This window comes from Hyla sarda, chromosome 1 (assembly GCF_029499605.1).
Source record: "Hyla sarda isolate aHylSar1 chromosome 1, aHylSar1.hap1, whole genome shotgun sequence".
Taxonomy (NCBI): Eukaryota; Metazoa; Chordata; class Amphibia; order Anura; family Hylidae; genus Hyla; species Hyla sarda.
This window is the reverse complement of record NC_079189.1, coordinates 459,621,146-459,752,322: the sequence shown is the minus strand read 5'-3', so window position 1 is coordinate 459,752,322 and position 131,177 is coordinate 459,621,146. Positions and strand designations below refer to the sequence as shown.

Below are 131,177 nucleotides of genomic sequence, written 5' to 3'. Positions count from 1 at the left end.
TCTGATATTACTTTTAAACCTTTGCCCCTCTAATTTAAAACTATGTCCTCTTGTGGTAGTTTTTCTTCTTTTAAATATGCTCTCCTCCTTTACCCTGTTGATTCCCTTTATGTATTTAAAAGTCTCTATCATATCCCCTCTGTCTCTTCTTTCTTCCAAGCTATACATGTTAAGGTCCTTTAACCTTTCCTGGTAAGTTTTATCCTGCAATCCATGTATCGGAAGGCACAGAGGCAAGTAGGGACTGTCAGACCCCCCACTGCCCCCCGGTAGTAATTTTAACTTTTATATCTAAGGAGTTATGTGGTGGCAGCCGATAGCAACCATTACTCAATGTCTGAAGTGACCGCAGTTTCTGAACTCGCTACAGACTGACGTAAATATACATCATTTCATGTTAAAGTATTCCCACCCATGGTGTAAATATTATGTGTGCTCTGCATGTCTTTCCGCAAGTGTCAGTAGACATGGCACCAGCTCTGAGAATGGAAGGAATTTTTCTATGTCATGGTCACACAAAAAACACCCCCCAGTTTATCTCCTTATCCAAGATGGTAAATCCAGTGGCTCTAGATGGACTATCACTCAGCTGGCAGTGTATTTGTGTATGTCTTTCCCTGATTCCTTGGCTCCTAAAAAAGATTCAATAAGAGAATGTGAGAGTGACAGCCATCACACTGGCCCAGCATATTTAAGGCTACCCCAGTGCATTTTGGGATGGTTCACCATCACCAAGATAAGTTACAATAAGTACAATACACCTTTGCATGTACTCCTTCAAGTATCTTATAGAACTTGCCAGAAATTGATTTGTTGATTTAATTCTGGATTATAAATTTGTATAACTTCTATCTAGTTTCATTAACCTATCATGTGCATTCTAGTGTCCAGGAAAAGAAAATTTCAGGTTTTCCACGTCTTTTTGGTAAGAAATACACAGACCTGAACAGACTGCAAATAAGGTTGTGAAAGGGATAGTCCATTGAATTGTAAGGTCAGGTGGAAACCGCTGATATATAATGTATTTTATATAAATATAAAAACTAGTAAAATCTAAAACCTACAGTTCTAAGTAGCTAAATACTGGAACTTATATTTTATGTAAAGTGTTTTAATGTTACAGCAACCTCTTATTTACAACACACCTCTGTATCAAGGGGTTAACTTTAATACATTATTATAAGTACAGTTTAATTAATTCATCACTTATAGCAGATGGAGTCAAAACCCCAAGATCTGTAAAAAGCAGTGTGATAAGGGAGGGTGATGTGTAGTCAATCCAGGGGTGCTCTTTCATCAGGTCCTTCTTCTGCTGCTGTGTGTCTGCTTTATACTGCAAGAAACAAAAACCATGAAGTAACTACTATTGTGCACCGCTCAAACAGTATACCGTTATTACTTCCTAAATCTTCATTTTCAGAACATCTTTGGATGACAATTCTATTTGTTTAAGGGAACCGATCATAAATTGCTTATCATGCTGCTTGAACCACAAGTCACTGGGGCAATCCCCGGCTGCTTCTCCCCACCCCATCGGCCTTGATTGTAGATCGCCAGTCTTGGTTCAAGGACCATGAAAGCAGTGACAGGTTCCCTTTAACCTCTTAATGAGAATCAATATGCCTTTTTATTTCTGTCGGTGGACACTGAATATAGAGCTCCTATGCCTGCTCTATAAGCAGCGGGTGTCAGCTGAATCTTACAGCCAAAACCTCTGCAACTACCCTGATCAGACTTTAGTCCTATCCTAGCAATTTAACCCGCTGAATACTGTGATCTTAAGTAGAGAGTGAACTGAAAGGTGCCATACCTGTCATGGATAAGATTGGTACCCCCACAACACAATTGCAGGGTGCCGATCAAGTAAAATGGCAGTCCGAGACCTCCTGAAGGCCTCTGTGTTTGCTATAGGCAGATCTGCTTGTAGTCTGCCTCAGGCAGGACAAGACTACTGATTTGACAGTTCACTGCAAATGATTGCTTTTAAAAATATACTCCGTATTAATAAAACTAGGTCCATCCACTTTTCCCATTATTAAGAGTCTTGGATGTCCATCCAATTAAAATAGAATGTTACTAATCCTGCATGGTGAACAACATTAATGATCCCAAAGTCGCACTAATAAAAAGTACAGGTCATGGCGCCAAAAATTAACCATTATACAGCTCTGTAGACGAAAAAGAGATAGGGGTATGAATATGGCAATTCAAAGCATTTATTCTATTTAAGTTTTAATCTTTAATAGTAGTAAAACAAAATTAAATTAAATTTTCAGACCTCAATTTTTTTCAACAGTACAGTTTATGGTAAAATGAAGGGTGTCTTAAAGTACAATTACTTAAAAAAAATAAAAAAAAAAAAGCCCTCGTGTGGCTCTGGATGTGGACAAAAATGTGTTTTGGCTCTTAGATGACATGGAGTTACAATCATGACAATCCCTGTTGGGGGAAGGGGTTAAAATTAAAAACATCTATGGCCAATTTTGAAGATGGGGTGTCTGGCAAGGACTGGTATTAGTACAAAATGTCAGGTAACGTTTTATGCAGATATCTGATTTAGTCAACATGGCACAAAGGCACAGTCAGCATAAACTACTTAAAATGCTCTACTATATGGTTGGTCAAATAGTCAAAATAAAGTTTTCTGCGGACAGGGGATCAATAATCCCGTCTTGGTGCCTGGTGAGGAGCCCAGCAATCTTCACTTATTTTGAGGATAAGCAATAAGCTTGGTGGGAAAACTCCTTTAAAAAGGTGTTTAACACTAAAGACTCATCCACAATCCACAGCATAAAGGATAAGTGTCTGACCACTGGGACCTCTCCACCCCCCCCCCCCCCCCCCCATGCATTTTGTGACAGGGCCTGCCAAACATGGCTCTTAATGCAGCAGCAATGTGTAGACACAACTATTGCTCTAGTCATTGGCCACAGGAGTGTCAAAGATAGCCTAGGGCTAGGAACATACTTAGGGAATACCTTTGCTATTTAAAAATGCTTAACAGTCTGTTAAGCTCATACAAACCATAAGTTCTTTTCTTACTTACCTTGAACTTGTCTGGCACATCTCTCTGATTCAGAGGGAAGAGGCGCACAAATTTGAAACTTTCCGCCACCACGTAGAATGGTTTATTCTGAGCTTTGGCACATACAGCCATTTGATTTGTGCCAATCTGCAATAAAATACATAACACACTGATATTACAGGTTTGTTTGGTTGCTTTACAGGGTTGTCCAGGATTAGAAAAAAAACGCTGCTTCTTTCTTGCAAAAACTGAACCACTCCTCTCCACAGGTATTGCTGCTAATATTGTCACAGGGGAATGCTAATTCTGGACCCCGGCGAAAGAAAGAACATGATCATTCTTTTGGTGGAACTCTACCCGAAACTACATTGCCATCAACAGGGACAGCACTTGTCCGAACAGTCAGCATCAATGTATTCTGGAGGCTCCTGCTGCACATGGAATCAGACGCAGTAAGCGTAATGTAAACTGGCAGGTACACTGCAGCTGGCAGTCACTGGTGATTTGGGGGGGGGGGGGGGGGGGGGCTTAGCTCATAAAGCCTTAGTATTCTATATTAGCCCTATTAACCAAAAGGAACAGATCTGCCCTCATAATATGCTGCTCTTAAACAGGTGCCCGATTAAATTTAATTCATAGTAAGGATACATTGTTCTGTATAGTACATAGCTCAGCTGATGAAGAACCCCATTCAGGAGAGACAACAGTATGTTATAGGAGTCAGTGCTGTATGGCTCCAAAAGGCAGCCACAATGATTCCCAGTATCAACTACAATATGCCACCTCCTCATACAGGGAGACTCCCGATTTTTAACCACGAAAGGGTAGGGCTGCCCCTTGGGGCTGCAAGATGTTAGTTTGGGTTGGGAGCATTAATAGTCAGGCACACTAAGTACTATACATTGCATTACAGGAAGGATGAAGGATGGGTAGAAGTAGTACCAGTACAATCAATTACCGTATTTTTTGCCGTATAAGACGCACTTTTTCTTCCCCAAAATTGGGGGGGAAAAGTTGGTGCGTCTTATACGGCGAATACACACCTATCGCGGCGGTCCCTGCGGCCATCAACGGCCGGGACCCGCGGCTAATACAGGACATCACCGATCGCGGTGATGCCCTGTATTAACCCTTCAGACGCGGCGTTCAAAGCTGACCGCCGCGTCTGAAGGGAAAGTGACACTAACCCGGCTGCTCAGTCGGGCTGTTCGGGACCACCGCGGTGAAATCGCAGTGTCCCGAACAGCGTACAGGACATTGGGAGGGATCTTACCTGCCTACTCGGTGTCTGCTCCATGCCGGGATCCCCTGCATGGCCGGCGCTCTCCTTCGACGTCATCGCGTCCTGGCGCACGCCGTCCCGTCATCCAATAGGAGGGGTGTGCGTAGCAACGTGATGACGGCAACGTGATGGCGGCAACAGAGAGCGTGGATCCCGGGGAAGAAGACGTCGGGGACACCACAGGGTCGCGGTGACGGCTCCAGAGAGGCAGGACACGTGAGTATTACCTCCTATACCAGTGGTCTTCAACCTGCGGACCTCCAGATGTTGCAAAATTACAACTCCCAGCATACCCGGACAGCCAACGGCTGTCCGGGCATGCTGGGAGTTGTAGTTTTGCAACATCTGGAGGTCCGCAGGTTGAAGATCACTGTTGGGTTCAGAATCTTTTTTTTTTCTTCTAGATTTTGCACCTTTAAAATTGGGTGTGTCTTATATGCCGGTGTGTCCTATAGGGCGAAAAATACGGTACTTGGTGATGGCAGAAAGTGACAAATTAAACAAATGGTCATTCACCTTATTGATGATTCCTCCGCTCTCCACCACTCCTTCAGCCCCCACAATCACCAAGTCTACTTTCTCCATGATATACCTTGCAAAAAGAAACCTTGTAAGTTATAAAACCACAGAGATTTAGTTTTGTACCTTCACATCATCACTAACTCACCCTACTGCAGCATCCAGGATCACAGTTACTGGCATATTAATGTTCTGTAGAGCTTTTGCCATATTCCTCCTATAATGAAGAAATAAACAATTGTATGTATATAGTTCAGGCTTTCAATATCCATTTTGTTCAGCATGTACTACCATTTTATAATGGAAACCGTATACTTAAGGGGGTGTTCCAATATATTTAAAAACCATTCTGCAGCCTGCAAAGATTCAAAAGAAATAAAATAAATAAATAAATATACATACATACATACATACATACATACATACATATATATATATATATATATATATATATATATATATATATATATATATACACACACATATATATATAAATATATACTTATCCCGTCTGGTCCAGCACGGGACTGGAGGCTTTGTTACTTTTCCTCAGGACACACTCTTCTTATGAATTTCTGAACACACTATAGCCTCAGGGAATTACGAATTCCTCCTGGGTAGGTGAACACAGTCACTGGCGAGGTGGGTATGGGGCACTTGGTTATTTGACAGCACTAGCAGGCTAGGATGTTTTTTTTTTTAAACATATCGGAATACCCCTAAGAAAAAAAACTATGTATGCTAGCACTAAAGTAAAGTACTAGCATACATAGCTGGAAGAGTTTAAGAATAGTTATTTTCCAAACCACATGACAGTAGTCTATTCAACGCCTATTTATTTATGTTAGCATTTAAAAAAAAAAAAAAAAAAAAAGAAGGTCGGCATCATGGCTTTAAAGATCTGCTATTTTGGTCAGTATGTATTTTTACCAAAACCAGGAATGAAGCTGAAAGAGAAACTATAATGGAAAATGTGCCCCTTTTTCTGTGTTTGGGCTTAAAAAAAACAATGCTGACCAATATAATACGTGTAAACCCAGCCTAACTCTAGAGCAGTGGTCTCCAACCTGCGGACCTCCAGATGTTGCAAAACTACAACTCCCAGCATGCCCGGACAGCCTTTGGCTGTCCGGGCATGCTGGGAGTTGTAGTTTTGCAACATCTGGAGGTCCGCAGGTTGGAGACCACTGCTCTAGAGCTTGAGGAGAATAGAGGCATGCTCACCCTGATAAGTCCGGCTGTGATTCTGTAACATAGACACTAAATCGTTTATTAGCAGCTGCAGCTTCTTCTAAAACCTTCAGAACCACCCTGGAGTACGCATGGGTTAATATTTTCTGCAAAATTAACAAAAGTGCAAAGTTTTAAAATATGCCATATAATATGTCCAGAATGAGCATAAATATAATTTTACAATAATATAACACAATGGTTTTCATTTCAAAGGGTTGTCCAGAAACCCAAAACAAGTGTTTACTAAATAAACACGTGAAAACAGCGGCCAGGTTGTCCTTATAGTCATGTGACCAACTTCTCTAAACTCCTTCACGAAACAGCGTGTACATTTATGTTGCAAGACAGTGGTTCCCAACCTGCTTTACAAGTAACCCCAAGGGTACTTAGCAGTTCTCCAGGGGGTATTCAGTAAAAATCAGTAATGGTTAATCATCGGTCACTGCTTCTAAAGTGGCCACTTCCACTTTAAAAGAAATGAGCCATGGCTTTTGGTATGCTGATGTCACTGCACTTAGGAGAAGAGTAGGAGGGTAGCAGAAGAGAAGTGCAGGCACCAGCACTATGGACCAAAGCAGAAGGTCCCCAGACAGGTGGAGCAATGGATCACTGAAGGGCCCTCTAACTACCGTATTTATCGGCGTATAACACGCACTTTTAAATCTTAAATTTAAGGCAAAAGGCATGTTATACGCCGATAAATCTTCTGGTCACTGATTTAAAGCGGCCGCAGCAGCGTCTGCTTGTTAAGTGTTTAACAGCACGGCCGCGGCCACTTTAAATCAGTGACCAGCGGCGTCTCCTTCCCGCACTGTCACTTGTTTTCTCCTGCACTATCCACAGGTACTGGTGCGGGAGTCGCTGATTAAAATGAGCCCTACCTTGTCTGGATCTGCCCTACCTTTTAATCAGCGTCTCCCACACTATCCACCAGTACCTGTGGATCGTGCGGGAGACAAGTGAGTTTCACTTTTCATTTTCCCTCCCTCCCCCCTCCCTCATCATTCCCCCTTTTCCTGCTTTTTATAGTTTTGTTTATTTTCCTTACCTGTCTGCGCTTCGGCAGGTCAAGTCAGGCGGAGGGTCTTGCGGTCAGTGAAGCAGATGAGTTACGTCCTCTGCCGGCTTCTCTGTGCGGCATCACTTCATTTCCTGTAGTCGCCGCCGAAAAGTGACATCCGTGATGCCGCACAGAGAAGCCGGGAGAGGACGTAACTCATCTGCTTCACTGACCCCGCAAGACAGCCGAAGCGCAGACAAGTAAGGAAAGGGGAAGAGTGGTCTTCAACCTGCGGACCTCCAGATGTTGCAAAACTACAACTCCCAGCATGCCCGGACAGCAGTTGGCTGCCCGGGCATGCTGGGAGTTGTAGTTTTGCAACATCTGGAGGTCCGCAGGTTGAAGACCACTGGATGCCATAGGAGGAACATGATGGGGGGGGATGATGAGATGGCGAAATAATGGGGGGGGGATGATATAGGGGGAAATGGTGAGGGGGGGGGGAAATGATGAGACAGGGGGAAATGATGAGGGGGAGGGATGAGGGACATGATGAGACAGGGTGGGGGGATGATGAGGGGGAATGATGGGGGGACATGATGAGACAGTGTGGGGGGAGGATGAGGGGGCGAATGGGCATTTTGCAGGCCTAACACACTAATATATATATATATATATATATATATATATATATATATATATATATATATATATATATATATATATGCAGAATAGGGGCCTACAGCTATAAAAGAGGGGCAGAGAGGGGGCCTAACTACAATATGGGGGCACAAAGTGGGCTTTTGTAAAGAGGTGGGCATTGTGCTGGAGAAAGACTGGCCTAAAAATTTTGTTTGGCTGGTTCTGTGGAGACAGGTCTTGACCAGGAAAAATCTGAATAGGATTTTAATGGGGTTGGTCGGGGCCTGGGGAGATAAGGAGAGAAGCAGGGGGCCTGCGGGATATGGAGTTTAAAAAAAAAAAAAAGAAGCATATAAATTATACTATGTGTTAAGCCTAATTGGCTTTATTTGTGGGAGTGGCGTGGGGTATATAATCACCCCTCTCCCACACCTGGGGGCGTGTGTTACGTTGGCGGTAGTTCTCTAGTAGTCTACCGTGTTAGTGCATACGTCCCCCCCCCTGGAGTGTCGTTGGTAGTGTGTAACGGTTCTATCCCCCGTCCTCGCAGAGGTTGGTTAGGTAAGTGCCAGTGTGGCTCTATGTTGTTCAGCCCGGGTTCGTAGTGCCGGAGCAGGCTCACCCCCAGCTGGGTCGCTTGCCTCCTCGCGCTCCCCCAGGTTTTTTGTACCCCGGTTTTTCTTGCATGTTTTCCCCTTCCCGTGTTCCCTCACCGCTCACCTGGCCCGCCCGGTTCCCGGTCCCGAGGGAGTGGAGTTGCGCCTGCTGCCGGGCTCGGGGATCCCCATTCGCCCCGGCGGTCGGCGTCGCTTCCGGTCACTCCTTCCCACAATACAGAGGGCGAGAGTACGCGTCCCGGCGTCATCACCCGGCGCCGCGTCGCCACGGGGGGGGGCTCCGTTCCTGCACCCAGCTCTGCGGCGACACGGGCTGCGGGGGCGGGGCCCCGCCGTTGAGGGGGGCGGCGCCACTCCCCGGAGCCACACCATCCCTGTCATGGGGGCCAGCCGGGACGTGCGCAGGGTGCCATCCCACAGTCGGGTCCGGGCGCTCTCCCCCCCTTCCTGCTAGCTCCCGGCGTGCTTATGCATGGTCGGGTGCCGCGAGGGGGGGAGGCGCCCGGGGTCTGGGCTGTCGGGCCGTGAGCGTCGGCATCACCCAGGTTCGGCCACCATGTCACACCTGCCCCCCCCCCCCCTTCCTTCTCAAAAAAAAAAAAAAAAAAAGGGGGGAACCAGCCCTATGGCCAGGCACATGCTGTCCCTCATCATTAATGACTATAGTATTTGTCTTACCCTTCAGGTTCCACTGTCGTTCCTAAGCCCCACAAGTGGCTTCGCCTCTCAGCTTTCAGCTCGAGGTATATAAAAAAAAAATAAAAAAAAAACGCATATACTGATTTCACTTCTTCTCACATAGCCATCAGTTCTCACTTCTGCACGACATTCAATCATTTTGGCCAACACATTTCACGCGCTGGACCCGCCGCTGACGCGGCCCAGGGCCTCGGGCGGCCGACACCCCCGTTCAGCCTGGGCCGTTCGCGTCAGTGGGGGCCTTGGTGTAGCCCGTTGTTCCTGACTTGCTTCAGCACAACGCAACTCGACACACACGAACACTGGGTCATCCGTTATCTGACACACCCCAAAAAAAAAAAAAAAATAAATATATATATAGGGGGAAACTCATTTTTAGCCCACCACGTCACGCACTCATCACGTCAGGCACTCAGCTGCCACCCATTTTCACTATGTGTTGTCTGTCTCTGTGTATCCCCTCAGCCGTGAGCCGGATCGTGCCTATTCAGGCTCCTTCTATTCCCACAACTCAGGATACAGCAGGTCAGTGTTACAAGATAGCAGCCAGAGTTGTTCAGGTACCATCCCTGTTCTCACTAGCATCCAACTTTGTCTACCGGCACCCGTTACTGGCCCGGACAGGTTCCGACGCAGCATGTCGCAACCCTCTGACATTGAGGACACCCTCTCCGTCCCCGAGACCCCAGCAAGAGCTTCGGACCGGGGTAGCATGTCCTCCTACCGTACCTGGACAATCCCCAAACTGATGCAGGAACTCAGGAGGAGGGGCACCCCCTTTCCGGCCTCAGCCAAGAAAGGGGAGCTGTTCAACCTGCTGGGCACAGACCGGGCCCCCCCGGCGAGGCAGGCAGCAGCATCGGACCAAGCGTCCAGTGCTTCACTTTCGCAGCTCCACACCATGATGAGCCAGGTGCTCACATCAGTGTCCGGGCTACAGGATAGACTAGAGGACATGGAACGCGCCAGGGTCACGGACACAGCCCCAGCTGTTCCTGTTGCTTCTACCTCTCAGGCTCCGCCTTCAGGTATGCTTCAGCCTCCCCCGAATGTTACACCCGCACACTTTATCCCGGCAGCAATTAAAAAAGACATTCTGGAGGGCAAGAATGTCAACTTGGCTCTTCTGCTGATAGCCACCACGGACATCAATGACACCAAAACCGTTGCCTGTGGCGATCTCGCTGTCACCTTCAAAAGCAAAGATGCCAGGCTTAACAGGAAACTAACAATTAACGAGTTTGTCATAGCCTTTGGGCTATATAGAGACGTCATTTGCTCAGTTAGTCCCAGTCGCAGGGAGGAACTTGATTTGTACCTCCACAAGATCGCACAAATGGCGTACAAACACGGAGGGTCCACTTTCTACGAGTACCACAAATCTTTTGCTGCTAAGGCAGCTGCTTCTTTCGAGCAATTCAATTACACGACCAACTGGGGAGCCGTTGACACTGAACTTTACTGCGAGCATTTCGCAGGTCTAAAAGCCCCCTCCTGCAGCTGGTGCGGGGTCACTGCACACACCACTAATTGGTGCCCCCTGAGCAAAGATCAGGCGGATACAAGCACCAACAGGAGCCAAAATATCTCCTTAGGCCCCAGTCAGAGGAACTCTCCTGCTCTAGACAGGCTAGGTAGGCCGGTCAGGTTTCTGGGCAAGACTCAGATATGTAACAATTTCAACCTCTCTGCATGCACCTACAGCAACTGCAAGCTTCTCCATGTGTGTTTTCTCTGTTTCCGGGCCCACCCCAGCTCCATCTGTTCTCAAAAAGGCAACCAGGCGTGACTAGGCGTGGTGCGGGTTGACGCCCTGGCCCGCATTTTAGCCAGCCACCCTGATCCCTGCTGGGTCAGATGGTTAGTTGGGGGGTTTCGCGAAGGCTTTCACACAGGGTTGGTCGCGTTGCCTCAAAGCACGTATGAATGCCTTAACCTTCAGTCAGCACTCGCTGAACCCACGGTGGTGTCACAATTAATACAAACCGAACTTCTGAAAGGCTTTATGATCGGCCCTTTTGATGTACCCCCTTTTTCTGTCTGGAGGGTTAGTCCGTTGGGGCTAGCCACTGGGAAGTTTTCTAATAAAAGAAGGTTAATCTATGACCTCTCCGCGCCTTACTCTTCTAACATCCCTAGCATCAATGCACTGATCCCTTCCGATCAGTTCAGTATGAAATATTCCACTATCGATCAAGCCATACAGGCCATACTACAGCTGGGCAGGGGCACGTGGCTCTCCAAAGCTGACATTACCGACGCCTTCAAACTTCTCCCCATCAAGCAAGACCTGTGGCAGTGGCATGGTGTAAAATGGGCAGGCAAGTATTACTTGCCACTAAACTCACCTTTGGAGCCAAAAGTAGCCCCTGGCTTTTTGATCAACTAGCCACGGCCTTACACTGGGCCTTACAACATGTCTCCAACTGTCACTACACTATCCACTATCTGGACGACTTCCTGTTGCTGGAACACCCTGGTCACAGTCCCTCTAATCTCAGGTCACTGCTGAGGCTGTTCAAGGAAGTTGGGGTCCCAATCGCACCCCATAAGACCGAAGGCCCGTCCACTCAGCTCACCTTCCTAGGCATCATCTTAGACACAGAGGAAATGCAAGCCAGGCTTCCCCAGGAGAAACTGGCTAGGATCCGTGAGGTTATCCAAAAAATTACAAAGTGCCACACAGTATCCAGGGTGGAGCTCCAAAGCCTCCTAGGCATGATGGCCTTTGCGATGAGGATCATTCCGCAAGGTAGGTCATTCATATCCAGACTCCTGGACTTACTTCCTTCAGTTTCCGGGCAGAGGCATGTCATTCGAATTGACAGCGAGGCAATGTCAGACCTGGCCATGTGGGGTCACTTCCTGAATAACTGGAACGGAATCTCGCTCTTTGTCCCCTCAGCCACGGAAACATCCCCCTCCGTGGTTTCTGACGCCTCAGCCGTCGGTTTCGCCGCTCTCCATGGCGCACACTGGCTGGCCAGTCCTTGGCCTCAGGACATACTGCTTATCCCGAATTTTCACGAAACTTCGCCCTTATTTGAGATCTATCCAATAGTAGCAGCCGCTGCCGTATGGGGTGATTCGTGGGTCAACTCCACTGTCCGCTTCAGATGCGATAACATGGCCACAGTAGACATCTTAAGGAAAGGGCGTTCTAAGTCCCCGCATATCATGCGTTTTGTCAGGAAGTTTGTCTTGATCGCTCTTCAGCACAATTTTCACTTTTGTGTTGAGCACATTGAGGGTACTAAAAACACAGCAGCTGACGCTCTGTCACGAGGTAACATGAAGCTGTTCTTTCAGGTACACCCAGAAGCAGACATCGTCGGGGTCCCAGTTCCTTCAACACAGTATCTCCAGATGGACAAACAGACTTCATCACAGTGGCAAATTCTTTAATCAGACAGTCCCTTGCACCCAGCACCAAACGGGCGTATGACGCAGCTCTAGCCTCTTTTTCCCCGTTCATGCACAAACAAGGTCTCCCTGCCACAATTTCGGTTCGTTCCTCTCTTGCTTATGTCGGTTTCTGCCATTCTTCTCTTCACCTCTCCCACAACACCATCAAGCTTCACTTAGCAGGGTTACAACACCATAGATCCTTCTCACATCCCGACGCACTTTCTCTACTGTCCACTAACCCTATTAAGGCGGCACTCAAAGGCATCCTTGTCCTGTCACGTCCCAAACCACCCTCCCGTGCACCAGTCACTGGCGACCTTTTCCGATCCATGTCCTCACTCCTGGACACTCACCTGTTTGGTCCCAGACTCAGCACTGTCATCAAAGCAGCGATCTACTTGGCCTTCTACGGATTCTTGAGGCCGGGGGAGTTCACACGCTGCGGTCGAAGGTCACGGGGTCTTCTCCTGAGCCAACTATCACCGCACGGGGCAGGGTTTGCACTCACTCTGTCTTCCACCAAAACCTGTAGACGGGGAGCCACCATACGCTATTTCCCCACTTTTCACCAATGGTGTCCGGTCCTGGCCCTCACACAACTCCTTTCCACGTTCCCTGGACAGCCAGCGCACAGCCCTCTTCTGCCGGTCAATGGGTCAGCACTCTCCTCTTCACAGTTCACCAAACACGTGCGGTCCCTTGTCAGAGTCCTGGGACACGAGCCTAGTGGCATTTCAGGTCACTCGTTTAGGATCGGAGCAGCCTCTGCAGCGTCTAAACACAATGCCCCTGCACACGTCATCAAGAAGTTGGGGCGCTGGAATTCTGGCTGTTTCGAGCGCTACGTCCCTGACCCGTCCACCGAGATGGCGGGGGTGTTTAAAGTGTTGGCTCTGTAAATTCAAATAAAACTCAGTTGTACCCTACCTCCGACTCTTTGCCCTCTATCAGGCATACCCACGGTCGCGGTAATTGGGCACACCTCATCCGCTAGTTTTCCCTCTTAGGTCCTCTAGATGGTCTCCTGTTTCCAGGTCGGTAAGTACGGTCAGTATTATACAGTTTGTACAGTTCCCACTCTAGGCTCTTGGAGCCATGACCACAAGTGTTAAGCCTAATTGGCTTTATTTGTGGGAGTGGCGTGGGGTATATAATCACCCCTCTCCCACACCTGGGGGCGTGTGTTACGTTGGCGTCACCCACCCAGCCCTCCCTCATTTCTCATAATTCCCACTAGGGTATGCCCTCTATCAGGCATACCCACGGTCGCGGTAATTGGGCACACCTCATCCGCTATTTTTCCCTCTTAGGTCCTCTAGATGGTCTCCTGTTTCCAGGTCGGTAAGTACGGTCAGTATTATACAGTTTGTACAGTTCCCACTCTAGGCTCCTGGAGCCATGACCACAAATCAATTACATGAATGTGTCTAATACGGAGGTACAATTTTTGGAAATTGGCTGCCAAGGGGTACTAGGGCAAAAAAAGGTTGGAAACCTTTGAGATAATGCTACATGGGACGTGAAGGCTATGCTATCAGGCTCTGATGATAGACAACATAGGCGTCACAAGTTGGCCCTAGGTCTCTCTCATACTTACAGCTCCATCTTTTATAAACGGGCAGCAGAGATTTGTAATCTTGTCCCTTGACAAGGAGATCCTTTTTAGAAAGAGTTCACCTCGCTCGCTCATCCTTTCTTTGCATAAAGCATAATTCTGGAAAAAAAATGATATATATCACTGGGTGGATATGGTTGCAAACATATTAATAATAAACTGTATAAAACAAAGCTCATCCTGATTTGTTAGAGTTAATCCTCAGTGTGTTTTTCTTGGTGGTGGTGGGTTATGAAAGGTTTTGTAGCATTCCACGGGATTCCTTCTTTCTGTACGGTTGTACCTGTATGTTGGCAATGGATCAGACCATGAAGCACTTAGAATATATGGTTGGCATCTGTGCATATGTACCCTTAGATATGCTAGTGGTCACCTTCCCAATGGAAGCACAATTTGTCAGCACATGCGCCATTTCTCAGGCCTGGCTGTAGCTGGTGGAGTACATGCAGTAGACATTATAGGAAGACAGTTGGCAAAGTTAGATTTTCCAATAGAAAAGTAGGGATAAAATGTAATATTTCTATCACTGTCATACTGAGTAATAAATCTTACACCACACTGTTCTGTTTGCCATTTTCAGTCTGCACAGTAGTCAGCAAACTGCAATAGGTTTATTAGAAGTGTGCACTGGAGACACAGGACTTCTGGGAGATGTAGTCTGTAGTGCATACGGTCTGTCATGTGATGTCCACCCACAGAAAGCAAGTAACTAAAATGTATATTTACTATAAGGCTTGAGGGAACATCGATTTAGGCAACTAATTCTGTAATAAAGTATTTTTTTTCTACAAAACAGATATAGATAAGAAAACAGTATATTTAAAAGGGGTTAGCCACTTTATTCTGCTCTCCCACGTTACAACTGAGTGGGAGAGCAGAATAGGGCCAACTTTTTTGTATTTACTCTACAGAAGCTTAAAGGGGTACTCCATTGCTCAGCATTTGGAACAAACTGTTCCGAACACTGGAGCCGGGAGCTTGTGACGTTAAAACCCACGCCCCCTCAATGCAAGGGGGCATGGGAGGGGGCGTGATGGCTGTCTCGCCCCCTCCTGTAGACCTGCATTGAGGGGGCGGAGCGTGACTTCATGAGTGTGCAAGGTTATGACGTCACGAGCTCCCGGCAACGGCTCCAGCATTCGGAACAGTTTGTTCCAAACGCTGAGCAGCGATGTTCCCCTTTAAAGGGGTACTCCACTGCCTCAGCATTCGGAATATTTAGTTCCGAATGCTTAGTGCGGGCGCCGGGGCTTGTGACGTCAAGTACAACCCCCCTCCCCCCCCCCCCCCCCCTCGTGAGTACCCCTTTAAACAAGGAGTACCCCTTTAAACAAAAATTGTCTAACCCGTGAGTAAAATTTGTAAACATAACGGGGGGGAGATTTTATTAAAAGTAGGTCTGATCAGTTGTTATTGCCAACTTTTCCTCTGCACAGGTTTTAAAAATTCTCTCTGAATGTTTATTTTTAATTCTACAGTATTATGTTCCCCTAAATAGTGTAGTGCATTGCCCATACTTATTTCCACCATAATCCGGATTACTGGACAGTTCGGATAAAAAAAACAAGACTTCAGGCAAATGATGGCTGGGATAAAGAAATGCAGAAGCTTTGAGAACACTTACAGAATGTTCCAGCTCAGAAGTGAGTGTAATAAACCTTAGGAAGAGTTCCCCTCCAGAGGAGACGGCAACAGAGGAATCCACCTTGGACATAGTTTGAATAGCATCCTTTAGACTTCCGATCAGGCCTTGTATAGTTTCGCCTAGAACAAAAATCTCAAAGTTATAAACTCCTTAATGGTAAGAGAAACAAGACAGAACTGTTCAGACAAGCCAAGATACAAAGACAAATTGACCTTGTTACCTATAGCAACAAGCCTTTGGCTGTCTGGGCATGCTGGGGGTTGTGGTTTTTGCATTAGTTGGTGGCAGCCTTGTTGGGAAACACTGGTCTAAGGTGTATGACGGGCTCCTGACTTTTCACCACTAGATGATGTTGGTGTAGAGAAGGATTTTTAAAGCGAAACGGACAGCCGGTTCCCCCATACTAAACCCAATACACAGAATTATAATGCTGGTGAAGCGGATTAAAAATAGGTATAAGTTACCTGGATCCGGAGATAGACCCCTTATTAGCCAGCAATGCTTATATGTTCACACTCACACGATCCCCAACACGGCTTGACTACAATACGAATAACCAAACAGTAGAACAGCCAGTGGTAAACGATGAGAACTTTATTCAGAACCAAGTAAAAACCGCGAGGCAAGTGGTACAGCCAGCATAAAACAGCAACACTGGAGAGATCGTGGACGCGTTTTGGGTAAGACCCTTCGTCAATGCACACAAATTCTCAACTACAGTCAGGTATATATAGGGATCTGGAAGTGTGGAGGAGGAGCAAGGAGAGAGAAAACCTCCATTTAACCCCTACCAACCCACAACCGGATCGACCCGCACACAATACAATTGTGATTGAACAATGACAGCAGATTCTGTATACTACGCAGGTTGGCAGTCCACCTATGTAGTATACAGAATCTGCTGCAAGACATGTAACTTATCGTACATTGGTAGTACCATACGCCCTTTAAAGAAAAGGATTAAGGAGAACATCTGTGCTATAACAAATCCGTACCATGTGAACATCTCGGGTGCCTCTCGGTACTTTCGTGATGTCCACTCAGGTGATACCTCTTTGTTAAGCTTCTATGGTGTGAAGCTGGTACGAAAACCTTGGCAAGGCGGTGACCATGTTAAGTTGCTGCGAAATAAAGAGGTGTATTGGATTCACACTTTGGACACTACCCAACCGTTTGGTCTAAATTGCAGGACAGATTTAATACTTCATTGCTAACACTGATGGTTTTTTGTTCTCTGCCCTTTGTTTGTTTTAAATGGATTTTCCTCTTTTGTCTTATTTTCCATATGTAACTTTTCTATGCAAGTGTTACTTCGTTTTCTCTTTTCATGATGTTATATTTACTTATGTCAGTGTTCTGTCACAATTGTATTGTGTACAGGTCGATCCGGTTGTGGGTTGGGAGGGGTTAAATGGAGGTGTTCTCTCTCCTTACTCCTCCTCCACACTTCCAGATCCCTATATATACCTTACTGTAGTTGAGAATTTGTGTGCATTGATGAAGGGTCTTACCCGAAATGCGTCCACGCTGTCTCCATTGTCAGGAACTGTCCAGAGCAGCATAGGTTTGCTATGGGGATTTTCTCCTGCTCTGGACAGTTCCTGATATGGGCATCAGGTGTCAGCAGAGAGCACTGTGGACAACACAAAAAAGAAATTCATAAAATAAATAATTTCCTCTGTAGTATTCAGCTGCTAATAAGTACTGAAAGGATTAAGATTTTTTAATAGAAGTAATTTAAAAAAAAACTTTCTGGCACCAGTTCATTAAAAAAAAAAAAAAAAAAAAAAGTTTTTAACCAGAGTACCCCTTTAAAGTCCCCCATTATTATCACCTCATTCTGATTTGCTGCCATGTTTATTTGCCTCTGTTATTGATCTTCTGCCTCTTTCATTATGTTTGGTGGCTTATAGCAAACCCCTATCAGAATATTATTATTTGTATCTCCGTATATTTCTACCCATAATGACTCCACATTATCGTTTCCCTCCCGTATATCCTCCCGCAGTGCGGCCTTCAGACTGGACTTTACATAAAGTCAGACTCCTCCCCCTTTCCATTTTGTCCGATCCTTCCTGAATAGACTATAACCCTGTATGTTGACCGCCCAGTCACAGCTATCGTCCAACCATGTCTCTGTTATACCCCCTATGTCATAATTATCCTCAGATATTATCAACTCCAGTTCGTCAGTTTTATTGGTCAGACTTCTGGCATTAGTCAACATGCAATTCAATGGTGTATGTTTTTTTTTCCCCTATGAAGCCTATCCCTATTAATTATTCTAACCCCTCCCTCCGCTCCACCCCCAGGTACATTGATAAGTCCCCCCTCTCTATCTGCACTAGCAGACACCCCCTTGGCGATCAGAAGCAGTATCCTGCTGCAGTTCTGCTAGCTCTGAAATGGCACCCCCCTCACCTGCCAACCGAGCAAACTTGTTGGGGTGTGCCAGATCAGGATTAGCCTCCCTGACACTTTTCCCTCTACCCAGTTTTCTAACTGTAACCCAGCTAACTGCCTGACTGTCCTGCACCTCTGTCCCACTATCCTCCCCCACCTCTACTCCAGAGAGTACTTGCTCAGTGAGCAGGAGACTCCTCTCCAAGTTGTCAATGCATCTCAGTGCTGCCAGTTGCTCCTCTAGATCCAGGATCTTGGCTCCTAAAACAATATGCACCCTCAAACTGCTGTTCAAGCATTGCATACATCGCGCAAGATGTACACCGGACTGCATTTTCCAACATGGAAGCTAACTAGTTATGGGGATTTCACAAAGTAACACTCACAGTGATCTCAAACTCCTGCTTTCAAACACCTGTTTTACAACTCTCTTTCAACTGCCTCTCTTTGAAAGCCACACTCAGTCAGAGCAAGCTCAGATCGGAGTCCCATGGGATTTTTCTAATAGCCGTTTTAACCCGTTATGAACAACAGATGTTATTTTGTGACGGGCGATTGAACGGAAGAAAAAGTGAATACTATCTTCCGTCACAAAATAACGTCCATTATTAATAACGGACGATAACGGGTTAAAACTGCTATTAGAAAAATCCCATAGACTATAATGGGATTTTCTAATGGCCGTTTAACCCTGCGATCGCCCGCTATTTTATAACGGGTACTTTTCATAGTGTGAAAGCAGCCTAAGATTTAAGGACCTGTGACCCTACCCCTAGAGGCAGAGTAGAGAAGAAAAAAAAAAGTGAAAAGGCTGTTTAAAATTCTATCAGTGATCCCTCTATGTGCAAATGTAAGTACTCACACAAGTCACTCCAGTCCACAGACATCTCTTGTTTTATACAACTCTCTTTCAACTGCCTCTCTTCCAAAGCAACACTCGGACAGAACAAGCCAACATTTTAGCAATGCGACTATTAACGGGTCTATCTGTGGATCCGGGTAGGTAATACCTCATGTTAATCCAGTTTACCTGCACTATAACCGTGTGTTTGGGTTTAGTGGGGGTGAGCCGATCAGTTTTCCTGTCAGTTTTCCTTTATGCCCAATTCTATTGTTCTGGGAGACATTAGCTGGCACCAAAGTTGTCTGGTTGTGACTTACCGATCTCCTCCCCATAGAGAAAACATGAAAGTTTGTGTGCCGAACGTTCATATGTGTGTGGGGAGATCCAAGCGTTAGCCGATAGAACGATTCGGCTGACAGTTATATAAAGAGTAAGCCTACATTGAAGGGGTTGTCCAGCAAAAAACAACATCGCCTATCTGACCAATGGGACCCCCCCTGCAATTTTCTGGCTGGCGCCCCGACTCTTTGTGGAGTGTGTGTGCTACAGACAACAGTACAGACGAGTACAGCACTCTTGCGCTCCCATAGAAATTAATAAGTGCGTGCCATCTGTAGCACGTGCCCCTCTCAGAGAGCCAAGGCAGGAGATTGTGGGGGGGTCCCAGCCGCCAAGGCAGGAGATTGTGGGGGGGTCCCAGCCCTCGAACTCCCACGCAATCAGACACTTATCTCTATCATGTGGTTAGGGGTAGAGATGAGCAAAGTTACAGTGATTCAATTTGTCACAAACCTTGCGGCTCGGCGGTTGCTGACTTTAGCCTGCATAAATGAGTTCAGCTTTCAGGTGCTCCGGTGGGCTGGGAAAGGTGGATACAGTCCTCGTAGACTCTGAGCACCTGAAAGCTGTACTAATTTATGCAGGCTAAAGTCAGCAACTGCTGAGCCGAGAAGTTTGTGACGAATCAAATTACTGTAACTTCACTCATCTCTAGTTAGGGGATTAAGTAATTTTTCATCAGACTTCCCCTTTAATTAGAAAGTTTCTCTACCTTTATCTTTCTTCAGAAACTCCAGTAGGGTTCTAATAGCCGCTACGGCCGTGGCCACATCTGGGTCCTCCTTCAGCTGGCGCTTAAAGTATTCAATGACTTCTGTGGAGAGAAGAACATTATAATGGTCAGTACTGAAGAAGCTACCAATGAATGAGAAGGTATTGCACCCCACCTTCATCAACATATAACAAGTTCTGGGCTATTCCTTGGAGTTATGAGATCACCCTTTAGGGTGTGTTCACATGTAGCATATACGCTGCAGATTTTATGCTGTGTTCAATAAAACTAGAAGAATAAATCAATATAAATAAATAGTTGAGTATGCGCCAGTGTTTCCCAACAACAGTGCCTCCAGCTGTTGCAAAACTACAACTCCCAGTATGCCCGGACAGCCGAAGGCTGTCCGGGCATACTGGGAATTGTAGTTTTGCAACAGCTGGAGGCACTATGGTTGGAAAACCCCTATACAATTCTCTGTCATGTCAGAAGGTACCAGGTCGATGCCCATTTCCCTGGCACCCCTGGTATGGGGTAGTCATACACTGTCTGAGTCATGTAAACTACACATGGGAGTTGTAGTTTTGCAACAGCTGGAGGCACTCTGGCTGGAAAGCACCTATACAATCCTCTGTCATGTCAAAAGGTACCAGCTCGATGCCCATTTCCCTGGCACCCCTGGTATGGGGCAGTCATACACTGTCTGAGTCATGTATACTACACATGGGAGTTGTAGTTTTGCAACAGCTGGAGGCACTCTGGCTGGAAAACATTTATACAATCCTCTGTCATGTCAGGAGGTACCAGGTCGATGCCCATTACCCTGGCACCCCTGGTATGGGGCAGTCATACACAGTCTGAGTCATGTATACTACACATGGGAGTTGTAGTTTTGCAACAGCTGGAGGCACTCTGGCTGGAAAACACCTATACAATCCTCTGTCATGTCAGGAGGTACCAGGTGGATGCCCATTTCCCTGGCACCCCTGGTATGGGGCAGTCATACACTGTCTGAGTCTTGTATACTACACATGGGAGTTGTAGTTTTGCAACAGCTGGAGGCACTCTGGCTGGAAAACACCTATACAATCCTCTGTCATGTCAGGAGGTACCAGGTGGATGCCCATTTCCCTGCCATGGTGCAGTCATACACAGTCTGAGTCATGTATACTACACATGATGATGCCAAGGCTGAGCGGGCACGGTTATCAGCAGCACGATCGACTCCACCCGTGGCCATTAATGTAATATCTGTCGTTACCGCTTTCGTTCATGACCGCTCTCCTACAATCCCCTGCACCGGCTGGGAGAAGCGAACGGCGGAGAGGGATCGGTCTCTAGAAGACTTTACGTCACTCCGCAGTGAAGGGGTTAACGGCAGCATGGCGCACGCGGAGCCCGCCTCCCCGAGTGACGTCATCAGAGGGGGACGGAAGTGTCCTATTTCCAGTCTGTGGTGGTGGAGGATTGTTATGGCTTCAGGTGAGAGAGTGCTGTCATGTGTTTCGTACAGTAACAGCGTCCGGTCCCGTTCTCTTTGTATAGGCATCTGCTGCAAAGAGCCTGATTACTTTACGTCATTGGGTTCACGATTTCTCATTTTGTGGCATTACTTTCAGTCTTGTGTAGTCACTGGGGGAGGTTTGTTGCTCATAGCAACCAATCAGGTTTTTTTTTTTTTTTTAAATGAATGAAGCGATCTGGTTGCTATGGGCAACTGCACAACTGTATCTCTGCACAAGGTTTTATAAGGGTATGACCACACTGCGTTTCTGCCCCTGGTAATCTATCCGGCGGCATCACCCCTAGTGACCATTCAGGATGTATCTGGTATATTAAGCAGACTCATGACAGGGGCTGGTGCTCTTCTGAAATACTTGTGTACATTGAGGGTGCTGTGGCTAAAGGGGTTACCTAGAAATAGGAACACATGGTTGCTTCCCCAACAACAAGGAGCTAAGCATTCGATTTGACCTTATATAACACTTGGCAATGCATTATATATAGTAAAATCTTTGGGGGAGATTTATCAAAACCTGTCCTGAGAAAAAGTTGCCCATAGCAACCAATCAGCTCCCTTCTTTAATTTTTTACAATGCCTCTGCAAAATGAAAGAAGTGATCTGATTGGTTGCTATGGTCAACTTTTCCTTTGCGCAGGTTTTGATAAATCTCCCCCTTTATCTTCCCCATCCCAAGGGGACATTTTAACCCCAGCAACCCCAGCGATGGTAAGGATATGAAGTTTGTAAGTTACCCCCACTGCCCCGTAAGTGGTACCCTTGGCGGAGAGCTATATTTACCCAGCCCGCATCATCGCTCTACTTGTCTGCTTAGGGAGCAGAGCAATGACGTGGGCCGTCTGGGACCCCTGCGATCTTCCGAACAGGACCCTGGCTTAGGCAGTACTCGGGTCTCCTCGGCACTCTTACAAAAATGAATGGCGCTTCTGCATCACACACTCCTCTCAGAGAGCCAGGGTCCCGTTCAGGAGTTCTCAGGGGGTTCCAGCAGTTGTACCCCCCCCCCCGTGTTCAGACTCTTATCTTTTACTGGCCACCCCTTGCTATAACACATGTCACTCTGTCAAAGGGCTTTATGTCACCCTCACTGAAATGTGCTGCATCATAGATAAGTTAAGTGAATAGGGAACCTACAAGTGACCACAAATTAAAAATAACTTTTGGTGATTGTCAGGTTCCGACCACTTGTAGGTCTCCGTGCAATCCCATTAATTTACACTATCTCCCATACATCTTTAGCAATGTGTCCCGTGTCGCAGGCAAAGTCACTTTGTAGCCCTATCCTAACTATGCCACTATTTTCTCTTTAGGGCAGGACAGGTCCTCCTGAGTAATGGAGATTCATTGTGTAACCAAGTGTTTCCCAACCAGGGTACCTCCAGCTGTTGCAAAACTACAACGCCCAGCATGCTCTGACAGCCATAGGCTATTTGGGAATGCTGAGGGTTGTAGTTTTGCAACAGCTGGAGGCACGCTAGTTGGGAAGCACTGTTGTAACCTCTTCCCACTATGGCCAAGGACCGAAGGTCCCGAACAGATGATCCCCTGTCTCCTTAGCATTTGAAAGTAGTTTATTTCTATGTGTAAGATCTGCACAGATCTCTTGAGTGCACAATACTGAAATCATAGAGCAGCCACATTTTCTCTTTATTTCCTTTGGTAACTGTTTATATGTCTCATTATTTAATTTTTATAGAAGATGACATTAATCTCTTAGTAATCGTGGTGGATGTGAACCCGATATGGTGGGGGCAGCAGGCGCTCAATCAGTCAGCGGTAAGTAGTTATTAGTCTTTTTTTCCCTGTGTTCATGTTGTTTTCAATCTATTACAGTTGTGATCACAAGTTCGTTCTTTCTTATAGGTCACACTTCCAAAATGCATTGATGCCGTTATGGTGATGGGAAATTCTCATTTATTCATGGGCCGGAATAACAAACTTGCTGTAATTGCCAGCCATTTGCAGGAGAGGTACTGTAATCAATGTTACACTTTTTGTATACCGTTGTGAACTGTTATAAGGATAACATCTGCTGTTTGCTTTGCAGTCGCCTTCTTTTTCCAGGCAAGCAGTGGAGGTGTGGAGATTTGACTGGAGAATCTGCTATTCTGGAATCTAATGTATCGGGCAGCAAGGATGGCAAATATGAATTACTGACGGCCGCCAATGACCTGATTGCCGATGAAATTAAAGATCTCATGACAAAAAGTAAGAATCTGTGAACAGGGTATAACTAGGGCTGGGCGGTATACTGGTTCATACCGAATACTGAAATTTTTGTGCTGCACGAAATGAATTTGAACCCATACCGCAATACCGATTTGGCCCCTCCCCCTTGGGAATGAATGAATTATCAGCCGCAGCGTGCTGTCCCCACATCGGGGAACTAATCATATGTGACCCGCGAGCGCTGTTCTGCCCCCCCCCCCCCCCCCAATTAATTATTAGCCCAGCGCTGCGCTGTCACCATCAGGGTACTACTCACATGTTACCCGCAAGCGCTACCCTCCTCGTCCTCCTGTTTGTTGCGGCCGCCGACGCTGACACTCTATACCAGCGGTCTTCAACCTCCAGATGTTGCAAATCTACAACTCCCAGCATGCCCAGACAGCCGTTGGCTGTCCGGGCATGCTGGGAGTTGTAGTTTTGCGACATCTGAAGGTTGAAGACCACTGCTCTATACTGTATCCCTATGCCCGGGCTGCAAAAGGTAAACAAAATAAACTTTAACTCACCTTCCCCGTCGGTCCAGACCAGCTTCCTAGTGAATGGAACTTCGGAAAGCTGTCAGCCTATCACTGGCCGCAGCGATGTTCCGCCTCGGCCGGTGATAGGTTGAGCCTGCTTCTCACATGACAGTGGGCTCAGCCTATCACCGGCCAAGGCGGAACATTGCTGCGGCCGGTGATAGGCTGCCGGCTCTCCGACGTTCACGTCCCCAGCGTAAGGCCGACGTCGGAACATGCGTTAGTTTATTTTTTGTTTACCTTTTGTAGCCCGGGCATAGGGATACAGTATAGAGTGTCAGCGCCGGTGGCCGCAACCAACAGGAGGACAAAGAGGCAGCGCTTGCGGGTGGCGTGAGTAGTACCCCGATGGGGACAGCGCAACGCTGGGCTAATAATATGGGAATACCGTTATATACCGTGGAACCGCCATAAGTTACAAAAATACCGCGATACACATATTTGGCCATACCGCCCAGCCCTAGGTATAATTATATGTTCTAGCCATCTCATTTAGGGTCTCTACTACAGGTTATTTATATTATGTTACAGTTTTATTCACAATTGACACTTCCCTGCTTCATTGTAGCTGTGGAAATGAAAGGACAACGGACTGACACTGTTCTGGCTGGATCTTTAGCAAAAGCTCTTTGCTGTATCCTTTTTTATTTAACCTGTAATATTGCAATACTTCAATAAAGGTTTTCTTCGTAAGTCTTCTTGCTTACACAGGTAAAAGTATGAATGTATGCAAACTAGAGTTGTACTGAAACTATGGATGGTTGTTAAAAGGGTATCACGATATGTATTGATTGATATTGGCAGTGTATGTAGTCCTTATACCCCCTTTCTATGTGTCTTACATAAATGTCATACTGGGGGGGGGGGGGGGGTCCATTCACTGCGTCAGCAGTTGTTATTGATGGCCAATCCCATTATCTTTATGGCGCTGTTTTCAGACTGTTGTAGAGCAGATCATGTCTATTGGTGGTTGACAAGGAAGCCTTGAAGTATCATAGAGACATCTCAAAAGTTTTGATGTGTCCGGGACTGGGTGTCGAGACCCCACAGATGGCGAGAATAATTGTAGAGACTCTTCCAGTACATATAGCAATCAGTAGGGTGTCAGTATTGATGGTAATACTTTAATGTAGCAATATACATAAGACAACTATCTCTCACGATCCCCCCCCCATACACATTGACATACATGCTTTATGGGGGAGATTTATAAGAACCTGTGCACAGGAGGGAAGCAACCAATCAAATCTCTTCTTTCATTTTTCAGAGACCTTTTTAAAAATGAAAGAAGTAAACTGGTTGGTTGCTATGGGCAACTACACCACCCTTCCCCAACACAGGTTTTGATAAATCTCCCCTTTAGGTGTTTTGAATATATAGAAGGCGGTAAGCCACTGCCAAAGCTCCCTGAGAACCTAAAGATGAAGAAGTTAAAATTGAACAGGTCTGATGCTTCTCTCTCCTAACATCATCTGTCAGGAGAGAGTCGGGAGGCCTCCATAAGCATTAGGTATTTCATAGGCTTAGCCAGCACATGTTTAATGTTTATGTCCAAGGTAATTGAAAGCCTCACACCTATACTAAACCACTTTTTCTTGTAAAGGAAATAATCCAGATAATGAAACTTGATAGTTTTAGCTTCTCTACTATAAACCTATACTTTAACATAAGGAATAATGTAAACCTGTAATTGTTTTGCTCACCTGACCCTATTACTTGTGACTATAGTTTATTTATTTATTTTTTTGAAATATCACCAATATGTTATGCTTGAGATTAAAGGATGGAATTAATTTTAAGGATATTCTTTCCTTATAAATGTCCTAGATATTAATAGGATAAGCAAAGAATCTAAAGGTACTGCTGGATCCAATCTAATTGTTTGCAGTGATAATAATGTATCTTTTCTGTATTCTAACATTTGTGTTGTTTTTATCCTGCACTACACAGCTGGTGAGGAAGTGAAATCCAGGATACTTGTAAGTACATAGGGGCTGAAGCTCATTTCATCTGTACAGATTTAGAAAGATGATAATTCTGACTGACTGTCTTATTCTAGGTGGTTAAAGCAGCAGAAGATAGTGCGTTACAGTACATGAACTTCATGAATGTCATATTTGCAGCACAAAAGCAGGTAGTGTGTTTTGGGTTGTTTCTCTTGTTTAGAAACACTTCTTTTAAATGTGTGGAAAAATGATGTATTTTCCTGGTAAGCTGGCTATATACTATTCAACTGACAGCTGGAAACCCGACATATATGTTATCTTTATGAGCAAAAAGGGGACCAACAGCGACCAGACATCTTTGGCGCTGCATAGGGGAAACATGTCAAAAGTTTAGATGGCACCGGGTCTCACTCCTGAGACCAGCTGTGATTGTGAGTTTCCCTTCTTCACTCCCCAGCTGTCACTCAAACCCGACCCTCTCACTGCATAAATCTGTGGAGTGAAAAGGTCGGATGGGGGAGCTGGCCAGGCAGTGAAGTGCTGCCATGTATTTCATACGGTTATAACTCGCGATCAGGAATGAGACCTGGTGTGAACTAAGCTTTTGACATTTCTGGACATTATATCATATCCAATGTTTATTTACAGTGACTCTTTAGGATCAAAGGCCAGTTACTATAGATAACCGATTATCTGTGCATCCGGTGAAAATTTTAACTGCCTTACAAAGTAATTGGGCTTGCCATACACTTTCTACCACTGTGCTAATCCTAGGAACCAGTGGTTAGGGAAATCTTCCCAAACCTAACTCACAAATCTTACTTTTTCCTAAGTAAGGTAACTTATTCTTGTTTGTTATCCTCAGAACATTCTCATTGATGCATGTGTACTGGACTCCCATTCTGGACTTCTCCAGCAGGTACAATCTTAGCTGTAGTTTTGAATGCTTGAAGGTGACTAGTTACAATAATGATGGATTTCTTCTTTGGTTTTGTCATAAGGACCCTGTTTAATATAAAAATAAATAATATTGTAATTGCCCATGATACTATGGATCTAGAGGTGTCATAGTAGATCCAAAAATCATGAAACATACTTCATAAAATGATGTGTGTTTGTCTGACATGCTGTACATGTGACCAATAAAGGAAGATTTTATTTTATTTCATACCGTGCTTGACTTCATTTGGATATACTTGATAAAAAAGAAATGACAAACCTTTTCCATGTAAAAGTATAAGGCTGCAGGAGCCATGGTTTGTCTTGTAAACCTTATGGGGGGGAGATTTATCAAAATCCGATCGCTTCTTTCATTTTGCACAGCAACTTTTCCTCTGGACAGGTTTTGATAAATCTCCCCCTTTATCTTTTACAGTGTGATAATATTGCATGACTCTTATTTTTTGTGTTATTGAGGTACCCCATTATTTATATTAGATCTCATAATATGAGATAAAATAATATAATTATAGGCAGATGTCTGTGTCTCGACACTTTAGTGTAAGGTATGTTTTATCATAGTTATTATGTTATAGCTTATAAAATAGGCAGCATGCTTGTATCTTCCGTAATAAAACAGATTTTCTACTATAAGGGTATGCACACACACAAGTGACCACCACCACATTTTTGTCTGACCACTCGGCGTCTCACATAAGTGACCACCTCATTTTTGTACATATTTTAATATATCTTTTTATATGACAACACTAAAGAAAGGACACTCTGCTACAATGTAATGTAGGGAGTCCACAACCTGTATAACAGTGTTTAATGTTGTGCCCCCTCAATATAATCCAATACATAGCTATTGATGGCTAAACCGTGGTATCAAAAGTGAGTACACCCATAAGTGGAAATGTCCAAATTGTCAATTCTTTGTGTGGCCATCTTTTTTTTCAGTACTGCCTTAAATAAGTAGTCCAGTATCAAAAAAGTAACCCCTATCCTCATGATGCTTAGGCTTTAAAAAAAAACTTCAGAGAAAAACCCCTATGAACAAAATGTTTAAAAAGGCTACTGACCTTTTAAAATGAATGACATTTTCTCCAGATAGGACATCATTATTTTATTGGTGGTGGTCCAACTCCCAGCACCCCCTGCGCAGCCTTTTCAGTGTTTACTGCTGCTTGTCCTTGCATGCCCAATACTCTTAGCAGTAACAGTGCAAGGAATGGCATAGTTGTCTTGTCCACATGAATGGGACAGTGCTGCAATAGTAAACATTGAAGAGGGCTGCGGTGCTCACATAACCATGCGGATTCTACATCTTATTTTTTAGCATGAAAATCAGTTGTATTAACATGTCATTACTGGTCTGCATTACTATTTGTCTCATTACTACTCCCAACAAGTGAGATGATAGGAAACCTGGTCTGTGGTCACCACCTGCAGAACCACTCCCTTATTGGGGGTGTCTTGCTAATTGCCTATAATTTCCACCTGTTGTCTGTTCCATCTGCACAACAGCATGTGAAATTGATTGTCAATCAGTGTTGCTTCCTGAGTGGGCAGTGGGATTTCACAGAAGTTTGATTGACTTGGAGTTACATTGTGTTATTCCCTTTATTTTTTTGAGCAGTGTATTTAAAGAGTACCTGTCATCAAACCATATTTTCTAAACTAACTCAGATTATATTCCCTAACTACTCCTAACACCCTCCTGCCCTTTAAAAAAAATCTGAGTTATAGGGAAACCCAGTATAAAATGATCATGGGCTGGTATCACACCCCTGAGCTCCTAAATAGATTGAACCCTGACATTCCTCCCCAATGCTGGCATTGTGGGTTGGTCTTGGGTACGGTGTTTCACATTTTTTGGTCCTGCCCTCTTATAGGGGACTACTGGAAACTGGTTCAAGGACTGACATCTGAAGCCCTAGCAGTTTCGATCCCTCTGGACCCCCATGTATACCTTCTTCATCTTTCCCACCCCGCCCTATCTAAAAAACAGTTTAAGCTATTTATGCATATTGCTTTGGCTGCTAAAACCGTTATTGCTAAATTATGGAAGAGTACTTTACCTCCCTCTGAACCTGATCTTTTGGCCCGTATCCATGAGATTCGCTCCTTGGAATCCTTCACGGCTTTGTTAAATAATTCTGTGCCTTCTTTTCTGTCGGTTTGGGAGCCCTGGGATCGCTTTTCTGACCTGCAGCCACCATGACCTTTATACTCTCTCTCTCTCTTTTCTCAATTCCTCCTTTTTCTGTGATCTTTCCCCCCCCCCCCCCTTTTTTTGTTTTTGTGGTTTGTTGAATGTCTGTCTTTGTGCCCCCCCCCCCCCCCCCCCCCCGTCTCCTTTCCGTTTCCTCCCCCCCCCCTTTTTCATTCCCCTTCCTTCTCTTCCCTCTTTATGTTTGATGCCTCTGGGTATTTTGGTATAGGTTGTTGTGGATACCTGTTTGTCTATATTACTTTTATATGGATGTTATTTTGGTGGTATTTGCTCATACTTGGTATTATAGGCACATGGCTTGTTGGGTTGCTTCTCTGACTTCGTGCCTCCCCTTCCCTCCTCCCCTTTCCTCCCCCCCCCCCCCCCGATTACTTTTTTGTTCTTGATTATTACCTGTTGGGTCCTGACCCTTCCCACTGTTATTCACCTGCTATGTTATGGTTTTGGACTTGTATTTTTGAAAAATCTTCAATAAAAAAACTTACAGTTGCAAAAATAAAATAAAAAAATCAGTTTTTTAAAAAGTTCTTTATCATACCTTTCCCCTTGCTCACATTGTGCACTTCCTGAGTTCGGTCTCCTGCCAGACCGGGAGGAGACCAAACTAACTTTTTGAATTGTGTCAGGGAACAGAACAGAGCCACCTAGTGGCCGTTTTTTCAATCACATTAAAAACATAAAGGTTGAGAATTTTAACAGCAAGTAAATAGCAAAGTGTCTGTATAATTACATAAGGAACAGTATATTAAAGTTTAGTTTGGTGACAGGTACTCTTTTAAGAAAGTAATTCTACTGATCTGAAAAAGTTATTTTTGTTTTATATTTGTATATAAAGAGAAATCTTTATTCAACTTTTGCGCAGGTTTGGAAAATCCTATCTAGGTAACTTAAGCCTCGTATAGGATAAATGTGAATAAAGCGGCACTAGTGTGAACTTACCAGTTCTTTTTGTGTTTCCAGGCCTGTGACATAACAGGTGGTCTATATCTGAAGATACCACAAGTGAACTCCCTTCTGCAATACTTATTGGTAAGATGTTTTATATGTCAGCCTGAATCTTTCAGGTGATAGAGCTGTGATCTCACAAATGTGTTACTTTCCTTTCTTTCATAGAATCTGATCTTCTATGAAACACACAATCTTTTTAAAAAAAAAAAGAGACGTCAAAAGTTTTTATTGGTCATGGTCCTGGTACTGACACCATCTTTTATCAGGTTAATGACTGAATTTCCAGGTCTCCGTTATCTTTGTCTTGCTGCCCCATAGACTTTTAATGGAGCAGCGAGACAAAAATCACTGGGAGCCTGGTTATCTCTTATGTATGTTCTTCAGATGAAGGGTGTCTCGGCAGTAAGATAAAAGCTTCTGATATGTCATAGAGACATGTCAACAGCTTTTTAGTGACGGTGCCTATTTAAGAAAAAAGGAGAAAATCCCACCCAACCATTTTTGACTAAGGATCTTACATGAACTGAAACGCGTTGATGTTATTTCTGCGGTTGATTATCCATTATATGATTCAATAAAGAAGTTCCTGTTTTTTTTTGTACTTTTGGCTCTGGACATTCTCTTCCTTTGGAATCAACATTGTCTTGGGGGAATGAACCAAGATCACCCAAAGCAGGGGATCCTTACATATCGTCAATAGTAGTGTAACCCCACATTGCAATGTCTGCATCATTTACATCAGTGGTCTTCAACCTGCGGACTTCCAGATGTTGCAAAACTACAACTCCCAGCATGCCCGGACAGCCGTTGGCTGTCCGGGCATGCTGGGAGTTGTAGTTTTGCAACATCTGGAGGTCCGCAGGTTGAAGACCACTGATTTACATAATCTGCTAGGCACTTTGTCATTATCATAAGAATAAATAATAGGTACTAATAAGTACAGCTGAGCCTACTAAGGTCACATGTCTGACTAGTAAGTATTTCTGAAGTTTTCGGTAATTTTAAAGAGGTGTCCGTATCCTTGTTTAACATGGCTCCCAGCCCAGTTGTCGCTGCTAGAGGTGATCAGGAAGCCAAAAACAGCCAAGCCGGCTGTCTTATGCAATTTGCATAAATCTCATAGACAAGCAGTGTACCTAATGGAGCTACACCCTTTGCGCAGCTCTCTTTAAAGGGGTTATCCAGCATAAGGTGGTTTTAGTACGTACCTGGCAGACAGTAATGGACATGCTTAGGAAGGATCTGCGCTTGTCTTGGGGCTAAATGGCTATGCTGTGAGATTACCATAACACTGTGGCTAGCTTTCTGTGAACTTGTATTTCCTGTTTTCAGTTTTCTTGTTTGCCTACAAATCCCATGATTCCATTTTCCTCCCTCCCACACATCAGCCACCCCACCCATTGAAACATAAATGAGCTGCAGACCTGTGATTTTCAATCAGGGTGCCTCCAGCTGTTGCATTAGTTGCAGATTGCTCTCTCCACCCATTGAAGCAGACAGGCTCCCTGTCATCAGCTGACTAGTAAGTCAGGTCTCGACCGCATTGCAAGCTGGGAAAAATCCGAGACAGCAGTCATTTTGTATGCTGTTAAAAATAAATATTGAGGTGAAAATCCCATAAGAATTGTGATAAAACTGTCACACACAGGTAAATACACTAAATTATGAACTACACTAACTTTACAGCCCCTGTAGCATAGTCAAATAAAAAAATTCATGGAATACCCTTTTAAAGTCGGTGGAAGTTACACAGACTGCATAAGACAGCCGGCTTTGCTGTTTTCAGCTTCATAACCATTGCTGGAGCCCTCAATCTCAACATAGGTGGAGGTCCCAGAGGTGGGACCCCTATCTAGGGGACTTTTATGACATGTCCTGTGAAAATAAATTCCCTAGATGGGAATGCCCCTCTAAATTTTGCATTGCTGTTTAAATGTTAAACTATGCTTTAGATAGTTGTATATGATATAAGCAATAAAATATTTTACATTCTCAATAAATATCTGACTCGTAATGTACCGCAGTGCCAATATTGTGACCTTTATAAATGCTCTTTAGTATCTTTTGAAATAGTGATAGATTAGGGAAGGATTGGAAATGCATTCTACATGTTTTGTCAGAAATATATACAGATTTTTCTTCTGTTAGGCTGAAACCACTATGGGGAAGATTTATCAAAACCTGTGTAGAGGAAGAGTGGTGCAGTTGCCCATAGTAAACAATCAGATCGCTTCTTTTATATTTTACAGGCCCTTTTAGCGAGCTGATTGGTTGCTATGGGCAACTGGGCAAGTTTTCCTCTGCTCCGGTTTTGATAAATCTCCCAGTATATGTATGTGCTTTACTTAACTTGACGTCTGTATTTTTTGTTTAATAGTGGGTTTTCCTCCCTGATCCAGATCAAAGGTCACAGCTCAATCTCCCCCCTCCTGTTCATGTGGATTACAGGGCAGCATGTTTCTGCCACCGGAACCTGATAGAAATTGGTTATGTTTGCTCTGTCTGTCTATCAAGTAAGAATCTGCCAAGAACAGTTATTGCCTATCTTGGGGATATACCATCAGTGTAAACGTTTCAGTAAAAGTCCTGTTAAATTGGCATATACCAGCGAGAAGAGGCCCAAATGTAGTCGCCTTTCTTGGTGGGATGCCAATGATAGCTGTGACATACTATATAAACGCAGTGTGATCCTATCCTAGGTTTTATCTTTTTATATTCATTTATTTTCATACTCAGTTGTTAAAGTGTTGCAGTTGCCCATGGCAACAGATAAGATTCCTTAGTTCTCCTACCCATATTTTATCATCATATGAATCTGTGCAGGCTGGGTTATCAGAATCTATGCTTGCAGCCTAATGGTTATGTTTTTTCTTGTCAAATATACTTTCATATCCAGATTCACACATAAGTATACTACTGACTTTTTATTTTTCTTACAGACACGTAACTCCAGATTTTTCTTATTTTTATTTAACATATTGTCTTTTTTTTTTTTTCTTCAAGTATTCTGTAATTTCAGTCCCATCTGCACAACCTGCGAGTAAGTAATGTTGTTTGTGTCTCATCTAACAATTTGGTTTTAATATATGATGGATGGAGGGGGCCAAAAGAATCACAGTAATGAATACCATTCTGACGTTGCTTAAGGGCGTTTTACATGGGGTGGATTGTGGCTTTAAAAGTCATCCTTAGTCAGCAGCACATCTCTCTGTGTACAGTGATTGATGGATGATTCTCTCCCTATAATGGGGCTGTGTCAAGGATCCTCGTAACCAGGCAGCTCCTTGTATCGGGCAGACCCACTCTAAACCTTTCCGTCTTAGTCACTTCTCTAGCACTGTGAACCCATTTGGTGTTTATTAGTGCATGTTTATTTGGTATTATTGGTGCATCATAGATAACCAAAAGAAACTAATTTCATCAAGGCCGAATATACTCTATGGCCATTTACTAAACTGAAAAAATTTACATTCTGACACATACCAGGTCCTGTTTATAATAGAATCTGTTTATAAAGGAATCTTACAGTTTAGTGTGGCTCTTGAGTCCCCAGTCCTATTGATTTCTAACAGACTTCTCCAGGGATTGCAGAGACTGGTAATGGATGAAATAGTAACATGTACTTTATGTTAGAATAGTTCTAGAGGGTAGATTGTATTAATGGACAAGTCTCATGATCAAAAATTTAGATAAGTTTTAGATCGCGGGGGGTCCGAGTGCTGGGGTCCCCCACAATCTTCTGTTTGGAGCCCTGATGCGCTAGCACAGGAGCGCGTCACGACCCTCGCCCGAAGCGGAGGTCACCACGCCCCTTCCATATAGGTCTATTGGAGAGCCATTCGGCAATCTTCGGCCCTCCTATAAATCTTAAGGCACCCAGCACTCGGACCCCCCGCAATCTAAAACTTATCCCCTATCCGAAAGATAGGGGATAATTTTTTTAAAATAAGACTGGTCCTTTAAACACCAAATGGGGGCTGAAATGTACTTCTCTGTACCGTTTCCTTGATTTCAATAAATATATCTTTTGACACTAAACACCAAATGGGTTCACAGTGCTAGAGGAGTGACTAAAATGAAAAGGTTTAGATTGGGTCTGATGTCTAAAGGTCCTTTTTTAGGGAGAGAACAGCTGCTTGAACAACAGCTGCATCAGTTGTGCGGCCATTCACTTAAGTTCCACATTCATTTCCAGTGGCCTCAACCTAAAGGGATCATACCCAAGAAGAATGAAGGCTGTAATCACTGCCAAAGGGGCTTCATATAAGTAACTGAGTAAATGGTCTGAATACTTATGTCAATGCAATATTTTTGTTTTTCCTTTTTAATAAATTAGCAAAAAATATTATAAATTCTATGGGGGAGATTTATCAAAGGATTTAGACTGGTTTTTCCTGTCTAAATTTGTCGCACAGAAAGTCGCAGTCTAAATATGTGCGATTTTTTTGCGACTTTTGCTATAGAGGATTTTTAGAACATGATGCATTCTAGTCTATTTTAGATGGAAAAATGCATTGGTGCTGAATTTATCAAAAGCGACTTTTCAGAGACAAGTCGCATCGGCTGAAAGTACGCCGAAATGTCAGACCATGCTGGAGCAGGTTTAACCCCTTAACGACCAAGGACGTATATTTACGTCCTTGGCCGGCTCCCGCGATATAACGCTGGGTCACGCGGTGACCCCGCGTCATATCGGGTCGGTCCCGGCATGTATCTGATGCCGGGACTAATAGCGCGCGGCAGCGATCGCGGTGCCGCGCGCTATTAACCCTTTAGACGCAGCGTTCAAAGTTGAACGCCGCGTCTAAACCGAACGTGAAAGCTGCGGGGCTGATCGGGACCACCGCAGTGAAAATGCGGTGTCCCGATCAGCTGGGACACGAGCGGAGGTCCTCTTACCTGCCTCCGGCGTGTCCCCTCGGCGATTGATTGCTCCAAGTCTGAGATGCAGGCTTGAGTAATTGACCGCCGATAACCCTGAACAGGGTATAAGATCAGTGTGTGCAGTGTTATAGGTCCCTATGGGAGCTATAACACTGCAAAACAAAAGTGTAAAAAAAAAAGTTAATGTGATTTAACCCTTTCCTTAATAAAAGTTCAAATCACCCCCCTTTTCCCATAAAAAAAACATCATGTAAATAAAAATAAATATAAACATATGTGGTATTGCCGCATGCGTAAATGTCCGAACTATAAAAATATATTATTAATTAAACCGCACGGTCAATGGCGTACGCGCAAAAAAATTCCAAAGTCCAAAATAACGTGTTTTTGGTCGCTTTTTATATCATGAAAAAATGTATAAAAAGCGATCAAAAAGTCTGATCAATACAAGAATGGTACCACTAAAAACTTCAGATCACGGCGCAAAAAATGAGCCCTCATACCGCCCTGTACGTGGAAAAATAAAAAAGTTATAGGGGTCAGAAGAGGACATTTTTAAACGTATAAATTTTTCTGCATGTAGTTATGATTTTTTAAAGAAGTACGACAATATCCAACCTATACAAGTAGGGTATCATTTTAATCGTATGGACCTACAGAATAAAGATAAGGTGTCATTTTTACAGAAAAATGTACTGCGTAGAAACGGAAGCCCCCAAAATTTACAAAATGGCGTTTTTTCTTCAATTTCGTCGCACAATGATTTTTTTTTTCCGTTTCGCCGTAGATTTTTGGGTAAAATGACTGATGTCGCTAAGTAGAATTGGTGGCGCAAAAAATAAGTCATCATATGGATTTTTAGGTGCAAAATTGAAAGGGTTATGATTTTTTAAAGGTGAAGAGGAAAAAACGAAAGTGCAAAAACGGAAAAACCTGTGGTCCTTAAGGGGTTAAATACAGTCTATAGCATAGATCCAGAAGTCTGTGCGCAGAATTTATCAAGAGCCGTGCGACTCTGTAGTGTGGTCTATATTGATGCGGGACATAGACAGCTTTGATAAATCTCCCCCAATGTTCTCATTCTCATTATGGGGTATTAAGTGCAGAATGATGGGGGAAACTTGAATTTTGTTAATTTTAAGGCCGCAATATAAAAAATTTAAAATTTATGAAAGGGTCTGAAGACTTTCCAAATGTAATGTATGCATACAGTGAAACCTTTTTAAAAAATCTACCCAAAATTGCAATAAAAGGTGCTCTCAACCCCCCCCCCCCCCCCCCCAAAATGGCCACTATGTATAATGTATGGTGAACTAAAAAACTGTCACATTAAATCTGATCTGGATAGGTTTGGAGAGGTTTCACTGTATTACGTTTGAGCTCCAATAACAGAAGATGATAAAGATGATAATCTGTCTTTCTCTACAGGACTGCCTTTAAGATTTCATTGCCACCAGTTATGAAGGCAAAGAAGAAGAAATTAAAAGCTTTGTTTTAGGAGGAGGTTGCTCTGCAGGTTACAACAACAAGCCTTAGATGAACTTCTTGGAACTTCTTTAATATTTAACACGATCTCATATTTTAATGACCGTATCAAACAACAGGAAACCCATAAATCATGTGTCACAAAGAAAGCGACATGGCAACAAAGGAGCAGCTGTGTCCTGAAGTGTTTATATTCAGCTAATATTACAGCTACCTGCACAAGTCATAGGGACCAATCCATAGAGAATTGCAAGAGTATAAACCGTCCACAATGCTGTCTTGTATACCCAGAAGAATATTGCTCATTGTGGAATTTTTATTTGTTTCCGTTATTTATACATGCACAATTTTTGTACAATAAATAAAAATGTGGACAGTTTATGGATTTTTTTTTTTTGTATACACTTTGCAGAAAATTTTACTAAGTAAGAAAAAATGGTAACTTTTATCCTCATGCCACAACCTGTAACAAATCACATACTTATAAAAATTTTCAGACATATCACGTGTTAAATAACAAGGGGTACTCCGCTGTAAACATCTTATCCCCTATCTCCGGGCTGGCAGCAGCAGCGTCCCGAACATGGAAGTTTGCAGTTTCCGCGTTCTTGACGTCACACCACGCCCCCTCCATTCATGTCTATGGGAGGGGGGGTGACGGCTAGTACATAGCCATCACACCTCCTCCCATAGACGTAAATGGAGGAGGTGTGGCGGCCGGCATCGCCAGTCATCAAGCACGGAGCGGAGTTTGCTCCGTGCACCGAATGACAGGGATGCCGCAGTGGAGATTTAGAAAGTTAAACAGATTTGTAAATTACTTCTATTAAAATATCTTAATCCTTCCAATAATTATCAGCTGCTAAAGTTGAGTTGTTCTTTTGTGTCTGGCAACAGTGCTCTCTGCTGACATCTCTGCTTGTCTCGGGAACTGCACTACTCTCGGGAGTAGAAGGTTTGCTATGGGGATTTGTTTCTACTCTGGACAGTTTCCGAGACACGTGTCATCAGAGAGCACTTAGACAGAAAATAACTCAACTTCAGTACTGAAAGGATTAAGATTTTTTTATAGAAGTAATTTACAAATCTGTTTAAAGGGGTACTCCGCCCCTAGACATCTTATCCCCTATCCAAAGGATAGGGGATAAGCTGTCAGATCGCCGGGGTCCCGCTGCTGGGGACCCCGGGGATCGCTGCTGCAGCACCCCGCTATCATTACTGCGCAGAGCAAGATCGCTCTGTGCGTAATGACGGGCAATACAGGGGCCGGAGCATTGTTACATCACGGCTCCGCCCCTCGTGACGTCACGGCCCGCCCCGTCAACACAAGTCTATGTGAGGGGGCGTGGTGGTCGTCACGCCCCCTGCCATAGACTTGCATTAAGGGAACGGGCTGTGATGTCATGAGGGGCGGAGCCATGACATCACGCTGCTCCGGCCCCTGTATCGCCCGTCATTACGCACAGAGCGAACTCGCTCTGCGAAGTAATGATAGCGGGGTGCAGCAGTGGCGATCCCCGGGGTCCCCAGCAGCGGGACCGCGGCGATCTAACATCTTATCCCCTATCCTTTGGATAGGGGATAAGATGCCAGGGGCGGAGTACCCCTTTAACTTTCTGGAGCCAGTTGATATATAAAAAAAAAGTTTTTTCCCTGGATAACCCCTTTAAGGAGATAAACTGCCACCAGAGGAGTCAGGCAGTAGCTTATTCCCCTCTCCATTAAGAACAAGCCAAGCTTCATCTGTATGGGGTGAATGGGAAAGATTGCTGTTTCCAATATCTACAGTATCTTGTACGGTTATGGCCACCTTCAGTGTGTATTATTGATATTTTATCATCTTTAGGTAAAAGGGGAGCTAGAATCTTTCAGATCAGGTTGGAAAATACATGTCTTTCATGTTCTTTGGACAGTCTGTCTTTCACACTGAGCACGGGTATTGTGGATCTGAGTCTCTGTATGGAAGTTGGTGTCCAAAGCTGAATATGAGTGGTGTGGGATCGCATTGTTTCTTACCTCTACATGTCTTTCTGGTGTTTTGTGTATAGTAACACTGAAAAGATTTTTGTAAAGACTTTTATAAAGTCCAAGAAAGATAAAAATCTGTTCCCACCCTGGGAAAGCATTAAGATGTATGGGTAAGGTCTTAATTGCTTCGTTTTTCAATTACTTTAAATAAAAATCTGAAAGGGCCTTTACCATCTCATAAAGTGATGTCTTATTATAACCGGTGGAGATCTGCCTTCTGGGGTCCCCATTGAAAGAATACGAGGGCCACAGCAATGGTTTAGCCCTGTTTTTTCCCCTTGAGACTCTGGGTTGGGGTGCAAAAATAAATGTAATGGCCTTACACATTAGGAATGCTCATACACCTTAGATAGCTGCTGTCAAATCCAAATTTTTTAGACACGCAATGTTTTTGGCAAATGTGTTTTTAATGAAGCAGCTTCTCTCCCAATGTGCATGTACTGGTTCAGTAGATTTTGAGGATACGGTAGAATAAGAAAAAAAAGCTTTCTGTGAGGTTGTATAGACAGGTACAGGTGCATTTTAGAGATCTTAGTAGGTAGTTGATGTTTATCAGTGTATGTACAATAGCACCAATAAGAGACAATGAGAGCATTACATGAATATATTGTATGACAGCATTTTCTTCTATGTATAGTTTTCGTTACCCACTGTGAGACATAAGCACATTATTTTCTTTTCTTCAGTCTCTTATTTGACTCTGTAAGCTGCCCGGGAAATGGTTTTGCCAATGTTTTCTGAATGGAGAGCAGAGAAACCTCTCTCGCTTTTAGACAACTTTCCAGGTTGACCCATTGAAACTGGTAGAAAAGTGATAAAAACATGCTGGGATTCCTGAAAATCAAAATATATATTTAATTATTTCAGATTAAAATGGTATAAAGAGTACCTGTCAAAAATAACTTGACATATTAATAGTTTTGATGTGGGGTCCGAGTGCTCAGCCCTGCCTGGTTCCTTAAATTAAATGGGAAGCGGCGCGCCACACAGAGGGGTTGACAATCCAGGATGAACAGGCACAGTGCTGAAATGAACACAGATGCCGATTTTGTTTTAGCAATTGTGGGGATCTTCACCCAGAACCCCACCAATCAAAACTTCTAATATCAGAAGTGTTTCTTTTTAATTTAAAGAGACAGGTACCCTATACCTATTTAAACAAAAACAAGTACAATGTACATGAAAAAAATGAGTGATAGACTAGGGGAGACACAGGGGAATGCTAAAGACCCTGATGTAAGAAGATAGAACAAAGAAGATCTTTTTAGGAGATTACATTAGTAAAGGTAGCGAGGGATGAATGGAAGGGACAGATTATGCAAAGCATTGTATGTCTATATTAATTTTTTTTGTGAAATCTTGGCAGTGAATAGCCAATGAATGGATTTTTTCAGAGAGGAGAGAGGTGGATTAACTGGGTAGCGGAGCCGAGATGGAGGCAAAAAAAAAAAAGTATGAAGTGCTTGGATGTGGGGTTTATAAGATAGGTTTTCCCCCCAGGCAACGGATTTATGGAACTGAAAAAAGTGTGAAATTATTTACTGTAATTAAGATGAATTCAGTTTTGTTCATGCTGAGTTTTAGAAAGTGGGAGAATAGAGAAGTCATAGCTGATTGGCATACTGCAATTCTAGATGAGGATAAAGTGGCTATCCAGGAATATAAAACCAGCTAATTTCTTCTAAAAACAGCACCACACCTTTCCTCAGCTTGTGTATGGTATTCCAACTTGGCTCCATTCACTTCAGCTGCGGTACCACACACAACCTGAGGACAGGTGTGGTGCTGTTTTTTTTTTTTTTTTTTAAGAAGTTCTGTTTTTCTAATCTTGGATAACCCCTTTAAATCTGGACCAAATAGGTACATTTGTAAATTTGAGCTTCATTAGCAAAAAAGTAGTACTGAAAGTATTCTATGAGCTTCCTTCCTGTAGAAGAATGCAGAATATAGGTCTAAAGACCGAGCCTTGAGTGACCCCAACAGAGAGCGGGTGAGACGAGGCGGTGGTGCGTGAGGGGGAGACTAAGGCTAGGTTCAGACTATGGAATCTCCGTGCAGAAAATTTCCGCCCGGAGAGTCCGAGTGTGGCCAGCGGCGCTAGGACCGTGCGGACACTGCAGTCTCCAATAGACTGCAATGTGTTCCACGAGTATTTCCGCCTGAAGATAGAGAAATGCCATTCTTCAGGCGGAAATTTCGTAGCGGATTTTCCGTTCACAAATTCCGCTTCACAAATTCCGAAGTGTGAATTTGTGAACAGAAACCCATTCACTATACAGTACATTTTAGCAAGTGGAGTTTCCGCCTGCAATTTCAAAGCGGATATATATGTGTGTATGAAAAGGAGATGGTGATGTAGGCTGGGTGGGCTGGTCAGAGTTGGTCACATCGCTCTGGCGACACCGCTATATCTCAGAGAGAAAATCCAGCCAAGTTTCCTGAGACAGAAAATGATGTGTTTCCTTGGTAGAAAGGGAGGAGTCAGGGAGTGTAGACAATACCCCATTGAAAATGAAAGAACTACACAACTTCCTGTCAGGGATGAATCACACAAAAGCATGCTGAAGCCAGTACAATGTGTGATAACACTATATTAGAAAATAATATATCTTGAGGAGATAGACTTATTTAAATATAATTTTCTGAAACGGAATACCCCTTTAATATTACATATAAACAGTGTGTGTATATATACTATATGCAACAATGGATTTTCTCTAGATTTTATGTAATAAATCATTGATGCTACAGAACTGTGCTGCTATCATACATGGACAAAGTCTTTCTTACAAAGAGGTTAAGGGTACGTACACACGCGCTGATTTTTTAGTGGGTTTTCTGCTGTGTATTTGAAAGTGGGCGGGCTCTACGCTGCGGAAAATCCGCCACAGTCCCTACTGAGTTCAATGGGGCTTGCGGCGGATTTTCCGCAGTGTAAATTCCGCCGTGGAAAATCTGCTGCGGACAGCCGAGAAGAGCCCGCCCACTTTCAAATACGCAGCGGAAAACCCGCTAAAAAATCCGCGTGTTTGAACGTACCCTTAGGCTAGGTTTCCACGCAGGTTTTTTTCTGAGCTTTTTTTTTTTTAATACTGCCACTGCAGTTTTTGAGCCAAAGGCAGAAGTGTATTCAAAAGGAATGGAAACATAAAGGAGGAAGGACTTCCTACTGGATCCACTTCTGGTGTTGGCATGGCAAAAAACACCAGAAAAAAAACCTGTGTGGAAACCAAGCCTCAGTATATGGCTCCACAGCCGTTGCACAACCTGATACACAATGATTTATTGTGATCTTTATTTTCTGACATTTATACTTACTTTCCTATAACTCCTGCCATTGTACCATTTGGGATTACAGGATGATGTGGATCCTGACTGTTCCCTTCTATATCTAGATGCTGTTGATATAGTCTCAGAACTACGAGTGCAGGATTTGATAGATGACAGATCTGAAAAGTTTATTGTAGATGAACAACTTCTGGTTTCTCTGCCGCCTTCCAGAGTGGATAGTTGGCAAGCTCTTGGGGCCAACCTCCTCTTCATCAATAGAGAAAACTGTTTCTTCTCCTCATTTATTTGCGCCATTCTGCTCAGCTGGTAGCGATCGATCCTCTTCAGTGACTGTAAAACATGGAGACATTCATTTTTGTCCATGACCGTCTCATAAGAATTTTTATTATGTGTTTTTAAAGGAGATGTCCGGTGCTCACTTTTCTTATTTTATCCGTTCCTGGCTGAAAAATAAAAGAAAACAAATTTTCTCTTACCTGCCTAGGCTCCCCCGGTGCTCCGGTACAGGTGTTCGGTCCCCGGGCTGTATTCTTCTTACTTCCTGTTAGCCCGGCACGTCACACGGAGCTTCAACCTATCACCGGCTGCAGCGATGTCCCGCCTCGGCCAGTGATAGGCTGAAGCTCCGTGTGACGTGCCGGGCTAACAGGAAGTAAGAAGAATACAGCCCGGGGACCGAACGCCTGTACTGGAGCACCGGGGTGGCGTAGGCAGGCAAGAGAAAGCTTATTTTCTTTTTTTTTTGCAGCCCGGAACGAATACAATAAGAAAAGTGAGCACCGGACATCTCCTTTAAATTAAATAACCTAATTTGAGTTAAACATTCTTAGAATAAGGACAGAAGTGGTCCATCCCTCTAAAGGCTATAAGTGAAATGAGCTCTTCCTCCTACCTTCTAAACAAGGCGTTTCTTCTTCAGTTGGTTTCCCCATAGCTATGTCCATGTGTGTAGGAGGCAAGAGTTGAATTACTTTTCTACCTGGTTTAGGACTCCTTTGTAGCTGCACTGACTATCTTAATAAAGGTAGCTACAGTATAAGTATTGTAAATAATAAATGATTCATATATAATAATCAGTGTTGAGCGGCACAAGCCATATTGGAATTCGCGATATTTTGCGAATATATGGACAAATATTTGTCATATATTCGCTAAATTTGCATATTCGTAATATTCACGTTTTATTTTCGCATATGTAAAAATTAGCATTTGTTAATTTTCGCATATGCGATAATTCGCACGCCAGTCTCACACAGTAGTATTACAGCCTTCTTTACACCACACAAGCTGGAAGCAGAGAGGGGTGATCACTGTGATGTGTACTGTGAATTAAAAAACAAAAAATAAAAAAATAAACAACGAATATTCGTAATTGCGAATATATAGTGCTATATTCGCGAATATTCGTGAATTCGCATTGCGAATATTCGCGAGCAACACTAATAATAATAATGTACATTTGTTTAAATATTTTTTTTCAGGAAAAAAAATCTAAGTGCTAAAATTCTAACAGGAAGAAATCCATAAGGTGTGCCCTAGATAGCAGCTTTATATGTACTGTGCATACAGCACCTGCGTATATACAGCACCTTGCTAAATTATTAGTGGTGTGAAAACATTCACTACATTACAGTAAGTAAACAGGAAGACTTTGGCGTTACATGAAACTGTCTTTGTTGTCTGACAGAAGTCGCATGTGAATGCTCGCTAAGTTATATACGTACAACGTAGCAAGGCTACATATGTCAGGCAGAGTGCATCCAAAAATGCCTATGCATTTCAAACTAACAGGTTCTTAGTTATGTAGTTTTGGATGCACTATTTACATATAAGACGCACCCTATTTTAAAGGTGCAAAATCTAGAAAAAAAAGATTCTGCACCCAACAGTGATCTTCAACCTGCAGACCTCCAGATGTTGCAAAACTACAACTCCCAGCATGCCCGGACAGCCAACGGCATGCTGGGAGTTGTAGTTTTGCAACATCTGGAGGTCCGCAGGTTGAAGACAACTGGATAGGAGGTAATACTCACCTGTCCCCGCCGCTCCAGACCCATCACCCCTGCCCTGGATGTCGCTCCACCGCTGTCGCTGCGTCCCTGTGGTGTCCCCGACGCTCCGGACGTCTTCTTCCCCGGGATCCACGCTCTCCGTCGCCGTCATCACGTCGCTACGCACGCCGCTCCTATTGGATGACGGGACGGCGTGCGCGACGACGTGATGACGTCGAAGGAGAGCGCCGGCCATACAGGGGATCCCAGCACGGAGCAGGAGGCAGGTAAGGTCCTTCCCGGTGTCCTGTAAGCTGTTCGGGACACCGCGATTTCACCGCGGCGGTCCCGAACAGCCCGACTGAACAGCCGGGTTAGTGTTATTTTCGCTTCAAACGCGTCGGTCAGCTTTGATCGGTGATGTCCTGTATTAGCCGCGGGTCCCAGCCGTTGATGGCCGCAGGTATTCGCCATATAAGATGCACCAACTTTTCCCCCCCAGTTTTGTCTTATACGGCAAAAATACGGTAATGATTTTTACAAATTAGAGCTGTTATTCCTAATCTATACGTTATATAAATGGTTTACATATGCACGTTGGGCTTTACCTTGCGCTCAAGAGAAGCTATTTATAGTCTTATCGGGTTAAAATAAAAAAAACTGTTTTAAGATTTTATAAAATAGTGTTATCTCCTGAAGTTCTGTTTACCTTTTAAAATACATGGAGTTCTTCTTGTAACGCCCTGAGGTTCCTTTTTTGCAATTGATGGAAAGAAATCCCCATATGATATGGTTACTATCACACTGGTGGTATACGTCAGTGTAAAAGGGGTATTCCTATCTCCATAGGATAGGGGATAACAAGTTAAACGGTTGGGGGTCCATCTGCTGGGAATGGAGGCAAAATGTCCTCAAATGAATAAAGCGTACTGTGTGTATACAGCCAGTGCTCTGTTTGTTTTCTCCACAATATATATGCTCCATAGAGAATGAATAGAGTACTGGTGCTCACTTGCTCCATTCATTCAGGGGTATGATTTTTCTCCATCCCAGTGGCTTTACCTGTGCCATACGGCTTGATATCCCCTATCTTGTGGATAGAGATGTGAATACCCCTGTAAGGCAATATATATTAGGGAATGATGGCACTACACGTTCTCCTTTAGCTCATGAATAGCAGAGATAGGCTGAGTTCACACTGCAGAATTTCTGCCAGAGATCGAGCCGGTGGTGTTAGGACCGAGCAGACTGCATTACTGCCCCCATAGACTACAATGCATTTCTGGGTGGATCTTTTGGGAGATCTGCTCAGAAATGCATTGCTATCTATGGGGAGGGCTATGTAGTCCACGCGGTCCTAGTGCTGCCGGCTCAATCTCCGGCAGAAATTCTGCCCAGAAATTCCACAGTGTGAACCTAGCCAAAAGGGATTTGTCCAGTTCCCCATGTATCAGAGTGTCTACTGCCAACTGCACAGACCCCCTGTCCCCAATCCCAGATACCTTACAACTTGTAGAAAAAAACAAGTTAGATCCATCCCGTAGTTAAAAGAGACAAGTTATTTGAAAGTGGCCAACATATTACAAAAACAAGACATCCATAAGGCGAGGTTTCCACATACGTTTTTTCCTGGCATTTTTTGGAAAACTGCTACTGCATTCTTTGAGCCAAAACGAGAAGTGTATTCATAATGAATGGGAAATATATTGGAAGGATTTATACTTCTCTTTTCCACTGGATCCACTTCTGGGTTTGGCTCGAAAACTGCAGTGGCAGTTTTCCAAAAATGCCCAAAAAACAAACAAACCAAAAAACGGTGTGGAAACCAAGCATAAAACCGATACGTTTATAGCACCTAGGTACCCTTAGTCAAAGGCCATGTTTTTCTCCATTAGCTCACCATTACTTAGTAAAAAGAGAACATTGTTGTTGAGTCAAGTTTAAATATTTACTTAAAGGGGTATTCCAGGAAAAATTGTATTTTTACATATCAACTGACTCCAGAAAGTTAAACAGATTTGTAAATTACTTCTTTTAAAAAATCTTAATCCTTCTAATAATTATCAGCTGCTGAAGTTGAGTTGTGTAGAAGAGGTTTGCTATGGGGATTTTCTTTTACTCTGGACAGTTCCCGAGACAGGTGTCATCAGAGAACACTACGTTCACACTACGGAATTCCCGTGGAATTCTGCCCGTGGAATTCCGCGGTCTGAACTTAACATTAGTGTGAATGGGTCTCCGCGAGACCCGTTCACACTGCGGAATTTCAGCGGCGGACAATTCCACCGCTGAAACTGTTCAGCGCAAAGAAAGAACATGTTCATTCTTTGCGCGGATTCCTAGCGCCGAAGTATTTTCAGCGGCGGCTGCCAGACGGAATCTCCGCTCGCTGAATTCAGCGAGCGGAGATTCCGCAGTGTGAACGCACCTGAACAACTCAACTTCAGCAGCTCATAAGTACTGAAAGGATTACGATTTTTTTAATAGAAGTAATTTACAAATCTGCTTAACTTTCTGGAGCCAGTTGATATATACAAATAAAAGTTTTTCCCTTTAAAAGTTAGCAAAATCAAACCACTACAGCAAAATCTGAAATATCTCCACCTCCACATCAGAGATTGCACAGATCTATGTGTGCAGCCGTCACTCACCTCTGTTAGGTTCCTTTGCTCCTTCAGAAACTGGTTGGTCACGTATTGCGGAGCAGTCAATAAATCCGACAGGCAAAGAGAATAAAATGGATCATTTTTATACAAAAAAGCCAGTGATACCCCAGAGACAGAATCCATACTTGTAAAAAGCCGCAATTCTGTGTTGGTAGAATGAGCTAACTGCAGAGAGTGTATGGCAGGAGTGGCATTCCTTCACCTGTTTGTAGAGATACGGTTTCTGCTTGCTTATGGGATGGATGTGCGAAATTCTATCTGCTTTGGTCTCAACCACTTCAATTTTACCTCACCTCCTGGGAAAGTCTTGGGAGATTTGGTTATTCCCATTAGCCAAACATTTACTAAGCCTTTGGGAGGTAAAGCAATCACCTAAGTGCAGTGAAGCAAGGGATCTGATTACTTTCTGGGTAGTGCTGGAAAGGACCGAAGACACTTCACCAGTTATAACATTCCTGTTGTCTTTGCCTCCTCGCATCAGATGCTTTCACAGCCACCTTGGCATCATAAGTTAAACATGATCCTTGTTGCACTAAATATTAATCAGTCTGCCCTATACTTTAGCATTGTTGATTGTAGAGACTGTGGTCTGATGTCTGGTTAATGAATTAACCAGTGTTCTCTGGATAGAAAGACTTATTCCTGTCATGAATCAGTGAGCTCAACAGGGGAGATATTCCTTTCATACATTTTTTCTAGATCAGTGTTTCCCAACCACCGTGCCTCCAGCTGTTGCAAAACTGCAACTCCCAGCATGCCCGGACAGCCTTCGGCTGTCCGGGCATGCTGGGAGTTGTAGTTTTGCAACAGCTGGACACACGCCCGGTTGGGAAACACTGATTTAGAGACATACAGTAAACCCCATGGGCTGCAAACGTATTCCCTTTTTTCCATGGGACAACTGGTGTTGGAGAATGCAGTATTAGGCCATGTTCACATTCTGCTGGAAAATTCTGCCAATATTTAGTGCCAATTGATTTCAGTCCAATTCGGACCATCGCAGAAGTTCCCCTTTCCGCATTCCACAAAAATGTAAGATCAGTCATTTTGCAGAATTCGGCAGCAGAATCCCATTGAAGTTAAAGGAGTAGTGCGGTGAAAAATAACTTATCCCCTAGCCCAGGGGTCAGCAACTCGCGGCTCTTTTATTCCTTTGCCGCGGCTCCGCGAGTCTGTCACGGTCACCCTCATTCCGGGACAATGCAGTGTCCCGGAATGATCTGTCACGGCGTCGTCGGTTTACTTACCTGCCCTGGTGCCATGAAAGCGGAGTCTCTTCTTCCGGGGCCACGTGGATCCTCACTGTCATGTGACAAGGTAACGTCACATGACAGTGACGTCGCCGGCCTGCGCCTCAGTCGAGGAGCGCCGCCGGGAGAGGAAGACGCCATGTGAGGAGCTGATGGTATGTAAAGTACATTACTCACTTGACAGTGGGGCGTTAACCCCTCACCCCGCGGCAGCATTAACGGGGTGAGGGGTTAACGCTACTGCTGCCATGGGGTGAGGGCCCCAAAAAAGCCCACCCCAGGCCTGGGCCCCAAAAAGCCCACCCTAGGCCTGGGCCCCAAAAAAGCCCACCCCAGGCCTGGGCCCCAAAAAAGCCCATCCCAGGCCTGGGCCCCAAAAAAGCCCAACCCAGGCCTGGGCACCAAAAAAGCCCACCCCAGGCCTGGGCCCCAAAAAAGCCCACCCAGGCCTGGGCCCCAAAAAAGCCCACCCCAGGCCTTGGCCCAAAAAAAGCCCACCCCATCAAAAATATATTTTACATTGTTAAGTGAAAGTCCTTTTTTTCTTCAGATTGACAGCTGACTGCACGATCCTGTATATATATAGCATTAAGGTAAGAAACAATATATGCAGTGCTATATTTGTTTTAAATGTCGCAATGGTTTTGCGGCTCCCAGTTTTTTTCTTTTCTTCGGAAACGGGTCCAAGTGGCTCTTTTTGTCTTAAAGGTTGCAGACCCCTGCCCTAGCCAAAGGATAGGGGATAAGTTATAGATCGCGGGGTGGTCCGACCGCTGGGACACCATACAATCTCCTGAATGGGGCTCCGGAAGTCTGCCGGAAGCAGCGGTTCTGACCCCCGCAGGAAGCCGCGGCCGACACGCACCCTTCCAGCCGACTGCTGGGGCCCGTTCGGGAGATCGAGGTCGGACTTGCCGTGAACTTATGCCCTATTCATCGTATAGGGGATAAGTTATCTTTCACTCCACTACTCGCTTGAATTTCTGCGTAATTATGTATTCTGAGAACACAGAAATTCTGGCAGATTCCGTTCAGCAAGCCTTGATGAATGAAATTTGTGCAGAATTATGAAAATGATGCAGTGTGAACATAGCCTTAGGGTTTATGCATGCGGCACAGCAAAGTACATGTGGCTTTCAGTAAACCCCCAAACATAAATACTTTATAAAGTGATCTAAATATAGAAAAAAGGTGCGCTCCTAGTGTAGTACATTTCGAGGCAGGGCCCCCATGGAAGCACAACACCTCTGTAGGCCTGTCGACTCCCCAATGCAATAAGTTGTGGTCAGCTGCCGTAGTGCCCTCCCGGGACCATGAACATCAGTCGGTATCAATATTAAGACATCTGCAGCAAAATACAATTTATCCCCTATCCACAGGATAGGGGATAAGTGTCTGATCGTGGGGGTCCGACCACTGGGACCCCCCGTGATCTCCTGCATGGGGCCATGGCTCTGATGAGGCTCTCCTGTGCAGGAGGCATGCCGGCCGCAGTGTGATGTCGCAGCCGACACTCCTCCTCCATGTATCTCTATGGGAGAAGCAGGGAGGCAGCGTTGGTGCCTCCCCGCCTCTCCCATAGAACTGTATGGGGAGGGGGCATGGAGGAGGCGTACAGTCGACCTCAGAGAGCTGGCTCCACAAATCCTGGCAGGCAGGAGTGGTGAGTACAGACCTTGTCAGCGGCGTCCTCGTGTGGCAGTTGGAGGCTTTCAAGTGTGTAGTACACCTTGCAGTGGTCTCCAGATGCGGGGACTCCAGAGCTTGCAAGGGATTAGAGATAATGTTTCCTCCTAAAAGTCCCCTGAGGGGACTAACAAAATGTAAAAAATAAGTTTAATAAAAGAAAAAAAAACACCCATTAACCCCTTCCATATCAAAAGTTTAAATCACCCCCCTTTTCCCAAATTCCATATAAAAAAGATATAAACATACTAAAAATAAACATATGTGGTATTGCCGTGTGCGTTAATGTCTGAACTATAAAAATATTATGTTAATTAAACCGCATGGTCAATGGGGTACATGGAAAAAAAATTGCAAAGTCCAAAATTGTGTATTTTTGGTCACTTTGTATACCGTCAAGAATTTATAAAAAGCGATCAAAAAGTCCCATCAAAACAAAAATGGTACTGATAAAAATTTCAGATCACGACGGCAAAAATTAGACTTCATACTTCCCTGTATATGGAAAAAGTAAAAAATTTATAGGGGTCAGATGATGACAATTTTAAACATATTGGCCCTCATTTACTATTGCAAACCCGACATGTCACATTGCGCCAGAAATTCTGTCTGCGCCAGATTTTGCGCCAGAATTGAAAAAACCTCGACTAACTCTCCATTTTGCTTAGAAAACCCCAAAAAGGGGCGTGGCTGCTGGGGAAAAGGGGGGGGGGTCTCCAAAAAGGGGCATGTTCACGACATTTTCACAAAAATCCAACATATTTACTAAAGTTTCCACATAAAATGTGGTGGATTCGAGCTGAGGAAAACCCGACAGATCAGAGCATGTGTAAAAAAAAGTGTAGGGAAAGTGGAAATTGTAGGGAAACCTTAGTAAATACCGCGGAAAATAAATTGTAGGGAATTAAAACCCACAAAAAAACCTACACAACACTCTTAGTAAATAAGGGCCATTCATTTTGGTGCATGTAGTTATAACTTTTTTAAGTAGTAAAATAAAATAAAACCTATATAAATTAGGTATCTTTGTAACCGTATGGACCTACAGAATAAAGATATGGGCCCTTATTTATTAAGAGTGTTGTGTAGGTTTCTTTGTGGGTTTTAATTCCCTACAATTTATTTTCCACGGTATTACTAAGGTTTCCCTACATTTTCCACTTTCCCTACACTTTTTTTTTACACCAGCTCTGATCTGTTGGGTTTTCCTCAGCTGAAATCCACCACATTTTATGTGGATACCTTAGAAAATATGTTGTTTTTTTGTGAAAAAGTCAGAAACACGCCCCTTTTCTGAGACCACGCCCCTTTCCCGGAGGGTCACGACCCTTTTTTCAGGTTTTCTTAGCAAAATGGAGAATTAGTCGGGGTTTTTTCAATTCTGGTGCAAATTCTGGCGCAACTTCTGGCACAAAATCTGGCACATACAGAATTTCTGTCGCACAACCTGACAAAACATGTCAGGTTTGCAATAGTAAATGAGGGCCATGGTGTTATTTTTACCAAAAAGTGCACAACGTAGAGTTGGAAAAGTTACAAAATGGCTTTTTTCTCCAATTTTGCTCCACAAATATTTTTTTTTATGGTTTTGCCGTAAATTTTATGGTGAAATGATTGATGTCATTACAAAGTATAATTGGTGGCACAAAAAGCAAGCCCTCATATGGGTCTGTAGGTGCAAAACTGAAAGCATTCTGAATTTTAGAAGGTGAGCTGAAATATATGAAAAAACCTGTGGTCCTTCAGGGGTTAAACAGAAAACAGTCCCCTTCTCTTGCATTGTCTAGATGGTTGAGGTTTGCTGGAAGAATTAATATGTTTCTTCTCTTGGTCGAAATCCAAGCAAACTGCATTGTCGTCAAGGTCATGGCGCATGTCTAAGTAGTTCTAGCGCCAATGAATTTTGGCGACGCCTGCTGTAGACAGGATCTCCTTAGTGTGAATGTAGCCTTAGGAGGAAGCTTTAGGCTAGGTTTCCACACAGGTTTTCTTCTGCAGTTTTTTTTTTTTTTATAAACTGCCACTGCAGTTTTAGAGTCAAAGTCAGAAGTGGATCCAGTAGAAAGGAGACGTACAGTGGGGAAAAAAGTATTTAGTCAGCCACCAATTGTGCAAGTTCTCCACTTAGGAAAACGGTCACCTGTTCACCCGCACTATAACCCGATAGAACGGGTTATAGTGCAGGTGAACAGAAGACTGATGCAGGGTCTCGGACTGCTATACCTACCTGCAGTCGAGAGCCCCGTTCCTCCGAAGGTCCCCCTCTTCCAGCGCTGACTTGCGCTTTGAGGCGGGCCCGCCGGCTGGATTAAAATATTCATAAGCGCTGGTCACGTGAGTCAGGGGGCAGAAAGTGTTAATACACCACTACCAGCGGTCCTCAGCTCTGCCTAACGGGACCTAGTTTAGTTATAGGCTACTTGGAGCTTGTTATCCCCCTGCATATCTTCCCTATTATTGGGGTCCATTTCCTCTCCTCCCTTCTACCTGATCACTTCACCTGGACTGTATACCTAGAGTAGTTTTCTTTGTCCACATGCTCTCCCTACCCCTGGACACCGCCCACACTCATAATGACCGGTTCCTAAACAAGAGGTCCCAGCTTCCAGGCCCTGCAGGGACTGCATTACCCACGACCCAAGCTCCCACTCAGATGCCCACACAAGTGCCTCAGAACCCGCCAGCGGCCATGGAGATTGCAGGGAGCCAATTACTAGTCTCACCTGATGACACCATGAATCAGAATGCCATGTCTTCTCAGAGGTCTCTTTGAACACCCCCATGGACCTTTAGCCCATAGCGGCAGCACTAGCCAAGCTGATAACGCCTACTATCCAGCAGATGCTGGAAAACACAATGCGCTCCACGCTGACGCTTATACAGAATGACCTGACCACCCAGTCTGAGAGATTGAGTGAGGCCGAACAGAGAATTATTGCATTGGAGGATTAGAACAGTGGCCTTGCTACCTGACTGAGACAGACTGAAACAGGTCTCTGCTATGAAAGCGAGAAACTTGAAGACTTAGAAAATCGGTCCCGTCGCAACAGCTTGCGGCTAGTGGGGGTCAGTGAATCCCTTCTCCAGTCTGATCTGCAAGTTTTTTGCAAGAGTGATTTGCCTAAAGCTCTGGGTCTCCTGCACAAATGTCGGGTTGAACAGGCTCATCATTTGGGCCAGTTGTTGTCAGTGAACTCGCAATCTCGTACAGGAGCGGCTGCTACTCTCCCGAGGCAAGTGATCCTGATACTACTTGACTATGATGACAAGGTGGACATTCTGAGGGCCTTTCGCAGATGCGCTTCACCGCTCACTTTCCGCAATAGGAAACTACTGATCTTTGAGGACTTTTCTGCCGAAGGTCTGCACGGAACTTTATAAGGCAAAAAAAAAAAAAACGCTTCAAATTACAATACCAAGCAATCCTGAAGGTTCTTTGTCCAGATGGAACTTTCACTTCTTATCAGACCCCAGCGGCAGCAGAAGTTGCTCTCCCGGATTAACTGACGGATTTGGCTCATCCTCCTTGCTCCTCTCCTCGTCGCTGTCCATCACACAGGGGACGGAGTGACACCACTTCCAGAGAAGATCGTACGCGCTCACCGGGTGAGACAAGGAACAGAAGGAAGTCGGCTGGGAGACGTAGCAGAAGCCATAGCAGCAGATCCTCCTTCCCTGACTGAGACTCAAATGGCACTGTTTGATTTTCCTCGTGTTTCTCTATTTCTTAGTGGGGGGCTAATTTGATTTGTTCTATTGCCATATGCTCTGTATGTTATGGTTTGATGACTGTGAAAGGCGTTATAGTTTACCTGAAATCATTACACCTTCACCTTTTACTAAGTCCTGATAGGGCCTCATTGAGATGTCCAGGGGGGTGCAGGGATGGGACTCCTATCTCCATACATGTCTAAAAAAAAATGAAGTCCTCTAACCGACTGGCAGCTGCCTTTATTCCATACTAGACGCTGCACTTTTTTAGGGCTCATTTGTTTTGTTCTGTTCTGCGTTTTCCTTTTTCCTTGTTTATCCTGTTAGTGGTCTCATATTCTGCTGTGGATGTACCTGAAGGTTCCCCTCAGGCCTTTCTTTTCCCTGTTCTGTTGCACTCTTTCCTGTGTTCTTGTTCCGGCTCCTCAGGCCTCTGCAGATCTCCTCTTTCTCTATTTGTTGCTTGTCTTCTGTTCCTTCCCTCCCCTTCTTTTTCTTCTCTTGTGTCAGTTTCTCCCTCCCCTAAATGCTTTGGGGGTTTATATGCAATATGTGTAGAGTGATCTTGTGGAATGTGAATGGGCTGTGCTCCCCCAAAAAATGTATGTTCTGCGATGTCTGCGCCCTGACATAGTTCTCCTTCAGGAGATGCATCTCGCAGAGAACGACTTACAGAGGATGCAGAAATTGTGGGTGGGCAAGGTCTTAGGCTCTCCGGCGGTGGATGGTAGCTCTGGAGTGCTAACGTTCATACATAGCTCTTTCTCACACCGCATACTCTCGCATGACCGAGACTCAATGATCTTATCTCATATCCAGTTAGATCATTGTGGACAGGTTTATGATGTTTTTAATGTTTATGCCCCCAATGGCGACAATCATTCTTTTTACACTTCCTTAGCAGACACTGTTGCCCGTGTGGCAGGGCAACTCACTATCCTGGGAGGTGATTTGAACACAGTGGTTGATCCCCTTGTGGACTGGAGGAGCTTCTCTACGCAGCCAGTAGTCACCTGTCAGAGCGATAAAGTACTCCCCCCTTTTCTATCTCAGACAGGGTTGCAGGATGCTTGGCGTCATCTTCACCCTGATGGCTGTGAGTACACACACTTTTCACATGCACATGGCTCCTGGTCCCATATTGACTATTTCCTGATCAGTTCCCTATTGTGCACTCGTTTGCTCATGTTCAGGATATAGTCATTTCAGACCATTCCCCAGTGGTCTTGAAGTTCTTACCATCATGCCCCAGGGGGTCAGACTTCCTTTGGTGTTTTCCATCCTACTTGACTAAGAACGAGGCTTTTCAGGACCTTCTGAGGGGGTGGTGGTTGGACTTCGAGATTAACAATGCATCACATGTAGAAAACCCCACGTTCTACAGGCAAACAGCGAAAGCAATGCTTAGAGGTAAGATTATGGCATATACCAGTTTCCTTAAACGCAAAAGGGACATGCGGCAGCTTGTGCGGCCCATTCAGAAGCTTACTCCCAGTTTATTGACTCTCCCACCTGCTCTCATAAACTTAAATGGCAAGAAGTGAGAGCTTCTTATGAACTTAGGTTAGACAGAAGGGAACTCATATATAGATCTCACTTTGAAGTAGAATTGTTTAAGCACCGTCTGGCTTGACCTCGGGCATAGTTAGAGAATGGGGGTCTCTTTTGTTGGGCAGATGTAGTAGACCCCCTTTCTCGCACTTTACTGTCCTTTGAACAATTGGTTTCTCGTTGGGACCTCCCTCCCTCTTAAAGGATCCACTACCTACAGCTTCGCCACTACTTGTTCTCTAAGCGGAGGTCTTTGGTTGTATCCCTGCCCTCGAGCTTTGAGCGACTCTGTCGGAGTGGGCCCCAGATGAAGGGACTTCTCTCTGATATCTACTTGGTCCTTCTTGTCTCACCAGATGGTGCGACACTGTTGCACCGTTATATGCAATGGTGGGAGGAGGCCCTCAATACCTTAATTTCTCTCCCTCAGTGGCAGGTGATTTGGAAACGTGCTTCTAAGGTTTCTATTTGTACGGCTTACAAGATTAATGGGATGGTACCACACTCCTGTGTTGCTTAATAAACTGAATACTACGATCCCTCCTTAGTGCTGGCGTTGTGGAGTGGGCTTAGGTTCAGTGTTTCACATATTCTGCTCATGTCCACTAATTGTGGGCTACTGGAGGAGGGTGCAGTGATTGGTTTCTGTAGTTTTGGGTGTTTCTGTTCCCCTTGATCCCTTGACCTACCTCTTACCTACCTCTTACACCTCTCCTATCGGGCCCTATCAAGGAAGCCGTTCAACCTGGCTGCGAAGACTCTTATTGCTAAGAATTGGAAATGCACTCTTCCTTCCTCTGAGGATGACCTAATTGCCCGTGTCCATGAGATTCGACAGCCTTTTTGAATGACACAGTGCCTTAGTTCCTCTCAGTCTCGGAACCATGTGACCGTTACACCGATCAACAACCCCCATGAACTTATTTCTCTCTATTTTCTCAGCCTTTCTTTCTTCCTATTTTCTCTTCTCTCTGTAATTTGTCTTTCTTTGTAATTGTTGTCTTGTGTACGTGTTCTTAGGTTTGATCGTGGGGATTTCTCCCCTGGTTGTCCGGTTGTCTGTTATTAGTTTCTGCCACCTCCCCCCTCCTTCCCTTATTTTTGATTGTCTTGCCCAAGGGCTTGATTTTCTTACTAAAGATTAGTTTAGGCTATATGGGAGGTGGGTGTGGAATAGGTGATGCCGCTGTTCTTTACTTTGTATAATGTTTGTTATGTCATCAACCTCTTGCCTTATTTGGCCCTTGGACACTTTTGCTGTGTTTTGCTTTATTATTTTTCTTTTTTTGTAATGTGAAAATACTTTAATAAAAATTTACAGTTGAAAAAAAAAAAAAAAAAAAAAAAAAAATTGGTTTAACCCCTTAAGGACCAAGACCATTTTGGCCTTAAGGACCAGACCAATTTTATTTTTGCATTTTCGTTTTTTCCTCCTCGCCTTCTAAAAATGATAACTCTCTTATATTTCTATCCACAGACCCATATGAGGGCTTGTTTTTTGCGTCACAAATTGTACTTTGTAATGACATCACTTATTTTACCATAAAATGTATGGCGCAACCAAACAAATATTATTTATGTGGGAAAATTGAAAAGAAAACCACAATTTATCAAATTTTGGAAGGTTTTGTTTTTACGCTGTACAATTTCCGGTAAAAATGACATGTTTTCTTTATTCTGTGGGTCAATACAATTAAAATGATACCCATGATTATATGCTTTTATATAATTGTACCGCTTAAAAAAAATCTCAAATAATTTTAACAAAATTAGTATGTTTGAAATTGCCCTATTTTGACCACCTATAACTTTCTCATTTTTCCGTATATGGGGCGATATGAGGGCTCATTTTTTGCGCCATGATCTGTAGTTTTTATCAGTACCACGTTTGCTTAGGTTTTACTTTTTATTCATTTTTTATTAATTTTTTTTGATAATAAAATGTGAAAAAAAGCAGCAATTTTGTTTTTTTTTTACATTTTTTACGATTATGCCGTTCACCGTACAGGATAATTAACAATATATTTTAATAGTTCATACTTTTACGCACGTGGCGATACCAAATATGTGTATTAATAATTTTTTTTACGCTTTTTGGGGGGTAAAATGGGGGAAAACGGACATTAACTTTTTATTGGGGATGGGGATTTTTCAAATTTTTTTACTTTTTTATTTTAATTTTTTTTTTTTTTTTTTTTTACACTTTTTTTGTCCCCATAGGGGACTATTCATTGCGATCCGGTCGTCCATTCAAACTACCGCAATGCCGCAGATGCCGTGATCTGTATTGATCACGGCATCGGAGGGGTTAATGGCGGACTTCCGCGCAATCGCGGATGTCCACCATTACCGGCAGGTCCCTGGCTGCTGATATGCCGAGCATAACGTGAGCACCGCTCCGGTGCTCGCGATCATGTCGGCGCGTAAATGTACGTCATGGTGCGCTAAGTACCACGTCACCATGACGTACATTTATGTCCATTGTCGTTAAGGGGTTAAGCATGGCAATAAGGCTGGCTGTCTTTTGGCACGATTGGCTAAAGGCGCATGTCTTAGCATTACGGGACTCCCAGGGACGAATTAGGAATGACCCTCATTCGATCAATACTGTGTTGGGCTCCTACTATACTGAGCTCTATTCCACATCCCCCTCTCCTACAGCATTTGGTGCTCAGTTTTTAGGAGGCCTTACCCTACCGACCCTGTCGGAGGAGCAGCGCCAGGAGCTGAATGCAGCAGTGGTAGAGGAGGATGGCAAGGCTCCGGGGCTGGATGGTTATCCGAGTTAGTTTTAAAAACCCCTAGTAGATCGCATTGCTTCCACCATGACTGCTTACTTTAACAACGTCTTCCGTACAGGCAAGCTGTTCTCCGTGGCTAAATTGGCATATATTAAAGTTATCTCCAAACCGGGCAAGGACCCCTTGGATCCTGGCTCATACAGACCATTCCGCCCAGCCCTACTTAAACTAAATGCTGAGAAAGCATTTGACAATGTTCGGTGGGATTGGCTGGGCCTGGTGCTGAATAAATTCAGAATCACGGGTAGTTTCAGTTCCTTTATATCGGGACTTTATGGGTATCCTTTCTCCGCCCCTCACCTTGCTGAAAGGTACGCGCCAATGCTGCCCTCTACTGACGTTGTTATTTGACCTGGCGATTGAACCTCTGGCGTGCACCCTACTCACCTCTAATTTGTATAAGGGCATTACGGTAGGTTCGCAACTTAAATAGTCTGTGTTTGCTGATGGCATTCTTCTCTATGCTAGTGACCTGGGGAGGGATGTCCCTAAGATTTTTGATTTTTTCTCCTCTGTGGGGGAATTCGCGGGATATAGGGTTAACGAATCAAAAAGCATGTTACTGCTCCTGGGTTCTGCCCGCCTAGACGGGTGGCCGAGGTTGGAGATCTGGGGGGTGAAAGTGTCCACCTCTTCCATCACTTACCTGGGCATTCGTATTGGCCATAAACCTGGCACGCTTTACTCCCTAAATTATATCCCCCTCTTCAAGCGTATATTTATGGAATTGAAGAGATGGGAACACCTACCACTCTCTTTTCTGGGTCGTTGCTATCTTATCAAAATGGTTAGTTTCCCTCGCTTATTATATCCCCTTCAAACCCTTCCTTTCTTCCTGAAACACGATGATGTCCGTTGCCTCAATTCTGCCTTTACGCTTTTTCTGTGGCAGGGTAAGCGCCTGCACATTGCCTTACAGAAGCTTATGTTGCGTAGAGCAGAGGGTGGAGTCAGCTTCCCAAATATCCGGGGCTACAATCTAACATGTTTGTTTCGCCATGTGTTGGACTGGATACATGGTTCTTACAATTTTTCTATTCTGAGAGTGAAATGGAATTAGCGGCACCATGGTCTCTTCAAGCGCTGTTACACACATATTTTGCTAAATTGCTGACAGTGGTGAAGGGCTCTGTTCTGCTTCCGGACACTACCATATCCTGGAAGGAGGTACAGAAGGCTTTTGGCCTTCCCTTCTTTCTTTCTAAGAGGATGCCTTTTCGTGATCACCTGGAATTTCCACAAGGATGTTCTTCTCCCTAGCTGCGTCTTTGGGAAGCCAGGGGGATGCTCACGGTGTGGACGCTCATGAACAGGAGGGCTCGTAAATGGCTAGCTCCTAGGGACATTATTTCCACCTTTGATCTTCCCCAGTCTCATATCCTCCATGCTAATCAGGTACATACTTTCTGCTCCTCTAGACACAGAGACCTCAGGCTAGAAGCGACTTCTCATTCCTTAGACGACATTATAGGGACGGAACCGAGGGGAGCGTCCATATCTTCGCTTTATTTGCCTATCCGGCCTCGCTTCCTCAAATTAGACCCCAATAAGGTTTTTCCTACTTGGGAAAGTTGAACAGGTGATCCTGACATTCATACCACTATTTTAGCGCGGTGGGGGGCGGTGTGTAAGCAGGTCATTAATAAGAGATGAGGGGGGGTCCTATTTTAAAATGGAATGAAGAAGAAAAAGCGCTGGGCACACGGGCTCCGGTCAAGCAGTTTATTGAAGGTGGAAATGCTCAGCAACAATTGTTTCACTACTCCCAGGTAGCTTTTTCGATCCCCTGAGAGTCAAGGTTGCGATTCTGGAACTAACTTTTGTTTTTCCCGCTTCACTTTTCTATAATTCAGAATGAGGGTGGGGGTTTGCGATTTTACCTACATCCGGATATCACTTTTACAAGACTGTTGTCTCCCACCTGGAGCTTTATTTTAATTGTTTTTGTTTTATATTGTTTTATATTGCATCACCCTTGTTCTCTGGTCCCCTTCTGATACTGTTTTTGTATTGTATGGAAATTGTTTAATAAATGTATATTTAGAAAAAAAAAAGAAGAAATTACAGGTCTGTGAGAGCCAGAAATCTTGCTTGTTTGTAGGTGAATTCTTTAAAGATCAGACAATGTGATTTTACTGATTTTTTTCTCATTATGTCTCTCCATAGTTGAGGTATACCTATGATGAAAATTACAGGCCTCTCTCATCTTTTTAAGTGGGAGAACTTGCACAAATGGTGGCTGACTAAATACTTTTTTGCCCCACTGTATAAGTCCTTCCTTTATATATCCTATTCCATTTGAATACACTTCTGACTTAGGCTCAAAAACTGCAGTGACAGTTTTCTAAAAAAAATGCCAGTAAAGAACCTGTGTGGAAACCTAACCTAAAAGGGGTTTTATACATTGCACTTTTTGTGGCAGTCAAAAACATGAAGTGGATTCAGCAGGTGGGAGAAGTATAGGTCCTTCCTTTCTATTTCCCATTCTTTTTAATCCACTTCTGGCACAAAAAAAGTTAATACATATCTGCCATAAGTAAAAAATAAAATAAAAAAGCTGTAATGCTACTTTAAAAGAAGAAAGGTATGCTGTGAAAGTCATGGGCTGGATCTCATTACACCTAATAAAAAGCCCAGTGATAATAATTGATGAGCTCGGATAAGGAGATAATGTTCCTCTGATAAGGACAATGACGTTCTTGTGTTTTGACAATAGTTTATTTATAAGTGAGAACTGAGTGTCTGAAAGGGACTTTATGGGAAAATCTCATTACTAAGCTTCACTGGGCCTTTTTATAAAAATGGAATGAGGAGCGCACGGTTGGAACAATGCTTCCTTCATTTAACACATGAGCATATCAGACTTGTTTACTGCTGGATGGAGCACTAAACATGTACCTGGTAACTGGGGTAGATAGAAGTGTTGGCTTACCTTCAGTAAGAAGCAGTTTTAGGAAGTAAACACTGTTTATGACTAATCCAACATGTCATAAATAGGAATAAGAAAGGTTTGTTTTTTTGGACGCAGCAATATTTTAAGAAATTCATCTTTAAACCATGCAAGTATATGAAATATATTTCTAAATGTTGCATCAAAACTATAAAACTATTCTAATGTTTCAACAGCTTGACCTAAACAATGGACATTAAAGGGGTATTCCAGGGAACTCACCTTATCAGACACTTATTCCTTATCAACAGGATAGAGGATAAGTGTGTGATCACGGGGGGGACCAACCAATGTGATCCCCTGGGATCTTTGGTGCCTGTCTTCAGCGTGCTCCGCCCCCTACCTTCCTGGACGAGCGCAAGTAATGGCCCTTTCAGCTACTCAACGGCTGTGGCGGGACATCGCTTCGGTCGGTGATTGGCTGAGTGGGATGTCACTTGCACTAGTCCGGGAAAAGTGTGGCCCCCACTTTCCCGGACGGGCACAAGTGACGTTCCACTCAGCTAATCACTGACCGCATCTACCATGAATGTTTCTGTGGGTATCTGTGCTTAGCATCCATAAACGGTCAAGTAATCACCCTCATAGGAATTTGTAGAGACACCATATACAAAAAAAAATAAAATAGAAAATAATACATATAAAATAATATGTCTCCGCAATAACTGCTTTAAAAATAATCCCAAAGTTTCTGAGATTATATGAAAAATGACACAGTACTTATCTGGAGAAGAAGAGATGTTTCTCCTACAATGTCTCTCTATTTAGAACAATATAGTAGCACAGAAGTCTTTCACAGCCTTTCAGGGTCTCCTCTTACTCTGTACAGATTAGCATGAATATCCTTTACAGCCTTAAATGGGCACTGTCCCTTTAAAAACTTGGGGTCTGGGTGTTCAGATAGGCTCTTTTATTATTTATTTTTTTGCCTTCCATGGCCATTATCGGGACGGAGCACAATGAGCAAAAAAAGGTCCTGATGGATACCATTGACTATAATGAGGTCCGTCTGGAACATGCGGGAGAAAAAGATGGCACATGCGCAAATTTTTCTCCCGCTATTCTCCCCTCATTTATCAACGGCCGCTGTACTGCTGGGACATATCGGCAGTGTGAAAGAAGCCTAAGCAAGACAAACTTTTTTATACTGGACTACTCCTTTAAACATTGCTATTGTACTCACTACTTTACATTGTAGCAGTGTTGTCACATGACAATATATAATGTACTCACTTATGTGAGATACTGTGTGTTGTCTCTTGAGCTGTATTTATTTTCTCATGTCGGAAAACCCCATTAAGGTCCCACTGCACACTATAGCAATGTTATGTTGACGGGTCTGTGTCAATTCTCCTCCTGATAAGAGAAGTCAGCAAAAAGTGGTATTGAGCATGCAGGATGCCAGTATGCCCAATATTTTTTCCTTAGGTGAGATAAGGCCCTGCCAGTGGTGCTTTATTGAAAGCACATGAATGTTTGGTTGATAACACATGCATAAATGTAAGTTGGGTATAATGGGTGCCCACCAACAGTTTATGGGCTCCCTTTTATCAGACAGGAAATACAGTTAAAGGAGATATGCGGCAAAAATGTTTTAACTCATCCTGTGCCCAGGCTGCAAAAAACAACAAACAAACAAAACTTTAACTCACCTTCCTACGTTCCCCCGTGGCGGAGATATCGGCGTCCCATTCCTCCGGTGCTGCTGGCTTCGGGCTTCTTAGGCTCGAAACGTCACAGCGCCCTGCCAGAGATGTCTTACCTTGGCCGGTAATAGGCTGATTGCACTGATCGCCCTGCTGCCCGGGCTCCTTACATTGTCATGTAAGGAGCCCGGGCAGCAGGGAGAAGGCGGGCCCAGGCTCCTTACATGACACTGTACTCAGCCTATCACCGGCTGAATCGGAACATCGCTGAGGCCAGCGATACGCTGACAGCGCTGCGAAGTTTCGAGTCTAAGAAGCCTCAATCCAGCAGCACCGGAGGAAGGGGACGCCGATACCTCTGTAACGTTGGAACGTAGGAAGGTGAGTTAAAGTATTTTTTTTTTGCAGCCCAGGCACAGGATGAGTTCAAACATTTTCAACTCATATCTACTTTAATGTGTGATATTTGTGGGTCCCATCTTCATCTACTTGGAGACTGGGGTCCAATGATCTCCATACCACATAACAGAAATGTGGGCACATACGCTGACATGTATGTGTTATGGATAGAGCTAAACACTCCTCTATCTACATCACTGCCATAAAGTAATGGCCCCTGCACACTAAGAACATCACTATTGAATTAAAGGGGTATTCCAGGAAAAAACTTTTTTTTTATATATCAACTGGCTCCAGAAAGTTAAACAGATTTGTAAATTACTTCTGTTAAAAAATCTTAATCCTTTCAGTACTTATGAGCTTCTGAAGTTAAGGTTGTTCTTTTCTGTCTAAGTGCTCTCTGATGACACCTGTCTCGGGAAACGCCCAGTTTAGAAGATGTTTGCTATGGGGATTTGCTTCTAAACTGGGCGTTTCCCGAGACACGTGTCATCAGAGAGGACTTAGACAGAAAAGAACAACCTTAACTTCAGAAGCTCATAAGTACTGAAAGGATTAAGATTTTATAATAGAAGTAATTTACAAATCTGTTTCACTTTCTGGAGCCAGTTGATATATTAAAAAAAGTTTTTTCCTGGAATACCCCTTTAATTCCATAATTGATCTCAATGGGAGGCTGGTGTTTAGTTCACATGTCTGAATATGTCTATTGTTTTGGTTAGAATCCACCCATTAGTTATTTCCACAGTACAATTGTGTAAAATAGGAGCTGATTTTGAGTGGTGCAGATTCCACAAAGAAATCCAACAATAAGATTTCTCACAGATTTCCCTTAGTGTGGCGCCCTTTTTAGGGCACATGCCAGAATTTCCGTGCGGAATTTCGCCAGAAAATTCTGCTTGAAGATTCAGCCAAACTTACAGCTGTCCCATTCACATGGCAGCGGAATCCCATTAAAGGCAATGGGACTTTGAATTTCGTCAGAAATGCAAAAATTCTGTAGCAAGCTTTGCAGAACAGAATTTGCACGGAATCACAGAAATGACGCTGTGTGAACACAGCTCTAGTGTGCAGCCGCTCCATCAATACTCATCCTTGTGAGGCTGAAGATACAGGGGCCCCCAGATGTTGTCATTGGTCTAACCTCCTGTTCTATCATACATACCAGGGTGCCTCCAGCTGTTGCAAAACTACATCTCCCAGCATGCCCTGACAGCCGAAGGCACTGGGATAGTGAATGACCTATAAACACACTTACTAATAGCTTTTTGGGTAAGCTAAAAAAAAAGTCCTATCTTTCTAATTCGATGCCTTTCCTAGTAGAAATTCAACACATTCTATGCAGCCAGCGCCTTCCTATCTGTGAGTCCCATTATTTCCTATAGAGTTTTAATATAACTAAGAAACTGAGAAAGCTGCCAAGCAACACCAGACTGAACCGCAGTGTCTGCATGCTACCATAACAATTATGCGGTACTGGAAGATTCCAAGTAGTATAAGCAATAGGGGACGCCAAAAAAAAAAAAAAAAAAAAGAAACAACCTCCCCTATCAGTGATGCCAAGCTTCCCTTTCGTTGTCCCTTCCCTTTGGCTGTCAAGCTCCACCTCAGCCCATGTGATCTGACGTCTCATTTTGATTGGTCCATGTCGCGCTTGGTTACGGTGGAGCGCAGCGTTAGTTGACAGGGCGCCTTAGCAACTCGGGCGCGCGGTATTGAGCGGTAAAAGGCGTCGTTACGATGCTCCTCCGGGGCGCCCGGTGCCTGGTGATGTTGGCAGCGGTGGGGTTAATAACTCAGACGGAGGCACAGTCAGTTATAGGTGAGTATTAGGAACAGACTAAGGGGAGGCCTCTGCTCCAGTTCCCATAGAGTAGTTATCCCCAACCTGTGTCTTCTCAGTTGCTGCAGAACTACAATTCCCAGCATGTCCTATCTGTGGCTGTTTCAAAGCTATCACTCAGGTAGGGCATGCTGGGAGTGATAGTGTGTCCTTAACTCAGTGTTTCCCAACCAGGGTGCCTCCAGCTGTTGCAAAACTACAGCGTCTAGCATGCCCGGACAGCCTTTGCCTGTCCAGACATGCATGGAGGCACCCTGGTTGGGACACAGAGTTACTGATCCTCACTTTTCTAATCTGCATCAGAAACGTGACCCGATTTTCTGTGTATAAGCCACATGAGAGCTGATTCACATGTTATATTAGGGATATCAGGATGGAAATTAAAGGGATACTCCGGTGTACAACTTTTTTTTTTTTAATCAACTGGTGCCAGAAAGTTAAACAGATTTGTAAATTACCGTATTTTTCGCCATATAAGGCGCACTTTTTCTTCCCCAAAACTGGGGGGGAAAAGTTGGTGCGTCTTATACGGCGAATACACCCCTATCGCGGCGGTCCCTGTGGCCATCAACGGCCGGGACCCGCGGCTAATACAGGACATCACCGATCGCGGTGATGCCCTGTATTAACCCTTCAGACGCGGCGATCAAAGCTGACCGCCGCATCTGAAGGGAAAGTGACACTAACCCGGCTGTTCAGTCGGGCTGTTCGGGACCGCCGCGATTTTACCGCGGCGGTCCCGAACAGCCCGACTGAATAGCCGGGTTAGTGCTTACAGGACACCGGGAGGGACCTTACCTGCCTCCTCGGTGTCTTCTCCATTCAGGGATACCCTGTATGGCCGGCGCTCTCCTTCCTCGTCATCATGTCGTCGCGTACGTACGTGCGTCGGCGTGCGTGACGATGTGATGACGGAGAGCGAGGATACCCGGCCGGCAGCAGAGACGTTCCGGAGCGACGGGGACACGGCGACAGCGAAGGAGCGACATCCAGGGCAGCGGTGACGGGTCCGAAGCGGCTGGGACACGTGAGTATTATCTCCTATGCAGTGGTCTTCAACCTGCGGACCTCCAGATGTTGCAAAACTACAACTCCCAGCATGCCCGGACAGCCAACTGGTTGTAGTTATGCAACATCTGGAGGTCCGCAGGTTGAAGACCACTATTGGGTTCAAAATCTTAATTTTTTTAGATTTTGCACCTATAAATTGGGTGCGTCTTATACGCCGGTGCGTCCTATAGGGTGAAAAATACGGTACTTATATTAAAAATCTTAATCCTTCCTGTACTTATTAGCTGCTGAATACTACAGAGGAAATAATTTTCTTTTTGGAACACAGTGCTGTCTGCTGACATCATGAGCACAGTGCTCTCTGCTGACATCTCTGTCTATTTTAGGAACTGTCCAGAGCAGCATATGTTTGCTATGGGGATTTTCTCCTACTCTGGACAGTTCTTAAAATGGACAGAGATGTCAGCAGAGAGCACTGTGTTCCAAAAAGAAAATAATTTCCTCTGTAGTATTCAGCAGCTAAGAAGTACTGGAAGGATTAAGATTTTTTAATAGAAGTAATTAAAAAAAATCTGTATAAGAAAGAAAAGAGGGGCTGCCTATACCTCAAGGACAGTCATTTGAACAATTTAATATATTTAGGCTGAGACCGTGCTTCAAATATTCATAATATAAATTTAGTGAAAACATGAACATCAAAATGCAATATGTAAAAATATATACAAATGCCTAGAGACAAAGTGAATCCATATACAATAGTTTTGCAATAAATTTTTTTTTTCCTTTTAATAAATGTATCAATGCAGAGTGACCGCTAATCCGGCAATTCTGTAACCGATAGTCCGGTCTGGTGCTACCAATGTCCAGAAAAATAAATCAAAACAAATATATGAATGTCCAGAGTATTGTCCCAAATAAATCTGCAAAATGTTGTATAATATAGTAGAGATATTACCCGATCAGGATTCCTGTGTTATCCTTGCGCTGTGACGCTGTCCTGTGAGCGCTGGCAGGCGCCGGCACGGCTGGCTCAGACGGCACTGAACCTGGTGTTTGCCGTGCGATGTTGCAGTCCGGAGGTGTCAGCAATGGTGTTGGCTGCTTTCCCACGTGTGGATGGCGTCTGACGTCAGCGGTCAGGAACTGCAGGTATTAAATGCTCCAGGTGATACCCAGGATCAGCGGCACAGACTGCAACATCGCACGGCAAACATCAGGTTCAGTGCCGTCTGAACCAGCCGCCAGCAATCACAGGACAGCGTCACAGCGCAAGGATAACACAGGAATCCTTATCGGGTAATATCTCTACTATATTATACAACATTTTGCAGATTTATTTGGGACAATACTCTGGACATTCATACATTTGTCTTGATTTATTTTTCTGGACATTGGTAGCACCAGACCAGACTATCAGTTACAGAATTGCCGGATTAGCGGTCACACTGCATTGGTACATTTATTAAAAGGAAAATTTTTTTATTGCAAAACTATTGTATATGGATTCACTTGCTTGTAACTTTATCCCCCCCCCCTCCACAAGGGCCCTGTGAGGCAATTTTTCTGTATATATTTTTACATATTGCATTTTGATGTTCATGTTTTAAATAAATTTATATTATGAATATTTGAAGTACGGTCTCAGCCTAAATATATTAAATTGTTTACTGTCCTTGAGGTATAGGCAGCCCCTCTTTTCTTTCTTATACAAATTATTACTATACACTTGGGTATAGGTGTTTTTGCCTACTCTGCCTCGGCCAGTATTTAATTGTGAGCTGCACCATTTTCTAAATTTATAATTTACAAATCTGTTTAACTTTCTGGCACCAGTTGATTTAAAAAAAAAAATTTTTTTTCCATCGGAGTACCCTTTTAACCAGCGATGCCTATCTACAATCATGTTGAGGAATACGCTGGAGATTTGTTGTAGTCAGTGTAAAATTAAAAAAGTTACGGGTCTTAGAAGTTGAGGAGAAATAAAATGTACCGTATATACTCGAGTATAAGCTGACCCAAATATAAGCCGAGGCCCCTAATTTCACCCCAGAAACCCAAGAAAAGTTATTGACTCGACTATAAGCCTAGGGTGGGAAATACATCATCCAGACCCCCGTCATTAACACCCCCGTCTTCATCCAGACCCCCTCATCATCACCCTGTCATCATCCAGACCCCTGTCATCATCCAGACCCCTGTCATCATCCAGACCCCTGTCAGTCATCATCACCCTGTCATCATCCAGACCCCCGTCATCATCACCCTGTCATCATCCCCCCCCCCCCTTCATCATCACCGCCTGTCAATCCCTTCAGTGGTCTTCAACCTGCGGACCTCCAGATGTTGCAAAACTACAACTCCCAGCATGCCTGGACAGCCATAGGCATGCTGGGAGTTGTAGTTTTGCAACATCTGGAGTTCCGCAGGTTGACGACCACTTGACAGGCGGACAGCTCACTCGAGTATAAGCCGAGGGGGGCGTTTTCAGCATGAAAAATCGTGCTGAAAAACTCGGCTTATACTCGAGTATATACGGTACGTCTGAAATGAAAATCTGTGAGGTCGGGAAGGGGTTAAAAGATGGATAACCCCTTTAATGCTCTAAGCAGTGAGGATATTACCTGTGTGTCAACTGATGTGAGCTTTACCATCTACAAGTAGGGATATGTACTATAAATAAATGGATATACACTGCTCAAATAAATAAAGGGAACACTAAGATAACACATCCTATATCTGAATGAATGAACTAAATTATATGAAATACTTTCATCTTTACATAGATGAATGTGCTGACAACAAAATTACAACAAATTTATCAACCCACACTACAGATAGGGCTGGACGGAATGACCAAATATGTGTATCACAGTATTTTTGTAACTTATGGCGGTTCCACGGTATATAACGGTATTCCCCCCCCCCCCCCCCCCCCAAAAAAAAATTATCAGCCCAGCGCTGCGCCAGCAACGCGCTGCCCTCCTCGTCCTCCTGTTTGTTGCGGGCCACCGGCACTGACACTCAATACTGTACACTGTATCCCTATGCCCAGGCTGCAAAAGGTAAACAAAATAAACTTTAACACACGTTCCCATGTCGGCCTTATGCTCTTCCTGGGGATGGGAACGTCGGAGAGCCGTCAGCCTATCACCGGCCACAGCCGGCTTCTTACATGACAGTGCGCTCAACCTATCACCGGCCGAGGCGGAACGTCGCTGTGGCCGGTGATAGGCTGACGGCTCTCCAACATTCCCGTCCCCAGGAAGAGCGCAAGGCCGGCATGGGAACGTGCGTTAAAGTTTATTTTGTTTACCTTTTGTAGCCCGGTCATAGGAATACAGCGTACAGTAAAGATTTCCATATGTGATGATATTCGCGATGGGGACAGTGCATTGCTGGGCTGATAATTAATTGGGGGGGGGGGGTGCATAACAGCGCTCGCGGGTCACATATGATTAGTTCCCCGATGTGGGGACAGCGCAACTCTGGGCTGATAATTCATTAATTCCTGAGGGGGAGGGGCCAAATTGGTATTTCTGTATGGGGAAAAATTCATATCGTATAGGACAAAAATTTCGGTATTCGGCATGAACTGGTATACCGCCCAGCCCTAACTACAGGCTGATCCAACTTTGATGTAATGTCCTTAACATAAGTCAAAACAAGGGTCAGTAGTGTGTGTGGCCTCCACGTGCCCGAATGACCTCCCTACAACGCCTGGGCATACTCCTGGTGAGGTGGCGTGGACAGTCTGTGGTGCATGGAGCGAGACATGATGTCCCAGATGTCCTCAATCGGATTAAGGTCTGGGGAACGGGCGGGCCAGTCCATAGCATCAATGCCTTCCTCTTGCAGGAACTGCTGACACACTCCAGCCACATGAGGTCTAGCATGGTCTTGCATTAGGAGGAACCCAGGGCCAACCGCACCGGCATATGGTCTCACAAGGGGTCTGAGGATCTCATCTCGGTACCTAATGGCAGTCAGGCTACCTCTGGCAAGCACATGGAGGACTGTGCGCCGCCCCCCCCCCCCCCCCCCAAAGAAATCCCACCCCACACCATTACTGATCCACTGCCAAACCGGTCATGCTGGAGGATTTTGCAGGCAGCAGAAGATTCTCCACGGCATCTCCATACTCTGTCACGTCTTTCACATGTGCTCAGTGTGAACTTGCTTTCATCTGTGAAGAGCACAGGGCACCAGTGGCGAATTTGCCAATCTTGGTGTTCTCTGACAAATGCCAAACGTCCTGCACGGTGTTGGGCTGTTAGCATAACCCCCAACTGTGGACATTGGGCCCTCATACCACCCTCATGGAGTCTGTTTCTGACCATTTGAGTGGACACATGCACATTTGTGGCCTGCTGGAGGTCATTTTGCAGGGCTCTGGCAGTGCTCCTCCTTGCACAAAGGCAGAGGTAGCGATCCTGCTGCTGGGTTGTTGCCCTCCTACGGCCTCCTCCACGTCTCCTGATGTACTGGCCTGTCTCCTGGTAGCACCTCCATGCTCTGGACACTACGCTGACGGACACAGCAAACCTTCTTGCCACAGCTCTCATTGATGTGCCATCCTGGATGAGCTGCACTACCTGAGCCACTTGTGGGTTGTAGACTCAGTCTCATTCTACCACTAGAGTGAAAGCACCGCCAGCATTCAAAAGTGACCAATACATCAACCAGGCAGCATAGGAATTGAGAAGTGGTCTGTGGTAACCACCTGCAGAACCACTCCTTTATTGGGGGTGTCTTGCTAATTGCCTATAATTTCCACCTGTTGTCTATTCCATTTACACAACAGCATGTGAAATTGATTGTCAATCAGTGTTGCTTCCTGAGTGGACAGTGTAATTTCACACAAGTGTGATTGACTTGGAGGTACATTGTGGTGTTCCCTTTTTTTTTTTTTTTTTTTTTTAAGCTGTGTATATTACCATCTACAAATAGTGATATGTACTATAAATAAATAGATATGTATTACCATCTACAAGTAGTACAGTAGAATCTCCCAATAGCGGACACTCACAGGGAATAAAAAGAGTCCGCTTTTGAGAGATGTGGAAAAAAGTTTAAAAATCTTTCTAAATGACGGAATACTGTACTAGCTATAGAGTGTAATTACAGTGGGGCAAGAAAGTATTTAGTCAGCCACCAACTGTGCAAGTTCTCCCACTTAAAAAGATGAGAGAGGCATGTAATTGTCATCATAGGTATACCTCAATTATGAGAGACATGAGAAAAAAAATCCATAAAATCACATTGTCTGATCTTTAACCCCTTAACGACGCAGGACGTATATTTACGTCCTGCGCCGGCTCCCGCGATATGAAGCGGGATCGCGCCGCGATCCCGCATCATATCGCGTGGGTCCCGGCGCTAATCAACGGCCGGGACCCGCGGCTAATACCACATATCGCCGATCGCGGAGATGTGCGGTATTAACCCTTTAGAAGCGGCGGTCAAAGCTGACCGCCGCTTCTAAAGTGAAACTGAAAGTATCCCGGCTGCTCAGTCGGGCTGTTCGGGACCGCCGCGGTGAAATCGCGGCGTCCCGAACAGCTGATCGGACACCGGGAGGGCTCTTACCTGCCTCCCTGGTGTCCGATCGACGAATGACTGCTCCGTGCCTGAGATCCAGGCAGGAGCAGTCAAGCGTCGATAATGCTGATCACAGGCGTGTTAATACACGCCTGTGATCAGGATGAAAGATCAGTGTGTGCAGTGTTATAGGTCCCTATGGGACCTATAACACTGCAAAAAAAAAGTAAAAAAAAAGTGTTAATAAAGGTCATTTAACCCCTTCCCTAATAAAAGTTTGAATCACCCCCCTTTTCCCATAAGAAAAATAAAACAGTGTAAAAAAAAATAAAAATAAACATATGTGGTATCGCCGCGTGCGTAAATGTCCGAACTATAAAAATATATCATTAATTAAGCCGTACGGTCAATGGCGTATGCGCAAAAAAATTCCAAAGTCCAAAAAAGCGTATTTTGGTAACTTTTTATAACATTAAAAAATGAATAAAAAGTGATCAAAAAGTCAGATCAAAACAAAAATTATACCAATAAAAACTTCAGATCACGGCGCAAAAAATGAGTCCTCATACCGCCCCGTACGTGGAAAAATAAAAAAGTTATAGGGGTCAGAAGATGACATTTTTAAACGTATAAATTTTCCTGCATGTAGTTATGATTTTTTCCAGAAGTGCGACAAAATCAAACCTATATAAGTAGGGTATCATTTTAACCGTATGGACCTACAGAATAATGATAAGGTGTCATTTTTACCGAAATATGCACTGCGTAGAAACGGAAGCCCCCAAAAGTTACAAAATGGCGTTTTTTTTCGATTTTGTCGCACAATGATTTTTTTTTCCGTTTCGCCGTGCATTTTTGGGTAAAATGACTAATGTCACTGCAAAGTAGAATTGGCGACGCAAAAAATAAGCCATAATATGGATTTTTAGGTGGAAAATTGAAAGGGTTATGATTTTTTAAAGGTAAGGAGGAAAAAACGAAAGTGCAAAAACGGAAAAACCCTGAGTCCTTAAGGGGTTAAAGAATTTATTTGCGAATTATGGTGGAAAATAAGTATTTGGTCAATAACAAAAGTTCCTCTCAATACTTTATGTACCCTTTGTTGGCAATGACTTCACCTTGTAAGTCTTCACAAGGTTTTCACACACTGTTGCTGGTATTTTGGCCCATTTTTTTTCCCTCCATGCAGATCTCCTCTAGAGCAGTGATGTTTTGGGGCTGTCGTGGGGCAACATGGACTTTCAATTAAGGTTTTCTAAGGGGTTGAGATCTGGAGACTGGCTAGTCCACTCCAGGACCTCGAAATGCTTCTTACGAATCCACTCCTTCGTTGCCCAGGCGGTGTGTTTGGGATCATTGTCATGCTGAAAGACCCAGCCACATTTCATCTTCAATGCCCTTGCTGATGGAAGGAGGTTTTCACTCAGAATCTCACGATACATGGCCCCATTCATTCTTTCCTTTACAAGGATTAGTCGTCCTTGTCCCTTTGCGGAAAAACAGCCCCAAAGCATGAGGTTTCCACCCCCATGCTTCACAGTAGGTATGGTGTTCTTTGGATGCAACTCAGCATTCTTTCTCCTCCAAACACGACGAGTTGAGTTTTTTTTACCAAAAAGTTCTGCTTTGGTTTCATCTGCTTTGGTTTCATTTGACCATATGACATTCTCCAAATACTCTTCTGGACCATCCAAATGCTCTCTAGCAAACTTCAGATGGGCCCAGACATGTACTGGCTTAAGCAGGGGGACACGTCTGGCACTGCATGATTTGAGTCCCTGGCATCGTAGTGTGTTACTCTGCAGGTCATTCAATAGGTCCCCCTGTGTGGTTCTGGGATTTTTGCTCACCTTTCTTGTGATCATTTTGACACCACTGGGTGAGATCTTGCGTGGAGCCCCAGATCGAGGGTCTTGTATGTCTTCCATTTTGGAATGGAAATGGAAGATGAACAACAAATGTCACTGATTCTGATGGCATCAGTGATAAAACTGGTAAAAAAATCAGAGGGGAAAAAAGTTGGCCAGGAAAGTGTCAATTTGCTAGAAGATGAGGCAACTTTATGACACCCAGCGAGTTCCGTACATGAGGCCTTTTCTGATAAATTGAACCTGTGCACAGAACTTTCTGGGCGTCCTATGGTTGCCTTGGCAGCTGTACTGCCTAGCATTAGCTGTGTCTCTGCACCAATATTTGCAGAGCAGCCTGGAGACCAATGCTGGACTTGCACTTTTAGGGTTCGTTCACATGAGAGGCTTTTCTGTCAAACTCGCAACGTGTTTCCCACTGCGAAATTGAAAGGGGCAGGCTGCCGAAAATCTGCTGCAGATTCCATAGAAGTCAATGGGGTCTGTGGCGGATTTTCAACAGTGAAGATTCCACAGCTGAAAATCTGCTGCAGAGAGCCCGTCCCTTTCAAATTCTCCCCTTTAAACTTGCTGCGGGAAACGCGCTGCGAGTTTGAAAGGAAATCCGCTTGTGTGAACGCACAGCGAAATGTCCGCCCAAAAAACACAGGTAGACATTCCTCACATTTGAAAGTTCCGGTGAGCGCTAGGCTCTGACCAGTCGTAAATGTCCACACTTTTATTAAAATAGCAACAAAAAACGTCTGAGCCTAAAAACACTACAGTGATCCCTTAACTTACAATGACCTCAGGTTAAAATATTTATAACATACAATGGTCTTTTCTGGCCCATTCAAACCTGAAACCAGACTCAACATACAATGCCATGTACAGTCCAGATCTGCGAAACTAGTCAATGGCTGGATTTTACTGGTAAAACACCTGTTTTACTGAAGTGCATGCACTGACTGGCTGTCTGGTAGCGTCTCCCTACAGTGCAGGGTGGTACTACATGTTCTGTACTACTCTTTACCTGTGCCACAGTTAGCTGCGCCATTGCTCACCAGGTGAGGGCTGCACCATTTTCCTTTTTTGGGATACTGTGTGTACTGAACAGGACCCTAAAGCTACATACACAGTGATTTACAGCTTCCAGCAGCTATCCATTAGTTATCTACTTCGTTTTCTTTAACCCTCATTTTTGTGATATAAGTTATGGTATCACCATACAAGGATTTCCACATTTATCCCGTTACCAATTAATATTGTATCCTAAGTAGGGATGTCCCGATACCGATACTGGACATTTGTACTTGTACATGTGCAAATGTCCCCGATACCGATATCACAGAGGTGTGGTAAGCCGCCTGCACTCTCCGCTGCTGAGCTAGGGCATAGCATTGATCAGTGTATTCAATCTACAGATTGAATGTAATAGTCCACTAAAAAGTGAAAAAATAATAAATGTGAATTAACCCCTTCCCAATGAAAAAAATTTTCAAAAAAGTACCGTATTTATCGTGGTATACCATGCCCCGGCCTATAACACGCAACCTCATTTTACCAAGGATATTTGGGTAAAAAAAGTTTTTTACCCAAATATCCATGGTAAAATGAGGGTGCGTGTGCGCGTGTATACCCCGATACACCCCCAGGAAAGGCAGGGGGAGAGAGGCCGTCGCTGCCCGCTTCCCTCCCCCTGCCTTTCCTGGGGTCTAGAGCCCTGCTGCCGGCCCTTCTCTCCCCCTGGCTATCGGCGCCACTGCCCATTCTGTCCCCCTGATTATCGGTGCCGCTGCCCCATTGCCTCTCCCCATCCCCGGTGGCATAATTACCTGGGTCGGGTCCGCGCTGCTGAAGACCTCCGGCGTGCGTCCCCTGCGTCGTTGCTATGCGCTGCACGGCGCGGCGCATGACGTCCGTGCGCCGCGCCGTGCATAGCAATGACACGGGACGCACGCCGGAGGCCTGCAGCAGCGCGGACCCGACCCAGGTAATTATGCCACCGGGGATGTGGGAGGCAACGGGGCAGCGGCGCCGGCAATGGGTGCCACTGCCCCTTCTCTCCCCCTGGCTGTCGGCGCCGCTTCTCTCCCCCTGGCTATCGGTGCCGGCACCGATAGTCAGGGGGACAGAACGGGCAGCGGCGCCGATAGCCAGGGGGAGAGAAGGGCCGGCAGCAGGGCTCTAGACCCCAGGAAAGGCAGGGGGAGAGAAACGGGCAGCGACGGCCTCTCTCCCCCTGCCTTTCCTGGGGGTGTATCGGCGTTTAACACGCACATAGACTTTAGGCTAAAAATTTTAGCCTAAAAAGTGCGTGTTATACGCCGATAAATACGGTATATATGATTTTTTTTAATATAAAAAAAGCCCTTTCTTTTATAAAAACTATTAAGTGTACGTTCACACGGGCGGATCCACAGCGCATTTTCCACTGCGATTCCACTGAAGGACCACTGCATGCTGCCTTTAGATGTGCCTGGTCAGAGTGGCAATACACCGCTATGAGCAGACGCACCAAAGCGATGTGCGAGTCGCTGCGCATGCACAGTGTACTCACACACATCGTGGCCGCTCCCCCTGCTCCATGAGCTAGGCCAAGAGCGTCCGCGATGTGTAAGTACACTGCGCATGCATGCTGCGACTCGCCAATCACAGTGTGTCTGCTCGTAGCAGCATATTGCCGCTCTGAGCAGGCACATCTGAGGCACCACGTGGTGCTCCTTCAGCGGTGAATCCGCAGCGTTAAATATGCTGTGGATCTGCCCGTGTTAACGTACCCTTAAGGGAAAAAAAAAATCTGTCACAAGACATTGAAAAAAGTTATTGTTAATTGGTATCAGCGAGTACTTCAGAAAAAGTAACGGTACTCGTACCCTGTCTAAAAAAAAATGGTATCGGACCATCCCTAATCCTAAGTAAGGCACTGTTTACATCATACTTTGGTGCTACAACACTTTATATGGGTACTGGCAAAAAGCCATTCTGATGTATGCTGTAGTGAGAGACCAAACTTAGTCTACTTGCAGCTATGTTTGGTCTATATATATATATATATATATATATATATATATATATATATATATACACACGTTTGTATGAGAGACTCAAAAGAACAGTCTACAGAACAAGAAGTATATGTTTGGGAAACAGAAACATGGGGGAAAGTTGACCAGTTGCCCATAGCAACCAATCAGATCGCTTCTTTCATGTTTCAGAGGCTTTTTTTTTTTAAATGGAAGCATGCTAACTGGTTGCTATGGGCAACTGGTCAACTTTTCTTCTGCACAGATTTTGATAAATCTCCCCAATAGTTACTAGTAGTCTATGGGTACATTGCGGGTTTGCTATGAAATATCTTTTTTGCTGGTATCATGATTTATACCGGTGGTGTGGCCTTAGTAATAACACATGTAGTAATTCAAGATTTTTGTACTTTTGTGTTTAGGTTTCTATCCTTCCACAGTCCTTTTGTCTGGACCACAAATGACAACTTTCCTTGTTTCAAATGTATCCTCTGATCAGTTATCTCTTGAAGTCATTGACAGTACAGGTAAGTTTTTAGTTTAATAATGAATAAATAAAATAATAGCCTGCTTCTCTGAGTCACTTTGAGGAGGAGCCATTCAGGGCTCCCGGTGGGGTTTTCAAATAGAAGCGCTGTGGTGGGGAAAGATATATAGAATCACTGGGGGGGGGGGGTATATATCTGGCCCCCACAGCGCTTCTGTATATCTTGTCCCCCGCAGCGCATTTATATATGTGTCCCCCGCAGCGCATTCATATATGTTCCCTCCGCAGCACATTTATATATGTCCCCACCCCCCCCTGCAGCGCAGTTATATATGTTACCACCACAGCGCATATATATGTTCCCTCCGCAGCGCTATCATAAGCCCCTGGCAGCGCTATGAATCAAAATTATTCTACAGCTGCGCATCTGGCCAGCACGATGTGCAGCTGAAAGAATACTTGTCATTCATAGCGCTGCAGCGGCATCTGTATATAGATGCACTGCAGGGGTCAGACATATATCCATATGTCTGGCCCTCACAGCGCTTCTATAATCAAATGCCTTGGCAGCGCTTTGAATGACAAGTATTCTTTCAGCTGCACATCGTTCTGGCCAGATGCTATGCTGTAGAATACTTTTGATTCATAGTGCTGCCGGGGGCTTATGATAGCGCTGCGGAGGGAACATATATATGCGCTGCGGTGGTAACTTATATAAATGTGCTGCGGGGGGCAAGATATATAGAAGCGGTGTGGGGGCCAGATATATACCCCCCCCCCCCCCCCCTCCCCAGCGATTCTATATATCTTTCCCCAACGCAGCGCTTCTATTTGAAAACCCCGCCGGAAGCCCTTATTCGCTCCTCAACACCGGCCATTCTGGGCTCCCGGCAGGGAATTTAAAAATGAAAGTACAGAATACATTGTACATTGCAGGGGAGCGCAGCATGCAGCCCGCTCCCCTGTGTAATAACTTCTAATCGCATCGGATCTCAGAAGTGAGACCCAGTGCGATCAATTCCTCAGCCCCTTGTACTACAACACTCATCATGGAACAGAGTTTAATGTAGTTAAACACTAATGTAGCCTCCCCAGCTGTCTGCAGACTCCTGCAGCCGGGGAATTACTATTCCCATCATGGAAACAAGTCTGTTCCATGAGGGGTGAAGTTATAGTCCCTCAGCAGTGCAGGAGTCTGCTGATGTCACATCTTCTGAGCATGCTCAGAAGTAATAACGGATATTATAAACCAGGTGCAAACGGATGACATAAAGGCTCATCCGTCAGCCATAGACTTCAATGTTAAAAATAACGGCCGTTAATTTACCCATTTCTTGTGACGGAAGAAAAATTAGTGCATGTGCCGGTTTTTCTTCAGTCACAATTAACGGCCGTTAGTCATGACAGACCCTTAACTGGTCATAATGGATAATCCAAAAATCCCAAAGGCTTGAATGGGATTTTGTAACGGACATTTATAACGGATGAATTTTATAGTATGAAAGCAGCCTAAGGGTGTGTTCACACATGCAGATTTTCTTCAGGTTTTCCACTGTGGGTTTAGCCGCAGCAATTTTCCACATTAAAATCAATGAGTAGGAATGAAATCTACTGCAGATTTTTTGCTACAAAAATCCGCCATGACTAATCCCACAGAACATCTGCCCATGTGAATGGTACCCTTAAAATGTTACTACCATATGTAAAAACCCACTAATACTCATGACCGCAACGGGTCTCAGGAAGAAGACCTGGCGCAATCTAAACTTTTGATATGTGTCTGAATGACATTTGTGGTTACAAATGACACTAACACTTTAACCCCTTAAGGACTGAGCATTTTTCCGTTTTTGCACTTTCGTTTTTTTCCTCCTTACGTTTTAAAAATCATAACCCTTTCAATTTTGCACCTAAAATCCATATGAGGGCTTATTTTTTGTGCCACTAATTCTACTTTGTAATGACATCAGTCATTTTACCCAAAAATCGACGGCAAAACGGAAACAAAAAAAAAACGTGCAACAAATTTTAAGAAAAAACGCCATTTTGTAAATTTTGGGGGCTTCCGTTTCTAGGCAGTACATTTTTCGGAAAAAATGACACCTTATCATTATTCTGTAGGTCCATACGGTTAAAATGATACCCTACTTATGTAGGTTTAATTTTGTTGTACTTCTGGAAAAAATCATAACTACATACAGGAAAATTTATATGTTTTAAAATTGTCATTTTCTGACCCCTATAGCTTTTTTATTTTTCCACGTATGGGGGTGGAAAGAGGGCTAATTTTTGGCGCCGTGATCTGAAGTTTTTAGTTTTTGTATTGATCGGACTTTTGGATCACTTTTTATTCATTTTTTTCATGATATAAAAAAGTGACCTAAAATATGTTATTTTGGACTTGGAATTTTTTTGCGCGTACGCCATTGACCGTGCGGTTTAATTAACAATATATTTTTATAATTCGGACATTTCCACACGCAGTGATACCCCATATGTTTATTTTTATCTACACTGTTTTTTTTTTTTTTTATGGGAAAAGGGGGTGATTAAAACTTTTATTAGGGAAGGGGTTAAATGATCTTTAGTCACTTTTTTTTTCCCCCACTTTTTTTTGCAATGTTATAGCTCCCTTAGGGTGCTATAACACTGCACACACTGATCTTTTTACATTGATCATTGTTATCCCTTAGGATAACATTGCTCAATGATTCTGGCGCTTGACTGCTCATGCCTGGTTTTTTAGGCACTGAGCAGTCATTCGGCGATCGGACACCAGGAAGCAGGTAGGGGGACCCTCCTCGTGTCCTACAGCTGTTCGATACGCTGCGATTTCACAGTGGCGGTCCTGAACAGCCCCCTGAGCTATCCGGGAGCAGTTTAGTTTCACTTTGGAAAGGGTTAATAGCACGCGGCACAGCGATCAGTGCCATGGGCTATTAGCCACGGGTCCTGGCCGTTGCTAGGTGCCGGGCCTGACCCGCTATGATGCGGGGCCACTCCATGGCCCCGCGTTATAGAAAGGGAGTGGAATCAGGGCGTACAGGTATGCCCTGCGTCCTTAAAGAGTTAAAGTGTACCTGTCATTAACAAAAAATGTTGATTTAATGTAGATAATACCATTATATGTATACATTGATTACATTTATTTTATATTTTTGGGTAAAAAAATGAGGAGACCAGATACAGGAAGTGAGGGAAGGAGAAGCAGGGCTCCGTGCAGGCTCCTGTATTGTCAGTTATCATCTGTGTGAGCCAGGAGCTTGTTACAGAGCCCCAGTATACAGAGCCCTGCCTGTCCTCCGTGTACAGAGCCCTACATATAATGGTATTATCTGTTTTTGTTAACAACAGGTACACTTTCAAATCTAATTTCTCATTTTTACTTTTACTTTCAGATAACACATACAATAAAAATGAATAAAATATGATATACACTGTGTTATTTGTAGGTTAAAATAAAATGTAAATATGTGATTTTCTGAGTGCGTGTTCATAGAATTAAATTGACTCAATTGTTTGTGTTTCTGAGGTTAGACAAAGCTAGTTCACCCGGTCATTTGTGAGGCAGGGATTTTTATTTATTTCTAGTTTTTTTGTTAAAGTGTAGACATATCAAAAGGTTTTTATCGTTTGGGGTCTGAGTGATATGTACACTTTAAGTGACTGGAATAATAAATTGTTCTTGTACAGTCACGGACGTAAATGTTGGCACCCCTGAAATTTTCCAAGAAAATGAAGTATTTCTCACAGAGAAGGATTGCAGTAACACGTGTTTTGCTATACACATGTTTATTCCGTTTGTGTGTATTGGAACTAAGCAAATTGGGCAAAATGTCCCACCAAACTCCAAAAATGGGCTGGACAAAATTATTGTCACCCTTTCAAAATTGTGGAAAAATAGGATTGTTTGAAGCACGGGATGCACCTTTAAACTCACCTGGGGCAAGTAACAGGTGTGGGCAATATAAAAATCACACCTGAAAGCAGATAAAAAGGAGAGAAGTTCACTTAGTCTTTGCATTGTGTGTCTGTGTGTGCTACACTAAGCATTGACAACAGAAAGAGAAGAGAACTGTCTGAGTACTTGAGAACCAAAATTGTGAAAAAAAATCAACAATCTCAAGGTTACAAATCCATCTCCAGAGATCTAGATTTGCCTTTTTCCACAGTGCGCAACATTATCAAGAAGTTTGTAACCCATGGCACTGTAGCTAAACTCCCTGGGCATGGACGGAAGAGAAAAATTGATGAAAGGTGTCAACGCAGGATAGTCTGGATGGTGGATAAGCAGCCCCAAACAAGTTCCAAAGATATTCAAGCTGTCCTGCAGGCTCAGGGAGCATCAGTGTCAGCGCAAACTATCCATTTCCATTTAAATGAAATGAAACGCTATGGCAGGAGACCCAGGAGGATCCCACTGCTGACACAAAGACATAGAAAGCAAGACTACATTTTGCCAAAATGAACTTGAGTAAGCCAAAATCCTTCTGGGAAAACGTGGTATAGAACATCATTCTATTGCTTACTGAAAACGAAATGAGGCCTACAAAGAAAATAATACAGTATCTACAGTGAAATATGGTGGAGGTTCAATGATGTTTTGGGGTTGTCTTGCTGCCTCTGGCACTGGGTGCCTGGAATGTGTGCAAGGCATCATGAAATTGGAGGATTACCAATGGATTTTGGTAGGGATTGACCGATTATCGGTTTGGCCGATATTATCAGCCGATAATCACAATTTTGGGCATTATCGGTATCGGCAATTACCTTGCCGATAATGCCCCACCCCCCACCGCACTGCCCCGGCCAGAGCCCACCGCCGCCGCTGCCCCATTGCTTCCCCGGTTTTATAATTACCTGTTCCCGGGGTCTGCGTTACTTCTGTCTTCTGCGCTTTCCTGCGTTACGCTGTGCAATGACGAGTGATGTCTTCAATGCAACGTCACCGTCAGTGCGCACAGTGACAGCTCAGGATACCGCCGAGGCCAGAAGTAGCGTGGACCACGGGCCCCGGTAACAGGTAATTATAAAACCGGGGATGGGGGAGGCAATGGGGCAGCGACAGTGGTTAAACTCAGGAAAGGCAGGGGGAGAGAAGCTGGTGGTGGCAGCAGTCTCTGGCCCTGAAAAAGCCGCTGCAGTTCATTGATTTAAAGCGCCCGCTTTAAATCATTGATCTGCAGCGGCTTCTGTAGGGGTGGGGGAATGGTGAAATAGCTGATAACTTATACCGGAATATCCGTATAAGTTATCGGCTATCTGCCGGAAAGTCCACAGATTATAGGTATCGGCCCTAAAAATCAGTCCAGTGTCAGAAAGCTGGGTTTGTGTCCGAGCTCTTGGGTCTTCCAGCAGGACAATTACCCCAAACATACGCCAAAAAGCTCCCAAAAATGGATGGCAACAAAGCGCTGGAGAGTTCTGAGGTAGCCAGCAAGGAGTCCATATCTAGATCCCATTGAACACCTGTGGAGAGATCTTAAAATTGCTGTTGGGAAAAGGCGCCCTTCCAATAAGAGAGACCTGGAGCAGTTTGCAAAGGAAGAGTGGTCCAACATTCCGGCTGAGAGGTGTAAGAAGCCTATTGATGGTTATAGGAAGTGACTGATTTCAGTTATTTTTTCCAAAGGGTCTGCAACCAAATGTTAGGTTAAGGGTGCCAATAATTTTGTCCAGCCCATTTTTGGAGCTTGATGTGACATTATGTCTAATTTACTTTTTTTCCTAACTTTTTTGGTTTAGTTCCAATACACACAAAGCGGATAAAAACATGTGTATAGCAAAACATGTGTTACTGCAATCCTTTTCTGTGAGAAATACTTCATTTTTCTTGAAAAATTTCAATGTGCCAACATTTACGGCCATAACTGTATATGTTTATGCTGTGTGTGCGCAGTGTATGTCATATGAATAAAAACGGCAAACCCTTCAGCCATGTCCACTCACGTGCCTTAGTTGTACTTTAAGGGGTACTTAAATCAACTGGTGCCAGAAAGTTAAACAGATTTGTAAATTACTTCTATTAAAAAAATCTTAATTCTTCCAGTACTTATTAGCTGCTGAATACTACAGAGGAAATTCTTTTCTTTTTGGAACACAGAGCTCTCTGCTGACATCTCTGTCCATTTTAAGAAAATCCCCATAGAAAACATATGCTGCTCTGAACAGTTCCTAAAATGGACAGATGTCAGCAGAGAGCACTGTGCTCGTGATGTCAGCAGACAGCTCTGTGTTCCAAAAAGAAAATAATTTCCTCTGTAATATTCAGCAGCTAATAAGTACTGGAAGGATTAAGAATTTTTTAATAGAAGAAATATACAAATCTGTTTAACTTTCTGGCACCAGTTGATTAAAAAAAAAAGTTTTCCACCGGAGTACCCCTTTTTAATGCATATTTCCTTTTTTTTTTTCTAAGGATGTGCCAATACCATTTTGGTAAAGTAAAGTCTCCAGATAGCTGTCCCCTATATGAAAGCCCTCATATAAGCTATGTAGATAGTAGGTAACCCCCCTATTAGCTTGGTAGTTTGTCTCCATAATAGCTTGTAGGTATTAGATAGCCTCCCGTATTAGCTAGGCAGGAAAGCAGCAGTTTCTTTTATAGTAGTAAACAGTTTACTCCCCATACCTAAATTCTGCTGGTCTTCTTCCCCTGTCTGCTCAGCACGGCCTTTTCTTTCCTCTTCCTCTGCGCTCTGGCGTCTGATGACATCACTCGTGTGCCGGAGCGCAGGGTAAGATCTTGTCCTCTTGTGTTTTGCTGGCAGGCACAAGAGATATCAACAGGGTGAGAAGTCAATGGCTCTTCAGCTTGTCAAACTTCCCACTGAGTGCCACATTTAACTGTTGGCGCATCATTAGGAAGCATTTGCAGTTAAATGCGTGACATGTGGGTGCTGTTCCGGGACGACAGGACATCAGGCAAAAAATGGGACGGTTGGGAGCTCTGCCTGCCGGCGGGGTTCCCGCCGGCAGTTATCTGATAAGGTATCTGGGACATTTGCACAAGTATAAGTACTCATGCAAATGTCCAGTATCGGTCCTAATCTGGACATCCCTATTTTTTTCTATTGTACTATGTAACATATTTATTCTTTTCTAGCTTCTGTACCATCTCCAAGTTGTAATGGATCAAGTACCACAGTGAACTGGTTGTCTAGTCTGGAATCCTTTGATGCTGGGACACAAATTGTGAGTGAAATTAGAATATTAAAGGGGAGGAAATATCTGAAATATAGAGTCACTGAGTTTCTACCTGTGTTGTTCCTTCCTGATCCATTTTGCCCCACCTTGGCAAATATCTTTATTCATATCGTCCCTCACGACAGCACCACATGAGATTGCCCCCTATCTGCATAGGAACAGGAAGCACCAGAGAGGTTAAAAGGCCCCTCCCTCCATACTCCCTCAGTTTTTCTTGTTCCTATGGAGCAGGGGTGCAGAGAGGTCTGTACCTGTGTTTTTTTGTGGGCTGTAGGTGGTGGAGCTCAGGCGTGGGGAGCCGGTCGCCGTTGGCCTCCCTCTCCATTATCCCGTAACGGGTTTGCGGACTGTTTCTGCTGGTACCTCCCGATCCCGCTCTCTGTTCCTTGAGGCGCTCCAGGAGTTTATGCAGGGGACCTAATTTAGCTGGCCGGCCGCTGGTGCCCTGGTTCCCCTGGTCGCTTTCGGGTTTTGCCAGTGGAGACGTTATGCGTGTGCAGGTGACGTCACGTGCACGTCCTCTGTGATTGGCCAAAGACCAAATTCGAACCGTGGGACATATAAGGAAGCCCAGGTCTATCCAACATCCTCTGGATCACCTTGGATAGTTCGGTCTGTGCCCGCTTTATATCTCTGGAGTGCACAGGACCCAGAGGTGGGGGAATTATATTTTATAATTCCCTGTTCTTATAGGTTCCCTTCTTTCCTTTCAGGGAGACAAGGAGGCCCTGAAGAAATCTAAGGATAAAGAACCTTAAAGGGGTACTCCGGTGGAAGAGGAAATTATTTTCTTTTTGAATTTCTTTTTTATCTTGTCCACAGTGCTCTTGCTGACACCTCTGTCTGCGTCAGGAACTGTCCAGAGCAGCATAGGTTTGCAATGGGGATTTTCTCCTGCTCTGGACAGTTCCTGATACAGGCATCAGGTGTCAGCAGAGAGCACTGTGGACAAGACAAAAAAGAAATTCAAAAAGTAAAGAATTTCCTCTGTAGCATACAGCTGCTAAAAAGTACTGGAAGGGTAAAGATTTTTTTTTTTATCGAAATCATTTACAAATCTGTTTAACTTTCTGGCACCAGTTGATTTAAAAAAAGTTGATTTTCCACCGGAGTACCCCTTTAACCCCTTACGGACCCTGCCAATTTTCACTGTAGGACACGGCCATTTTTTGCACATCTGACCACTGTCACTTTAAGCATTAATAACTCTGGGATGCTCTTACCTTTCATTCTGATTACGAGATTGTTTTTTCCTGACATATTCTACTTTATGTTAGTGGTAAAATTTTGTTGATACTTGCATCATTTCTTGGTGAAAAATTGAAAAATTTGATGAAAAACTTTGAAGCTCTCTGCTTATAAGGAAAATGAATATTCCAAATAAATTATATATTGATTCACGTATACAATGGGGGAGATTTATCAAAACCTGTCCAGAGGAAAAGTTGCTCATTTGCCCATAGCAACCAATCACATTGCTTCTTTCATTTTGCAGAGGCCTTGTTAAAAATGAAAGAAGCGATCTGATTGGTTGCTATGGGCAACTGGGCACATTTTCCTCTAAACAGGTTTTGATAAATCTCCCCCAATATGTCTACTTTAGGATTACATCATAAAGTTGACATGTTTTTACTTCTGGAAGACATCAGAGGGCTTCAAATTTCAGCAGCAATTTTCAAATTTTTCACAAAATTTTCAAAATTGAAATTTTTCAGGGACCAGTTCTGTTTTGAAGTGGATTTGAAGGGCCTTCATATTAGAAATACCCCATAAATGACCCCATTATAAAAACTGCACCCCTCAGAGTATTCAAAATGACATTCAAAAGGTTTGTTAACCCTTTAGGTGTTTCACAGGAATAGCAGCAAATTTAAGGAGAAATTCAAAATCTTCATTTTTTTACACTCTCATGTTCTTGTAGACTCAGTTATTGAATTTTTACAAGGGGTAAAAGGAGAGAAATCTTCCTAAAATGTGTAACCCAATTTCTCTCGAGTAAGAAAATACCTCATATGTGTATGTCAAGTGTTCGGCGGGTGCAGTAGAGGGCTCATAAGGGAAGGAGCGACAGTGGGATTTTGGAGAGTGAATTTGTCTGAAATGGTCTTTGGGGGGCATGTCACATTTAGGAAGCCCCTATGGTGCCAGAACAGCAAAAAAAAAACACATGGCATACTATTTTGGAAATTACACCCCTCAAGGCACGTAACATGGGGTCCAGTGAGCCTTAACACCCCACGGGTGTTTGACGACTTTTCGTTAAAGTTGGATGTGTAAATAATATTTTTTTTTTTCACTAAAATACTAGTTTTCCCTCGAATTTAAAAATTTTACAAGGGATAATAGGACAAAATTCCCCCCAAAATTTGGTCACATGTGGGTATTCCTTTTTTTGCGTTTTATGTCAGAACCGCTGTAAAATCAGCCACCCCTGTGCAAATCACCAATTTAGGCCTCAAATGTACATAGTGCGCTTTCACTCCTGAGCCTTGTTGTGCATCCGCAGAGCATTTTACGCCCACATATGGGGTATTTCCATACTCAGGAGAAATTGCGTTACAAATTTTGGGGGTCTTTTTTTCCTTTTAACTCTTGTGAAAATAAAAAGTATGGGGCAACACCAGCATGTTATTGTAAATTTTTTTTATTTTTTTACACTAACAAGCTGGTGTAGCCCCCAACTTTTCCTTTTCATAAGGGGTAAAAGGAGAAAAAGACCCCCAAAAATTGTAGTGAAATTTCTCCCAAGTACGGAAATACCCCATATGTGGCCCTAAACTGTTTCCTTGAAATACGACAGGGCTCTGAAGTGAGAGAGCTCCATGCGCATTTGAGGACTAAATTAGGGATTGCGTAGGGGTGGACATAGGGGTATTTTACGCCAGTGATTCCCAAACAGGGTGCCTCCAGCTGTTGCTAAACTCCCAGCATGCCTGGACAGTCAGTAGCTGTCCGAAAATGCTGGGAGTTGTTGTTTTGCAACAGCTGGAGGCTCCGTTTTGGAAACAATGCCATACAATACGTTTTTCATTTTTATTGGGGGGGACAGTGTAAGGGGGTGTATATGTTGTGTTTTACCCTTTATTATGTGTTAGTGTAGTGTTTTTAGGGCACATTCGCACTGGCGGGTTACGGTGAGTTTGCGCTGCGTCGAAAAATTTGCTGCAGCTCAAACTTCAAGCAGGAAACTTACTGTAAACCTGCCCGTGTGAATGTACCCTGTACGTTCACATGGGGGGGGGGGGGGGGGGGGGGCAAACCTCCAGCTGTTTCAAAACTACAACTCCCAGCATGTACTGACAAACCGTGCATGCTGGGAGTTGTAATTTTGCAACAGCTGGAGGCACACTGGTTGGAAAACCTTCAGTTAGGTTCTGTTACCTAACTCAGTATTTTCCAACCAGTGTGTCTCCAGCTGTTGCAAAACTACAACTCCCAGCATGTACTGATCGCCTAAGGGCATGCTGGGAGATGTAGTTATACAACAGCTGGAGGTGCACAACTACAACTCCCAGCATGCCGAGACAGCTGTTTGCTGTTTGGGCATGCTGAGATTTGCAGTTTTGCAACATCTGGAGGGCTACAGTTTTTAGAGTCCACTGCACAGTGATCTCCAAACTGTGGCCCTCCAGATGTTGCAAAACTACAAATCCCAGCATGCTCATGTGGTGCTGTTGTGATGGGCTCATAAAAAAATGAATTATCGGTAAGCAATGTTTCCGACTTTCAGCTCTCCTGGCCTGATTGCAGGATTTGGAAAAGCCAAAAGCTGGGACATATTGCAATTTATGTAACTCCCATTGACTGCTCCAAGTAGGCCAGAGGAGCCGGAAAAAGCTATTTGCTGAAGTGGGACAATCCATTTAAGAGGTGCCATAGCCCTTTTATTTGGAAAAGTAGTAAGCAGTCACTTTGCTAAATCAATAGTTTAAAGAAGAAAGTATTGTAAGGGCACATAATAGTAATGCACGTGCGTGTGCTTTCAACACCTGCACACTATACTATACTGCGTTTTCTCAGAATGTATTTATCAGGAACAGAGTTCATTCAGGTCTATATTCTTCACTTCTCTTATTCAATAATGTATTGTTTGTTACTTCCAACTCTCCATACATACCAGCATATAGAAGGTTTCTGATATTGTTATATGTAAACAGTCATGAGTGTAACTACAAGGGTAGCTGGTGCTGGGGGCCTCTCTCTACTCAGGTTTCGTTATTGATAATTGTGGATGATCTTAAGGGGATGGAGAAAATTTTGAAAATGAGAAAAAACAGGAAACAATGGAGGATAAAGTACTAGAAGTCCTATCCTTATTTGCTGCTGAAGATTGTCATGGTAAAGAGGGGTGCCTTTCTAAGTTTTGCTTGGTGGGCCCACAGTTCCTTGTTTGGCTGTGTTCACATGTACATTGTGGTTTCATTTATATATGACTGATAACATCTACGCCTGACACAGCTTATTGTTGGGTTCTGTCTTGGTATCCATTGTGCTGGCAAGAAGGGTTGTGCTACCTGAAGCGCTATGTCTGTAAAGTGTGGTGGAATTTCCGATAAGCCTCAGATTGTACAATCCATTAATTCCTCTGCTCTTTTGCACTACATTTGCAGGTTATATCTAAAATTATGGTGACTTACAGAAAGAATCTTACCTTATGTTCAGGCAATGAAACAAACTGCTGCCAAGAGGATAAGTGCGTTGTGGAAACCCTTCAAGTCACCGCCTGTGAGAATCAACGGACCATTGCCAGCATGGTTATGCATGCAGAAATTTTTATCAATACCACTTTTGTAGGAATTGTTTCAGGTAAGGGACTATTCAATGGGATTGTGGGATGTCATGGCATAGTAAAGTACCATATGTCGGGGAATATCTTCGACACTAGGGCCTAATATGTCAAATACATCATCTCCCTAAGGCCTCCATTTTGTCAGAGGATAGATAATAATACCATAACTCAATTATGTATTATTAATTATGGTCAACAAAAAATTATAAAAATATTAGGACCATTGAATGAATTGACAAAAATATACAAACAATGAAATTTACCTATCTGGACCAGACTATTTACCCAGATATGAGTTCAAGGAAGTAGTGGTAGAAGTAACTTTTGCAAGATAATAAAATAACAAAGTTATTATAAAAATGATATGCAGGTTTATTGGTTATAATTGATTAACATAAATGAGTAATATATACACATACCATGATATAAGAGTGTATATATAAAGAATATGAAACATTGATACATGAATGCCTTTAGTTAGTAACATCAAACATAGAAGTTGAAAAAGTAGTCCAGCACTGTACTTGTAGTGCAATTTCTCTTTATTCAGGAATGTATTCACAACAGGCAGAAAACAGAGTAAAAGCTTTATAACCTACACACAGCTCGCTCCCCCCGCCTGCGCAGGCGCAATGAGGAGGTGGGCGGTGGGAGCGAGCGCTTGCCAGGATAACAGGCTGCGGCGCGCACTGGGGATAAGCTAAGATGCACATGCGCTGGGACCTGTGTGTCAATCACACAGCGGTCCCAGCGCTGACGTGCAGGGGATAGGCGTGTCAGCGGCGGGGCATAGCGAACCTTGCGCCACACCTATCAGGCTGCCTTGTGCGGCTGCTATCAAACAACGTTTTTTGGGGGATAAATGCAGAGAGAACTAAGGTAAAAACACTGCTGTAGACACAATCTGAACACAGTACAAAGGCTGTGTGTAGGTTATAAAGCCCCAAGTTCATGACAGTTACACTTTAATCATAGAGTAGAGAAAAGTGCAGGGAAGGAAGGGGTGAGCTATAGCACGCTGTTACTCTGTAACATCAAACTTGGTTAGTTCAGATATCATTATTCCTCTAGGGAATTAGTATGTCATGTGGTGGAGCAAAGAAAGTTCCCATAGACTAAGCTATATGCAATATGTGAATGCATTAATCTGCAGTATAAGGAGGAGTGGTATGTACCTAACTTTACCATTTCAATATGAAGATTATATGAAGCCAGTTCTGCTCATCTACATGATATAATTCCATCCAGATTATAAATGAGGTAACTTAATCAAATAAGAATCCTGTGTATCTTACCGAGAGTATGCATAGTTGCACTTCTGGATAAAGAAAGATGGCTGCCTGGGGTCCATGGAAATGCCTTTAGTCATAACAAGTCATCAGAGAAGAGAGAACTATGGGAAAAAAATTTCACCCTGACTTTTCATGGCTCATCCTCTTCAGGTAGCTTCTAGGAACTTCTGCGAGGAATCTTGTAATGCCTCCTTTTGTGTCTACCCCTTTTAGGGTGCGTTCACACGGCTGTCTGTCCCCTTCCTGTTCTACTCCCGTTAAAGTATAAAAACAAAGTTACAAAAAAAAAAGGACACAAACAGATGTTATTTCAAAACTATCCGTTTGCCATAGACTTCAATCTTAAAATGATGATGTCCGTTTTTTTCTTCAATTATTATTATTTTTTTTTTTACGGGAGAAAAAATACGGCCGTTTTTTTTTTGTCGTCAAAAGAACCCAGAAATGAGTGCAGAAAGATGCAAACGGATGTAAAAGGATTGTAAAAAAAAAAAAAAAAAAAAAAAACTGACATGATTGGGATTTTTTTTATACCAGTTTTTAATCCGTTTACAGCCTGCAAAAACGGAACCTGAACGGGGATAAAAAAAACAGGGACAGAGACTGCGTGAATGCACCCTTAGCTTGTTTCTTATCTTAAGCATCCACCCAAAAAAATATAAGATCATCCAGTGATGACTGGGTGGGTGTGAGTAGATGTAGATCAGGGTCTAGTCACATGACATGACAGCTAATCATTAATTAACTATAACTGGTATAAAAAATATGAGTGCCATGTGACTATATTATGGCCATTATATCACCAGTACAATCTTTTAAATATCCTTGTCTTTCTAACCCAATACAAGTAGCCATGGATTACCTTCTCAGCCATCTCAAAAAGATACTATTCACTATAGACTAATAAAACCCTATGCTATCTAAATGCCCATGTATCCAGACCATATATCCAGTCTCTTGCCTAAGGTATGTAGATCAATATATAGTCATCATAACTATTATATGATAATATAGCAGAACAATACTAATGGACACTAACTATAATTAGTATAAGATAGCTATCTTTAAATATTTGACTATACCAACATTCCACTGCTAGTTTGAATGATACACCTAAAGACTGCTCAGTGTGTACAGAGCTGATCCCACCACTAGAGTCATATAATAAGACAATGGGTTTCACAATCAAAGGCTTACACACTATAACTCTGGTTCTTAAAAAATACCTGTCACCAAATAAACTGTTCTAAACTAACTAAAGCTATGTTCCCTAACTACTCCTAACACCCCTCCAGCCCTTTTTTTTCAGAGCTTTAAAAAGCTGTGTATCATACCTTTTATTCTTGCTCACATAGTGCAATTTCCCAGCAGGAGAAAGTGGGCTTTTCCCAGCAGGCATGACATCACTGAAGTCTGCTGGAGGACCACTTCCGCCCACACATGGTTGCAGTGCTGTGTTGAATAGAAGAGCTCAAGCTCTGCATGTTTCAGTCTGTGTTGCTATCAGTGAGGCTCTCCTGCAGCTTTCTGTCTGTGCAGCTTTCTGTGAGAATCTGTGGAGCTTTCACTTTCTGTGCAGCTATAAAATCAAGCTCAGTGCAGAGAAACACTTCCTGAGTTTTGACTCCTGCCAGGCTGAGAGGAGACCGAACTCGCTGTATTAATTGTGGCAGGGAACAGGACAGAACCACCTAGTGGCCGTCTATTACACTTTAAACATATTTATGTTGATAATTTTAAAAGCAAGTGAATGGGAAGGTGTCTGCTAATTACACAAGAACACTATATTAAAAGTTTTTTTTGGTGACGGGTACTCTTTAAGACTTGGCAAACATCATGCCTATTGTGTTAATACCCAAACTAACACAGTCCAGATTCAAAGATCATACAGGTATTGTCTATGGTTTTTCTCTGGTACACCTTCTGTTTATCTCAAGCATTCCACTCTGTATGATGTGTTTTTCTCAAACACACTTCCCATGACCTGGGGGAATGAAAGTGAATCATTTTGATTCAAGATGGACACTTTACACTATATTGTACCTCTCATATTATAACTCTGATTTTATTGGTACAAATAGCCTGACACTTATTACTTGTACACTGTACATACATGTAAGTAAAAATAATTACTAAAAAACAAATTAGAAATTTGACAAGGTAACAGCAAGTGCAATATGGACCCAAGTAGGGCTGGGCGGTATACCGGTTCATACCAAATACCGAATTTTTTGGGCTGCACGAAATGAATTTTCCCCCATACTGCAATACCGGTTGGGCCCCTTCCCCTCAGGAATGTATTATCAGCCCAGCGCAGCGCTGTCCCCACATCGGGGAACTAATCCTATGTTACCCGCCAGCGCTGTTCTGCTCCCCCCCCAATTAATTATCAGCCCAGCGGGGTACTACTCACATATGTCACCCCAAGCACTGTCCTCCTCCTCTTTGTTGGGGGCCGCCAGGCGCTGGAACTCTATACTGTACGCCAGTGGTCTCCAACCTGCAGACCTCCAGATGTTGCAAAACTACAACTCCCAGCAAAACTACAACTCACAGCCGTTGGCTGTCCGGGCATGCTTGGAGTTTAGTTTTGCAACAGCTGGAGGTCCGCAGGTTTGAGACCACTGCTGTACGCTGTATCCCTATGCCCAGGCTGCAAAAGATAAAGAAAATAAACTTTCACTTACCTACGTCGGCCACACGCTGGGGACGGGAACGTCGGACAGCCGTCAGCCTATCACCGACCGCAGCGATGTTCCGCCCCGGCCAGTGATAGGCTGAGCCCACTGTCATGTAAGGAGCTCTGGACGGCTTCTTACGTGACAGTGGGCTCAGCCTATCACTGGCCGGGGCGGGACATCGCTGCGGTCGGTGATAGGCTGACTGTTGTCCTACGTGCCAGTCCCAAGGAACAGTGTGTGGCCGACGTAGGTAAGTTAAAGTTTATTTTCTGTATCTTTTGCAGCCCGGGCATAGGGATACAGTGTACAGCAGTGGTCTCAAACCTGCGGACCTCCAGCTGTTGCAAAACAACAACTCCCAACATACCCGGACAGCCATTGGCTGTCCGGGCATGCTGGGAGTTGTAGTTTTACAGCAACTGGAGGTCCGCAGGTTGGAGACCACTGGCGTACAGTCAGTTCCATCGCCGGTGGCCCCCAACAAAGAGGAGGAGGGCAGTGCTTGAAGGTGACATATGTGAGGGGGGGGGGGGGGGCAGAACAGCGCTGGCGAGTCACATGATTTGGGTGTGTGTGTGTGTGTGTGAAAGTACCGTTATATACCGTGGAACCGCCGTAAGTTAAAAAAAATACTGTGATACACATGTTTGGTCAAACCGCCCAGCCCTAGACGCAAGTCGCGTGCATCTAATGTCTCCAAATGACAGCATTGTAGATCAGTTTAATTCTGTCAGTTCTTGTCATTACACCTGAAGTTAGGCCAGGACTTGGCCACAAAAATTGTATCTGTATTACACTCATGTGAAACCAGGCTTACTCAGAAATAAGTGTCCAAAATACAACCTATCCATATACCCTGACAGAGCAAAAAATTCAAGTCCTGCTATGAATTTATAAAGCTGATATTCAAAATGTGTGTATATGTTTAAGGCCCATTTACACGGGCAAATTTTTAGGTTTATGAGCGTTCCAAAAACCATTTTTTTACCCCTAATAGTCGACCAGTACAAAGGGGCCAGCTATCAACAGGAAAATGAGCAAATCCTTGTGTGCCACCTTCTTGCATCTTTTGTGCAGCCAATAGTCATTTCTATCGGCCGCCCATCATCCTGTGTAAGCAGGCGGTGTGCGGCTGATCATGAGGATCTTTATGGGACAATCTAGGGATTGTCCATGAGGCGTGGCCGTGTGGCTGATCAGGCCTTGTAAACGATTGCCTATCACAGAGATCAGCACTCTGTACTACTTCAAGTTGCCCCTTCTAAAATGGCTTGAATACTTTTACCTAGGTCAGTGTTTCCCAACCAGGGGCTTCCAGCTGTGGCAAAACTTCAACTTCTAGCATGCCTGGACAGCCTTGGGCTATCCGGGCATGCTGGGAGTTGTAGTTTTGCAGCAGCTGTAGGCACCCTAGTTGGGAAACACTGACCTAGAAGTTTACTAGACACTTTTTTTTTTTTTACAGATAATAAAACTGTGATACCAAACCAAGTGTACCAACCACTAGGACCCTGTCCCTGTAATCTTACGGCTGGGACTTGTGATGTCCGCTGCTGCTGTGATCAGGTAACTTATTTGCTGCTTCTTGTATTTTGTGTTACATGCTTTCAAGCTTAATGTTCCCTAAAGAAAAAAAAGATATGTATGGAATAAAATATAACATCTGCAGCCTTGAATCCTTCCTGTGAAGCAGACCTTTTACATATGGCCGGGTTAATTTATTAGTATGGCTGTGACTAATTGAATAACAGAATTCTAGATATCACAGGGCAAGCACCTTTTATCTCCCGGTATTCAGGTCTGCAATATCTATGCTTGATATGAGCTAATCTTAGATTAGGTTTACACGGCCCAAAATGTGCGCAAGGTCTGCCAGGAAAACGCGAGCAGACATTCCGCACAGACATTTGAATGATTAGGCAGGCGTTAGGACAGCTTGGAAGGGACTGCATTTCCGAGCGGAATCCACAGAAAGAATAGACAAGTGTATTCTTTCTGTGGACACCAGAACCTGGATTTCCTCCTGTGCACAGTTTAGCATAATCTCATTGAAATCAATGGGACTCTGCAGCAGCGGAATGTCTGTGCCGAATATTCCTGCAGAATTCCGCAGGGACATTCCGCTGTATGAACTTACCCTAACACTTCACAACCCTTGATACTGAGAGAATGAAGGGGTTTGTCATACAATAATGTCATTGCTGCATGCTGGTCTACATCTTGATTTAAAGGGGTACTCCGCTGCTCAGCGTTTGGAACAAACTGTTCCCGAACACTGGCACCGGGAGCTCGTGACGTCATAGCCCCACCCTCTCATGACATCACACCCCGCCCCCTCAATCCAAGTCTATGGGAGGGGGCGTGACACCCCTCCCATAGACTTACATTGAGGGGTCGGGGCGTGATGTCTTGAGGGGGCTGGGCTATGACGTCACGAGCTCCCGATGCTGGCTCCAGCATTCAAAACAGTTTGTTCCACATGCTGAGCAGCGGAGTACCCCTTTAATGTCAGCTATCAGTCTTGAAGTTGTATAATGGTATTTATTTATTTTTTTAGTTATCTCAGAAGGGTTCAGAGGTTTCTGTTTACAAATAATTTGAAATAACTATAAATTAACATTAAAAAAGTTCTATTCTATTCCCTAATATCTTTAACAGGAGTGTAGCACAAGCATGAAAGAGCTTTTTAATGGCTACTGTTACTCTGGTGTTTTCGGTGGAAATGTCTCTCCACCTTTTGACCAGCTTTGTAGTGTTCAGGAAAAGAACCGTGCCCCTGACTGGTTTCCATTCCTGTGCGTCCAGTCTTCCATGGACAATTCCCCATTTCTGGGCAATTTCTACCAGGGGTACACTGGGTAAGTTTCCATCTATTCTTGCACAGTGAAAGGGTTTGTCTGCTTTATTTGTCCCCTCTCTATATGAATGGAGACCCTAGCATAGTGCCTCTCTGTATTATCCTGCTACAAATAGAAGCTGTCTGTGGAGGTCCTGGCCGAATGAATTCATTGGGTGCTGCATCCATTTATCTGTTGGCATAAGCGAAACATCACTGCTTTCTTGGGAACAGATAATAACAAGGATACACTTTAGGAACTGTATGACCAGGCTGCCTGCAGATATCCCTATTATCTGATCACTACCACGGTTTAGGCTGCTTTCCACTATAAAAATGCACCCGTTATGAATGCTGTTATAAAAAGTGGGGAAATTGGCAGTTATACGGCCGGTACAAAATCACTAATGGCCATTAGAAAATCCCATTATAGTCCATGAGATTTTTCTAATAGCCGTTTTAACCGTTATCGCCCATTATTAATAACGACCGGTATTTTATGACGGGAAATGAACAGGAGAAATAGTGCATGCACTAATTCTCCCGTTACTATCGCCCGTCACAAAATAACAGCTGTTATTAATAACGGGCGATAACGGTTAAAGCGGCTATTAGAAAAATCTCATGGACTATAATGGGATTTTCTAATGGCCATTAGTGATTTTGTACCGGCCGTATAACTGCCGATTTCCCCACTTTTTATAACCGCATTCATAATGGGTGCATTTTTGTAGTGTGAAAGCCCCCTTACATGTATTTAACTAAAATGGACATAAAGCCTATATTATTTCTTATAAATTGTTTCTTTTCTTGACTTTACACAGATCACCCTCCCAGACTTTATCTTTTGATGTAAGCTTCCAGTCTATTTATCAAAATTCCCTCAATGGTTATAAACAAGGAGATCCGATATTAAGAGATCTAAATGGGTTCAATGAATATCTCACAATTCCACAGGTACTACTTTGCTCTGGTGTAAATGTGTTTTAACCCCTTAAGGACCTTGCCAATTTTATTTACGCCTTCTAAAAATCATAACTCTTATATTTTTCATCCATAGACCCATATGAGGGCTTGTTTTTTGCGCGACCAGTTGTCCTTTGTAATGTCGTCACTCATTTTACCATAAAATGTATGGCGCAACCCAAAAAAAAACTATTTGTGTGGGGAAATTGAAAAGAAAACCGCAAGTTTGCAAATTTTGGAAGGTTTCGTTTTTAGGCTGTACAATTTAGGGTAAAAATTAAATGTTATCTTTCTTCTGTGGGTCAATACGATTAAAATGATTCCCATGATTACATACTTTTCTATTATTGTATTGCTTTAAAAAAATCGCAAACCTAATTAGTACGTTTAAAATCCCCCTATTTTGACGACCTAGAACTTTTTAAATTTTTCATCTAAGTGGCGGTATGAGGGCGCATTTTTTCGCCATGATCTGTATTTTTTATTGATACCAATTTGTGTATATAAAACTTTTATTTATTTATTTATTTTTTTAATAAAATGTGACAAAAAACACCAATTTTACACTTTTTGGGGGGTAAAATGAGAAAAAGGGACAATTTACATTTTTATTGGGGGGAGTATTTTTTTTTTACACTTTTTATGTCCCCATTGGGGACTATCTATAGCAATCATTTGATTGCTAATACTGTTCAGTGCTATGCTGGAAGGCAGATCAGTGCAGAAGACGCTGGGAAGGCGGCAGAGGCAGGTGAGGGAACCTTTGTCTGCCATTTTAGCTGGTCTGATCTCCGCAGGCGATCAGATCAGCCAAAACTGTAGCCACACTGCCGTAGATGCTGTGATCTGTATTGATCACGGCATCTGAGGGGTTAATGGCGGACATCCGCATGATCGTGGATGTTGGCCATTACCGGCGGTCCCTGGCTGCTATCAGCAGCCGGGACCTGCTGTGCATGACCTGAGCATCGCTCTGATGCTCGCGGTCATGTATAGAACGTAAATGTACGTCCTGGTGCGCGAAGTACCTCTGCACCAGGATGTACATTTAGGTCCGTGTTCTTTAAGGAGTCAAGGCAAAGTTCACATTGTTGTTTGCATCTGACCTGCTCAAGGTATGTTTGGCTTTTTTTTTTTTTCCTAAAAACGGGTCGAAAGCAAATGGCAACTGCCAGGTCCCGACGGACCCCATTCTGGGGTTTACACAATTTTTTTTCTCCACCAAACGTGACATTACCATTAAATGCTTTCCTATCGTTTAAAACAATTTCCCTCTATTAAATAGGCTATGTGATTTCTAATATATTTGTAAATCACTTCATTTACCACAAATGACTCCTTACCTGAACTTAACATAGCCTGTTGTTAAGAAACATCAGGACATAGAAGTGAGGGCAGGGTTCACCATGTGTTATATGCAGGAAAGCCTGAGAAGGTCTGGGCTGCTGAAGATGATCCACTGTTGCTTAAAGTGGAATTCCAGGACAGAACATCTTATCCCCTGTCTACAGAATAAAGGACAAGTGTCTGATCGCAAGGGGGGGGGGGGGTCCAACCGCTGGGACCCCCGCTATCTCCTGCTCGGCACCCCGGCTCTCTCCATGCACGAAGTGTCCTCCACTTCATGATTATTCTTATTAATGTCACACGCAGTATGTAAATGAGGCTCAAGAAGTCAGTTGGGCATGCTGCTGCTGAAGTGGTCATGGCAAACTGGACTATAATTATGCCAATTCGGGCTCTAATAACACCTATCTAGGTATGATTAAGCTCTTTCAGGGCCTTATCTCATTGCTCACAGTAAGGATGTCATTCATGTCTAGATAGGCATTATTTGAGCCTGAAAAGTATGATTACAGCCCGGTTTGCCGTGACTGCTTCAGCATCCGCACGGCCAACTGACTACTTGAGCCTCATTTACATACTGCATGTGACATTTCTAACAGTTGTTTTCTCCACAGTTATAGATGTGCCAGCAGATATCGAGGCATGGTAGGACACATGAAATTAACTTCTATCACGTGTTGACACTCGTTATATAGGGTTAAACTTAGTGACAGGTTCCCTTTTAAAGTGAATCATTCAGCTGACCTGCACCCTATTATCTGCAGACATGAGCTGACAAATTCAATAACTTACGTGTCAATGAGAAGCTATTCAGGCAACAATCTTCAAGGATCTTTCTCGATCGGCTCCATTGGGGGACACAGAGCTTGGGTATATGCTGCTGTCTCTAGGAGGCTTGACACTATGGAAACCAAAAAGTCGTCTCCTCCCAGCAGGATATACCCGCCTCCAGGCCACTGAGCAATTCAGTTTTTGCTTAGTGAATTGGGCCCTGCGGGCTTGCGCGTCCTTTCACTTTTGGCTGCCGACGGCACTTCGCCTGCTCCGTTCCCCGGGCGCATAGGAACTCTCTACAGTCGGCGTGTGCGCTCGGGGTTCGGAGCGGGCCAAATTACTAAGTCCCGCTGTATTTCTTCGGCAGCCCGGCAGACGTTAGCTCCGCCCACCAGGCCTCATAAGCGCTTCAGCAGCGTGACATGAGCCGCCAATAAGCGCCGTGCACGCGTTTGGGGCCGTGCAGGGGCCAATCACAGCACCCTTGCCTCTGACCTGGCCTCTTCCTCCTATTGGCCGGTGTCTCTTCTCTCTCCTCACAGCTACGGTGCGGAGTTCTCCTCACAGCAGCTGCCTTGGGACACAGACTTGGGTGAGACTGTTCATTTTTTTTGCTATGTCCGTGCCCAGAACTGTTCCTCCCTCAAAGCAGATATCGGGAATATTAGTTACCCATTACGCTTGTAAAACCTGCTCTGCAAAAATGCCAGGTTATGCTGAACCCACTCTTCTGCCTGCTCCACTGCTCCCCCAGTCCCCCCTGCTATTTCTAACCCATGTGCTCCTTCAGACCCGGTGGGTTTGGCCGCCCCTCCAGCCTGGGTTTCCTCCCTCTCCCAGTCTATATCCGACTTGGCACAGGTCTCCCGTTCTGTGGTGACTGCCTTGGAGAGGTCTACCCTTCACTGGCCCTCTAGAAGGTCCCATTCCCCTTCTCCCTATGCTTCACATAAGCGTAATAGGGGTGTCTCCTCTGACTCATCCCCTGAGTCTTCTGGTAGACACGGGCGTTCCTCTCACAGGTCTCGCCCGACCGCTTCTTCAGACCACACGCGTCACTCTTCCAGAGGGTGTTCCCGTGGTCACCGCCCTGGCTCTCCCGAGCCACGTACCAGGTCAGAGTCTCCCTCTTCTAGGGCCGCCTCCACTCGTTCGCACTCTCCTGGAGAACTGGCGGACGAGGTTCCCGATTCGGCATTCGATTCAGAGGACCGTTCGGACTCAGTGGACACGGCGAACTCATTGGTTATGGCCATACCTTTAACCTAGAGGACCCTGGAACTTCGGACGTAGCTCCAGAAGTATCCTTTCATCGTTCCCGACCGGCACCCAAAATGTTCAGCTCTCACGCTGAATTTGATGCCATTCTAGAATCTGCCTGGAAGCACCCTGAGAAGAAGTTTCAGGGACTGAAGAAAGTGCAAGCGTGATATCCTTTCGCCAAGGACCTTGTCTCCAAACTGACTTCCTCTCCGTCGGTGGATCCTCCGGTTTCCCGCCTCTCTAAAGCTACTACTTTGCTGCTGGCGGATGCAGTTGCCTTCAAGGATCCAGCAGACAAAAAGGTTGAGTTTTTAGCGAAGTATGCCTTTGAAACAGCGGGTTCCTCCCTGCTTCCTGCCTTCGCCTCCACCTGGGTGTCTAAGGCCCTTTCGGTTTTGCATTCCCAACTCCGTTAGGGCATTCTTTCGGGATCTCCCCCAGAAGAACTGTCTGCTCTGGCCCTCCAATGTTCCAAAGCTGGAGACTTTCTGTGTTCTGCTTCCTTGCACTCAGCTCGCTGCGCTGCCTTTGCCACCGGTAACCTAGTGGCCCTCCATTTGGCTTAAAACATGGAACGCGGATGCTGCATCTAAGAAGTCTCTCACCGAGATTCCTTTTACCGGTTCCCGACTTTTCAGCAAGCGCCTGGATGAGATTATCTCTGAGGCGACAGGTGGCAAGAGCTCCTTATTACCTCAAAACAAGTCTAGCACTTCTTTCCGCAGAAAGTCTTCTTCCTTTCGGTCCTTTCGGACTTCTGCCCCCCTAAAGGGTCCAGCCAGGCGCCTCCACGTGACTGGAAGGTCCCCTTTTTCAAGGCGCGTCCCTCTTGGAAGTCGGACACCAACTGTTCCGACCGTTTTGCGGCTAAATAGGGCGACCGCAAACCCACTTCTGCATGAAGGGACGCCCCCACCCGCAGCTTTTTCTCAGGTGGGAGGTCCCCTCTTGCTCTTTCGAGACGTTTGGACCATGCACATTCGGGACTCCTCGGTCAGGGACTTGGTGTCCAACGGATACCGGATAGAATTTTGCCTCCCTTCTGAGGGATCGTTTTTTTCAGTCCCGTGCTCCCCGATCTCTCCCACTTGCGAGGGAATTTCGGGAGGCTCTTCAGTCCCTTCTCATCCAGGGTGTCATTGTCCCGGTTCCTTCAAGGGAACGCTTTCGGGGTTTCTATTCCTATCTTTTCGTGGTTCCCAAGAAAAACTGCTCTGTGCAGCCAATCCTGAATCTCAAACGTCTCAACCAACATCTTCTTATACGCCATTTCCGAATGGAATCTCTCCGTTCGGTGGTGGCGTCTATGGATCTAGGGGAGTTTCTTTCCTCGGTGGACATCAAGGATACCTACCTCCCACATTCCAATTTTTCCCTGACACCAGCGGTACCTCCGCTTTGCGGTTCCGGAAGGTCATTATCAGTTTGTGGCTCTCCCCTTCGGTCTGGCCACAGCGCCACGAGTCTTTGCCAAGATTCTGGCGCCCGTGATAGCTCTGTTACGGTTAAGAGGGGTATCAGTGATACCCTACTTGGACGATCTCCTCATCAAGGCCTCCACCAGAGCCCAGGCTCTGGAGAATGTGAGCCTCACTCTTCAGACCTTACGTCGCTTCGGGTGGATGGTCAACCGAGACAAGTCAGTTCTCTCCCCCACCCAGTCTCTGGTCTTCTTGGGGCTTCAGTTCGACTCGGCCTCGGCTCGGATTCGCCTCCCGCCGGACAAACGTCTGGCCCTCTTGTCGGGAGTCCGCTCCCTCCGAATACCATCCCCGGTCACCATCCGTACTTGCATGGAAGTCCTGGGTCGGATGGTGGCAGCCATGGAGGCCATACCCTTTGCCCAGTTTCATTACCGGCCTCTTCAGCTGGCGATTCTTGCCTGGTGGGACAGGTCTCTTCTCTCTCTCTCGATCGCAAGATTGTTCTCCCTCTCCGGACCCGTCAGTCTCTGCGCTGGTAGCTCCACTCCCCCCTTCTTCTTCAGGGGCGTTTGTTCCTTCCCCTCCACTGGCAGGTGGTCACAACAGATGCCAGTCTGTCGGGCTGGGGGGGTGTTTTCAGGGATCAGACGATTCAAGGCCTCTGGCCTCCCCAAGTAGCCCTTCTTTCCATAAACATCCTGGAACTGAGGGAGATCTATCTTTGTAGGAAGCATTGGGAGCCCCTACTTCAGGGCCACCCTGTCCAGGACCAGTCGGACAACGCCACGGCTGTGGCGTACATCAATCGGCAGGGCGGCACTCGCAGCTCAGCAGCCATGTGACAAAGATCCTCCTCTGGGCGGAACAAGCAGTTCCAGCCATTTCGGCGATTCAAATTCCGGGAGTGCTCAACTGGGAAGCGGATTTCCTCAGTCGGTCTTCAGCCGACCCCGGAGAGTGGTCCCTTCTTCCGGAGGTGTTCGCACAGATCTGCGACCTCTGGGGGACCCCAGACGTGGATCTCTTCGCGCCTCGACACAACCGGAAAATTCCGACGTTTGTGTCAAAGTCCAGGGACCCCCTGGCTTAAGCCGCGGATGCCCTAGTAATTCCGTGGTCGGGCTTTGTCCTACCCTACCTGTTCCCTCCTCTCCCCCTCCATTACAGGGTTCTGAGGAAGCGGAAGGAGTCCCCGCCATTCTGGTGGCTCCAGACTGGCCTCGAAGGGCATGGTACGCCGACGTGGTCTTGCTTCTGGACGACGTTCCGTTCAGTCTTCCACTTCGTCCAGACCTACTGTCACAGGGTCCTCTTTGCCACCCCAATTTACAGTCGCTGCATTTGACGGCATGGCGGTTGAGGCCGCGGTTCTAAGGGCCCGGGGCTTCTCTTCCCAGGTAATTTGCACCATGCTCAGGGCTCGCAAGCCCTCCTCTGCGAAAATTTATCACCGTACCTGGCGGGCTTACTTTCGTTGGTGTGAAACTCAGACCTTTTCTCCAGTTACCTTTTCCCTTCTCCGTCTCCTCTCCTTTTTGCAGTCGGGGTTGGAACAAGGGCTGGCTCTCAGCTCCCTTAGGGGTCAGGTTTCGGCTCTTTCCTTCAGGGCGTGGCACACGCTGTCCCCCCTTACCGGTCCCCTTCTCCCCCTTGGGACTTGAACTTAGTTTTGGGTGCTCTCCAGGACGCACCTTTTGAGCCTCTTAGGGAGGTTCCCCTTGGCGCCTATCCTGGAAGGTGGCTTTTCTTATAGCTATTACTTCCATTAGGAGAGTATCTGAACTTGCAGCTCTCTCCTGACGTTCTCCTTTCCTGATAGTTCATCAGGACAAGGTTGTTTTCCAAACAGATCCGTCCTTCTTACCTAAGGTCGTTTCGGCTTTTCATCTCAACGAGGACATCGTCCTTCCGTCCTTTTGTCCCGCTCCTTCTCATCCCAGGGAGCGCTTGCTCCACAAATTGTATGTGGTTCGGGCTGTTCGGACTTATCTTTCTGTCACCTCTTCCTTTCATCAGTGCGATTCTTTCTTCATCCTTACGGAAGGTCGTCTAAAGGGACAGCCTGCTTCTAAGGCCACCATTTCTCGATGGATCCGATGTGCTATTTCGAAAGCCTACTGCTGCAAGGGGAAGATCCCACCCTTCAGGGTTTTGGCTCTGTGGGAGCATCCTGGGCTCTCCGACACAAGGCCTTAGCCTCGCAGATCTGTAAAGCTGCCACCTGGTCGTATTTGCACACTTTTTCGAGATTTTACCAGGTTCATACTTTCGCATTGGCTGATGCTAGTCTGGGCCGTAAAGTGTTGCAGGCAGCGGTGGTACAGCCGACTGCCTGACCTTTTTTTGCTGCCCACCCAAGGGACGGCTTTAGTATGTCCCAAGGTCTGTGTCCCCCAATGAAGCCGATAGAGAAAAGGAGATTTTTTTAGACTTACCGTAAAATCTCTTTCTCGAAGGATCCATTGAGGGACACAGCTCCCACCCTTTTCTGGGGTTCCTATTCAGTTATCTGTCCGAGGGAGTGTTCAGTTATTTTTCCTTCTGGTTCTCGGACAGTTCATGGTCTTTTTCCTTTGACCTGTCGGTCTCCTCCTATTGCTCTGGGACTAAAATTAATTGCTCAGTGGCCTGGAGGTGGGTATATCCTGCTGGGAGGAGCCGACTTTTTGGTTTCCATAGTGTCAAGCCTCCTAGAGACAGCAGCATATACCCAAGGTCTGTGTCCCCCAATGGATCCTTCAAGAGAGAGATTTTACGGTAAGTCTAAAATATCTACTTTTTGGTATGGTAAAGATTGAAATTCTAAGATCTGCAGATTGCTGTGTGTGAATGTATTTGTTTGATCGTCTGGCAATTTTGTTTTCTTTTTCCCCAGCAATCTGCTATTGGGACATGCATGAGATACGCACCAGTGGCTTATCTTCAAGATTTCAGTGCTACGTGTGCCACTGATATATCTGTGTGCTCAGATGCTTTAACATTTCAGTTGGATGGTGTGAAGGTTAAGGATGGCAGCGGAGGTCAGTTATTAATGTATGTCTTTCTATGATCTGTATAGAAGGTGGGTGCAGTGGAGGTTGGATTAATTGGTCACTGCTAGGGCTGCAGCTAACGACTATTTTAATAATCGATTAGTTGTCAAAATGCCCAAAAAAATGTCAAAAAAACTATGTACAATGGCCATATTAAAAGTTTCTAGCATGTGATGTGACCAAACAGCAGCAATTTTTATAATTTTTTTTTTTACATTTACGCCGGTTGCTGTACAGGATCATTATTAATGAACCTGTACAGAAACTAGCGTAAATTTGATACTGCCGCATGGGTAACAGTTAGACTTGTGGTAGTATCAAATATGTATAAGAAAAAATTATTTTCTTTTTACTTTTTTTGTATAGCAATAGGAAAAGGGGGAGCTAATTTTTATTGGGGGAGCAGTAAATTTACATTTTTTTTCTTTACTTTTTTTTTTTTATATAGCACTCCTATACACATGTGTATGTGCAGACTGCAGACCATTGCTTTTACAGACCCCTTTAGACAGCAGGGCCCCCCCTTTAGACAGCAGGGCCCCCCCCTTTAGACAGCAGGGCCCCCCCCTTTGGACAGCAGGGCCCCCCCCCCTTTGGACAGCAGGGCCCCCCCCCTTTGGACAGCAGGGCCCCCCCTTTGGACAGCAGGGCCCCCCCCCTTTGGACAGCAGGGCCCCCCCCCCCTTTGGACAGCAGGGCCCCCCCCCCCCTTTGGACAGCAGGGCCCCCCCCCCCCCCCTTTGGACAGCAGGGCCCCCCCCCCCCCTTTGGACAGCAGGGCCCCCCCCCCCCTTTGGACAGCAGGGCCCCCCCCCTTTGGACAGCAGGGCCCCCCCCTTTAGACAGCAGGACCCCCCTTTAGACCGCAAGGCCCCCCTTTAGCTCACCTGCAGCTGTCCTCTGTCGGGGGCTGCCGCTCCCCTGCACAGTTCTCCCGTCCGCATCACGTTGTGCTATGGAGGACCATGTGACACACACGTCACTCTGATTTCTCCGTAACGTTACGCCGGGCGCAGTGAAAAGATGGGCTATGGGTTAATTCCTTGGAGTACCCCTTTAAATTTTCACTCAAAATATAGATTTTGCCATATATATCATTAAATGTAATTCTTTCTATTAAAAATTTACTTTTTTTTTTCCTTTTCTGACGTTATGGCCAATTCTACAAAAGTGACAGCACAATGTGCAGCCATATTAGTTGCCACCATTTGAATTAGCTTTACATAAACTGATGCAAATGTGGTTATTCCATTTAATCAGTGACAAAGTTTTACCCTCTAAATTGTTTTATTTCTTTCATGTTATTTTCCACAGTGTCACCCAAACTGTGGAAAATAACATGAGACATTTTTTTACAACTCCCCTGTAAAAATAAATGAATATATAAATACATACCGGTACTAGCTGTTTTTACATATATATTTATTTAGTCATGTATCTGTTTCAGGTACAATTCCTCTTACAGTAACACTTATAAACACTACACAGGATATTCTTCCTACAGGTATGTCATTTATCTTAAAAGTAAAGTATATTTTTTTAGTGTTCTTTTTTTTCCATTCTTAATTCTAAATGTAGATAAACCATTACATTTGATATGATTGTGTTGCTGTTCTTCTGTAACACTTGACCACGTTTTCTCTGTAGGACCTGTCTTAGCACAAGCTTTGCAGTGTGACGTGAATGTGTCAGCAGACTACGTATTTATATGGGAAGCTAATAAAATAAAGGAAATCCAGGTTACTGTTGAGACTGCTCGTATCACTCTTACTCACCAAGGTAACATTATTTTTATTATGTTGCCTATGAGTTTCATGTTACCAAATAAACCTTTTAATTAATATGGTCATTGCATGTAATTCCTCAGGCCCTTATAGTAGCTTTTAGGGACCAAAATGTGATTATTTGGTTAATTTTCGCCTTTTAGTCTCCTACCAGTTATATAATTGATTTACAGCAGTGTTATTACCATAATAGATGTTGCTGTAGAGATATCCAAACTGTGGCCCTGTAGCGGCTGGAAAACTACAACTTACAGCATGCCCGGACAGCCATCGGCCATAGTTTGGAGACCTATACTGTAGAGTAACATATGATGTTAATGATCATTTTCATCCCTCCTCTAATCTTATTTTATATACATGTTTCATACAGACATACACGTGTAACAAGCTATCAGCAATTGCACTTTCTCTACAATGTAAAAGTTTGAGTCATTATATGTAGCCATTTGCAGATCAGTAATTGTATTGTCTTCTATTCACAGCAAAACTACCTCAAAGATTCACAGCTACATTTCTCACCAGCAATAGTACACCAGATGTCCTCTCTGGCAATCCAGGTATAAAAAGTTATAAAACTGTAAAATAAGTGCAGCTAATCAGAAACTATTAGACATAGTGAACACCTATCTTGCCACCATGCCCCCTTCAATTTGGCACAATTTAATTTGGAACTGGCAACCAATTGCTTATTGTACACTCCCAGCTTTTCTCCAAAACAGTGCATACACTGGCAGAATTTCACTAAAGTCCCCTTGTCACCTGCCATGATTGTTGATTCCAAAGAGTAAAAAATTATTTATTACAAAACCCGGTAGAATTATTATTTTTTTTTTAGTTATTTTATGACACTTTTTTATGCATATTCATAGCTGTTCTCTGATTTTTATGTTTTGGTGCTTACTTGTCTCTCTTATACTCGATTGTACACAAAGTGTTTCATGTAGGTGTATGAACCCATATAAGAAAGAAGAAAAAAAAAGCAACTGGTCACCTGGACATACTCACCCCCTTTAAATAGCTGATCCGCTGACTGTCTGCCTTTCGCCTATAGAAAGATTGATGTTCTAGCCTTAGGGTAGGCCATCAAAATCGGTCCCACTTGGGAACTTAAACTTCTAAATGCTTGATTGTGTTTATATAATACAATGCAATACTTAAAGGAGTACTCTGGTGCATAGTACTCCAGCTCCGTCCTGCAAAAAATGAAAATAAACCATCCCTCACCTTCCTGGGTTCCCGCGGAGCGCCACTACAGCTGATCGGTCCTCCGGTCCATCTTCTTCATACTTCCGTGTGAACGAAGCGTCACATGGCGCTCAGCCTATCGCCGGCCGCCGCGATGTTCTGCCTCGGCCCATAATAGGCTGAGCGCCATTTGACACTTCATTCACACGTAGGTATGAAGAAGATGGGAACCCAGGAAGGTGAGGGATGGTTTATTTTCATTTTTTTTGCAGGACGGAGCAGGAGTACTCTGCACCAGAGTACTCCTTTAAAAGGGTACTCCACTTGAAATTTTTTTTTATAAATTGACTGGTGCCAGAAAGTTAAACAGATTTGTAAATTACTTCTTCTTAATCCTTCCAGTACTTATGAGCTGCTTTATGTTCCAGAGGAATTTTTTTTATCTTTTATAATTTACTTTTTGTCTGGCCACAGTGCTCTCTACTGACACCTCTGTCCATTTTAGGAACTGTCCAGAGTAAAAGCAAGTCCTCATAGGAAACCTATCCTGCTCTGGGCAGTTCCTAAAATGGACAGAGGTGTCAGCAGAGAGCACTGTGGTCAGATAGAAATGAAATTCATAAAGAAAAGAACTTCCTCTGGAACATACAGCAGCTGATATGTACTGGAAGGATTAAGATTTTTTTTTACAAATCTCTTTAGCTTTCTGGCACCAGTTTATTTATAAAAAAAAAAAAAAGTTTTCCAGTGGAGTACCCCTTTTAAGTACTTGTGCTGTGTATTATACATGTCAGCACATAGATGTATAAAGGTGGCAAACCAAAACCTACTTTAGGCCCTCCCCCGCAAAAGTATCATGGGGGTGACCGTCCCTCTGTCAAACTCCTTACATGCTGTGGAAGCTAATGATAATTGCACCTCGTGGGTTACATTGGGGATCTACGATATCTCCAATCCCTGCTAGTGCAACAGGATATCAGCTGTATGTTACAGCGGACACCTGTTACTGATCATTTTATGTGCCTTTACCATCACTGTGCAGTAAATGTACAGCAGTTTGTGTTAAAATCCATCCATTCTTGACTTAATTAAGTTTATATAATTGGGTGTAAACCTAACCTGTGTAAAAAAAAAAAAATTCAAAAAAATTGCCATGTCTAGGAATGTGTCAAAAGTTTTTATCATTTGAGGTCTAAGTGTTTAACATCCCAACTGATCACTAGATCAAGCAAGGAGAGAAGCACTGTAGCGTATGCTTCTCTCCCCACTCTGTGCCTATGGGAGCAAGACTGCCCCATACACTTGCATTATAAGAATGTCTTGGACACAGAACCGGAGGAAAATATGCTAGACATATACTTCTCCCTCCTTGTTCTAGCGATTTCTAAGGGATTTCTACTTTCTTTGTGCCTGTTTAATATAAAATATTAAAAAATATAAAATTTTGAGAACTGTAATCATTAGTTTACAATTATTAACAATGTTTTCATGCTCAGGCTATCAAATTGGAAAACCTGTAATAGCTGCTAATGGGAGTGCACCATTTACCAAGAGCACTATTAATGTCTGGAAACCAGGTATATTGTTGTTTCTGTTTTGTATAATGAGTTATTATACAGTATAAGTGTAACACGGATGTAATAGCAAAGACTATACCAGGCAAAATGTTTGGGAGCTTAATCTATTAAAGCAGATATAAAATATCTAGGAGATAACTTATACTGTATATACGCACAGATCAACCATAACAATAAATCACTGACAGTGAAAGTGAACCTTTTGTCTTGAATTTGAAGTGTTAGAAGCAGGAAAAATGGGCAAGCTTAAAGGGGTACTCCACCCCAAGTTGTCTTATCTCCTATCCAAAGGGGGACAAAATGTCTGATCGCAGGGGGTCCCAGAGGCCTGACCCTCCGCATTCTGAGGGTGGCGCAGCAGCCTTCTTGGAGCTTCCATGTTCATGATGACATGCCACACCCCCTCTATTCATATCAATGGGAGGGGGCATGACTGCTAGTACATAGTCATCACACCTTCTCCCATAGGCATGAATGGAAGGGGGGAGGGGGGGCTTGATGGCTGTGGTCACCAATCATGCAGCACAGTGCGGAGTTCCCTCTATGTACCGGATGACTGGGGTGCCACGCCGCTGGGACCCCCTGCCCTGCAATCAGACGTCTTATCCCCTATCCTTTTGATAGGGGATAAGATGTCTAGGGGTGGAGTACCCCCTTAAGGATCTGAGCGACTGACAAGGGTCAGATTGTATTGGTTAGAAAACTGGTTCTGAACATCCCTAAAATGGTAGATGTTGTGGAGTATACAATACATACTGTATATACAATGCTCATTAATGCACATGGTAAGTGAAGGCTGGGCCATCTGGTCCAATCCCACAGAAGAGCTACTATTGCACATAATGCTGGAAAAGTTACTGCTGGCTATAATAAAGTGCATTGCATCTGGGTGGGGTATGGGGGTTAGTAGTCACATCCTGGTCAAAGTTCTCATACTGACTCCTCTCCATTGCTAAAAGTAGCTACACAGTACAGATCAGAACCTAATCATTGTTCTGTACACCTCTTTATGTCAACAGGAGTTCCTAATGTCAGTGGTTTCTTTCAGCAGTATATGGCACCTAGAAAAAAAATAGTTAGGCAGTGCTTTGAGAAACATGACTTTGAACTCAGTCTTCCAGCTCTCTGTGCTATCAAAGATAAATGGAAAGAATTAAGAGGACAGCGCCTCTCAGAATTCCGTGAGGAATTTCTTCAGAATTTCCCTGGGAAAGTATTGGGTTCATGCATATCACCCCTCCATGGTGGGGTACAGTCATGTGATCTAGGGCTGCAGCCTGCAAGTTTTGGACTGTTCTCCTCAAGGGGGGGTCATTATTATGTCAGACGAATAATGGCAGGAAAAAATCTTTGCAGTGACACTGCCCTTCTTACGATCATTTTCAGTTGGGAGTCCAAATAAAGGTATTCATTTATTGACACATACAAACGAACGGCCAGGGTGCAAGACTTGTTTCGGAAGCAAGTTCTCCCTTTTTCAATTGCATAAAAGGCTGTCTAATTGCTAGCAAGCATTTTAGGGGATGGGCTGGAAAAAAAAAAAAGCTCTGATCCTCATCCTGCAATTTTGGTCAATTTTGGTTTCACACAGTCATAATATGGGTGTTGCTTTGCCACCATATTACGGCTGCAAGTCCAAGCCTGACTGTACTGAAAGCATCATGGCAGTCAGTCAGTTTGGGTGTGTTGAACCGTAGTTTGGCCAAAACAAATAGCTGTAATATCTGTGCAAAACTATGCTTGTGTGAAACTGGCTTTATTGCTGGAAACAGAGCGAATTTCTACACCAAAAACGATGCAATGTTGGCTTTGAAAACCCTGCTCCCATTGACTTGGGAGGCAGAAAACTTCTTCTTTGAGCGATTATGCTTTCAATCTCCCATTAAAATCAGCCGGAATATCAGGGCTCACTAAGCTGTGGCGCAGCACTACATAGAGGCACGTGGCTTTACAGGAATTAAAGGATCTGCTGCTTTACATCTTTGTGCCATTTTCCACAGGTCACTCTCAGCCTTCCATACCTTGACAGGTCAGAGTTGTTTTTGTCATACTACTGGTTCCTACACAATTTGTAAGCATCTAGTTTTTGTGTAATCTCTTATTGTATATTTAATGTTCAGTTATGCTTTTTAAATGACTGTAGTTGAGAATAGCCTTTTCTATAATTTGTTTTTCTGTTTCAGTTTCGGATAGCTCATGTTCTAGTATCACTCGGACTCCTGTTCTCTTTGGAGAAAATTCATATTCTGGATGTCTCCTTAAAGTGGTCAATGAAAACTGCACACAGCTAAGGTTGGTAAATATAACAATTTAAGATTATTACTCTATTTATGTGACTGACCAATACCATGTATATGTATGTGTGTGTGTGTGTGTGTATATATATATATATATATATATATATATATATATATATATATATATATATATATATATATATATATATATATATATATATATATAATATATATATATATATATATACACACACACACACACACAGAACATTAACCCCTTCCCGCTATAGGACGTATGCATACGTCCAAGCATCCGACACGTTCACGCATTTGGACGTATGCATAAGTCATAGCTATCTCTGGCACTGCCGCGGGCAGCACAGGAGATCGTTGACAGGACCTGGCTGTTAATCACAGCCAGAGTCCCATCGCAGCTGCCGAAGCCGCGATCGCGCTGGTCCCGGCAGTATTAACCCCCTAGATGCCGTGATCAATCCTGATCACGGCATCTATGGTGTTGACAGGGGGAGCGCTCTCCCCCTGTTCTCCAACGGCGAAACTATCACGGGTTGCCGTTGGTTGCTATGGCAGGAGGAGGTCAGATCATGACCTCCTGTCTGCCTGCTATGGAAGCCTGTGAGATCCAGCCAGAGGCAGGATCGCACAGGCTGTATTGTGTGCAGCCAATCAGGTCATACTGTGCTGCAGTACAAATGTATTGCAGAATAGTATTACCTGTAAAAAATAAAATAAAAAGTTCTTCAATAAAAGTATGAAGTGTAAAGAAAATAATAAAAAAATGCCCCTTTCTCTATCTGCTCCATTGGGGGACACAGACCGTGGGTGCATGCTGCTGTCTTTAGGAGGTGTGACACTCCTCCCAGCAGGATATACCCGCCTTCAGGCTCTGAGCTAATCAGTCTAAGCTTAGTGTCTGAAGGAGGTGGACATGGTCTGGATTTCTCCAGACCAGGTCTTCAGATTTTTTTGTTTTCCTAGTATAGGGAACGTGTTAGTTTTTTATTCCTTTTTCTTTTCTGTTTTCAGGTGGGGACTCAGGGACTCCGGTTCCCTGTTTTCCCCATTGCGAGTAAGGGGGCACAGACATTGCGTATATGCGCTGTTCACCCCCCCTCGCCAATGGTCAGCGCTTGGGTTGGTACCTCATGGGTCCGGGTCCCCCTATTTCCCTGCTCGCCTCGCTCACGCATAGCAGCCAGGCGTGATGCAGGTAACTAAAGCTGACTGAAGACTTCACTGAAGACTCCATTAGGTAAGTTCTTCTGACTTAGGTAAATACCCCCCCTTTTTCTCCATAGGTACGGACTCGCAACCTCTGGAGACCCCCTGTTTTTGGCCCACCTTCAGGGTATGGGACTGGCTTATACAGGGGCTGCACTTTATTCTGGGGGAGCAGTGGCACATGAGGGGGCATGTAATATGGGGCACTTCACTTTATTGTGTGTGTGCTTGGTGTAACTACGTCCACAGCTCCTTTTATGCGGCTGTCAGCCGCAGCGGTGTTTCGGGCCGGGCGCTCTCAGCGCCGGCTTGCTTTCGCTTTTCCGACAGCGCCTTATACGCGGCTGACAGCCGCTGCGCTGCTATGAGCCGGGTGCATCAGCGCCGGCTTACTTTCACTTTTGCCGGCAGTCTCTGCCGGCGCTTAGACTGCCCGCTCTATTCCCCCGAGCGCATATGCGGCTTACATGTGCGCTCGGGACATGATGCTCCGGACTCTTTTCGGCCGGTCTGTAGCTCCGCCCACAGGGCTGGGAGCTCTCAGAGGCGCGAAGCAGCCTCCAATCAGCGCCGTGGGTGCGATTTTCAGTGAGAAGGGGTCAGTTAGTTACTGCCTTGCTTCAGGCACGCTCCTCTCTTCCTATTGGCTGGCCTGTTCATTCACTCTAGCTGCTCGGAGCGAGTTCTCCTCACTGCAGCTGACAGGGGACACAGACTAGGGTGAGAAAGTTCCTGTCTCCTTTTCCCACATTATGTCCGTACCCAGAACTGTTCCTCCCTCTAAACAGAAACCTGGAACTTCAGTGACTTACTTTGCCTGTAAGCACTGTAATACCTGATGTCTGGCTCTGCTGAGCCCACTTGCCCGGCCTGCTCCAACAGCCTGGGTCTCTTCCCTGACCCAGTATATGGCTGACTTGACCCAAGTCTCCCGTTCAGTGGCTGAGGCCTCCCGGGAAGCGGTGTCCGCCTTGAAAGAAGACCCCTTCGCAGGACCTCTGAGAGGGCCCGCTCCTCGTCTCTACATACTTCACGCTCCCACAAGCGTATTAGGGGTGCCTCGTCTGACTCTTCCATTGAGTCTTCAGATAGACGTGAGCGTTCCCCTCGTGGCCCCCCCCCCCCCCCTCATCTGGTCACAAATGTCGCTCTGACGTTCTCTGAGTCGCCGCTCTGCCACGCCAGAGCCGCGTACCCGGTCAGGGTCGCCCCCCTCCAGGACTGCCTCTACTCATTCACATTCCCCTGGGGAACTGGTGGACGAGGCTTCCGAGCCGGCATCTGACTCAGAGGACCGCTCGGACTCAATTGCAACAGTGAAATCATTGGTGACAGCCATAAGAGACACCTTTCACTTGGTGGACCCAGGATCTTCGGATGTCAATCCAGGAGTATCCTTTCATCGTGCTAAGCCAGCACCTCAAAGGTTCAGCTCTCATGCTGACTTTGACGACATTCTGGAATCTGCATGGAAACATCCAGACAAGAGGTTCCTGGGAATCAAAACAATTCAAGAACGTTATCCATTTGACAAGGACTTTGTCGCTAAGGTGGTTTCCCCTCCCTCAGTGGATCCACCAATCTCCCGGATCTCTAAGGCGACTACACTGCCTCTGGCAGATGCCGCTGCCTTCAAGGATCCCACGGACAAGAAGGTAGAATCCTTAGCGAAGTTTGCTTCTGAAGCAGCTGGCTCTTCTGTTCTTCCCATCTTCGCCTCGACATGGGTGTCCAAGGCCCTGTCGGAGTGGTGCCAAAAGCTCTATCAGGATATCTTAGCGGGATCCCCCCCAGAGGATCTATCTGCTATGGCTCTCCAATGCTCCAGAGCTGGGGACTTTCTGTGCGCAGCTTCCATGCAGTCAGCCCGTTTTTCTGCCTTTGCTGTGGGTCACCTAGCGGCTCTCCGCCGCTCTATGCAGATGCCGCTTCCAAAAGGTCTCTCACTGAGCTTCCCTTTACGGGTGGCCATCTTTTTGGCAAACGCCTCGATGAGATTATCTCTGAGGCAACAGGAGGTAAGAGTTCCTTGTTACCTCAAAATAAGGCTCGCCCTACTTCCCAAAGGAAGTCCTTTTCCTTTCGGACCTCCTGGCTCCAGCAAAGGGTCCGGGCAGGCGCCCTCTTGGGTCAGGGACGTGGTGTCCAACGGTTACCGAATCGAATTTGCCTTCCGTGGGATCGCTTTTTTCGATCCCAGGCGCCCCGGTCTCCTCCTCTGGCGAAGCAATTTCGAGCGGCTCTCCAGTCTCTGCTTCTCCAGGGGGTTATCGTTCCCGTTCCTCCAGGGGAACGTTTTCAGGGTTTCTATTCAAATCTTTTTGTGGTCCCCAAGAAGGACGGTTGTGTGCGACCAATCCTAGACCTCAAGCGTCTCAACCGTCACCTTCTCATCCGCCACTTCTGAATGGAATCTCCTTTCGGTGGTGGCGTCCCTGGAACAAGGGGAGTTCCTTTCATCGGTGGACATCAGGGATGCCTACCTCCATGTGCCAATATTTCTAGGCCATCATCGGTACCTCCGCTTTGCAGTTCCGGAGGGGCACTTTCAATTCGTAGCCCTCCCCTTCGGTCTAGCCACGGCTCCTCGGGTCTTTACAAAGATCCTTGCGCCAGTGATGGGCCTGTTACGGTCGAGGGGAATCTCTGTGATACCCTATCTGGACAACCTTCTCATCAAGGCTCCAACCAGAGCCCAGACTCTGGAGAATCTGGACTCTCTTCTCAGAATCGCTCTGCTCAGAAAAAGCGTTCTGAAGTTATAACCATTTAAAGAGATACATGTCAAATAAAAAAAAACCCGGTCATTGAGGTAAAAAATGGGTCCATCCTTCAGGGGTACTTTGGTGGAAAACAGTTATTTTTTTTAAAATAAACTGGTGCCAAAAAGTTAAACAGATTTGTAAATTCCTTCTATTTAAAAGTCTTAACCCTTCCAGTCTTAACCCATCAACTGCTGTATGCTACGGAGGAAGATGTCAGCAGAGAGCACTGTTGTCATACAAAAAAGAACTATACAACTTACTGTGGAGCATACAACAGCTGATAAGTACTGAAAGGATTATGATTTTTAAATCGAAGAAATTTACAAATCTGTTCTAACTTTTTGGCACCAGTTGATGTTAAAAAAATAGTTTTCCACCGTAGGACCCTTTTTAAGGCTGGTGTGCTTATCCTTTTGTAATACTCTTTTGTGCAGTACCGAGCTATCAGGACACAGACCTGCTTGTTTTTTGCCCAAATGATTCTCTCCTCACAGCACAGGTATAAGTTCATGCATTACTTGTGAGCGCTATCTCCTATCCGCCCTTATCTATCTTCTATGTTAGAGAGAAGAGAAATGGTAAGGAATTGTGTGCAGTGCAGGAACAGCTGCTCTTTTATAGTTTGAATTAGTTAAATTTTAAAGGGGTCTTTAAGCGCCCTTTGCTTAATTTAACTAACTATACAGCAGTGTGTGGAGGGTTTAAAGGAAAATAATCACATGACCCGCGGCAATGAATATTCATATTGAGCCTGTGGGCCCGCCTCTAGCACGCAATTCACTGAATATGGAAGAAAATCTCTATGCTGCAGGTACGTATTTAACCCATTAACCCTTCATCGGTCTCCTGTTCACCCACACTATAACCCAGTGGATTTAGTGTGGGGGAACAGATGACAGTTTCACAGTTGTTAAAAGGAAAACTAAGTGTCTGTTGGATAATTCCTTTTTTTGTAATATGAAAATGATATAGCACTGAAAAAAAACTTTACCACACCTCAGTACATAACTGTGAAAATAACAGGCTAAAAAATACAATTATTTCCAATAGGTGGGTATTGTATGTCACTGTCGATGAAAACCATCTTTTGTGCCCATAGCAACCAATCACAGTTCAGCTTTTAGTTCTCAAATTGCTCTCATAAAATAAAAGCTGAGCTGTGATTGGTTGGTATGAGCAAATAACAGTTTTTGTCAGTTTGGATAAATACCTTCTGGTATTTATTGGCACAGCATCTTGATTTGACACATAATTTGGTGTTTTTGTTTCTTTGTTATAGGGTTTTAAATATTGGAAATGGAGGTCATATTTTAGCCTGTTTTGGCAGTGATGTGTGAATATGTAAATGAACAGCAAGTGCTTATTGGACTGGCCCGATCGTGGCAAGTGCTTGCTCTCTCCTCCAAGTTGGTTGTTCCCACACATTTCTCAATACTCCTCCCTGAGATCTCTTCTACCTTCAATACATTTGTCCACAGATCATAGCTGGCATCACCGTTGGTCCCATAAATGTTTGACAATAAATCTGTCAGGTTAAGGAAGTGTCGCAATCTGGCGGAGACATTCCTGGGAAACCATTGCTGTGCTTTGGCAAGCTTTATCACACTAAAAATGGTAGTTGAAAGCCCTGTCATGAGAGGCAATACATGTGGCTGCAGGATGTCCTGCACATTTCGCTGAGCTGTTAGTGTCCCCTCGTATCGCAGTTATGGGTGACTGACTTCCCAGATCATCGCATCAGCAGTTGGGTGAAGGGAGTTGCTCTACAGCAAAAGCAGGATTGACCATGAGTGCTCACCAGGAGGCACAGCAGTGTGCTTTACTGCCTGGCAGGCCACCAAGTCAAACTCCTCCACTCTGTTATAGTCTTGGGAGGAATGAGTCGTGTTTAAGTGACAGTAGGGGAGTTAGCCGTGCACTTCACCTGACTGTAACTTGCAATTGTAGTGGGCCTCAGGATTGAGACCTAGTGTGATCTAAACTTTTAACATTCCAGGACTGGTGGCATGTTAATGAGCTGCTTTGCATATTCATCTAAGCTTTTCACTTTTCTGGGCAAAACTTGTCACAAAGCACAGTGGCTCTTTAAAGTAAATAACAGTGTGGCCCCCTGCTGGGACCCGCGGTGATTAGATGTAATGTGTGGGGAATCCTGGCTCTAAGTGCTTACTTTCCCTGCAGCGCCGCGCCACCACGTGGCTCTATTCAACCTCTGTTTTGTAGATTTTGCAAAAATCTGACAAAAAAAAAGCCCAGAGAAATAATACAGTACTGTATAAAGGCACCATATGGCTGTACACAGTCTTGGCCCAGTAGTAAAGTGTTGCAGGAACTTTTTGTGCTTCTGCACCAGCCTTAGGCCTCTTTCGCACTATAAAATTAATCCGTTAAAAGATCCATTATAAAACTTCCGTTAGAAAAGCCTTAAAAACGGATGTAAAACGTCCGTTACAAAATCCCATTAAAGTCTCTGTGATTTATTGATTATCCGTTATGACCTGTTATAGCCCGTCATGAATAACGGACATTAGTTGTAACGGAAGAATTAACGGAACATGTACTAATTTTTCTTCCGTCGCAAGAAACGGGTAAATTAATGGCCGTTATTTTTAACATTGAAGTCTATGGCAAACGGATGAGCCTTTATGTCATCCGTTTGCACCTGGTTAATAATATCAGTTATTAGTTCTGAGCATGCTCAGAAGAGGCGACATCAGCAGACTCCTGCAGTGCTGAGGGACTACTACTACTCCCATCATGGAACAGACTTGTTTCCATGATGGAAGTAGTAATTTCGGTGGCTGGGGAGGCTACATTAGTGTTTGTAATACAACCCCCATCATAGAACAGACTCTGTTCCATGATGGGGGTTGCAGTACAGGGGCTGAGGGATTGATTGCACTGGGTCTCACTTCTGAGACCCGATGCGATTAGAAGTTATTAAACAGGGGAGTGGGCGGCATACTCCATTCCCCTGCGATGTATAATGTATTTTACTTCCATTCAGGGCTACCGGCGGGGTTTTCAAATTGAAGCGCTGCGGTGGAGAAAGATATATAGAATCGCTGGGGGGGGGGGGGGGTATATATCTTCCTCCCGCAGAGCTTCTAAATATCTTTCCCCCTGCTTCGCTTATATATAGGTATTGTCCCCCGCAGTGCAATCCTATGCTCCCCGCAGTGCATTTATATAGGTATTGGCCCCCGCAGCGCATGTGTGTGTGTATATATATCATAAGCCCCTGGCAGCTCTATGAATATAAAGTATTCTATTAGCAGTGCATCAGGCTGGGAAGCAGAGTCTGTTCCATGATGGGGGTAGTAGTACAAATACTAATGTAGCCTCCCCAGCCACCGGCATACTCCCGCAGCCAGGGAACTAGTGCTCCCATCATGGAAGCAAATCTGTTCCATGATGAAAGTAGTAGTAGTCCCGACTGTGGGAGTCTGTAGGCAGAGGAGTTTAAACTGCTGTACATGACAGATGTTATAACGGGTCTCAACGGATGAATATGCCCGTTATTTTGACGGACGTTATTCAGCCGTTAGCATCCGTTATTTCATCAGGTATTATACGTCCTTTTTTTTATTTTACAATAAATAAAACAGATTTTTAATAACGGATGAATGAACTATAGTGTGAAAGGAGCCTTACTCCAAGTCATTAACAGAAAAAGCTACTAATCCCTCTGCTTCTTATATTGTTAATGTATTTTTTATTAAGAAAGGGGAAAAAATGGTTTACTTTTAATACAGCATTTATTTGTCATTATCTTCTGTTCTGCAGGGAAAGTGTACTGTCCTGGTTTCAGAATTCACTACTCTCTGTCAGTTACATATCAATGAGAGGAAACTCAAATGTCAGTGACCCAAGCGAATGGGTATCAATAATATGTAAGTCATAAAGTGTCACAGCAATGAAAAAGGTGGAAGTTTTTAATGTGAAATGTTATTTAGAAAAATGAAAGGACCACTTTAGGTAAGATTCACATGTAGTTATGCATACACAAAGCATAGCCATAGGACACAATTTACCTGATGAGGGCCAGAAGAGTGTCTCTTTGGCCTCTGTTTTGTTGGTATGCACTATATAGTATAGCAAAGTGCACTAGGCTGTGCTTGGCTATACGGAGGGCCAGTATATACTGCATGGTATACCATTTTTACAATCTTTAATGGATGGCCATACAGAAACTTTCTTTGTATTTTAGTGGGCTTTTAATATTAAAAAAATTGCATCTTGAAAAAAGATGAAAAGGAAAATCGTGTTTAACGTTTAAATCCCCGGTTGCACCAGCGGAGCTTGTCTGACACCCTCCATTCATCTTGCCAAGTCATAACATGATCACTCAGGCCAACCACCTCCTACAGAGTACTGAGTATGGCCTTTGACTGCCACTGGTACGTGATAGCTTTAGCAGGAACTGGTGAGGGACCAATGGAGCAGCAGGAATGCAATAGGCAGGTAGGGTTTTATCATTTTTATGTAGGGGAACAGTGCAGCCCTATACTGAACCCAGCCGATACATGTACTTGGATGATCTTCCCCAACTAGGCAATGGGGCATAGTCAAATGGACCAGGTCAGAACCAAACAAGTATGTAAATTTCAGAATTCAAGTCCAGAGAAAAACACAGAAAAAAGACAAGCGTCAGAAGCAGAGGACAGTGTCAGGACCAGGTCAGAATTCAAAACAAAATCAGTAAGCAAGCATCAGAACAGAAGGTCTTGTCAAGGCCAGAGTAGAACCAGATCAGTGTGGAATGTCGGTGCCATGTCTGATTGGCCCGGCATCCTCACCCAATGATAGGCTAGTCAGCACCAAGCAGATTTTTTAAAAATTCTTTTGAAATGACAGGTACGCTTTAAAAGTATTCAAGTCACAGCTTCTGCAGCATTCTAGTACATGTGAAACTAGAAAAACTTCAATAAAGGAAGTATTTTTGGTGCAATTCGAGATGATGTAATGTAATCAATAAAATACAACACATAAGCTATGTTTAGTTCAGAGGATGGCCCTGACTGGATGAAATTGAAGCACTTTTAGAATTAGGCTTTTACAGATTTATAGCCTCTTGTTGGTTATAACAATGTTCCCATTCACTCAGTAAAAAAAAAGATCCTTTAAATGTTTGGGGTAGGAGTATATGAGATTGAGGCGTAACTTTTCCTTATACAATGATTGTGTTTTACTAACATAAAATTGGAAAACCCCTATTAATGTGGTGTAATTATTTATAGATGAAGAACCCAATACAACATGCACCGAGAACTGCAACACAGCAAATATAATGTGTTTAAAGGTGCCATCAAACATTAATATTCAGGTTTTAACTGCTGTGACGGGCGCTGTCGAGGGCATTCCGCAAGAAGAGATCCTGGCAGCTAAAGTTAGGTCAGTGTCCATGATATTTTGTTGCTCATGTCTGCTATGCTTATTTATTTTTCTATAACTCATATCATCCACTTTTTGTTTTCTTAACAAAGGAGTATCTATAGTGAGGAAAAAACTGTTAAAGGCCATCTATGGCTAAAAACAACTTATCCCCTTATCCGCAGGATAGGGGATAAGTGTATGATCGTGGGGGTACGAATGCTGGGACCCCCCGGGATCTCCTGCATTGGGCCATGGCTCTGACACGCAGGAGGCGTGCCGGCTGCAGCGTGACGTCGCGGCCAACACGCCTCCTCCATGTGGTTCTATGTGAGAGGCGAGGAGGCAGCTTTCATGTCTCCCTGCCCCATGTCTCCCTGGGGAGGGGGCGTACAGTCGACCTATCTAGGCCGATGCTACATGCATTAGCGCTCTCACTGAGCGCTATTGTGGGGGCCCCGTTCAGGAGATCGCTGGGGGTCTCAGTGGTCGACACCCTGCGATCAAACACTTATACACATAAGGACAACTGCAGCGTTATTACCCTTAAGTTGTTTGTAAGGTAACATATATGTAATGTTTTAACTCTTGATGTTGCGTATATGTTACCTTACAAACAGTTTAACAGGTGTAAGTGGGTTTAACAGACCTGTGACCAAGCCGATTCATTGTAAAAATTATATCTGAAATTGTGCAAATTGGGCATATATAACAGGTCACTTTGACCTGATGCCAGCATATTTAAGATACATCTATTTCTTTTACAGCTTTTCAACGGTTAATGTGGATTGCGTGTCTGCCTGTAACATGTCACTTCTTCTTATGGCCTCTGTGCAATTTATCAGAGTACCAGCCCAGGCCCCTTTGAGCATCACAAGGTACTGTAATATAGAACTGGGTTCATTAAATAACCACCTGTATGGTTTTTTTGTTTCACGTTATATAGTGTATTACACTATGTTTTCAAGCTTATACTCAGAAACTACGTATGGTCACACGCCAGAATTTCTGCATGGACTTCTGCATGAAAATTCTTCATGAATTTATAGCTAATACACTTCAATGGGAGTCCACTGCCCCATTTACAAATCAGAATTTCCGCTGCAGGAATTCCATTGAAGCGAATGGGCAGACTAAAGGAGGCATTCATCCTATGACACTTGAGCTTATTCTGAAGCTGACAAATTCCCTTGAATCTATTTACTACTGTCTGTATACTATATCTATCCATAACATGCACCAATAAGCCATAAAATTAAAGTTGCATAGGTCCCCTTATTTGTCCACAAGACCGCTGAAGGTGTCCTTTGGTATCTGACACAAATATGTTTGCAGCAGAGTGACCGCCATTGGTTGGACTTGTTTTTCCACACATCCCAGAAATATTGACTTGGATAGAGATCTAGGGAACCTTTTCATATTCCTCAAAATAGTCCTGAACAATATTTGTGTGTGTATCTTACAAAAAGAAGCCACTGCTATTAGAGAACACCATTGCCTTAAAGGCGTGCACTTAGTCTGCAACAATATTTAGGCAGGGGCTGTGTGTCAAAGTAACATCCACATGAATTCCAGGAAACAAGGTTTACCAACAGAACATCACATTGCCTCCTCTGGCTTTCCTTCTTTCCATAGTGCATCATGCTGCTATCACTTCCCAGTGTTGCACATGGACCTGGCTGTTTAAATTATAGTAAAAAGACATGATTCATCAGACCAGGTTACCTTCTTCCATTACTTCATGGTCTACAGCTAATGCCCTTTGTACACACTTTTGATAAGGGAAGGAGACTCTAACTAGACCGGTCTCTATGCAGCAAGCTGTGATATACTTTCTGAGCTTACACCTTTCTATCATAGCCAGCATTCGTTTTTCCTGCCATTTGTGCTACAGTAACTATTTCTGTGGGATTGGACCAGATGGGCCAACCTTCACTCCCTACCCAGTGCACCTATGGCCCTGTTGCTAGTTTATCAGTAGTCCTTCCTTGGACCACTTTGGTACTATCCACAGCATATTGGGAACTCCCCACAAGACCTTTGTAGATTTGGAGATTTTCTGACTGACTGTTTTCAACCCATCACATTTTGGCCCTTGTTGGAGTTGCTCATATCTTTTGCTCACTTAACCACATCACTTACCAGAACGGACTGTTAACTTGCAAAATCATGTATTTCACCTCAAGACAGGTAGACACTGTAAGGAGATAATACATGTTATTCACTTTAGCTTTGATTGGTTTTATTAGATATGTACGTACACACATTGGCTTTTATTTACTAAGAGTGTTGTGTAGGTTTCTTTGCCGGTTTTAATTCCCTACAATTTATTTTCCACGGTATTTACTAAGGTTTCCCTACATTTTCCACTTTTCCTACACTTTTCTTTTATTTTTACACATGCTCTGATCTGTCGGGTTTTCCTCAGCTCAAATCCACCACATTTTATGTGGAAACCTTAGTAAATATGTTGGGTTTTAGTGAAAATGTCAGGAACACGCCCTTTTCGGATACCACGCCCCCTTTCACCAGTGGCCAAACCCCTTTTTTGCGTTTTCTTCGCAAAAGGGAGAGTTAGTCAAGGTTTTTTCCAATTCTGGCGCAGACAGAATTTCTGGTGCAATGCGACAGAATCTGGCGCACAACCCGACGAAACATGTCTGGTTTGCAATAGTAAATGAGGGCCATTATATGTATGGAACGTTTTAAACAAATTATTCCCTCAGACATTTGGCCTAGTAGAATGTCCTTCCATTATAAAATGCCAGCACTGATCAACTTCCTTTTATACATCTAGATTTCAAATGGAGAATACAGAATATGACTGTGAGAAGAATGATGTCTGCTGGCAGCAGCTTGCTTATCCACTAACTAAGTATTACACAGGTAAGCGGTGTAGTAAAGTATCTGAAGATTCCCCAATACCTTTTTCTGTCAAATCTGTCTGTCATTTGGTGAAGGCATTTCACAAAGGTCTGGCTTAACCCATTAAGGACGAAGGGTGTACAGGTAATTAAGGACCAAGGGTGTACCTGTACTCTCTGGTCCCGTTACCGGGGTTTGAAGCATGAACACGTGCTGAGCAGGCCTCATACCCGGTGGGTCCCGGTTGCTATCGGCAGCTAGGACCCACGGTTAATGCCAGACATAGTCGATCGGACCGATGCTCGGCATTAACTTTGATTGTGGCGTCTAAATTCGGGTTGGCTAGATGCCGGTTAGCTCAGCAGAGCTGATTGGAACATCTGCAGTGAAATTACGGGTCCCGATCACCTGAGAGGACGGCCCTTACCTGCCCCCTCGCTGTTCGATTGATCCTCTGGTAGGAGGAAAAAAAAACAAAAGTGTAAAAAACTAAAATTGGCCTGGTCCTTAAGGGTTTAAAGCTGTATTTTTGCGCACACACAAAGTTTGTGAATAAGACAAACATACTGTCCATCAATTCTAGATGTGAGCAGTACAGACACTTGTCAAAATTAACACACAGTACCAATATTTGCACAACATTATACAGTTTCTATAATAAAGTTACATAGGTATTAGTCTTTCAAATTTTCATCATAGGTATACCTCAACTATGAGAGACATAATGAGAAAAAAAAATCCATAAAATCACTGTCTGATTTTTAACCTCTTAAGGACTCAGGGTGTACCTGTACGCCCTGAGCCCGGTCCCGGTGTTTAAAATGGGGTCAAGCCGCGACCCTGCATCACACCGGGTCAGTCCCGGCTGCTAGTCATAGCCGGGACCCTGGGCTAATAGCGATCGTTGTGCCGCACACTATTAACCCTTTAGACGCGGCGATCAAAGTTGACCGCCGCGTCTGAAAGGGAAAGTAAACACTTCCCGGCAGCTCAGTCGGGCTGATCGGGACATCACGATGAAATCGCGATGTCCCGATCAGCTAGGACGCAAGCGGAGACCCCCTTTCCTTGCTCCGTCGCGTCCGATCTGGGTTTGATAGCTCCAAGCCTGAGCTACAGGCTTGAGCAATCGAGCCCCTATCTTGCTGATCCATGCAAAGCTATGGCTTTGCAGGGATCAGGGTAAAAGATCAGTGTGTGCAGTGTGATAGGTCCCTATGGGAGCTATAGCACTGCAAAAAAAAAAAAGTTAACAAAGGTCATTTAACCCCTTCCCTAATAAAAGTTTGAATCACCTCCCTCTTCCCATAAAAAAACTGTGTAAATAAAAATAAACATATGTGGTATCGCCGCGTGCGTAAATGTCCGAACTATAAAAATATATTGTTAATTAAACTGCACGGTCAATGGTGTACGCACAAAAAAAATTCCAAAGTCCAACATAGGGTATTTTTGTTAAATTTTTATATCCTAAAAAAATGAATAAAAAGTGATCAAAAAGTCCGATCAATGCAAAAATGGTATCGATAAAAACTTCAAAACACTGCGCAAAAAATGAGCCCTCATACCAGCCTAAACGCTGAAGAATAAAAACGTATACATTTTCCTGCATGTAGTTATGATTTTTTTCAGAAGTACGACAAAATCAAACCTATATAAGTAGAAGGTATACCTATGATGAAAATTACAAGCCCCTCATCTTTTTAAGTGGGAGAACTTGCACAATTAGTGGCTGACTAAATAATTTTTGCCCCACTGTAACAGTGGCTTTCATCCCCCATAGGCTATGTTGGCATTTGTTCAATGTATACATTATGAGCTTTTCATGATGTATAGGTTTATTGGATGCTTGTGAAGTATACTGGACTATACCATTTACTTGACTGTACCAGACAGATGACAAAAGGATGCTATTGGCTTTCATCTGACAATGGAAAGCTATGAACACTTTAGCGTGTTCTTCAGGAACTCTCATAACGTAAATATTAAACATAAACAGAATCATGAATAGGCCTTATGTGATATATTATCATTTATGAGCCAACCCCAGGCATTACCATTGCTGCATAAACAAAGGAGCACTCTGCAGAGTGACACGACAGGCTGGAGAAGTGTAGAAAACTGTGCAATGCAGACCCATCATTCTAAAGATCACGTGATCCTAATGGTCAGACCCATAGCAATTTAATAGTAATGGCATTTACTAGCAATGTGCCACATTAGCCATGATCTGAGGACCTCTTCAATGCTGTTGCCGGTGTCCACATTCTTGCCTCCAGTGGTTGACTTTTACAGAATGCCAGGCTACATGTAGTGAAAGGCTGTTCTACTTCCAGGTGCCTACAGTGTAAACACTGGGAATAATACATCAGTGACCAATATAGCACATTATTTTTAATAATTTATGTTTCTTGGCAAAAAAATAGAGCTTTGTACAGTAGTACTTCCTGTCCTGCCATGCAATATATGCTTTGTTCTCCAGTAAAAGTACTCATGTTTCTGATTTAGAATTATTGTTAATCTTTGATGTGATTATTATTTTTAAGGTGAACCACAACATCTGACTTTGGCTAAAGGAATGATTCTGGTTTTCTTCTTCATAAGTGCTGCAGTCCTGGGAGCACCATGGAACAGAATACGTAAAACATTTAATCAAACTACTCTTTGAAAGACTCTTACAGCAAAAGAAAAACATATTCTAAGGGCAGGGTCACACAGGGCACATCCGCAGCATATTATACACTGTAGATGCGCTGACGGCAGTGACAGAGGGACTACAGCTTCTGGCTGCGGCTGGGTAGCTCTGTGTGTTTTTGCTCGTAGCGAAAACTTGTACAGTGGGAAATCCGCCAGTGGACACCGGGAGCTCTCGCTGAAGCCCCTCTGTGACTGCCGTTGGCGCATCCGCAGTGTGAAATATGCTGCGGATGTGCCCTTTGTGACCCTGCCCTAACAGACTATTGCAGTTGGTGGCAGATCCTACTTTTGGATGCCTGATGGGGCTGTTGATAGGGAATCTGTCAGCAGCTTGAAACCTTTTATAACTGCTGACAGCCTTATTCAGAGTTCGGGAGAGGAGTATAGTGATGCTTTCTTTTTCAATTGTGCAACATGAGAAAAATACTTGATATGGCTAACCTGGCCGCTCCTTTCACAGGTGATTGACCCCTCAAGTAATCTTCTGATTGGACACTACAACTTACACTCCTACTCAAACGAGAGCTCAGGGCATGCCTCCCTGGCACCTGCTATAGCAGTGGCAGTGGATGCAAAACCAAGACTAGTTATCAATAACCTTCTCTCTACGCCCCCTGTGTATAGTGCTGTCTCAAAACTGCTGACACATACCCTTTTAAGATAATCTAGCTACTCCATGTCTTCAAGACATGATCATCTTTTTCATTGCTGTGGTTCTTACAGCACGTATGACCAGCATAATATTTATGTTGTAAATACTGGATTTGCATTCTTGTAATTAAAAATAATGAAATAATGGTGTAAATATGTTTACTATTTGAAAAAGATTTGTCATTTTTTTCAGATACAAAAATGTATTTTTAACATGATTTATAAAAATGGATGTCTGTCTTTTTTTGTCTTCTATTCTTCCTTAAACTAAATTAAAAACCTGCAGTGGCATTTAAATTAAAAACAAAACAGGGTCAATAGGGCAAGGCAAAACCTATTTTGCATTTAGTTTTGACATTAGGGTCAATAGGGCAAGGCAAAACCTATTTTGCATTTAGGTTTGGCATTTTTTCCCTGACCCCATTGCTTTTCTCAGCATACTGAGAGTGTTAATTATTATTATTATTATTATTATTATTTTTTTTTTTTTAAAGCAAAAACGCCATAGTGTCAGCATTAGAGGGAAGTAGGGATGCATAGCATCCCTACTTCCCTTTTCTGCTGTATACTGCACTGGAAACTGTCCCTGTCTGCATCAGGACTCAGCTGTGCCCGCAACTATATAGCCGGGAGCACAGCTCATGCTGAACATTAGATATACATTGTATATCTACTGCCCAGCAATAATTTACAGTGATCCTGTATGATGTGTATACATTGCTGGTTTACTGTAACCCCTTGTTGGGCCGACGCAGATTCACTGTAGGTTCATGCTGGGCAGGAGATATACAGTGTTTATCTCCTGCTCAGCATGAGCTCAGCCCCGTTAGGAGCAGGGAGTCCTGTCAGTATAGTGACGGGAGTCCCGGCTCCTTTATAGTATAAATAGTTGCACAATGCACCTATGTATACCATAGGGTTGACGGAGGAAGTAATGATGCTATGCATCACTCCTCACACTCCGTGGGCCAGGCGCTCTGCATCCGACCCACAGAGTGGTACCAAAGCAGCAAAAAACGCCAGAAAAACTGCCAAAACATTTTTTCTGGCATTTTTGTTAGTGGGGGGGAAAAAAAAAAGTGGAAACTTAGCTTTAATGTGCCAAAGTTGTAAAACATGAAAACTAAATAAATTTGACATCTTTATAATTCTGCTGATGCAGAGGATAATGTTATCTTAGCTGCATTGTTAACAGCATAAGGCTGTGTTCACATGTACAGTATTTCAACATGAAATGCACAGATTCTCTCAGAAGCCTTGTGGCCTTTTGGCAAGTCACATCAGCTCTGTGTTTGCAGATGCATAAATGAAGCATATAAAGCAAAGCACACTGGGGGAGATTTATCATTGCTTTTCTGACATTTTATTGGCTAAAATTAGGCCAAACATTTTTGTGCAGTTTTTGCGCCAAACTTTAGCGCAATTTCAAAATAGACAACTTTGGCAAAAGTGACTGTGATGCAGTGCTTCATTCTTGACTATGCAGTGGATGAGATTTATCAACTGCGTCTTTTGTAAAAAGGCACAAAGATATTGCATAAGCATTAAAAAAATTAATAAATAAATAAACAAATTCGTACCACCTCTGCCTTGCCTTAGAAAATGACATACTACAGCAAGTTCTGAGGTGATTTTTCATTTGTGCACAATTTATCAAAATCTTGCGCCGTTTTGATACATTTGGCGCACAGAAGCCAAAAAAACACATCCTAAAAAAAAAAAAAGTCTGAATTGGCTGCACACAGACATATATTGATAAATCGTCTCCACTGTACCTACTGTGAAGCATGGAGGAGGTTTGGTTATGTTTTGTGGCTGTTTCGCTGCATCTGGCACGTGGGCATCTTGAATCTGTTCAGGGTAGAATGAAATCTCAAGACTATCCAGGCATTCTGGAGCAGAATGTGCTTCAAGGTGTCAGGACGCTGGGTCTCTGTCGCAGGTCATGGGTCCTCCAATAAGATAATGGGGTAGATTTATCAAAACCAGTGCAGAGGACAAGTGGAGCAGTTGCCCATAGCGACCAATCAGATTGCTTCTTTCTTTTTAAAAAAAGGCTTCTAAAAGAAGCAATCTGATAAATTTCCCAGGGACCCAAAACACTGTGGAATTTATCATTGTAGGTGTAGGTAAATGTTTTTTTTTTACACCTTTTTGTGTGGTGCTAATGTGTTTTATCCTGTTTCACAACAATTTGCAACTTGTCTACACACAAAAAAGTTAAGCCATGTCTAGGTTGGTGTATATTTTGCTAGTTTTTGAAGATGTTTTCACAAAAATTTGCAATCCCTGATCACTGCAAACACTAATAATGATCACTGATCACTGCAAACACTAATAATGCCAAACTACATTCAAGTTGTATTTTTTGTAAATACATTGGGCAAAATGTTGGGACTTTTTACCACCAAAAAACTGTAAAACCAATGATAAATTCCCCACAAACACACACAGTTTAAAGATACCCAATAATGTCTAAGAACAAAACATTGGACTATTCTGAAGTGACCTTCTATGAGCCCTGATATGATTTTTATTGAACATCTGTGGAAGGATCTGAAAGATGCAGGCTGGAGAAGGCACCTTCACACCTGAGACAACTGGAGCAGTATATAAGGAGTGGGCCAAGATACCTGGGGACAAGTGCAAATGTCTCATTGAGAGTTACAGAAATCGCTTGATAGCAGTGACTGTCTCAAAGGTTGTGCAACAAAATATTAGGGGTTATCCAGGGGAAAGTTTTAGAACAATGCCCATCCTACAGTATGCAAAAAAAAAATTCTTCACCTCCAGCACTCCCATGGTGCCTCTGGTGTCCTGCTTTGGTCACGGCTGTGTCCTTTTCCTGAGCTGCAGTGTGATGCTTTGGCCGGGAGTGACTTCAGGGCCCAGAGTGTCATACTGTTGCTCAGCCAATCACGGACTGAAGCCAGACATTGCTGTTGCCAGTGATTGGCTGAGTGGCAGTATGACACTCTGGGCCCAAGCATCACACTGCAGCTCAGGAAAAGGATCACAGCAGGACACTGAAGACACTGGAAATAAGTGAAGGTTTTTATTTTTATGTACAGTGGTCCCTCAACATACGATGGTAATCCGTTCCAAATGGACCATCGTTTGTTGTAACCATCGAATGTTGAGGGATCCGTGCAATGTAAAGTATAGGACAGTGATCTCCAACCTGCGGACCTCCAGATGTTGCAAAACTAAAACACCCAGCATGCCCGGACAGCCAACGGCTGTCCGGGCATGCTGGGAGTTGTAGTTTTGCAACATCTGGAGGTCCGCAGGTTGAAGACCACTGGCATTGGAGGTTATACTCACGTGTCCCCGCCGCTCCGGACCATCACCGCTGCCCTGGATGTCGCCCTCCATCGCTGTTGCCGCGTCCCCGGGGTGTCCCCGACGCTCCGGCAAGGCCTCTGCTTCCCCGGCATCCTCGCTCTCTCAGTCATCGCCATCACGTCGCTACGCACGCCGCTCCTATTGGATGACGGGACGGCGTGCGCAGCAACGTGATGACTACAATGGAGAGCGCCGACGATGCAGGGGATCCCAAAGAGGACGCGCTGGAGCCCCGAGGACAGGTAAGTGATAGTCAGAGGACCACACGGGGCACCGTAAACGGCTATCCGACGGCAGCTGAAGCAGTCTGCCCTGCCGGATAGCCGTTTATGCGATGGCCCCGACATACAAAAGCATTGAATGTTGATGCTGCCTTCAACATGCGATGGCCTCTGAGAGGCCGTCGTATGTTGAAATGATCGTATGTCGGGGGCCATCGTAGGTCCGGGGGTCACTGTACTATAGAAAGGGCATTCTTCTAAAACCCCCTCCCACTGGATAACACTTAAAGGGGTACTCCGCTGCTCAGCGTATGGAACAAACAGTTCCGAACACCGGAGCCTGTGATGTCATAGCCCCGCCCCCTCGTGATGTCACGCCCACTAATATACATGGTTGTATTATGGTTCAGTACAACATCTGAATTGTACAGAGCCATTGTACATAATCACACGCAGACTTCTACTGATTTTATGTGGATTGATGCAAATGGATTGTTAGAATGCTTTATTGTGTGCTACTGTACAGCCTCATTCTTGTGGCTTTGTTGGCTGCACAAGGCTTCATGTACAGATGGTGTAAAGCACATGGCTGATAGAGATACATTTGCAGTATCCTAAACGTATTTGTTTGTTTTAAGGGTTTTGTTACATTTCATATACTTTATTGCTAATGCATACTGCCATATGTTGAATATACGTTCACATAGTGGCCGACATTTATCATTGTCTTTAGACCGTTTTTTGTGTCTAGAAAAGGCACAAGCAGGGTATTTGCGCCTTTTGGTTACACATTTCTGCTGATTTTGAGTTATAATCCACTGATTTTGGCAATACACATGATATGGAAGGGTTTTATGAACCCACAAAGCCACTGAAGTCTCTAAAACGACACCAGCCCAGATTTAGCTTAACTTTGTGAAGAGTAAAATTTTAGAAAATGTGACCTGCTCAAAATTTATCAAATGCTCTGTGACCATTTAATAAATTTGGTGTTCCTACACATTACCAGCACACAAAAAAAAGTGTACAAAAATGCTTCACTTACACCTACAATGATAAATGCCGGCCAGTAAACTTATTGCTTTGCTGCAAAGGCAAAGTGCACATCTGCGTTTAGGCTCCGTCACTGTTCAGGCCAGAAACTGAGCGGAGTTGAACCTCAGACACCAACAGGTCCCATTGACTTTGAATGGGGAGAGGCTATTTTCAC

General features: G+C 44.2%; 3 protein-coding genes across 5 annotated transcripts; 2 read left to right on the top strand and 1 right to left on the bottom strand.

Annotated features, from left to right (window-relative positions):
- Window positions 1-1,146: 1,146 nt before the first annotated feature.
- Window positions 1,147-21,384, bottom strand: EIF2B1 (eukaryotic translation initiation factor 2B subunit alpha). Its single transcript, XM_056534341.1, has 9 exons — window positions 21,245-21,384; window positions 19,984-20,085; window positions 15,665-15,804; window positions 14,023-14,139; window positions 6,051-6,163; window positions 4,975-5,043; window positions 4,824-4,899; window positions 3,047-3,172; window positions 1,147-1,333 (listed from the first exon to the last, which is right to left on the bottom strand). The coding sequence occupies exons 1-9, from the start codon at window positions 21,255-21,257 to the stop codon at window positions 1,178-1,180; spliced, it is 912 nt and encodes a 303-aa protein (XP_056390316.1). The 5' UTR covers window positions 21,258-21,384; the 3' UTR covers window positions 1,147-1,177.
- GTF2H3 (general transcription factor IIH subunit 3) lies at window positions 21,337-37,179 on the top strand. Of its 3 annotated transcripts, none has more exons than XR_008846946.1 (13): window positions 21,337-21,465; window positions 23,202-23,281; window positions 23,369-23,475; window positions 23,553-23,713; window positions 24,821-24,886; window positions 26,080-26,109; window positions 26,203-26,231; window positions 26,312-26,386; window positions 27,064-27,117; window positions 30,337-30,405; window positions 32,724-32,837; window positions 33,328-33,364; window positions 36,637-37,177. XR_008846946.1 is itself a non-coding variant. In XM_056534317.1 (13 exons), the coding sequence occupies exons 1-13, from the start codon at window positions 21,366-21,368 to the stop codon at window positions 36,704-36,706; spliced, it is 1,014 nt and encodes a 337-aa protein (XP_056390292.1). In that variant the 5' UTR covers window positions 21,337-21,365; the 3' UTR covers window positions 36,707-37,170. The 3 variants fall into 3 exon arrangements, 2 of the variants coding, with proteins under 2 accessions (XP_056390292.1, XP_056390306.1); XM_056534317.1 differs by having other exon boundaries at window positions 32,702-32,837; window positions 36,637-37,170; XM_056534331.1 differs by lacking the exons at window positions 21,337-21,465; window positions 23,202-23,281; window positions 23,369-23,475 and having other exon boundaries at window positions 23,577-23,713; window positions 24,784-24,886; window positions 32,702-32,837; window positions 36,637-37,179.
- A 27,135-nt stretch (window positions 37,180-64,314) lies between these two features.
- On the top strand, window positions 64,315-126,658 carry TCTN2 (tectonic family member 2). The gene is made up of 18 exons (XM_056534277.1): window positions 64,315-64,485; window positions 76,351-76,455; window positions 83,521-83,609; window positions 88,232-88,427; window positions 93,849-93,949; window positions 95,042-95,241; window positions 96,044-96,176; window positions 103,869-104,013; window positions 105,473-105,529; window positions 105,673-105,804; window positions 106,292-106,366; window positions 108,491-108,571; window positions 110,755-110,863; window positions 118,602-118,708; window positions 120,056-120,209; window positions 120,956-121,066; window positions 122,986-123,074; window positions 125,600-126,658. The coding sequence occupies exons 1-18, from the start codon at window positions 64,404-64,406 to the stop codon at window positions 125,719-125,721; spliced, it is 2,088 nt and encodes a 695-aa protein (XP_056390252.1). The 5' UTR covers window positions 64,315-64,403; the 3' UTR covers window positions 125,722-126,658.
- Window positions 126,659-131,177: the final 4,519 nt, after the last annotated feature.

Coding starts and splice junctions, on each gene's coding strand:
- EIF2B1 (XM_056534341.1), bottom strand. Junction 14,140..15,664: donor CTTCTGAGCTGGAACATTCT/GTAAGTGTTCTC, acceptor TTTTTTTTCCAG/AATTATGCTTTATGCAAAGA. Junction 5,044..6,050: donor TCACAGCCGGACTTATCAGG/GTGAGCATGCCT, acceptor TCTTCATTATAG/GAGGAATATGGCAAAAGCTC.
- TCTN2 (XM_056534277.1), top strand. CDS start 64,404: ATGCTCCTCCGGGGCGCCCGGTGCCTGGTGATGTTGGCAGCGGTGGGG. Junction 104,014..105,472: donor GGTTAAGGATGGCAGCGGAG/GTCAGTTATTAA, acceptor TATCTGTTTCAG/GTACAATTCCTCTTACAGTA. Junction 108,572..110,754: donor TATTAATGTCTGGAAACCAG/GTATATTGTTGT, acceptor TTTCTGTTTCAG/TTTCGGATAGCTCATGTTCT.
- GTF2H3 (XM_056534317.1), top strand. CDS start 21,366: ATGGCGCACGCGGAGCCCGCCTCCCCGAGTGACGTCATCAGAGGGGGA. Junction 23,476..23,552: donor GCCAGCCATTTGCAGGAGAG/GTACTGTAATCA, acceptor TTTGCTTTGCAG/TCGCCTTCTTTTTCCAGGCA. Junction 30,406..32,701: donor CCCTTCTGCAATACTTATTG/GTAAGATGTTTT, acceptor TTTGTTTAATAG/TGGGTTTTCCTCCCTGATCC.